The following is a 107194-nucleotide window of genomic DNA, read 5'->3' as shown; positions in this document are numbered from 1 at the left end:
AGATTGAATCGCACCCCTCCCTGTTAAAAAAAAAAAATTAAATCAATTGCAAGACTTGCCTCATTTTAAGGCATCAGCAACCCACATAATTGATTCTAAATTGATTGACGTTTTATGAGTTATATTTGTGAGTTCGCGATCGGCTCACACAAGCGATTCGATTCGTTTATAGCCCTAATCGAAACCATCTATGTTGGAAGCGAAGTTGGTATAAATTGCTGGAATGAGTGCCAAAAGAGGCATGGTCCTGATGCAAAGGCAGAGTGCAGCAGCCCACCTGCCCTGCCCGCCTCCTTCTGTGCATGCGATTACCCCTGTTGATTAGAATGTGCTGAGTGCAATTTCACCTTGATTTTGGGACTTTTTGGGGAATCTGATATAATCTAGGTCCCTATCTCATATTAGAAGACATAACCTTTAATAAAAGTCAATCAAGTATTTTGTTAGATTTTATCTTTTTTACATCTATTGCATATGTGAAAGCAATTGATATTGATGGTAATCAAATTTTTATCGGCCTTTGCATCCACCAAATAATCAGTAGAGCAGAAAGAAAACTCCTTTTGCTGCAATAACAATTCTTTTTTGTATTAAGAGGCAGCAAACTAACCATTCCTAGGCACAATTACAAGGGTTTTACTCGTTATGAGCTGGCCTGATAAAATTGCCAGGATTCCACCTGTTGTATAATTGTTCTTTTCCCTATGACCCTAATTTCAAACTTTTTTTAAACTTTTTCCTTTATAAGTTGCACCCCTTGACATTTTTCTTGTTCGTGGAATTTTCCTAACTTATTTGCACTTTTGGCTCTTCATCTTGAATTACTGAACCAACTGGTTACCTCTCACAAAATAAAATATTAGGCCTTTTAACTCTCTATGGACACCCAAACTACAGTAGATAATTCATGAATAATCACTAGTTAGGAAAGGAAAATTTGATTTTACTTACCAGTCAACTTTAATTATTTATACATTTATCCTAGAACATTGGCATCATTTAGCACGTTTATCGAAATGCAAAGCGAGTAAATTGGTCAGTTATGATCCAATTTGCTTCACAGTTGTGATAGGTAAAATCACACCCTGTGGCAGAACTAATTCACAAGATTCAAAAGAAATGGTTTTCGGCACCTCTTAAAGTGATTCAAAAGTACATTAGTAGTATTAAGAGCATGCTTGTAATAAAAAGAATTAATCTTTTCTATGCTGACATTATACATTATGGGTCCGTTTGTTTCGGGTGAAAATGTTTTCCAGGAAAATATTTTTCTAATTTCCCGTGTTTGGTTGCACAAAAGTTACTGAAAACATTTTCCTATGTAAAATATTTTCACTCATCTTATGGAAAACAACTTCCCTTCCAAACTTACTGAAGTTGTTTTCCGAAATGCATGCATCCCGCCTGTAGTATGTTCCAAACTTATTGAAAACATCTTGTAGTATGTTCTTTTTTTTTTTTTAGTGTAAACAGGAGGATTCGAACCTAAGATCTCTTCCTTACACTCCCTCCCCCGTACCACCCAACCCAACCCAACCCTCTCCCTAGTATATTCAAAATAAAAAAAAAACCTCATCCTGCTCATCCTATGCTAATAATTAATTATGTATAATAGGGACATTCTTTTCTAGAGAAACTTTCAGCAGTGAGAGTGCAAGATATATGTCACAATAAGCATTGCATGTGATTGATATTTGACACTAAATGGCCAGCAATTTGTTTATTACTTAAGGAGATATTTTTTATTCATATATACATTTCTCTAAGATTTTTTAAAGTTAAACAATGAGATAAATTTTCTTATTTTGCATGGGAAGAAGTATGTAGTTATAATGTGTAGAAAGTAAAGATAGAGATAAAAGTGAAAATATTTCAAAAGTTAAACAAACACCAGAAAAATGAAGTAAGAAAATATTTTCAATAAGCTAACCAAACACCTGAAAATGATGAAAGGGAAATGATTTTCATGGAAAATTACTTCCACGAAAAATATTTTCCCAAGGAAAACATTTTACTTCCAACCAAACAGACCCTATATACATTGTCAGTTTTGAATGGATGGCAATTACATAAAATTTGTATTTGAATGACAACTACAAAAAATATGAGTTTTGAATAAATGACAACTGTACAAAATTTAAATTTGAAATCTAACTTTTATTTACACATGTGTCATGAATCTAATGATAACCATGTATACGCTGTTAGTGTATAAACCATTTACTCATATAAAAAGTATTTTTAGCCATACCCTATGTTATTTGCACCAAGAATTATCAATGCAAAGACAAATTGAATATTTTAAATACGGTTTGGCTAATAAGTGTCCATACGTAGAGTTTACTGTCAGTTTTGTAAAAAAATGTAGTTAATTTGAGAAGTGTCTAAATGTAGAGGGCGCATTAATTATGACTGTTTGTATTAACATGTTAGGTTAAGTATTTTTAGGTGTATTAACAACTTGTTTTAAAAATCATTCTGAATATAAAGCTAAACAAAAAGTTGCAACAGTATATACAAACACGTTATCCTTTCACTAGTATTTATTCTTTTTTTTTTTTTTTGACAAAGCCTATACATGGAGACCATACATTAATGAAACTTGGGCACCATACGAAAAAAAGCCAATCGTAGACCATACATTATAATGAAAGCTTGGGCTTTGATTTCTTGTCTTCAAAAATATGATTAAACAAATAATCAAACTAATATTTTGTACTCATATTTCGATGTGGAAAGATTTAGGGTAAAATAGAGAAAATCCCCTTATGATTTGAGATTCGATCATGATACTCTTCATTATTTAAAAATTCTCACATAACCTCTTTGTATTTTGGACTTATCTGAAACTTAGATGAAAATTATTCAAACTAACAAAATTGTTTTAAGTGTCTAAATTACCCTCAATTTTTTCCCTTTTCTTTCTTTCTCATTTTTTTGTTCTTCCCTTCTTCGATACTTCTTTTTCCTTCTTTCTTTTTCTTTTCTTTTTCATTATTCCTTTTTTATTTTCATCTTCTTTTTCCCAAACTTGTTACTATACATCCATGAAAACAAAGGCAATTGTAAATCTTCTGCTTTGCTGTGGTCGCATTAGCTCACATGACAAGTGACATTTCCATAATACTCCTGTTTAGTTAGTCAATTAGGAGTTAGGATGCATTTAATAAAATTGAAATATGAAAACTGAAGTCTGAATCCATTAAATTATTGAATTGTTAAGTTTTTAATCTAATACATTTGAATATATATTACATTTAGTGATAAATAAATAATTTATCACTCAATTTTGGGAGCAAGTTTTGCCTAGGAAATTCAGTGTCACTTAATTAATTCAGATGTTCAATTTTTTGTTATCAAACGGTCTGAATATGTTAAGATCTGAATCCATTAAATTTTAGTGTTAAATTAAGTTATCAAATAGGGTCTTAGACTAGTTTTAGGTAGTGGTGCCATTGTAAAGGACCTTAATTGGAACTACAAAATAAGTTCAAGTGTCAAATTGGTCAGAAATAAAAATTAGGGACTAAATCGACACCAACAAAAAAGTTCAGGGATGAAATTGGTCATTTTCCCATGTTTGATAAAACCATTGAGTAATGAAGCCTAAATCTTGTGATTTTCTTATTTCTCTGCAACTCCAAGCTATCAGTAAGTTTCTTTTAACAAAATCACGGACACCCTCTCACACATACACGCACACAAAGTTATGAAATCTTCTCTCTCTTGTTTAATTTCTTTCTCTCCTCTTCTCTCTCTCTCTTCTTTTTCTTCTTATTGATCTTAAGGATTTAGCCGTCACGGTGGCTCTGTGTGATGAGGACATGGTGACAAACTCGCACCAAGGCTGGTGTTTGGTTATATAGTAACGGATGCAATTAAGTCAGAAGGCCAAAACAAAAAAAAAAAAATCAGCACAAAAATGGAGGAAATGCTTCTTGCTACTAGCAAAGCAAAATCAGTGAAGGTTCGTTTGGAACAGTCGAAGGAAAAGGCTGAATGGGGGAAAAAAAATCAAAGAAGCAAAATGGGAAAAAATGGATTTTTATCTATTTTTACCGAATTTCGATTGAACCAAATCTTTGAACGGGCAAAAATCGAGTTTGACCAAGTTTTGAATTAGTGGGTTTTAGCTGTTACTCAAACTGACTACCTAAACATAATATTTTAATCATATAATTTGACTTGGACTGTGAATGTTATAAAAATTTAAAATAGAGAAGGCAAGTGATTATTTTTAAACTTCAAGAGTACTAAGTCATATTGTTAGGTTTACTAAGTCATATTGTTAGAAACCTAAGAGAGATTTCTAAAATTATCCTGAAATTATCCCTTCATGTTTTAGCAGTCCACTTGGATATTCATCTCTAGCTGCTGCCTGTAATTTGTCTTAGATTCTAATGCCAGCAATCCCTAAAGCCAGATATCCCCAACTTCCCAAAAAAAAAATTAGGGATTATTAACATATATAGTAAAAGAGAAAATCAGGGATTGTTAACACTAGTGCTCAATGCATATTCAATTTGCGTGCAATCAAAAAATACATAATATTTATAGTCATATTTATTAAATACAATTTTTATTACTAAAGCAAACTTTAATCTTTTAAATATTTTTCATAAAATAATTTTGTATTAATAGTTATAATGTTTATGGGTAATTATGTTAAAAATATATAGTTAAATAGTTAAACGTAAAAATAATGATAGGTAGTCGTAGGTAGTTAAACTAAAAACAAATTTTATAAGGGTAAAAAGAGAGTTGACAAGTAACGATAAATGTTAATTCGAATGCTAACCCAAAGGCCCAAACAACTTTCTCAGACTTTACATATAGTATAGAGATATAAGCATGTCGATGAATAGGAGTTAGGTTGCATCTCTTTGAACAGTGCCCAAAGTCTCTCAAACCTAATCAAACACAAACCCAGCTCTCTCTTCCCCCCCCCCCCCCCCCCCAACCCCTCCCCCAGCTCCTCGATCTCTCTTCTCCTCGACACCCACGGATTCTCTCACTCCCGAGATGTAAGAAGCTTTTTCTCTCTGTTTTTTGCTCTTCTTCACCCAGTTCGGATTTGAGCGTGCAAAAATTCTAAGCAGGCTTTGGTCAAAGCTAAATCTTAGATTCCGAAACCATTCACATAGGTAGTAAACCAAAAGATATTGCAGAATATCGCAAATATTATAAGCTGCCGATCGGTCAGAGCGAAAATCATCACCAAGAAATACTGCATGTAAGGTTTCTTGTAATTTTATTTGCGAGTGATACATATATTTATATGTATATATATATATATTAATTATTGTTGCTATGTGGTTTCTGGTTGTGCAGTTTATTTGAAATTTGGAAAAGAATAAATAAGAGGGATTGGAGGAGGGATAGTGGGAGATGGCCTATTGTGTCAATCATTGTGAAAACGTTTCGTTGAAGCTCATTTCATCATCATCACAGCCCTACAGTTTCAACTCCACCAAAAATCATTTATCAAATTCCAATCTTTTTAAGTTATTCTTCAATGCCACCAAGCCAGCTACCAGGAGGAGTGTGATATCACATTTGAACTCTCAATGCCGTCCATTGTTTCTGCATTCTGCGAAATTGAACTGGAGAGTGAAGGTGAATTCAATTCGATGTGAGAAGGGTGCTGTTTGTGACAGCAATGGTTCGATGAATGGAGGTGCTTTCGGTGGCCAAAAAGTTGGGAAGAGGGCAGATATCAAGAAGATTTTGATTTTAGGTGCAGGGCCTATTGTGATTGGGCAAGCTTGTGAGTTCGATTATTCAGGGACTCAGGCTTGTAAAGCACTGAGGGAGGAGGGTTATGAGGTGATCCTCATCAACTCGAATCCTGCCACTATAATGACGGATCCAGAGATGGCTGATAGGACTTATATTGAACCTATGACACCAGAGCTGGTTGAGCAAGTGCTGGAGAAGGAGAGGCCTGATGCTTTATTGCCAACGATGGGAGGGCAGACGGCTCTTAACCTTGCTGTGGCATTGGCTGAAAGTGGGGTGCTGGACAAATATGGCATTGAGTTGATTGGGGCCAAGCTCGAAGCAATCAAGAAGGCCGAGGATCGGGATTTATTCAAGCAAGCTATGAAAAATATTGGGCTAAAGACTCCTCCTTCGGGGATTGGGACTACTATGGAGGAGTGTTTTGAGATAGCAAATTCTATTGGGGAGTTTCCATTGATTATTCGACCAGCTTTTACACTGGGAGGAACTGGAGGTGGTATTGCTTATAACAGGGAGGAGTTTGAGGCAATATGCAAGTCGGGGCTTGCAGCTAGCTTGACTTCTCAGGTTTTGGTGGAGAAGTCCCTTTTGGGATGGAAAGAATATGAGCTTGAAGTTATGAGAGACTTGGCAGATAATGTCGTTATTATCTGTTCAATTGAGAATATTGACCCAATGGGAGTCCATACTGGGGACTCTATCACTGTAGCTCCAGCACAGACTTTGACAGACAAAGAGTACCAGCGGCTTAGGGATTACTCTATTGCTATTATCAGGGAAATTGGGGTTGAATGTGGTGGTTCAAATGTTCAGTTTGCCGTCAATCCTGAAGATGGAGAGGTAATGGTGATTGAGATGAATCCTAGAGTTTCAAGGTCTTCAGCTTTAGCTTCCAAAGCTACTGGTTTTCCCATAGCAAAGATGGCTGCTAAACTTTCGGTTGGTTACTCCTTGGATCAGATTCCTAATGACATCACTAAGAAAACACCCGCTAGTTTTGAACCTTCTATAGATTATGTGGTTACCAAGGTAAGTTTTCATTCCATTATCCAAAATTTTGACTCTGCTGTTACACATGCAAGATTCTTTAAAATTTGATTCGGAACTTTCGGTAACTTACTAAGGATTCATATTATTATGAAATTCCATCGGTCATAAGCAGTTTGGTTATATTTTTCTTTGAATATTTTTGTTTCTTCCTCAAATTTATTTGCAATGTCGTGAGATCAAGTGACCATGAACTAATAGTTGATATTCCTATTCTTCCTATTGCCATGCCTTTTGTTTTTACAGGCTTTTTGTGGACTTATTGATGAGCATTGTTTTCTAGACGGGAATATATGGTCTCATTTCATAAATTTCTTAGTTAGTACAGTAACCTCGATATTAACTGTTGGTGATTGAGAAGGCAGTCATCCTTAATCCTTTCAAGTTCATCACATTAGACAGTTTTGATCTTCTAGATGATCCAAATAGATTAAAAAAGGTACTTGAGAGTGGTAACTTAAGTTGTGTTACGCTAAAGACAATGACCTGTTGCTACCAATTTATTGGAATATTCCAAGTGTTGCTCGTTGTGAGATAAATATCACTTTGGCCATGCTTTGATATATTAAAATCCTGTCATTGTCTTCTCTTATTATTTAAATACTAGCAAATCATATTTTAGTCTACCATTAGGTGCTCTTTGTTTTTTTGGTATCCCTTCTTATAGGCTTGGATATTTTAATATTGGCTGCTCCTTTAAGAAAAATGCGTGAACTTCATTAACTAAATGGATGTGAGATCTTTTCTTGTTTCTTTTCACTGGATCGAAATTGCTTTATCTACATATACAATGTTGCGTGTTGTGTCTTGGAGCAAAATTCCTTAGTCAAAACCAAGTGTTTGCAAACTAGCATCTTTCAACCTCATCCTATAATTTTTTCCTTGGCACTACAAATATTTGAACTTTGCGAAATATTACATAGTTATCATCTTCCAACAAAAACAGAGAAAACAAAACCACTGTCCATGAACCATTTTATCTGTCTTTAATCCCCTGCAAAGTAAGAAAATTAGGGATTCTAAATGAGGTGGGATATGTAGCTCTGCTTTACTTCTTTGGTTATCAGGCAGAGAAGTATGTTATGTCACAATTTTCACCAGTCCTAATTGGGAGATAGCTGCGACAGATGTTTTGCATGAAAGTTTATGTTGCCCAAATCAGCTTTAAGCGATGTGGATTTGCAAGTTAAGTTTCCACTGATATTAGTCTATTCTTCATATATTTCTATATATGGCTATCTACATCTGTTAATTTTAGCAAAGCTAATAGTCACCTTTCGTTGTGATCTTTAGGGTGCATCTGAAAGCCTCTCTAAATTGCTTTATGCAGGCTATGAAATTCAAGGGCTTTGTGAGCGTTTTTTGAAATATTTGATCTACCATTATCCTCCCTTTAAAGTGTTCTGTGTTGCTACAGTAGATACCTTAAGGAAACAAGCCATCTTTTCCTCCACTTTAGAGTGTTATGTCTTCCTCCACTTCCTCAACCCTACCAATAGAAGGAAAAGAAATAGTATGGCTTAGAAAAAGGAGATGGATAAGGGCCCCCCGGGGGGGGGGGTGAGTGGGGGTTATCAGAAGAATATTGCAGCCAGCATTTACTTTGAGTATGACAATTTATTAAAAGTTTACTCTTATATGGTCAGAATGTCTAGTAGCATATTAATACCTCCTGTACTACAAATTTTATAAGTGTCAACCTGGGACTTAATCCTTGGCATTTTCTCTGAATCAAGATAGCATTCTGTATGTTGCCTTTACTATTTTCACTATCTTCAGGTCGGCATTCTTTTTGTTCTAGCTATAATCAAATTACTGTCTTGGCATTTTTTCATGTCTTGTTATGGATGTGACATTTTTCTTTTTCCTGGAAAATGGTGTTGAACATGCAGATACCCCGTTTTGCATTTGAGAAGTTCCCAGGCTCGGAGCCTATTCTAACAACCCAAATGAAGTCTGTTGGTGAATCAATGGCTGTTGGTCGGACATTCCAAGAATCCTTTCAGAAGGCTGTTCGTTCACTTGAGTGTGGCTACCCTGGGTGGGGTTGCTCACAAATCAAGGAATTGGATTGGGATTGGGATCGCCTGAGGTACAGCCTCAGAGTCCCTAGTCCAGACCGCATCCACACTATTTATGCAGCAATGAAGAGGGGAATGAAGGTGAATGACATCCATGAGCTGAGTTACATTGACAAGTGGTTCTTGACTCAGCTGAAGGAGCTTGTAGATGTGGAACAATATCTTTTGTCTCAGAAGTTGTCTGATTTAACAAAGGATGACCTCTATGAAGTGAAAAAGAGAGGTTTCAGTGATAAACAGATAGCTTTTGCTACAAAAACCACAGAGAAAGAAGTTCGGTTAAAGCGGTTATCATTGGGTGTTAAACCAGCATATAAGCGAGTTGATACATGTGCTGCCGAATTTGAGGCTAATACTCCTTACATGTACTCATCGTATGACTTTGAGTGTGAATCAGCTCCCACCCAAAGAAAAAAGGTTCTGATTTTAGGTGGTGGACCAAATCGGATTGGTCAAGGGATTGAATTTGATTACTGCTGCTGCCATACATCATTTGCCCTCCAGGTATGCTCTTTCTTCTGTAGCTTAAGGGCCATTTTTGCCTCTTTTGCTTCTCAATTATTTTGTTCTGAACTCCTACGGCTGTGATACCTGGACTTCATGGTCTTCCTGCTCTGGTGACTGTGCTTTATATAAATACCATGCATGTAAAAGACAGTATATATGTTGCTTGGGTCATTAATTACGTGACATTGATACTAGCAATTTATTAGTAATTCTTGTGCTGTGTTTTTGCCAATTTTCAAATTTTAATATGGAAAATCCTAGTCTAAGCGATATACGTCTTATATGACAAACACAAACTGAATGATGGCCCACATCCTCGATTTTGGGGATTCCCATGTTTGTGTCTATCACTTAGACCTTTCTTAATTTTCAGATGCTTTTTGTAGTTTGAATCTTTTGATATTAGTGTAATGCTTTTATCCAACATCAGAACATAGACAGATCTATAAATAAGATAATTGTTGTGGATCTGACATTTTAGTCCTGCAATTGAAACATTCTGAAGCTTGAACTTCGTCAGCCAATGAGGCCTTGGTCTAGTAGTAAAACCAACTAAAGCTTGAAGCCTTTGGAGGAAGAAACCTGGTTTCAAGTCTCACAGTGGTTACTTAGTCGTCTAAAAGTACGGTAGTGCTGTCCAACTGTAAGTAGGTTATTGTACTTGCATCAGAGCTGTAAATGGGCAAAAAAGAAGCTCATATTTTTCCTGCTTCATCTTAATCACCTTAAGTACTAATTCATTAATGGAGAAGAAAGGATAGAGCTTGTGCATACCAACGAAAAGACTGAGTGAAAAGATTGCAGAGCAGAACATAATCATAATCTTAGAATTCTGAGAAGAATTTTTATTGGTTTTTGTTAATTTTTTTTTTTAGTATTAACTGTACCTGCAAGTACTAATCTTCAAGTTACCTTGTTGTTCTTATGTTTACACATATTAATAGTATTTTGTTGGTCAATTTCAGGATGCAGGCTATGAGACAATCATGATGAATTCGAATCCTGAAACAGTATCTACAGATTATGATACAAGTGATCGTCTCTATTTTGAACCACTGACAGTTGAAGATGTTCTCAACATAATAGATTTGGAGGGGCCTGATGGGATAATTGTGCAGTTTGGAGGTCAAACACCGTTGAAGCTGGCTCTTCCAATTCAGCAATACTTAGACGAGCAGAAGCCAAAATGCAAAAGTGGTGCTGGATATGTTGGTATTTGGGGTACGTCACCTGATTCCATTGATGCTGCTGAGGACAGGGAGAGATTCAATGCTATCAGTGAGGAATTGCAGATTGAGCAGCCAAAAGGGGGCATTGCCAAGAGTGAACAAGATGCTCTTGCTATTGCAGCAGATATAGGGTACCCAGTGGTTGTCAGACCGTCCTATGTATTGGGTGGCCGAGCGATGGAGATTGTTTACAGTGATGACAAGCTGGTGAGATACCTTGAAACAGCTGTGGAGGTGGATCCAGAACGTCCTGTTTTAATTGACAAATATTTATCTGATGCTATAGAAATTGATGTTGACGCACTTGCTGACTCACACGGCAATGTTGTAATTGGTGGAATAATGGAGCACATTGAGCAAGCTGGTGTCCATTCAGGTGATTCAGCTTGCATGATTCCCACAAAAACTGTTTCTCCATCATGTTTGGACACAATCAGGTCATGGACTGCAAAGTTGGCGAGGAGGTTAAATGTTTGTGGGCTCATGAATTGCCAATATGCCATAACAGCTAGTGGGGAAGTTTTCTTGCTTGAGGCAAATCCACGTGGATCCCGAACCGTTCCTTTTGTGTCTAAGGCAATTGGGCATCCCCTAGCTAAATATGCTTCTCTTGTCATGTCTGGGAAGTCCCTTCATGAATTGCAATTCACAAGAGAGGTTATACCGAGACATGTATCTGTTAAAGAAGTGGTCCTTCCATTTGAGAAATTTCAAGGGTGTGATGTGCTTCTGGGTCCTGAAATGCGTAGTACTGGAGAGGTAATGGGCATCTATTTCGAGTCTTCAATTGCTTTTGCAAAGGCACAAATAGCTGCTGGGCAAAAGCTTCCACTTTCTGGCACTTTGTTCCTGAGTTTAAATGACTTAACAAAGCCACAAATTCCCACAATTGCCCAGGCCTTTTTGGCTCTTGGGTTCAATATTGTTGCAACTTCTGGAACAGCACATGTTCTTGAGTTAGAAGGGATCCCAGTGGAGCGGGTCCTTAAGATGCACGAAGGACGACCACATGCTGGTGATATGATTGCCAACGGGCAAATACAGTTGATTGTCATCACAAGTTCTAGTGATGATCTTGACCAGATAGACGGCCGGAAGTTGAGGAGAATGGCCCTTGCTTACAAGATTCCTACAATTACGACTGTTGCTGGGGCTTTGGCTACTGCTGAAGCTATTAAAAGCTTGAAATGCAACAAGATTGAGATGTCAGCACTTCAGGACTACTTTGACAGTGAGAAGAAAGCAGGAAGCCATCAAAATATGCAATCTGCATCGTCTACTGTTGTAGTTGAATAGGTATTTTAGTTCCTCTTATACACCGTGAGTGTTAAATCTTTTTAAATGTTGTTTGGCAGCTTTAACTAAGGAGGAATTGTAATACAAGTTTTTAATGTCTTTTGCAAAAGCAAGAGAAAATCATCAGAGGTCACCTTTGATTGGAAAGCATTCTCGGAGTGTTTATCACTAGTTTGCTGAGTGATGTTTCATGAACCATCGTTATATAGGTCAATATGGTAATTGGTGATGCTAGTTTCTGCTGCTGCACTTTCCAGAGTTTTTCAGAACAGGTCATCTTTTGGCTTGTAACCTCTGTCCTCCTGCTGAATATATTTGCCATTCCCATGTCAATTTTTGCTATTGCAACTATGGGTTTAGATATCAGGGTCTGTCCTGCGACTTTTTGTTTTCGTGTATGATTGAGTATCATGACGTGTAATTATTTCTTTGGGGTCGCCCGCTTCCCACTGTCTTGAGATCGGTTGGTAATTGAGTAACCAGTGGCGCGGCAATCTAGTATCGCCATATATATTAGTTCGTATGTGTTGTAATATCAGTTGGTAAAGGACGATATCCTGATTAAAATCAATTTTGCCTTCATGTTATCCTATTCATTTGCTTAAATATCTTTTATATGCTTGTTATGACATCTCACTGAAATAGGTTTCATATTCATTTTTCCTTGGTCACTTTAATTGATTGGTAGCAGTATCTGTACGAGACATGGTTCCAACTCGTGCTGTTGTTGGTTGCTGCAGATGTTTAATTCATTAATTGGCACTTGCTGGTGCCTCTTTGTTTGCATGTATCATTTTGCCTGGGACCTATAGCGAATGGGCTTGTAGGTACATTCATTGCGTTTCAAATCCTCCTTGATCCTCCTATAACGAATGGGCTTCTTCTATTCCTGCAATACTTACTGCAGCGAGTAGATCCTTCTTTTCCTGCAACAGTTACTGTAGACTTAACACTTTTCAAGATATTGGCATATCAATTTCCAAATCCAGTCTAGTCTGCTGTAAAGAAGATTTTTGAGTATCAGAAATAAAGACTTCCAGGCCTTGTTGATGATAGACCACCACTAGTTCTTGACTCTTTTATCTGTACTGTTGCCTGAAAGGTTATTAACCAGCGGCTAATGCCACCAATTTAGATGTGATAAAGCATAGCATTGTAACTAAAGTCGTGACTTGGATTATGGGTTGAAAGTTCTTGGATATATGAGCCCCATATGTTAATATATATCCTATGTTCGAAGCCGCCATAGAATTTTCAAGATTCCGACAGGCATCAACTGCATAAGGTTCCAACATATAATTTTCGAGAAAGCTTTCTGAGGCAAAATATTCTGTTCACTATTTTTTTTTTATCCAAAATCATCAAATCAAATATACTTATACGGTGGCATTTACTCCTACATAGATCAACTCGAGTACAATTTTGAAGTCCTAGCAAAGGCTTTACCATAATTAATCAGTAGGCTTTGATTTTCTATCCCCCAAAAGCTATATATTGCTAACTTGGTATTTCTCCTTAGTTTTAACATTCGTAGAAAGCACCCAATTAAAAGCGCGATGGAGCAAATCAGAGCCTAAGGAATACCCAAATACAAAAGACCCAAAACAACAAAAATGAAGGGCTCTTTTGTGCTTTCCCCTTCGTTCAATGGCACTCTTGCCAAGTCTCTTTACCCCTTCTTCAGCTGTTGATGACATTGGTCAGCTCTTGCCAAGGATCTATATATGTTTCTTTCAATGGCTTGGAATTTTTTTTTCTTTTTCCCGTATTCCAGTTCGTTGCCTCGTTAGCTTACCCTTCAAATATCAACACTACGTTAAATATGGAGATGATGGGAATCCGAGATCAGTTTCCATCCAGATCCCCTAGAATATGTTCATGTGATCAGGCTAAACCTCCTGAAAGCCGATGCCAATGTTGCATGTTTTGTGCAAAAGCCTCCTCCTCCACCAAAGTAAACAATCTTAAACTATTGTAACAAGGTTTCTTGTTTTCCTTTTTTTTTTTTTTAAATGCATTGTGTTGGATAACCTTGTTATAATATACATCATAACATGAATAACAACAGTAAGCTTCGTGTAACAGGTTGATTTTGCAAGATCGTGTTTGTCTTAGGCATTCACAATTAGTCACTGTTGGATCGGTTCTACGAGACAAATGTCCATTTGCAACATTTTGTGTTAATCTTTGGAAGCTATAAGTAAATATAAAGGTCATGTATTCAAATATCGCTGTCGATGTAAGAATTGTATTAGTAGGTAATTTGTAAGAATTTCTGTAAGCGACCTATAGTATCGAAGGCATGTCCTGACCTGTAATGATGATCAAAGTCGAACCTATTCAAACTTCTTTCCTATATAAAAAAAAAAGCAAATATAAAGAAGCATTAAGCTAACTAAAATTTGAATGAGAAACGATATTTTGGGACCTCTTTTTAAGGTCTTATACGTTAAAAGGACTATGTGAATAAATTATAGTTCCACTTAAATCACCAAAAATTAATGTTAATATTCAAGATCATGATACATTGTTCATTTCACATTATTTTACAGGTATACATATTTATGAGAGTCCTTTCACCGAACCAATTGAGAATCCAATTCGATTATCCCTTTTTTGTTTTTCGGTAGTTCCGACGAATTAACCCGTTTAACAATATATTCAATTTTAACCTTAATTAAATTTAAAAAAAAAGAGTTGCTGGTATCTTTTTGTGCAGCCCTCCTTTTGGTGGGCCAAGTACACTGGTTTGTACGGTTTAAGGCCATGTTGGACCCACAAGAATAAATGCCACCTATGAGCTATGGCAAACTCAGAATCGTGCCTTTTTCTTATCCAGGAGCGTGAAATTGTCCATACTCCATGGTGCATGGTATATTAATCATCAACCAGAAAAATTATGATTAATGGTCAATGGAATTTAAGTTGAGCCAATCATCTCTTCCAAGAACCTTAGTAGTAATAAGATCTTCTGTGTTAGTAAAAGTTAGCAGAAAAGTTTCTAATCACAAGAACTTTCATTTGCATGCTCAGGTAATATTCCTTTCTTCTTCTTCGTGTCCTTTTCTGTTTGTTGTGACTGTAATTTCATGAAAAAAATGTCAGATACAGGGGTAAAACAATTTCTGGGTTTTTGTCATTTTCAGAGATGGAGGTGTCAAATACGGGGGATGTCTTCAAAGGGTCGGCACTCAATGCTTAAACATGTGGTCAAAGAGTAAGAAAATGCTTAAACCTGCATGCGTTTGTGTGTCTGTGTGTGTGTGTGTTTTTAATTTGCGAACTTTTGAGCTTTTTGGAATAAAGATGGGATCTTTTTTATTGATATTGCGTGCTGAAGTACCTTGGGAATTTTGTTGGTTTAAATTTGCAGAGGTGAAACTTTGACTTCCATTTCAAAGCTATATGGGGTAGCCATTTATGAAATTGCTGCTGCTAATAAGGACATCGTTGATGTTGACCTTGTTTTTGAGGGCCAACATCTGAACATTCCCTTATCCACTGCAGTAACTTTGCAAATGGTAAATGGTTTTAAGTCCACTATTCTTTCGATTACGTGTTGTCTCTTCATGGTTGGTTTTAATGAGTCTGATTATTGCAACTACCAACCTGGGTCCTGACCTTGAGCTTAGAATTCCTTTATTTTTCTATCATGAAGTGATCACTGGTATTAAATTATTTCATTGAATATTGCTACCCAAAAGGGATTTAGTTTTATGAAGTAGAAAAAAAGTTCTGGACAGTAGTTAAATAACATTTCAATTGGATTTATAGCTTTTTGTGTGGATCACCAAAGGCTTTAATGCTAGGCTAAGTTGGTCAGAAGGCAAGTCTGATATTATTTCTAGAATTCAAATGTTAGATCACGTCTTATTCTCGTACATATAATTGTTGAGCAAATTGGAACAACAAAGCAAAAAACAGAAGTGAGTACTTCAAAAAAAAAAAAAAAAAAGTTCTGCTGATGTTACTTAGTCTAACTGCCATATAATACTTGCATTCCTGGTGTTTACTGACGTTTTAAAGCTGACTTCCTTCACGACAAGTATGTTCTTTTTGTTGGCAGCAAAAGAGTGAGCGAGCCCTATCATCTGACTCTTCTCTTGATGGAAGAGCTCCAAGACTGGAATTGTATCGTAGCTGCTTGAACCAGAAAATGTTCAGTTTCTTGTCCGTTCATAATTTATCCTATGTGAGCACTTCTTCTAGCGTGCCATGTTACTTTGCCAAACTGTGTGTCATTTCTCTTATCTGAGCATTGCTTATTGGAACTATACTTCCTTTTCGATTACTTTGTTGATTGGTCATATTTAGCTGATCAATGTGCACATTGTACCAAAATTTAGTAACGAGCTCAACAGACTTGTCGATTTTATTATCAGGCTAAAACCACTGGTTATTTTCTAGTTCTGGTTCCCCTGATAGCCTTTTGCATCAGATGCATAATTGGTGCCTTATGCAATAGAGTTGCTGGAGATATGAAACATAATGTAAATGAATCAGAAGAGCATCACCGTGGATCTAAAAGGATCAGGTGGAAATTTGCTCTTCAGGATTTGAAGGATCCAGATGCACTGGATACTGGCACAAGACCCGACTATGATGTAAGTACCTGATTGAGTAGAACTTATGATGTCGAATCTTGTACTTTCCTGCAATTGATTCTTCAGCATACTCTGGTTTTCTGTTCATGGTTCCTTACTTGTGATATAAGCATCTCGTAGTTGACAGGAAGATGAATTTTCGCATAGATGGAGTTCACTTTAGACTGGGTGGATCACTTTTTTCTAGCCTCTGTGTAATGAGTTGACTGGTTAGTAGTAATGGATAGAAAAACATCCCTTCTGGATGAAATTTACCTATGTGATTCCTGGAGTTAGAGCTTCGTATTTACAATTTTTGACTGGAAAAAGAATTACTATAAGGTATTTGTACAGATTCACAAGCTGATTTTATTGCCAGATTTTCAAGCTACTCATGCAGGTGCTCATGACACTGTACTCTGCAGCTGTCATGTTCATTCGCTTGCATGTATTTGGAATAATCCATTTCTGGTATATAAATGTGGGATCAACATCAATTAACTAACAGGTTTTCCTGTAAATGATGTTACCATCTCCATAAGACTGTGATAGCATAGAAAAAGTTGGAAAACTGCGATGGCATAAAAAGTCAAAAGCATAGATTGAACGTACATTATACTATTTTGGGTTCAAGACCTGAGCTCTAAGGGACCAAAAGTATTCCTTTTCTTGAAAGTTTTCTGGCTTTGAAACATGCACTTTGAACGTACCTTGATCTTCAACCTACTGAGAAAACTTGAGCTGTTTTGCAGTACACATCAGAGGATGAAGATCAGGTCAATACCAAAGATGTTAGTCAGGATTACAGTGAGCTTGAGCGTGATTATGAGAGATTCCTTTCAGAATGTGGAATTAGCAAGTGGGGCTACTGGCGTGGAGGTTCTCCCACATAGGGCATTGCATTTCTCTTAGCACCGCTTTTCAGAGACTTCTCAACATTATTGTCTGCAAGAATGGTAGAAGAACTCCCAAAACAGGTTCAAATGTATATATATGGATGTTTATATCGAAATCCTTTAGATTACTCGAGTACAGGAAACAGATTGTAAAAGTTTGTGCAATGATTGTAAGACTTGAGACTAAATTCTCGGTTGTTGACAGAAAGCACCCTATCTTACTGGTGAGTAAAGATGAATATTCTACCTTTACTTTGTTTTGTTTGGGTCGTTTTGAAAAGCAAGAAATAGAAGTACGAAGGTAGGGATTGAATGCTGCTATACTCTATTTTCAATCGTCATACCACCAGAAGAGTTCATAAATTGCGCTCCTAACAGGGATAAAATGGTCAAAGTCAAGATATATATATATATATATCTTCATGCCACCAGAAGAGTTTCACATATATTGTAACCCCCCTATCATAGATAAAAATGGTTTTGAGTCTAAATCTTGCACTATGGCTGGTACGACCCTGCACCTCTAATGAAATTTGGACGACTGTTCGAAACTACAGCATAACAATTTCTTTCTTTTTTCAACCTCCAAAGTTTCATGTGTCCGAAGCTACTAATGACATGCTTTTAGCCAGTCAAGAATGCTGAGGACTGGTTGATAATATGGCCATGCAACATCTGCAATGCAGCCGGTGTTAGGAATCGTTGTTTGGACGATCCCATTGATTGGCATCCACCCTCCTGGATTTGCCCGAGTTAGAGTACTACTGTATAACAACTGGCAGCTCAAAACCAAGCACAGTTTCTATGAAGCTCGAAACTGGTCAGGCATCCAGTAACAACCCACGAGAGTCTATGAAGTCATTAAGTTTCGCCTAGACTTATCGTTTAATCAAAACAAGCAATTTCACAAATAACTGAACAAGTTAAACAGATGGTTACACGAAACAGCTATTCAGTGTGACGTTAGAATTAAGCATTAATGGAACAGGTGGTATGATACTTCACGATTCCAAGTTTGCTTGAGGTCCTGAACTACAGTAGTCATTTTACGAAGTTGAAGATTGAGAACATTCTTATTCAGACATGGGAAGGTCATCGAACTTTACGGATTTTTTCTTCTTGTCCTATTCCAAGAGACTTCTGAGCAGCAGCAATACCTTCAGTATCTGCAGAAACAAAATTATCGAGTCAATGCAAATGAGAGAGAAATGGAGAAACGGATAGAAGGTAGCCTGCTTGCCCGAATTTACCAAAACGGACTGATAGGAAACCAATAGTTCTCTTTTTACTGTGATCGAAATACATAAAAAAAACTGCCTAAAGAATAAAAACAATAGTTCACTTTAATTGCTTATCTTCAGTGTTCCTCTGCCTAATAGTTCACTTTACCCTATTTCAGAAACTTCACTTTTTACTGGTAATGGAAATGAAATAGAGGATACAACAATTGCAGAACTGTCAACCATGGACTAATGAAATTGTGTATCTTATGTTTCTTGCAATATAGAAGGAAAAGCAATCCAAAATATTTAAAAATAATAATAAAAACACAACAAAATAAAAAAAATTAAAGAAAATAAAATAAAAAGTTTAGATGAATCTCATGACTAATTCTCAAACTGTGCTGCAAGTTTGGATGCCTAAACAGTTTTCAAATTACGCTGCAACAGACATCAGATAGCGTGACTTTATTGGTCTGTAATTCCTAATTTAGTTGCCATGATAATCCAACATTTGCATGATCAGTGTTATGCATTGACCATTCTCCCACTTCTACACTCGAGGGACATCAGATGTATGAATAACTGGCTACTGCCACCATCCCCGGCTGGAACTATTTTGCCTTTTATCCATATTTCTTTTGCTTTTCCTTTTTGGGTAGGAGGAGGGAGGAGTGGACTAGATACAAGCATAGTATTCAATAAAAAGAAAAAAAAGGTAAGAACATGTATGAATATAATTATTATCATTATTTTTTGGATTTCCTCTTGGGGTGGAAGGAGGGAGGAGGAAATTACGTACGAAGCACAGTATTTTATCAAGAAAAAGGAAAAGTGAACATTTAATGGGGAGAGTATAAGACACCAACACGTAAAGAGACAATTTATATATACTCCCTGACAGCAAACTTTTATTTAGGGGCCAAAAAGTGCAGTATGCATGCTTACCGAAAAATTGGGTAAAGATGCGAGTAAAGAAATTCAAGTTGCGGGAGGCATAGTATGCCATTGCAGGAGGAAGAGGTTTCACAAGAGTATCCATGCTGAATACACGCTGAAGAAACTGCAAACAGAAAAAGAGATTCAAGTTTCATTTAATGACAAACTTTAAAAAGCATAACTGCTTTTATTATTGCGGGACAACCTCTACAAACTGTAGACTGTTATCTCATCACGAGTGCTTATCAAGCTCCCAATTATTTTATATTTTGTGCACTTCCTTATTCTACACCAAAAAACTGTCATAATCAAAGTTGATATCTTTATCTTGGCATAAAAAGCCTAAAAGCATCAGGGAATTTAGTATTGCAAGGTTCTGATAGCCGTACAACTTGCTAAATGAAATTAACAGCCAATGCCCCTGTCCCAAGTGGACGGAGTTCACCAACTATAGTGAGAAGTCATACATGCATCTTTCATGCCTATCCTTCTTTTAACATTCAAACCAATCTGAATCTGCTCTACAGCATGTCAAGCAACACACAAAGCAGGTGCTTCACATGCAAAACCAAGTTTCCAGATTGGATGCAGAATATCATGATAGAATTCAAAAAGCTTGGCTGTTTCGCCTACTATACAATTTGAATCCCAGTAGAGTATTATCTATCAGCAGCAAAGGACCACAGACAGAGATGTCCAAAGACACGAGAGAATGAATTCTCATGTCATTCTGGGTCATCCAAGGCATCACTGAAAAGGATACTGTCCACAAGAAATTGCAAACTAATCATTCTGGAATTCCCACAGTACATCAGATAAACAAACAGCATGAAACTTAAAGATCTTAAACCCCAAAAGCAAGGAAGGGAAGCAGAAAAAGAGAGAAAAAAATTGAGTCCCAAAATATCCCACAATCCATTGAATAGTCTGATCCCACAATTAAGGAAGGAAAGCAGATAATTAGGGGGAAAACAAAAAAAGAAGTGTTGCACCCAGATTACATGCTCCTTCATTGGTAATTCCTGCACTGAAACAGAACCATGTGATTCCTCAACTGCCAAGTGAGGACATTTATTTCCCTTTCAGTCCACAAAGACATTTATTAGCACACCAGAGACTCATATTTAGGTTAAGAGATATGCAAGCTACACCCATTTCAAGGTTAGAGTGCTGAAGTTCATCTGAAATTGGTACGAGCACACAATACTGCTAGCCATTGCAAAATATGACAATTCGGTTCACCAACAGAAGATCAAAGGTTAACTAGAACTAGGACTACTGGCCAAGCCAAGATATACCAGCAGAGGAAGAAGAAGAACAGGGAGAATTCAATGGACAAGATGGGATGAAGGCCATGGAAGTGGAAGACTACAATACTAGAACTAGTACTACAAGAGTTGGGCCTTAGCAGTTTTGCATCAATATTGAATGGGGTGCTTGGTTGGAAGAACTAAAGATGAGACTTTAAGGATGATAGAGAGGAGTGGAAGTACTTTGAGAAAGAAAGGAAAAACAGTAGCACAAGAATAAAAAGGAAATGGAGAAAGAAGAAGTCGGTTTCTAAGGAGACATTAAGGGCTTCCCGAAACTGTTTTAATAAAAAATATGTGTTTTTTTTGGGGCTAAATGCAATATCCCGCCTTAAAAGAGTTGCCCAATTCTCACATTGTCCCCTTAAAGATTCAACTGCATCAATCCCCTCCACCACTTTTTGTTTTTTTCACTTTACGAAAATTACCAGAGTTACCCCAAAGTCATTTCAATTTAGGCATGCAAACAGTAAATGTCCAATGAAAAGCACAAATATCTTTACTTCATACAAAACCCAATCCTACTTTACCCAAACCCACCTCCTCCTCCTACCATTTCCTCCTTTCTCTTAAACTCCCTAACCACCATAACGTTTGCCAACTGCAAATACCTCTCTCCTACCCTCCCAACTCACACCACCACCCAAGTTGCACCTCCATCACATTTAGAGTACAGCTTTTCCTTTCTTCGGCTTCTTATTTAGATATAAGTTTTTCAGCTTGCTATTTTACGGGGTAACTGCAAATTGGAACAGCTGCATTGCAAATTTAACATTGGCAATAATGAAGCTGTGATTGGAGAGAAATTGAATTAAGAATAAGACAGTGATTGGTAATCCTTTTGTTCTGTTAAGTTAGGCTTTCTTTCATAAGGTTGTTTCCTCTTTGTAATATATTGCACATGTCAAAACTAGGATTTCATGTGAGGCTGTTGCGAATATTGTAAAAAGTTGGAGAAAATTGAAAGTTGGTGAAAGAGATTAAAGCAATTCAACCTAGAGAGACGGGTAAACTGAGAATGGGCAGAGAGGGAGATTGAAGTGACCCTTTAGTCATTAAACAGCTTGTCATAGCCACATTTGTTTGAGTAATTCAGGAAAACCTAATGCAGAAAATGATAGGACCTAAGACTTGCTTGATTACTTTTAACTGGTAATCCGGAAGTACAATTCTTGCTTTGAAGGCTTAAGCCAATAAAGACTTGCCTTCAAAACAAGAAAAGTACCTCCAAAACTTGAGCTAAAAGATCAAACAAATGGCAAGAGCAAGTTTTAAAGTTATTCCTTAAATTTGTTATTAGACTGAAAGTGCATAGCTCAGTGCATAACTAACTAAATAACAAAATATCCCTACAGAATATTGTGCTATTTGAATTAGACTTCACGTGCATCAAAAGGACAACCCTTAAAGCTGCTTCCCAGTTAATGAACCCTCAATAAGGTGCACATACAGGTTACTTTCGGCAGCAGGAGGGAAGGAAAGAACTCCAAGCCCTGTCCCAGAAGCTCGACAGAGCATGATGGGGACCAGATTATCAGGAGCGACTCAACTGATCAAAAGAAAAAGAAGTGCATTAAGGCTCACTAACAAGCTTTATATCACCTTAAACAGCTAGCATAGAACTGCCTCGCTAGGGCAAGGGCTGCTGCTTGAATTCCCCCTGCTGACGTACATATTAGGGACACCAACAATGCCATAAGGTTGAAAAGAATGGGAAAGATACAATCAGGCTAAGGTAAAATTGGTATATTTGTTATGTGAACGGGTACACAAATGAAAGAATAACATCGTACTCACAAGTTTTCCTGCTGCCCTAACCCTCTTCACCAGAGCACCAGTACTCAAATTCTGTAAGAAATAAACCAAGAGCACCAACTAAAACTTGGCTTGATTTTTTTCTGCCCAATCCCAAAAATACAACCCACCAACAACCAGAAGAGTTATGATAAATTAAGACTGGGACAACAGATGTGAAAATTTCATCAGGTGCCCTCTTCAAAACACAAGCTTTATCACTAATAACCAAAAAATGACTTATTCCGCTACAAAGCACGCATCAGATTTTCTTAATGCACTAAAATTCTTACGCTCCAGCAAAAATTATAATGTTTTATCCCCAAAGAGCAAGCAAAATCAAATGGGTCACCGAGAAACAAAAAATTCGCCACTAATCACAGAAATAGATAAATAAACAAATAAAATGTATCCCCATCAAATAGGCAAACACATGCACCGAATGCAGTAAAAGTTGTAGACTCCAGGGGAAAAAATCATTCCCCCACCCCACCCCACTCCAAAAAAAAAAGCAAAGAATTTCAAACGGGTTATCAAAAAGCACAAAATTTGCCACTATTTACAACCAAAAATAGGAAAAAAAAAAACTCAACCCCAAACTCACAAACAAACACAGCTCCTAACAGCAGGAAATTGTAAAGGGTCTTCAAAAAGGAATTTCTAATAAATGGGCTAACCTGGAAGTTACGCTGGAAGCTGTAACGAAGTTCAGGGTCCATTTCAGTGAGTGAATCATCACCGTCATCAGCGACGCCGTTTTTGGACTTGGAAAGCTTCTTGCCGGGGACGTGCATAACAGGAGTTGAACCGGGCTGATTGGTGACTTTTAGCTTGGCGTCTTTGAATTTATCGTCTTCTTCTTCCTCCACCCTCCATGGCGCAGACTTCAGCAGCTCTTTCTTCCCCATAATGGAAAAGGAAAAGTCGAAAGCAAAGCAGGAAAAAGCCTTTGCAGAGCACCGCAAGCTACCCAAGTATCGACGACGACAACAGATATAGGAGCTGGCTTTGGATAGGGAACTACGTCGTTTCCAATTGTTTTCGCTTTGTTTACCCTTGTCGATACGACCTCGTTTCGTTCACTTTTGAAATCCGTTTAATCATTTGTTTTTTTGTGATTCTGTTTTTTTTGGCCACTAGTAGTATATGGCTTTTTAACGAGTCCAAAATGAAGATGTCATTTTTGAAAATAAATTGGATTAGGATCTACTCCCTTCGTAAAAAGTGTTATGCTTTTCATTTTCAAAAGTTTTAAAATATTTGTTATGTTGTAAAAGTTAAAACCATCTTTAGTTTCTGTTCTCAATATTATTTCTACTTTTATTCATATGTATATTATATTCAAATTCAAATTTGAATTTTGAAGAAAAATATAAACATCATAGTCAAAACACTTTTGTTAAAAAGTTAGGATTTTCAAAAAAGTGACAAAAAAATATGGGACAGCGGGAGTAGTAAAACAGAATTATACATAATTGGGAGGAAGCTAATGTTAATTTCAAGAATATGAAGAGGTGATGTACACAATCATTCCACAACTTAACGAAAGGTTAGGGGATGCTTGGTTCAAGCTTAAGAATTGGAATTGTAATTGGAATCATGCAAAAAAACTTAGTATGGGTTTTGGACAAAGGTATGATTACAAATGGGGGTACTTGGTAAATATTGGTAAGGAATGGGTATCAAATTTAATAATCAATTTTTTACCTTTAATTTCTTTTTTCTTTTCATATCTTTCTTCTTTCTCGTTCAAATGCTTATCCCACATACCCATCCACCATATATATATATATTCATATATAAATATTAATTTTATGTTTAAAATATATTTATAAATATTTAAATATATTTATTTCAATTTATAAATATATTTATTTCAATTTTATTTTATAATATGTATATTAATATATATTAATATGTATATTTCAATTATGTATATTATATATATTATATCAATTGAAATAAATAATATATATTTATATATAAATATTTTTGTTTAAAATATGTTTATATATATTTATAAATTTTTTATATTTATATTTATATAAATATATTTGTTTATATATTTTTATATAAATATATAAATATTTTTGTTTATATATTTTTATATAAATATATAAATATATTTATTTCAATTTTGTTTTATAATATGTATATTAACATATATTAATATGTATTTTCAATTTGTATATTCCAATTAATATTTATATTTTATTATATATAAATTATATTAATATTAATATGTATATTTCAATTATGTATATTAATATTAATATGTATATTAGATATATTATATCAATTGAAATAAATATATATATATATTTATAAATATATTTGTATATATATATATATTTATATAAATATATATTTCAATTTTTTTATAATATGTATATTAATATATATTTATATATTTATATATGTATATTAAATATATATTAATATACATATTATAAAATAAAATTGAAATAAAAAATATTTTATATATAAATAAATAAATAAATATTAATATATAGAAACAGAGCCAGTATATATTTAAAAAAATACCAAAAAAATTTTTTTTTTTAAGATTTTGGAATTAAATGTGGGATTAATCAAAACCCTCCAATCTACTTGGGTATTGAGAGTGGCTGATTTTTCATGAATCATTCCAAGATTTCAAAACCTATACCCATTAGCCAAGCAACAATTTTGGGGCTCAATCCAATTCTTGATTCCTATACCCTCCAACCAAGTAGCCCCTTAGTGTCTAGGTACGTAACTCTGGAGTTTTAACTACAGAAACCACGCCTTTGATGTCACACCTGCACTTGTAAAGATAGATGCTTGAGCTGTCTGAGATTTTTAACCAAACTGAGGACCACGCCTTTGAGTGGAAATAGTAGAAGATGATGATGTTGTTTCTTGGGTTATAAGGCTGGTTTAATTTGTTAGGTCAAGAGAAGCTTGATCCTATCTTGGTAAGGCACGTTTTATTCTGGTTGTTGAGCAATTTGATTATACTTTATCAAAAAGACAAAAAAAAAAGGCATATATTTATATGCATATTTATAACCTTTAATTAGCTGAGCCATTACATCCAATTTGGTATAAATTGGTATTATCTCAGCATTTTTCTTTAATTTTACTCTTGAAGCTAATTTTTCTTCCCAACTTCAAAACTCAGAAGATTTAACGTATATGCTACAATCTATTCCAAAATACTTTTGGGTCACAGATTTCTTGTTTTATAAAAGGTACAACAATTTACTTGAAACTAAATACCTATTTCTCAACAATCTACTTACAGAGAGAAATCTGTAAGTAGAAAGAAAAAAAAATACTTATAGAGAGAAATGAATGGAATCTCAATTCTTAACCAGAAAGCTAAGAAGGATGTATATCATCATATCCAAGAAAGCTGTGGAAGAAGGGTAGAATTCATGGAGGCCTAGTAAGGACAAGGATCATGGGAGGAGGACTTGATAGAAAACCCGAAAAACAAAAAAAAATCCCTCAAGGCAAACAACAAGTTAGATCCCAAAATGAATTAGATCATCGCAATTGTGGGAAAAATAGGTGGACGCCCATGATGGGTTGTCCAACTCGGTTTCTACTTGAAGGTAGAAACAAAACAAAAAGAAAGGAGAAGGAGTAAACAGGTAACCTTTTCCACCGCGCCACCGAAAAAGGAAATGAATAGAGACCAACAAATGTCTCTATAAGAATCGATAGAAGAAGCTAGAAGAAGAGTGAGCTTTCGAGTCCTTCTTCCAGTTTTTTCATCCTCTAGAAAATAGAAGAACTAAAAAAATATAGCCTAGGATTTGGGTTGTGAAAAGTGTGTGATTTCCACTGTGATTCACACCCGACCAAGAGCATGTGATTCAGCTGGAATATTGAATCTGAAAAATTTGCTGCGACTAAAGCTTCGGTGTAAGGTAACCTGATTTTGCTCGTCTTTGATTTCCTACAGCAATAAATACTGATGCAGCTTTGGATCAATGTAGAAGAAAATCTGGACTTGGAGTGGTGGCTGGAATCAAACCTTGGGATGCTTGTAGCTACTTGGGTCGGCTATTCCTTTTAGAGCAAAGGAGCCTTGCTCCAAGCATTTGCACAGAGCAGTTTATTTTTTGCACTAGAACAATACTAATACTCAGGCAGCCATCCAAGCTTCCTGCCTCAGATTGTGCAAGTGTTGTTGCTGACAAAATCAACCAAGATGGACACCGGTGGACATTGTGGTTAGAGATATCAAAACATTATTGTGATCGATCCTTTTGACATTATACCTTTTCTTTTGTTTTTTTTTTTTGGTTTCAACAATAGAATTCCTATAATCTAATGTAGCCTATTCTAAAAAGGTTTGGTAGTGACCATTGGGACTTTGGCCCAGTGACATTATACCTTATCTTTTGTTAAGAGGGAAGAAAATGTGTTGTTAGTCATGATTTGACAAGATTTGAAATTAAGCTTTGTAGTTGTGTGAGGTGGAAATCTAGCTAGTTTCCCTTACTTTAGTGGTTTGACAGAAAGGCATAAAGTAGTATTATTGTTGCAGTTGCCAACTAATCTAATCGCACTTAAACTTTGTCAATATATGAATGGTGACGTTTGGTATTAACTTCCTTAGATTTAGATCAACACAAGACCACATATCAAATTGTTGTACGTGTTTATCAAATCACACTAACTAACCTCCTCTTGTGTTCTATCTTGATTTTGGCCATAATTACAGAATTTCGTTAGTTTTCTTTTTCAAAATTTTACCATCCCATTTGTCAATGTCGATCCTCACTCAAGGTCAGACATGCAATTGAATCATATGTCATGCAAATTCAATTAGGCTAATTTGTGCTTGGCTTGACGGTAAAAAAAAAAACTACAAGAAGGTTGAGGGAAATTTTTGTTGACTTATGATTGTAATTATTATAGTTATTAAACTCGGTCCGGAGAGGAGACCGGCGAAGGAAGTGGGTCAACGGGTCACTGGTTCAATCGGTGGGTGAGTGGTTGAACCAGTGGATCACTAAATATATTTAAATATTATATCTTATAAATTTTGATATAGGATATATGATATAAATTGTAATAAATAATATCATAACAAATATTCATTTAATTTAATTTGCTATAGAATATTTAATTCACATAAAAATCAGCAAAATATAAATTTAATTAGTAATCTACCAAACTTCAAGTGTATATGTTTACTGTAATTATCTAGGTTATTTACAAATTTTAAGTGCAAAAAAATATTAAAAACAATATTTGTCTTTAAAATAAATTATGTAATATGTTATTTTTTAAATCTATTTTATAATTTATAGAATATAGGGGTCATAAGTTTTATTAAAAGATTCTAAATAAATTTGTTTTGGAGAATTACAAAAAAAAAGAAGATAAAATTAACAAAACATTCATATAGCATAAGAATGGCCATTATTTAACAAGTGACAAAGTGGCCTGGTGATGAGTGACGCACAAACAAGACCCTTGGTCTTGGGTTTGAATCCGAGCATAGGCTTGGAAAAGCTTTTTTTCCTCAAAACTTGTTTGCCCTCAAAATCGGCCGGGTTTTCGGTTTAATCCGACTGAATCGTCGGTCCGTTGAAAAGTTAACGATTCACTTGCAAAAAGATCTAATCAAAGAATTAATCCAATTTAATGATCGGTTTATCGGGTTGACCGGTCGAACCGCAGGGCCGGACCAGATTTAATAACTATGGTAATTACACATGCCCCATCATCCTAGTCATTGCCTCAAGCTCGTCCTAACGAGAGATGTAGCTGTACCGCATTACATGTCAATTCGAGACCATGACACTGTACGAATTCGACGCATATTGCCATATGTGACATGCCCTGATGAAAGACTATTGTTACTTACCGGGAAAATTGTTGGAGCAATTTTTATTCAAACGTACAAGAGGTAACCTCATTTGTTCGAGATTCATAGGACTCAAACATGATTTTAAAATTGATTTTATCAAATGTGATTTGGATCTTACTTTTTTTTTTTTAGTCAAATCATGGGTGCCAACCTTTAGGCAACCGCCTCTACCATGTTTCTGAATTCTACAACGTTGCTTAGCAATGGGTTCTATTTGATTGGCTATAAATAATCAATGCTCTCATTTGGTAAAAGATCTCTTCACACTCTATGTACTCTCACTCCTATTTTACTTCGTGGTTATGTTTTTAAACTCAAATCAGACATTGACTTAACTAAAATCAGAGATTCGAGATCAATGAATTCTATCGATTGAGTCGGAATCTAATCGGATGGTATCATCATGTTACAAATATGTTTTAATTATTCATAAAATAAAACATATATAAATTACCATTGACTCAACTTATTTGATGAGTTTATAATTAATGCAAATAATTGATTTTCAAAAATTCCAGAAAATATCTATGGTCCAATTTATAATTTCTTGAATTAGTTGGTCAAAATAGAATATCAAAAGTTTTTAGGGCACTCAAAACCGTTAATAATGAAACTTAAATCTTGTGATTTTCTTATTTCCTTGCAACTCCAAGCTATCAGTAAGTTTCTTTTAACAAAATCACGCACACTCTCTCATTCATACACGCATAGAAAGTCATGAAATCTTCTCTCGCCTGTTATAAAAATGTCTTTCTCTCCTCTTTTCTCTCTATCTCTTCTTTTTCTTCTTATTGATCTTAAGGATTTAGCTGTCATGGTGGCTTTGTGAGACAAGGACATGGAGACAAACTCACGGCAAGGCTGGTGTTTTGTTATATGGTAACGGATGCAATTAAGTCAAAAGGCCAAAAAAAAAAAAATCAGCACAAAAATGGAGGAAATGCTTCTTGCTATTAGCAAAGCAAAATCAGTGAAGGTTCGTTTGTAACCGTCAAAGGAGGAAAAAAAAAATCAAAGAAGCAAAATGGGAAAAAAAAATCGATTTTTACCGATTCTTGATTGATCCCGATCAAAAAAATCTATTTTTATCAATTCTCGATTGAACCTAATCTTTGATGGACAAAAATCGGATTTGACCAAATTTTGACTTAGTGGGTTTTAACTATTACTCGGACTAAATACCTGATCGATTTGCGATTCAGCAAATTCGATTAACAACACAGATTCACATAAATAATGGTCAGAAATTATTTGCTTACATCATAAATACAATTTTCAACACACCTTTTTATTTTTTTAATTATTTTTTTATCTCACATGCATCACATCACAAAAAGTGCTATAGTAATTATTCCAAATAATATTTCAAATAATCTCCAATCCAAACACACTCAAATCTGAGTTTAAATTTAAGATAGGGAAAATTGCCAATTTAGTCCCTAAACTTTTTTTTTCCGTCAATTTAGTCCCTATATATTATTTCTAGCCAATTGGCTCCCTAAACCTATATATCGGTTCCAATCAAGGATCTTTGTGGCGGCGCCACCGTATAATTTCCATTAGGTTCATAATCGTGCAATACAAAAGGGGCATTTTAGGAAATTCCATTCTGGCGCCTTTTCCAATTAAAAAGTAAACGAAACAAGTCTGCGATAAATACACACCCAAAAACCCAAAATGAAAACAAAAAATGTCTTGGACAAAATCCAGGGCTTGAGTCGATGATCTGCTAAATAAAATCAAAGCAAATCGTGTTAAATAAGGAATCGGAGGGCATAAGAAAGCAAATGATGGAGGCAGTGGGGGACAATATGCAGGAAAGGAGCAATGTTGAGGAGAGGAAGTCAAGAAAATCAAGTAAGTTTAAGGACTATAATGCTGTCTGTTTTGTTAAGTTAATAGCATAATCATGGTTGGTGGGGTTATCTTATGTTAACTAGCAAACATTTTACTGCAACTGATGGTCGGTAATTTGTTTAGGTTATTTTTTTTGTCGTTGTTTGTAGAGATGGGTTCATGTGGTCCCTATCCCTTAAGTTTAATGTGTAATGTTGCTTTCATGTTGTGAAAAAGGTAGACAATGGTACCCTAAATCATGTGCTTGTAAACTACTAGATTGTGGTGTAAATTAATTTAATTTGTTTGAAAATGAAACAGGTGCTGAGTCGGCTGAGTTTACTCTGTATGTCTACTATGGTGGGGCATATTTTGAAAAACCAGAAACAAAATATTTGGGTGGTAGCATGGAGCTTTTTGAGGGGGTTTTGGCTGAAAAAATTAATACGGCTGCTGTCAGAGGTTTTGGCTACTTACTTGGGTGTCATGCAGATGCTAACTATAGGTATAGAATCCCAACTGAAAATGGTGGGTTGAGACTTAGGCAGATAGATGGTGAAGATGATGTAATAGACATGGTTGCCATAGGTAAACAAACTGGAAAAGTTGAAGTTTATGTTGTACATGACTTTCATATTAGATCCATAGATCCTGGTTTAAAGAACTCCTCACCTGTTGAAAGTGAAACTAAGAAGGAAAATGAGGATTTATGGAATGTGGACATCACATTTGATGACTTCATTGGGAATGAAGAACTTCCAGTTCATGTTCCCGTCCAAGAATTGAACAATGGTAAACGGAGAGGTCCTGAAACTGAAGAAGAGGATGGTGCTGAGGCTAAAAATGAGGCAGAATCTGAGTCAGGTGATGATGGTGAAGGATTTCATGATAGTGACTACGATTTTAGTAAAGATGAGGATGACATAATATTTAATCATTGTAGTACTACTGTTGACAATGCAATTGATGGCCAGAATGTCATATGTAATGTTGGTGTTGGAGGGAAAGCTGTTATACCAAATGCTGAAGAGAAGAAAGTACCAGTACAATCACATAGGCAAGAACAAGCAAAAGCAAAAGAAAGTCTTGCTGCTGACTTGCATTTTGATGTTTATGACGGGGACCAAATTCCTGTCCAAGAGGAATCAGATTCCATAAACACAGAGGAGTTACACAGTTGCCATGATTCCTCAGATGAAAACACTTCAAGAAGTAAGCCGAAATATGTGAGATTTAGGCCAGAAGTTGACATGCAGAAACCTAAATTGTTTGTTGGTTTACTGTTTGACACAAAGATGCTCTTTAAGAGAGCTGTTGAATTATATTCTGTGCAGTGGGGTAAGGAGCATACTTGGGAGAAAAATGACCATAAAAGAATCAGGGCAAAATGCAAGAATAAACAATGCATGTGGTTTACTTATGCTGCAAAAGAACCAGATTCTGATGCATTCGTAATTAGAACAATGGGACCACAACATCAGTGTGGTAAAACTTTCCATCACAAACATGCGAACTCTGGTTTTTTGGCTAGATATTACATGGAGTTTTTGCGCATGAATAGAAAAGTTACAGTTGGTGCATTTAAAGAGAAGGTGCATAAGGAGTTGAATGTGAATATCACAAAGGATCAAGTCTACAAGACCTTTGCAAAAGCCAAAATCCTGATTCAAGGGAAGTATCAGCAACAATACACAAGGATTTGGGACTACTGTGAGGAATTATTGAACTCAAATCCAGGTTCCACAGTGCATGTCGAGACAGAGGTTGATGAGGATAGTGGAAAAGAAAGATTCCAGAGGTTGTATATTTGTTTTGCAGCCTTGAAAAAAGGTTTTAAGGAAGGTTGCCGCCCTATACTTGGTGTTGATGACTGCCACCTAAGAGGACCACACCCGGGAGTACTCTTGACTGCTGTAGGTCTTGATGCTAATGATTGCATCTATCCTATTGCCTATGCAATTGTGGTGACTGAAAACAAGATGTCTTGGAAATGGTTCATCGAGTTCTTAAAGTTTGATCTTAAAATCCATGACCAGAAAAGATGGACATTATTAGTGACAGGCAGAAGGTGAACATTTATGTTTTCTAATAATACTACTGTTGCAAAAAAATGTGAGTTTATACTAATTTGTGAACTTTTTTTTTTTTTGTAATTTCAACATCAGGGATTAGGTTCTGCAATCCAAGAAATTATTTCAGGAGTGGAGCACAGACATTGCGTTAGACATCTACACAACAATTTTAAGAAGCACCATCCTGGTGAAACTATTAAGGGAATGTTTTGGGCATGTGCAAGGAGCTCATATGTTAATAAGTTTCAAGCTGAAATGGAGGGATTGAGGCAATATGATGAGAGTGCATACCAATGGCTGGTTGATAACACATCACCCAACCATTGGTCAAGGTCACATTTTAGGGCTACTTGCAAGTGTGACATACTTCTTAATAATGTATGTGAGAGCTTTAATTCTGTGATATTAGAGGCAAGAGAAAAGCCCATCCTTGGTATGTTAGAAAATATTAGGATATACCTAATGGAAAGATTGAGAACAAAAAGAGAGTGGATGAGAAAAAGAAATGATGTTATCTGCCCAAAAATTCAAAAAAAACTTGAAAAGATTAAGGAGGACTCTAGATCAAGTATTGCTAGGTGGTCTGATGAATCCAGATTTGAGGTGACACCTATGTATGGGAGTACATTTGTTGTTGATTTAAAGGCAATGACTTGTACATGCAGAAAGTGGGAGTTGACTGGTTTACCTTGCTCTCATGCTGTTGGTTGCATTGCATTGACTGGAGCTGCACCAGAAAGTCTAGTGCACCAATGTTATTCTAGAGATGCTTATCTGAAAGCTTATGAGCCAGCTATTGGTCCAATTAATGGACCTAATAACTGGAAGAGATCTAAAAACGTCCCTATGTGTGCACCAAAGAAGCTGAAGCTGCCTGGAAGGCCTAAAAAGGCAAGAAGGAGAGAATCTGATGAGCCAAGGCCTAATTCTAGAGGTTGTACAAAGCTATCCAGGAAGGGTGTCACACAGATGACTTGCTCTAAGTGTCATCAGAAGGGTCACACTAAAAGAAAATGCCAACTGAATGTTAAAGGAGATAACAACAGTGAAAGAAGACCATCTTTGAACATTAACAAGTGCTCAAAGTGTAAGGTGCTTGGTCACAATGCTAGAACCTGCCCAATGGTTGCCAAAGGAGAAGAAGATATTGATCATGTTTCTGGTATGGATCAAGACGCTGCTGATCATGTTTCTGGTATGGTTCAAGAAGATGTTGATCATGTTTCTGGTATAGTTCAAGAAGATGTTGATCATGTTTCTGGTATAGTTCAAGAAGATGATAATCATATTTCTGGTATGGTGCAAGAAGATGCTGATCATGTTTCTGGTAAGGTTCAAGTGTAATGAAGTTCATTCAGTTCTTTCTTTTCTTGGATTAGTAATACTTTTGTTGTTGTTTATTTGGTTTTGGTTATTTAATGAAGTGCAAACTACTGAAATTGCTGAAGAAATTGATGTACAACTCAGTGCACCGACTAAAAGCTCACAGAGGCCAAAAAAAAGGACTATGTGTTGTTATTTTTGTCATATTCCAGGCCAGAGCAAACGTACTTGCACTTGCAGTCAAGCACAATCTTGGCGAAAAAGGATGGCTGTTGTGAGTAGAAGAAAACTCAGAGTGAGTTTTTTACTTACTATTGTTACTATTGTTGTGAGTAGAAGGATGGTTGTTTCAGTGTTCCTATTGTTCTTGTGTTTCTCACTAGACATGCATTTATAGGCTCATAGGATACTTGATGAGCAAGATGACCAGTGAAGAAGAATGGAATTGATGTCTGCTGACGTAGTTGCAAGCTGGAGATGTTCTACTTTGTTTGCTGCTGAAGATATATAGATGGAAAGCTGTCTTTTGTCCAATTTTGTATCCATCTGAAAGCTTTTGTACTAGCTTTCTTTTGTCCACTTTTGTATCTACTCTGGTTTTGTGGTCCTTAATCAACAACCGAACCTAGTTCTTTTGGCTGGTAGGACTTGGATTATTTTGAGAATTGTACAGCTGAAATCAGTTATATACTTTTGGGAAATTGATTACTTTTGCTAGAAATTGATATATCAGTTGTTGATTATATATTGCATTGTTCCAATTGAAGATGTTCGTATTAGCCGATGACTATATATTGCATTCATTCAAGCAATGGTCATCACTTCTGCAATTTTTTTAAGCTGATGACTATATATTGCATTCATTCAAGCAATGGTCATCACTTCTGCAATTCATTCAAGTTGATGACTACATATGACTCGACTGAGCAACAATTTTTTAATGGCCATCACTTCTGCAATTCTTCCACTTCAGTCAACATTGTCAGCATAACATTGAACTTGTCACACAAACTTACATGAGCAATCCAGATGCAAAACAGAGTAATAACAAATCCAGAAGCAAAACAGAGTCAAACATAGATGAAAACTCAATTGTATTTACTTCATTTTAAAGTACAGATGAACCATACAATTCCATACATTCTTCAAAACTACTGCAACATCTTCAATTCCAGCAAACCTTGTTTCTTCCTTTCCTTGCCTCCAAGTACAAAAACAAGTAAAACGCCAAAACAGATACAAATTATAAACAATATTTTCACTTTTGCCTTCAACTTGTTCATTTCAATCAATAATGCTGCGTTTTCTCTCTCAACACTTCTCAAATCCCTTAAAAGTGCACCCATTATATTTTTCATCTTTTGGGGTATGGGTGGATCATACCACAAAAAAAATCTGCAAGCACCACGTTTCTGCATTTACCACCATTTCATAGTTAAAAGACAAGAAATATTTTAACAAATTCTAAACTTTATGCACATACAAAAAAATTACCCCATAATTTCTGCAACCATGAAACCTTCTTGATGGATTTGCCTCTGTCCAAGCAGTCACAATTCGGCATTGTTCTTGGCAATAGCATCGCACGATGTTGTCTCCATTGTAGTATTTCTCGTTTCCTTCATAAATCGAGTTTCCTGTTTCTGAACCATTTGATCCTATGACGGTGTTAATAAATTGATCACTGGCTGAGCTTGAGGATGCTTTGTCCCAATTCTTTCTCGAATGCATTGAATTGCAGTGCTTTTTCTACGCGGGTCTGCAAAAATTGGACAGCTCTCTTTGGTGCAAGAGAGGTAGTACCTAGATTTGGGCTTTACATCGATTTACTTTTTAATTGGTAAAGGTGCCAGAATGGAATTCCCTAAAATGCCCCTTTTGTATTGCACGATTATGAACCTAATGAAAATTATACGGTGGCGCCGCCGCAAAGATCCTTGATTAGAACCGATATATAGGTTTAGGGAGCCAATTGGCTAGAAATAATATATAGGGACTAAATTGACGGAAAAAAAAAGTTTAGGGACTAAATTGGCGATTTTCCCTTTAAGATACATCTAATTAGTATAGTTTAGTGTCTTCTCTTCGGCAAGATATATATATTATTGCAATTTTTCAAGCCCAAAAAACTTCGAGGTCTACAGGCCATATTTTGAAAATTTTCGTTGTAATTGAAGCCAGTTCTAGACCGGTCGTGATTTCTAAATTTTATTTTTTTCTTTAGAATTATAGACAATATAGGGGTAGTTGGGGAGAGGTGAACTAACATTTGTTGCAGATCGTATAAGACACGATCCCATCTTTGGCTGGTTAGGTAGAAACAGGTAGAGTGTCAGATAGAACTAACGAGTAAATAACAACTTCTAAAAAATTACTACCAAATTTCGCAAATCACCATGATTGCCTTTTGAACAATAATAATGTCATTCAAGACAGCCAGATTTAAAACCAAAAAAAAAAAAAACTTGATAATCGAAATTCTTAAAGGAACTAAAAATCCCTCAAGAAAACCAAAAACTCATCCAGCATAAAAATGTCAATTTCAACTTCTAGTAGCTTAATGCTGCCCAAAAGAATAAAATAGAAAGAATTCGTATCTGTTTATTAATTATTAGGCAAATTAAAACGAATGTATACAAAAGGGTAAAGCACAAATGCTTTGGCTATTCCATGAAATCCACCCCTGATTTGTCATTTCCTCAATCCACAGTGGAATTCGTGAATTCTCAAACAACCCAAAATAGCCCCCAATTAACCCAAATAATAATAATAAAAAAGAAATTTAAAAGAGTGAGAGATGGGATGAAGATCTATGGACAGAAAGGTCTACCCAAACGAGCTCTGTGGCTAGGAATGGTGAAATGCCTTATCCTTCCTTCTTGTTCTCTCAAGTATCCTTCACACAAGAAAGTCTTTGAGAACTTATCCTCCACATCTCTATCAACATCATGAACAAAAACATCAGTTTCACCACTTTCTCTATTCCTAGCCATCAATCCTGCAGTGTAAATAGCAGTCATTCTTCCAGGTGCCTCATCATGCCACCCTGTGGGAGCATCCACCATGATCAAATCCCATTCTATATCATAAACTTCACTTGGGAACCCTTTCAGAGCAAGGCCACATTTAGAAAATCTTGGATCACCCACCACTTTGCAGTCTTCTCTCATCCCAACTTCCATCATTTCATCAGCTTGAGTTACCTTAGTATCATAGGTTACATGATAAGATTCAAGATTTGGTAGTTGTCTTTGGACCTGCTCGATCCAGGACTTGTCTTCTTCCAGGAATACGGTGCGGCCGCCGTGGTTGAGGGCCGTCCACATTAGGCTGTCGTGGCCTAATCCGAAGACCAAGAAGTTGCAGGGTGATTTTTTCTCCAGTACTCGTAGGGAAACAGAGATTTCTTTGAAGGTTTGTTGGGGTGTGATGTTTAAGGTTGCATAATGGACAATTGCATTTGCTAGAGATGGTGAGATTTTGGTGCAAGTTGGAACTAGAGTTTCTGCAGGGGGACAATCATTGGAAGTAGTAGCAGTACTCGACTGGCTTTGTTCTTGAGAATTTTCTGATGATGGTGATGATGATGATGCAATGATGTTTGATGGATAAATTGCTGAAATCAGAGATGAATTTTGAAGCTGAGATGATGAAAAACTCGATCTGAGCACCAAGAAAAGAAGGAGAAGAACGAATAAGCATATCAAAATGAGCTTAAGGCCGGTAGGGTATTGAGTCTTGGGTCTCATGGAGATCCTATTTTCTTCTTCGCTTTTTCTTTTTTTTTTTTTGACCTTTTCTTTTTCCCTGGAAACTAAAGAGAAAAGAAGAGATAAAAGCCGATATAAATTTCTGGCTTGAGCTGAAAAAATTGATGTATGGATTTAGGAAATGGAATTGTAGAAGCAAGCTCTACTTGATCGGAAATCAACTGAACCCCACAATGGACAGATATAATGGGAGTAGTACTGTGTTTCGCCAGCTTTTGTGACTGATGTTCCTGCAGAAGTTGTTGTCTAGCACTTGAGATGAAAGCTTATTTATTGAGCCAGCTAGTAATATAGGACACCAAAAATTAGCTCTCCCTTATTAAATTCAACAATAGTGATCTGTCTCCGTGAAACTTTAAAATGAAGCTAGTACAGGGGTGGTAGGAGATTCAAGCTGATGGGGACAGGGGAACCAATCTTAATCTTAATTAATTTTGATCATACAAGACTTTTTTTTTTTTTTTTTTAGACAGGAGTGTGCTCCTTCGACCTATTTTTGATAGTTTTGATTTTTTTTAAACACAATTTAAAAAAGTAAATTTAATCTATTATTTTTTTAAAATATCTTTACATTAATTTTAAGTGTATGTCTAATCACTATATTTTTACATTAATTACAACAACAATTCTATGAAAAGTTGAATCATTGAAGACATGAATCCAAGTAATTAATGAATCTACTCATTGATGATAAAATACAATAAATAAAAATATTTTAGAGAAATTACAAATTAACTACTATATTCTTAGGTTATAATTTGGAATAGATGAAAAATAAAAATAAAACTATCAAACTGATAATGAAAGGAGCATAATAGTAATACTACTACTAGGCACTAGTCATTATTTAATAAATTTATTTTTGTTGAAGGTCAATGACTAAGTAACAGAAGAATATTCGGCCTCGGTGTGGTGGTGCAGTTGACAGACGAAGATTGTTGAACTTCCCATGCTTCAATGATTTTAAGTAGTTTGGAATGTGATGGTAGTATTGGAAGTTGCTACGACCTGTTGATAGTAGGTGATACCAATAATAATAATGTTATGTTTGAATCGTTCAACGTTCATAAAAAAAATTTTCTCATTAAATTAAAAAAAGAAAAAGGAAAAAGGGTTTCGAAATTTGTTTTAACTTTTAGTTGATGGCATTGCTTCAAGATTAGGAAAAGATTGAAATTATTACCACTTGGTTTCTCCCACTAGAGTGGACGAATGCTACATCAACAGCGAATAGCAAAGACATAGGAGAAGATTTTTCGATCAATTTATGTATGCAGAACGACTGCTTTTCCCACCACGCTAGCAGTATTCATAAATCAACCAGAATATTCACACCGTGATGGAGATTTATGTCACAAATTTCATTATATTGATTACCATTTCAACAATCAAGTAGTTAGTCTTGAGATTTAAAGTTCTACTTAGGTATAGGTTAACGGATCAAATTTTTTATCCTACATTTTAAAAATTCAGGTATTTCTGGAGATTTCGTCAGCAAGTATATAGGCATCCATCTAAATCGGTAATGGTTCAGTTTCCTCCAAATTCTTCTTTAACCTCTTTAGCTTGTCCTACATTTTAAAAATATAGATTTTTTTTAGAGATTTCGTCATGGTTCAGTGTTTTCCGAATTCTCATTTAACCTCTTTAGGTCATCTATCTCTATCGTGCCAGGGAAAAAAAAAATGAAATTACCATTTCAACAGCTGTTATCTCCATTATACATCTTTCAATGTAAGTTACTCTCATCTTCTATGTACACCGTTGAGGGCAATCTTGTTATCATGCCATCAATTCCCAAAAAGCAAAAGAGTCCGACACTAAATAGAACTTGTCGGTCGACCTGCTAACTTGAAACTAAAGAGAAAGTTGGTAGTCTAGCAAAGCTTCTTTTTTCTAAATAAAATTATATTTTACCGTAACACTTTATTGAAAAGTGTGAGACATTTAAAAAAAAAGGATTAGAGATCATATTTAAAGGGCATAATTTCAGAAACCTCCCTCGAAGCTTCTGATAATTTCACCTAGCACCGTTAAAATTTTTAATATTACACATACCTCCCTTGACCCTACAAAATAACCATAATAGTTTTAACATATTAATATTTTTTTCATGCAATTAAACAATTCACTTCTAATCTTGTTCATATGAATGCATTACACAATTAAACATTTAATGAAAACGAAAATAAAATTCACTCATGATATAATCGACCATGTCCTAGACATAATAATAACATATTAAAAATTAATTTTACTTTTCTTGGAGGATCTGAATATGAACAGAAGAATATGTAAATTGGGTTTAAAAAAGATAAGGCTGGTATTGATACTTCAATAGTTGAGGGATAGGATGTTATATTGATGTGGTTATTAAAATTTTTTGAGTTTAACAATACAAATTTTTTAAATTTCGATTGAGGTTTTAGAATTTAGGAATTGACAGTGGTAATGGTCATGATGATAATAGTACTAATTTGAAATGTGGGTATAAGAAAAGGGTTAAAGTAGTAGAGATAAGAGCTGAAAATGAGTTTGAAATTTTGTGCATGCCCTATAGTTTTTAAATAATTTTGTAAGAAGGTAAAATGAACTTCACAATTTCATGAGGGAATTTTGGGTTATTCATTCAAAATTTTGACAATTAAATAGTTTTTGTTACGGAAACGGTAAACTCGAGTGAGGTATATATAATTTTTCAAATTTCAAGAGAACTAGGTGAAATTGTTAAAAACCTCAAGGGAGGTTTCTGAAATTATCCCTATTTAAAGATTATGAAAAACTCAGCATCCAAACAGCATTTTGAAGATTTTTTACGGGAATCAATTTGAAAAAAAAAGAGCTGGGATATTAAAAGGGTTAACAAGACCAATAGTCCCCTCATATATGACTGATGTGAAATTTTGATCCCTCAAAATCAAAATGATCGATTTTAATTCCTAACAATTTAAAAATGTTCCCTTTTGGTCCCTTGTTACCTTTCAGGCCAAATTTTTGTTGGAATATATAACGAGCCAGTCACGTGATTAGTTTTTTAGGGACAAATTTGACAATTCAATTAATATTGCCCATTTCTTTCCTAATCCACCATTGCTCTCCATTATTCACCAAATGGCAAACTAGTTAAAATGACATAGTTTTGATAAAACTCCATTTTCTCTATTCTTTCTTTCTTTTTCCTTTTTCTATCATCTTCTTCATTCCATTTTCTTACAAAGCTCACATGAGCTGCCATAGTGCATTTCAGCAGCGGCACCACCACAGACCACCGTCTTCTGTTCACAAATTGTCTCAAATTTTTACTCCCCACTTGGTTTTTTGCATAAATTCCAATTCTAACATTATTTTTTGCAAAAATTGTACAAAAAGTGGTCAAAATGGCCAAAAATAGCTATGATTTCTTTTCATTTCTTTTGTCAAAACAACACAAAAACTCATTGAATTTTTTTGCAAAATGACCCAGTGAAATACACAGCATCAATAACTCCAAAATCAGCCATGTAAGCCTCAAGAATCAACAAACTTAAAACAAAATCTTTTTTTTTTACAAGTAATGCATAGCCATTAGGTTCAATAATTTGGAGATGATTATACTGGGGCTTCTTGAGTGAGGCTTCGGATGTGATTGTAGACTAGTAACTTCAGTAGCTATATCAACCACATATGCTATCATGGGTTTGCTATGGCTCTTCAAAATCTTTTAACATTCAAGTGCTTTGGGAATAGGCTATAGGATTTTGTGTGGTGGTGAGAAAAAATCATTTCTTCAAAGTATTATTGAAAACGGGTGATGGTAGGAAAACTACCTTCACCTTGGCTTTTCCAGGTCCCTAGCAAGAAAGAGAGAGGTTGGCGTTGGACTACTAGATGTGCTGTTGGTGACACTGCCTCGCCTCTGCCGTCCATATTTACGTCGAACCCTATTGAGCTTTGTTATTTAGTTACAACAAATCTTTTACAGAACACATTTCCATGATTTTTGAAAAATAGAGGAAGAAAGAAATATACTTATTTACAAGACCCATAAAATTGGGGGAAGAATAGGAGAAAAGAGGGAAGAGGGAAGAGGTGGAGGCTGAGAAGTGAGAAAGAGGTCAAATGGCAGTGGTGGTGATGGTGGAAATGGGAGTGATATGAGAAGATGATGGTAGAATAGGTAAATAAGTGATGTGGATTTAGATTTGTGAAATTAGGGTTTAAGTGAAGAATAATTTGAAAAAATGGTAGATTAAATGAAAAATTAGTTCCATATTAAATGAGTTACCAAATTTGCCCTTAAAAAACTAATCATGTGATGGGTTCATGACAGATTCCGATAAAAGTTTGGCCGAAAAGGTGATGAGGGATCAAAAGTGATCGTTTTTCAATTGTTAGGAACTAAAATCAATGATTTTGATTCTGAGAGACTAAAATTTCACATTAGTCATATGTGAGGGGCTATTGATGCAATTTTTCCTATTAAGGAATGTAACATATTGTGCATCACATGTTTTAGCTGCCCCGATTCAACAAACTAAAAACACGGTACCATCATCTGATGCATTTGTTCTATTGTATCACAATTCACATCCGGTCGAGACACAAGCTTGATAAAGCATTTGTCAGCCGGATGGATACGTGGAGTCTGCACAATATAAGGGGCCGGGCTGCATGAATAGCTAGGAGTTATAATAGTCGTTTTCAAAAACACAGTTAAAAGAATATCATTTTTTTTCTCTCTTGGTGTACTGAGAGATTTCTACTTATAATTGTCAGGGTAAATTCTTTAATATCCCCTTTTGGTATTGCATTTTACCACGTAGTCGCCCTGTAGTTTACAAATGACCACATAATCCCCTCATAGTTTCATGAAAAGTGAAAAATAGATGGAAGTTATACTTAGCAACGGACTTTGTCTTCCACTCACTTGTAAGCAAGTCTAAACCTCGAGAAATAGTGGGTGTCTTTTGGATTACAAGATTTTCAAAAAAAAAATTTAAAATTTTGTTTTACTTGTATCATACACACAATTTTCAACCGCCTTTTCATCTCATATATATCACATCACAAAAAGTATTATAGTAATTATTTCAAATAACCTCCTATCCAAACAAACCCACTACTTGTTTGGAAGCAAATACATTTTTTTCCCAAACTACCCCGTTCCAAAAAAGCTCTTACTTCTCCTTTTTTTTTTTTGTTTTCTTTCTGGTTTCTACACATCTTCTCGCTCCTGCAGCGCCATTAACGGCATTAGTTGAGGCAAGTTCCATTCACTTTCTAGTTTTCATAAAACCACAGAGGGGTTTTGTGGTCATCTGTAAAATATAGGGGATTATGTGGCAATATGCAATACTATAGGGGTAATTTGTAATTTACCCTAAATGTCAAAGCACTTGCGCAGCTCCTGCTCTTTGTGTTGTATATTTTCTCTCTCAGTTGGAAGACAAATTACATAAGATAAATGGTAATAAGTACACCTATGATGGTATGCAGCAAAGGCTAGCACAACATGATGCATATATTTCATTCACGTATTTTGGACTTGAGAAATTGTAGTAATATTTCTTATTTTCCAAGGTGAAACATAATCGGGATCAATATTCCATTTGAAAAATACAATTTCAATAGCCAAATCTATCATCCTAATTGATTGTTATCTTTTTATATAAGCACCGAAAGGGAGAGTGATTATGCCAGGAGAACAGTTATTGACTTTACTAGTACTAGCATATGTTCTTTTAAATATGTTTGGCTGCCTTTCTGTTAAAAGAATAACTTCAGTAAAATTTTCTCTCTAAAATGCAGCACTAAAAACGTCCTCTAATTCGAGTGCATGCAGTAAAAGGTACCATTGATTATGTAATTATAGACAAATAGACTTGAGCATCTTTTTCAAGCATCAAAAAGTCGTGTGTTGTTGGCAATTAAAGTTTGTAATTAAAGCACAGTTCAGCTTCATTGGAGTAAGTTAGAATTACATGTATTGGCTGCATTATTATTCATTTGATGGAGAAAAGTTTTTCTACATCATGTAATTTATGATTACATTAGCATTTTTCTGCATTATGTGATTTACGTTATTAGACACAATAAACTACAATGTGCATGCAATTTGTTTTGGTGTTGTTATACACAAATTCCAAGAATTGTGCTTATATTTTAGATCAATTTGTTCGACCATTAACTATTTGGACATGTATTTACAAGACATCGTGAAGCAAATTTACAACATCATTCATTGTATCAGGATTGGGAGCGTATGTATCTGCACCGACAAAATCACAAAGAACTTACCCTTTTAAAATTGTGATTTGATCCCCTAGAACAAATTTTCTTTCCATTTTCTCAAAAATAAAATTTGTGGAAACAAACTAATTAAATGGTAGTGAAGATTGTCTTCTGAACTGAGTGGATAGAAACCAATTCAGCCCCTACTACCATTAATGTTGATTTTTCCTTGTTTGTAATGGCATTTGCAAGGATGGAGGTTAGTATGCATTGGAGTTCCAGATAAAGACCTTCTGCAGCAAATTCAATGTAGTAAAATAGTGGATATATGGCTAGCTACCTGATAAATGACATCCATGAATAGAGTATTATGTTTTAGAAATGCTTCTTTTGCTTAGAAAAGCTAATACGAATGATCGTAGTTGTTTATTTAGTGCTCAAGCTCTGAGCAATTATCATGATGTAGAGTGGGTTAATCCCAATCTACTGTGCTAAACGCAGATTGTAAAGTATCAAGCAGCTGCTCGCCTGTATATATTTTTGTCCAATCAATACAATCCTATTGTTTCGTCAAAAAAAAAGAAGAAAGTAATGCCATTTGCGCCATTCGCCCATCTCACAGTACAATACCAGAAGGGCAAATTACATTTTTTCCCCCTGTGATTTAGCCTTTTTTTACATAACTCCCCTATGGTTTCAGAAGCTATACATAACCCCCTCATGATTTGGATTAAAGTGTCAAAGTGACGGAAATTATCATTCGTAACGGAACTTCTAAAAATGTTGAAATTTCCCTTAAAAATACATGACACACTAACCCCCTTATGGTTTAATACTTTACCATATAAATCCCTTATGGTTTAATACTTTACCATATAACCACCTTATAGTTTTCAAAATATACACATAACTCCCATTGGTTAATAAATAATTTTCAACTTTACATAAGCGTATTTTTGACATTTTAGGTGATTCTGTTACAAATGATCATTCCCGTCATTTTGACACTTTAATCCAAACCATGAGGGGGTTATATATAGCTTTTGAAATTATAGGAGTGTTATATAAAAAAATACTAAATTACAGGGGGTAAAGTGGAATTTGCCAGTACCAGAAATTTCGGTACAATAAACAGACAACATTATTGCTTCGATGTCGATATGAGTGTTGGCCTTGGTGGGTTGTGAGTAGGGTGAGGAAATGACAACCTACTGGGGCTCGTGGTGTTTGATTGTGTTCATGCAAGCCCCACATTTCTTGAATTAATAAATTATTGATTGTCCTCATTTTTTTTTATTTTGGATAATTTTGGAAACCTCTCTTGAGGTTTATGACAATTTCATTGAACTCTTCTAAAGTTTATAAAATTACACCTACCTCCCTTAATAGTAACCAAACCTTAAAATAACGTTGACTTGGTCAAAATTTTAAATGAATACCATAAAATGCCCTCGTGTAATGAGTTTTAATACAATTATAAGATTATCTAGTACAATTATAAGGAAAATATGCCAAATTTCCATATCTATATCTACTCTTTAATAAACAACTACAATAATGATTTTATCACTATGATAGGATACTTTGATCGTAGTTTACCATAAAGTTAGATTTATAAGATAGAAAAGAAAATGTTGAAATAATTATTTTAGAATTTGTGAATTTTTCAAGTAGTGAGATTACTATAATTTGGTAGTGGTTTTGGGTTTTTTTTTTTTTTAATTTGTTGTTGATTTTGATATCAAAAGAAATAGAAAACAAAGATTAGCACAAACATTTTATCACATATAATTTCATCACATATAAAGTTAACTCATAAAAAAAAATCATTAGCTTGATATTTGTTTACAGTAGAAGCTAGAGGCAGTACTGCTAGTTTTGTATTTTTGTTGGCAAAAAATAAAAATGAGGAATAGGAAGGAAAAATAATGAAAAATAATTTTAAAATTGATTCTTAGTGTAAGCATACGAAACAAGGGAATCTCATTAAAATGTTTAAGGGTAGTATTATAATTTTAAATAACAAGGGAGATATGTGTAATTTTAAAACTTTGTGAAAAACCTCGATGGAGATTTCTAAAATTATTTCACATTGGCTTTGTATTAAGTTCAGTATCAAGATAGTAATTAATAAAGGCTCAATTTTGGCATCTCCTACTAGTCATACCCCCCAAAAAACAAATTGCAGGATGAAGGCTAAAATCATATGGAATATGGGTCATATGCTTACTTGATATCGTAAAATGAACTCTTAGAATTACTGAAAAGTGGTATAGCTAACTATAAATATTGCTCTACTCAGTGTTTCATACTTGGGCATCTAGGAATAGCAAAGATTAGGGTGAAATTGGACTTTAGTTTATGACTTATAGTACACTTAATTATATGTTAAGCCATGTTTCACGATTCATAAAGCATGAATATATGACTTAACTTTTTTTATTATCTTTTGATAATATGCCATTTTTTGAGACCGTTATTACCTTTGTCAAAAACAAAAAGAAATAAATATTTGCAAATATATTCTCCCCTTTTTTTTAAGTGGAAATTGGAATAACATTTCACTGGCATGCATAAATATTATTTCAAGGTTATTAATAGCCTTATTTGGGTAGAAGTAAATTAGTTTCAACCAAATTTCGTGCAGCATAATTGGCAGCTTTTCAAGGTGCTTCTTATTTTATATTTAAAGTTTGCTGGTGCTTTTTGATACGACAACACAATCACTTTGATCGATGGTTTAGGTTGAGATTAATTAGTCCAAATTATATAATTAAAAAAAACCAGCGATAACATGTTGTATAAGGCAATATATGTTTAATAAAAGAAAGGCAATATATATTTAATAAAAGAAGATGCTGCTTGATACATAGAAATTACAACTCCACCTTTTATGATATAGTAAAGTGCTATTTAAGGGAAAGAAATAAAAAGGAAAGGGTAAAAGACAAAATTTCCCTACAAAATTCTCAATTCTCTCGCCCTCTTTTTGCCAAATGTAAAACGTGTACGTAAATCTTGCTTTTTAAAATAGATAAATTCTACCATTTCCTTTTTCTTATTTGGTTTTAGACCATCCAAGATAAATTATTCAAAATATTTCAAAACATGTCTATAATATTGTAGTAAAAATTAACACCACAGTGCTTAACACTGAAAATGAACTTTTTTTAAAAAAAAACTTATAAAAATAGCAGAAACTGATTTTGAAATTCATAGGAGGCAAAATTGACTTTCACCAAAATCAAACAAAATTACAAAAGATCATAATTATAAAAAAAAAAAGAAAAATAAATTTAAAAAATGCAAAATAATAGTCTTGGTCTGGTCGTGGCAAATTGATGCAACTGCAATCGTCATGGGCAAAATGGCCTCTCAACTCCTCCCCTATGGCTTGGAATGGTAAAATGCCTGATTCTTCCCACTTCTTCTTTCCAATATCCATCGCATAAAAAATCCATGGAAAATTTATTCTCTACCCATCGATCAATATCGTGTACAAAAATATCAGTATCACCAAATCTCTTATTTCTTGCCAATAGTCCGGCTGTATAAATAGCAGTCATCCGTCCAGGCAATTCAGCCTTGTAACCTGTTGGTGCATCAATCATTATCACATCCCACTCAGTGTTATAAACTTCATCTGGAAAAGTTTTGATTGCTAGGTGGCACTTTGACGATCTTGGATCAGTCACTACTTTGCAATTTTCTTCTTTCCCGAGATGTAAAAGTTGAACAGCTTCAGTTACTTTAGTATTATAGGTTACATGGAAAGCTTCAATCGAAGGTATTTGCTTCTTCACGTCCTGCATCCATGCATCACTTTCCTCCAAGAAAATTGTTTTACCACCATAGTTGAGCATTGACCACATGAGACTATCGTAGCCAAGGCCAAAAATCAAGAAGTTGGTTGGAGATTTTTGTTCAAGAACTCTTAATGTTATTTGAAGTTCTTGATAGGTTTGTTGAGGGGTGATGTTTGTGGATGCATAGTGGACGAGTGCTTCAGCTAGTGATGGTGGAATTTTGTGGCATGGGGCTGTAAAATCAATATATTTTGACTGAAGATTTTGTATGTTTGACGAAAAATTTGATCCTAGTTTTAGAACAAGAAGGAAGAGGAAAAAGGAGAAGAGAATGATTAGGGGTTTAAGGTTGATGGAGTTTTGAGCTTTGGATCTCATCTTTATCAGATTGTGAGTAGTGCTTTGAGTTTGACATGAGAGGTTTGATGTGGTCTTTAATAGGTTTGGAATTGGCAAAAATGTGAATCACATGTTCAAATTTCTAATAACTTGTAAGATATAATCGGATTTACTTCTACATAAGAAAAATCCATTAGTTATTGTTTCATCCAAAATATCTTTGCATCTTTGCAAATCAGATGTTACATATAGTATGCCATGAGCTGTGTTTGAAAAGTGATAATGACTATTTAATATCCATCCAAAAATGATTTTACCAAAATATTTCATGTTTTTTAAATTTTAGTATACACTTTTGTGATTATTTGGTAAATATCACTCTTTAAAGAGTCTAACACAGCAACTATCCAAAATATCTTTGCATCTTTGAGCCGGGTTTGGAAAGCAATAATAACTATTTAATATCCATCTAAAAATAATTTTACCAAATTATTTCACATTTTTAAAATTTCAATATGCACCTTTATGAGTTTACGATTATTTCGTAAATATCGCTCTCTAGTAAGCCTAGCACAGCAAATGTCAGTCAAAATATAGTCAAAGAATGAGACTTGAAAGACATAATCACATTTACTTCCACATATAAAAAATCCATTGATTACTATTTCATCCAAAATATCTTTGTATCTTTGCAAATCAGATGTTACATATAGTATGCAGTGAGCCATGTTTGAAAAGCAATAATGACTATTTAATATCCATCCAAAATTGATTTTAACAAAAATTTCACGTTTTTTAAATTTCAATATGCACTTTTATGATTATTTCGTAAATATCACGTTTTAGAGAGCCTAACATAGCAACCGTCAATCAAAATATAGTCAAAGAATGAGAAAATTTCAATGAAGAATAACACTAGTAGGAGCCCTAAATATGCTTTAGATATAATCACATTATCTTCCTCTCAATTCTTTTAGTAGTATTTTAAGTCAATTGTATATTGTAAATAATTAGTGTACCTTCATAATTTATTTGATCATTCAAAAATTTTGTGGGATTTTGCAACATTTGGTAAGGTTGTTATTTGGACTTCAAAGAAACTACCTTTTTAACTTTTCAAGTTTAAGCTAGGATATGAGGAAATCAACACGATCCTAATACACTAATTAAAAAGAAACAAAAGAGAACTAATTTTCTCATGGTTAATTAACACGTCAATTATTATCCTAAACAATTAAAGAAAGTTCTATGCAATATCACGTAGATATTTGGCTAATAAACAATGGTATCTTTAATTGTATGTACAACAATGTTTACAAGAATTTGCTTTATATTACATCTCAAAAAAGTAGATACCTTTCTCAATTCATTCTCAAAACGATAGATGTCTTTAAAGTAATGCCTTTATATTGCATTGTATGTGAACAATGTTTTACAAGTACGTGCTTTATATTACATCTCAACAAGGTAGATACCTATGGAGCAAAATTCTCTATAACATTTGTACGAATTATTAAACTTTACATATGTTTTCAAATATGAAATTCTATAGAACATGTGCATGAATTATTCAACTTTATGTATGTTTTTTATTTGCACCTCATTACATACTTTAGATCTTTATTTTGCTCATTTGTGTTGAAAGATGAAAATGTTTATAATGTTAAACATTAGAAGAAAATCACATGTAACTCTCAACCATTCACCAATTGCCCTTCAATTGATATATGGGTTAATCAAAACCCCCCTCCCCCAAAGGTATAATTAGATTTACAATTTATTTCCTAAACTTTATTATAACTCACTTAACCCCCTAAGAGATAAAACTACTCCTCTACTATGTTGATTTTTTTTCAAATTAGCTTTCATTTTTTAAATTCTTATCTTTTAGCAAATAAAAAAATCTCTCTCTATCCATTAGTTTCCTTTTCTAAAGTTTGTATTTGTCAAAGAATCAAATTTTTATTAAAGTTAATTTTTTTACAAATAAAAATTTCTTCTCTTTTATTTGTCATAATCCATCCTAACAAAAATTTTAGGATGTCCATCCTCTAACTCACAAAAATAAGAAACCTATATCAATATATTATAATATATTCCATTATACAATATGATATATACATATACATATATAAAATATACAATATATATAATATTATATATATATGTGTGTGTGTGTATGTGTATGTGTATACATACATATATACCTGTACATATTCCCTTATACTTAGCAAATAAGTAAATAACTATAAATTGTATTACAATTAATTTCATTTATTTTCAATCTAAGAAATTTAAAAAAAATATTCTATGTGATTATAATCATACAATTAGAAATAATCTACTCATTTTTTGCAATCACATTAACAGGGCAGTCATTTGGGCATCTTTTTGTTCATTTTACTATATTGGATTTTTACTTATTAGATTATTTCCTTTATTATATTTTTAAAAGTAATCATATATTAACATATTTTTTAGTAAATCTATTTATCTTATCACATGAATTAGAATGATTAAATTTGAGCAATGATTTTAGATTAATTGAGCATAGAAAGATGAAAAATAAAAATAAAAATTTAGCATAATAGAGGGTAGATTTGCCTTTAGGGGGTTAAGTGAGAAAAAATAAAGTTTAGGGGGTAACCTGCTAATTTGAGTATATATATCTTAGGGGAGGTATTGTGATTAACTTTTAAAATATTTACTTTTGTAAAAAGAAAAAATTAACAATCGCCAATCCTCGCATGAATTAATAAGGATCCAATAAATCCAACATTAATTTCTTCACATGTGTTAATTGGGCAACTACGCCCCCATAGTGACTGGAATGGATATCTCATATTCAAAAAATTAGTAGTTCGTCTGTTAGTGGCCCAAATAACTCAATTTTCTCCCATGAACTATTTGTGTCAACGGATTGGTTCCATCCAAAACTTGAAATAATGGGTGTAAACCTTAAAAAAAAAAAAAAAGACTCATAAGTAATTGTTAATGGAGTTGAACCTACCAAATTTTGAGGGGTTGGCATCAATTTATGTCAAATTGCTAAACATATAGTTCCTGGAACAACATTTTCCAAACGAAGCAAAGCCAACCCAAATTGATCTTGTAAAAGATCCACTATAGAACGAATACGTTTATTTTTCAAATGATTCATATCGTTAAGTGCGCCCATTCCAAATTTTAATCCAATCAAATGATTGGCGCCTGCCAATATATCTTGTGGTAACAAAAATGGATTGTTATTATGGATATCAAGTAGTATATAAAGTCAAAGGAGTCGCAGTTTGGTGTGTGTGTATATATATGTACATTTTTTTCATTTTCTAGACTCTTAATTTTATCATTATAAAAATTAATTTTTATTCTAATTACCTAATGACATTTTGCCAACAATCATAAACATCCCCTTTTTTTAGGACAAAACTCATAACCACTCTATAGTATTATAACTACAAAATTACTATAACCTTATAATAAAAATTCTTTAATAAATTCATATAAATTGTATTTATGTGAAAAACACAATATATACAAGGAAAATATTGTTTGTACTCCCATTTTATTAATCACACTGCCACTATCATTTTAATCATATAGGTTTTCATTTATTAGACTATATGATAAGATAAATTGTGAGAGTGCAAATGACACAAAATGGAGTGCAAATAACATTTCCCTGTATACGATATTAATTCATTTTTACTATTTCTAAATTGAAACACACATTGGATGTGGCCTTTACACTAAATATAACAATGCTTTCTTCAAAAGAAAAAGCATTGTTATTTTTTTTTTCTTTGGTTAATGTTTTGTCCAGAATACATAAAACAGCAATAGGAGATTGTATATTGACGCTGCTGTCCACGAAATTGATATCCTAGATCTTGCTAGTTTGATACTCTTAAACCAAAACATTATAATCACCAAACCAAAAAAGAAAGAAAGAAAGCCTACTCTGCATCATGGCACTCGCTTATAAAATCAGATATTTTGACGTTCAATCCTCAAATTGCTGTTCATTTTTATGGCATTCCTCAAGGTACATATGCTTTGCACAATTCTCAGCACTTCAATTACCAAAACCGTTACCCAGGGAAATTAGTTTCACCATGTCTTTGCAAAAGAACGCTAAAAGCAAATGGAATAAAGCACAGTAATCACCAAAACTGAAGAAATCAGACATGCAACAAGTTGAAACAAAAGCAAATGGGACGCAAATAAGTAAGAAACCAAAGAACTCTTTTACTTGGCACTGATGTCTTAGGGAGTCGACTGGCAGTTCTTCTTCTTCATTAGTTTGTTTCTGCCCAGCATTGTTCATAGCTGGGCAGTTACGGTTACAGTTACGGTTACAGTTATATGGATGGTTACAGTTACGGTTCTTGAACCTTTGGTTCTAGTCCCATTTCAGTTTTTGATTTTGTTCCGATTATGGTTCCGACTTCTTCTAGTTACGATTTCGGTCCCTTTTAGTTATGTTTAAACACTTGTCATTAAATCGATTCTAAGAAAATAGGACAATGAATGTAACAAAAAATAAATAAATAAGAACTTTATTGTATTATCATGTGCAAGGAAAAAGAAAAAACAATACAAATTTTATGAAAAAATATCTCATTGTTTATTAGATTTGATTGGTAATGATGAGATATAGACTTACTAATAGAATGAGACAATGAGTTGTTAGGTTAAGTTTGGAATTGTTAATATTAAGTGTTGACTATTGATATTGAACTATAAACTGGCCAAATATGTAAGGTAACAAATATTTTTTAACGATTTAAATGGGTTTTAAACAATCGTTCAAATTCCAATTCAAAATTTTGGGGGATCTGAATCTGAACCTTTAGTCATGATTATGATTCCAACTCCAATTCCAATTTCGATTCAACAAATTGCCGATACTGTTCCAATTTAAATCTGAGCTGTGGCCACCCCTACTTGATGGTTCTTTTTCTTTTTATGTTCATATTTTAGATCTCGGGTGACGTACAATTTAATTCGTTGGCATCTAATTTTCTTCAAAAGATTCAGCGAGCCAAAAAGGCCCTAATTCCAGTGTCCCAGAGGCCTTGAATTAGATATCTCCTGAGGGTAAAATATTCTCTTATTATTCTCAATCCAACCATGCACCATGTTCGTCCTTCCTCATGTAGATTCCAAGTTAAATCACCCAACAATTCATGGCCATTCCAATCTCTTGACCAATTATATTACTTCAATTTTATAAGGATTCTAGGAGTAGAAGATTTTGGTTACAGGCCCATAAAACACACCCTTTCAATTCAAAACTCCCACACGGTTGGTTACCAAGCAACTTACAACCATAAATAACAGTTATTTCTTTTTCCTGGAACAATTGAAAACTTCCTGCTGTAAACTGTGCAGGCATATCTTACAATATCTCAATCATCTCCTAGCGTGCAATGCTAATTTCTTCTCAGCATTTTCATTTCATTGCTTTTTGATCCTTCACTCTAGTTCTCCTATCCCCGAAAAATTATTCTTCTTCACTAACAATTTAATTATTTTAATCCAACATTTTCCCAGTGTATTTGCAGTTTTGCACTCATCTTTTGGAAAATGGAACCGCCTCAAGGACTTGGCATCAAAATCTACAATGCTTCGCCGCAGGTTGATCCATCAAAGCAACCTTCTTCATCCCAGGATGTTGCACCACCAGAGATGCCTCCCCCTCCTGGTGGCCGAAAAAGGCGGGCAGTCGCAAATGGGGTGCAGAAAACACTCTCCAAAACATCAATGCTCGTCAATTTTCTTCCCACAGGAACCCTTCTCACTTTTGAAATGGTTCTCCCATCTATTCATGCCGCCAAAGGAGAATGCTCCCATGTCACAACTCTAATGACCCATTCCCTACTAGGCCTTTGCACCCTTTCGTGCTTTTTCTTCCATTTCACTGACAGTTTTCGCGGCCCTGATGGGAAAGTTTATTACGGTTTTGTGACTCCAAAAGGGCTGGCTGTGTTCAAGCATGGACTTGGAGTCGAGGTGCCTAAAGATGAGAGGTATAAAGTTGGTTTGACTGATTTCGTGCATGCCTTCATGTCTGTGCTGGTTTTCGTAGCCATCGCATTTTCAGACCATCGTGTCACAGATTGTCTTTTTCCGAATCATACCAAGGAAATGGATGAAGCGATGCAGAGTTTTCCTTTGATGGTTGGGGTGATTTGCAGTGGTCTCTTCCTTGTCTTCCCCAATACTCGATATGGCATCGGTTGTTCGGCTGCCTGATAAATGGAATCGTTTTGCTTTTGTTTGTTTTGGATTTTTGATGCTGTTGTATCTATTATGTCTTGCAACTAGGTTGTTCTTCTTATAAAACTTCCATTAGTAGTTTGGGTTATGATTGAAGGGAAGAACTAGGAAATAAAAGGGTATCTCGTTTGTATTTTTATTACCCTGGATAGATTAGCACTCTATCGGGATTAATGTGATAGTATATTTGTGAACTTGCGAGATTGATTGAATACTTGATTTCTTCATATTTAAGCGTCTTATATCGGAAATTGTTCATTTTGGCAAATCAATAATGTCAATGTATGCTGAATGACCACTTTTATATTTGTTATTTTTCTATTTACTCGTGTTTATTCTATACGAATGGTTTCTTTTTTCTTTTTTTTTTTTTGACGTGAGAAGAATATTGCAGTGATTTCGGGGACCAGAAAACAATTACGAAATGTTACTCTAGTTACCTGATGGAACCATCTCAGAAAATCTAAAACTAGAAACTTGTTCAGTGTTCACCCTTTTTAAGTTTGGATTCGGGCTTGAACGACTAGACACTTATTGAGAGCGATTACTGCTCAAGATCAGATCACTTTTACAATCTTTAAATAATATGCAGATCAACTTACCAAAACAGATCCTATGAACTGTTCACAGGTAATTTGTGGTGTTTTTCTACCTAATGGTTTGAATGTGACTCTTAACGTCTGTGGAAGTTTACCAACATCCCTCTCTGTCATGATCTATGAACATTGTTCGAGGGTCCAGAGGTTTAGCTCGGAATTTGGACGACATGCAATGGCAGGTCATAAGGAATAGAAGAATTATGACTTTTAGTAAAATAGCATTCCCTCTCAACATATGATATGATACAAAAACTAACCATAGCTGATTGTATTGAAGAGCATTGCATTGCAATAGATCCTACAAATTAAGCTCTAACCAATATACGTATATAACTATAGTAGTTGAATGTCAATGTACAGCCAGAAAAGACATCAATCAGGCAACCTAAATAACAATACTTACCAGAAAAGGGATCAATATCTACCTTTCACCCAGTCATGTGCAAATTGTCCAGGTGTTTTATGCAAATTATAGGATCCTGGAAGAAAAAGGAGGACGAGTATGACGACTAAAACTGTGGGAATTCTCCTTTGCCACTAACTACTACATGAAGCAGAAGAGATATTACATAGCCTGAAATGAAAGTTTTTTTTTTCTGAGCAGCCTGAAATGAAAGTTGTAACTTACTCCATCCATAACATGTGATTTCTCCACGTCTCTTCCGAGGGATCCAGGAAAATAGAAGGCTAAGGTTCGAATTGAATGAATGAATTTTGAAATGCTGGATCAGACTTAAAAGGTTAAGAAGATTCAGTTCAAAATTTCCTTGTGCAGAGAGATGAAATTTTGAAGGGAGGAGGGTTTTGAGGTTGGAGATAGCGAGTGTTCGTCAAGCAGTGAGTGGTGGCAGATGAGGAGAGCGGTGCCGGAGAAGTAGAAGAAGAAGATTGACGACTAGTAATTTCTGCTGCACAACCATTTGTAAAATTGTAACAATAATTTTGGGAGAAACAAAGAGGGAAGTGGGGTGGGAGGATTGTAATAGTAAATTTTTTTGTACAGCCGTTACTGAGCATTATGACATGTTGTCCACATCAACGGTCAACTGTCGACACATCATAAATTGACACATCGCACTCAATTTATGATGTGTCATACACGTCACCCGAAAGAATGACATGTGAAGACATGTAATTCATATAATTAAAGTTATCTGACATGTCAACCACATCACTTTTGGAATCTGATGTGGCTAACATGTCACTGAATAAATATGATGTGTACGCCATTTCACATGATTGAACGATGCATTAGGATGACATGTCATCCATGTCAGTGTGTTATGATGACATGGCTTCCACATCCGCAGCCTTGATGAGGTGTTAAACACATCACATTAATGATGATGATGTGTGATGATGACTTGTCATCCTTGTCAGAAACTTTTTCTTGTGTGATAGACATGTTATCGAACAGAAATTAACGTGTCAATCGGTAGATGGCGTGTACCTCCACATGTTAGCCACTTCATTTGATCGGCCGATGTGTTGCCACACCATCAACTTGTATATGATGTGTCATATGACTTGTCATCCACGTTACTAAAAAAGTCTGATGTGGCAGCCATGTCATTCAAGCAAAATTACTTGTATAACACGTCATACATCACATGACATGTTGCATGACATGTCATCCACGTAACTAAAGATGTTTAATATGGCAGCCATGTCATCAAAACAAGCTGACTTGTAAAACATGTCATACAATCTGATGACATGTCGCATGACATGCCATCCATGTCATTAAAGTTGTCTGATGCAGCAGCCATGTGACCCACACAAGATGACGTGAGAGGGGTCATACATTTGATGATGTGTCATATGACATGTCATCCATGTCACTAAAATTATTTGATGTGGCGGTCATATCATATGACCACACAATCTGATGTGTAAGACACGTCATATAGTAGGTGATATGTTATATGGTATGTTATCCACATCACTAAAGTTGTTTGATATGGCAGCCATGTCACTCACATAATTTGACGTGTGTGTGTGGCACACGTCAGATGAAATGTCACTACAAGTTGTTGATGACATATCATATGACATGTCATCCTGATCAATTTCCTGAATGATATGACAGTCATATCACCTAATTATAAAATGACGTGTAAGCCACATCATAAAATAGATGACGTATCATATGATATATTATCCACGCCACTCCAAGATTATGATGTGGCTGCCATGTCACTTCAAATAAATAACGATATGGCATATGACATATTTTTCATGTCATCTTTCAAATCGTTGTGCTATATGACACATCGACCATGTCACGAACAAAAATGATTCATTATAAATGATGACATGTCATCCATGTCATCAATTAATGTGAAAAGTAGCTCTGCTAGCAAAGAATGACATATCTTAACATATCATGTGATGAAATGATCGTGTTGTCCAAATCACTTCCACCGATGGCGATGATATCTTCCAATATGACATGTTTTTCAAATCACTTTTAAGAACGACATGTTGTCCATGTCATTTCAAATGAATTGTAATCCATGTCACAATAAATGATGACATGGCAACCATGTCATCAGCACAAGTGCCACATCACAACAGTGCTTTTTCGTACAGCCTAGTCAGCCCTAAGTTTTTAAATGGCTAACTCGTCTTTCACGCGGATTAAGCATCACCACTTTTGCTTTAGTGGATTCCACATCATGCCAAAATATGACCTGACTGCCATGTGGCATTCTGTGTCTAACTAGATAGCCACATATTTTGGAGATTATGACGCGGATACCATTTCAAAGCTGACATTGCCACCACGCATCATAACACGTCAGACAACCGAATTTTAGAAGACGAGCGAATTAGAACGATTTTTGCTGCTCCAACATCTTACTGTACCCCTTTCATGTCACTAAGGAGTATAAACAGTATCATGTTATAGAATGCATCTGCTCCATTTCAACCAATAAAAAGGGGAAAACCCGACAATCCGTTGAGGAGTATCCAATTAGAGTATTGCCAGTACATCTCAAAATCCAGCATCATCAAAGCATGATTGAAAAGAAAGAAATAATGATCGAGATATATCTATCTACAAAGACATGTATACCAATTCTACAAAACTATTATAACAGCAGTTGAGCTCAGCAGCTCAACAAAAACAAGTACAAATAGCCATCCCATTAAGAAAGAATCATTTGTCTTAATATTATCTAAATCTAAAATCTATAGCCGGAACCAGATGATGGCGGTGCAGGTGGTAATCGATTAGGAGTTGTGCGGCGGCCGGAACCGGAACTGGAGCTAACATCACCATTTTGAGCAGAGTCACTGTACCGACGACTGTGGCCATTGGATCCATATCTCGAGTCATCATAAGAGTCCGTGGGACCATTGGCAGCAGCATCAAAAGCAGTTCTCCACTCATCACCAGATGAAGGTCCAGAAGTGGTAGGACTACTTTCTGCATCAAAGTAAAGAATGCACCAAATAATTCTCTTTGATCAAACAATAGACGAAACAAAGGAACTCAAAAGACAACATATTTCAACACACTTCATATTTCAACACACTACCAGATTTCAACCAGTACTTGAATTAAAGATCTCATAGAAAACTTGCAGCAGCTTGCCAAACAAAAGCTAATAGAAAAAAGAAGACAGGTATGACTGGCATAAAATCTGAAGAGAGAGAACTGGAACCACAATCCATCAGCCAGAAGTACTTGCACCAACTTGGTGGTCAGAACAGCTGATTTTCTTTTTAGTTTCCCAGGCTGAATTACAACTTCAGCGTTTGGAGAAATTCACCAATGACAAACAATTAAGGACAGTGGTGCACACAACATTACCAATTACTCCACATTCAAGAAACCAAAAATATTATGGATAAAACTAATTAAATTTTACAAAGTCCACTGTCCACATCCAGAACATGCTCTAATGGCAAAAATTTTGACCAAAGACGAGAATTACGACGACAGAAAAATCAATTTGGTAATTTAGGAAATCACAAGTTTATGATATCTTTGCTCTATGAGTTTTCTCCGGACTTCCATGTCTTTACTTTTAAGATAAGCATTTGCAATGAACCACGATTTTGCAAGAAGTAGAAGCCAATATGCCAGCCATAATCTCTACAGGGTACAGCTATAGTCAGCTACTCAACATTAAGAAACAAAATGAACTCTGATCATTTTTGAAGACTGTTTTTGCTAAACTTGCTCATTCCCAACTTCTGACCTACCAACGAAGGGGTCAAAATAGTTCATAACTGCTCACAAATATGCAAAAAGAAAGGCTCTCAATAATGAAGAAGCAGATATAAATGGAAAATGGGAATATCATCACCTGCTCCACTGCCATTTGCATAACTTGCAGCAGCAGCAGCTCGATTATCATGAATGCTGAGCTGCCTGGTAAGCTTTGAAAGAAGAGAAGATTGCTTTTGAAAGCGTTCCCTCCTGCGTTTTACATTCTGATCCTCCTGAAGCAGCTCTTCAATCTTTGCTGTACTTTGGGAACTGGAGCCAATCCAATATTTTTAACCATCAAATTAAAAGGAAAAATACAGGAGAGGAAGGAGACAAACTGAATCGACAAGACAGAGAAAGAGATGTTGTCCACAAGGTTCCTTTATTGATGACAATAATAATAACAGTTCTTAGAGAGACAAGCTTTTCCTGCTATATAAAAACACAAAAGAATCTCCCACCACACTCAGAAGATCTTAAATTATGAAAGGAACGCAATGGAATCTAGAAAGAAGTGTGCCAACCTGATAGAACTGTACAACTTCGTAAGCATATCTTCTTTTGCCTTTTCTACTTGGCAAAGAACAACCGCCTGGAGAATCACAGGGCGGTATAAGATTTGAAGGGAAACTACAGAAAGATACGTGCATAGACAAAGATTTCTAAAATGCATACAAAAACTGACTTTTGGGACATTGGCAGCAAGACTGTTTAGAACTGCTTCAACATAACCACGAACTTCTTGAGCCATCCACCGAAGTTCTTCTTCAGGATCTGCAGGTCTCCTCGTCATGGTTTCCTAAATTGCCAGCGAGTTAAGAGTAACAAGCTAAATTACATAACACTATATTCTTGTTTAAGAAAAATGAAGATGAAAAAGTTTCACAACTAAAAAAGAGCATTTGAAACAAAATAAGAGAAAAGTGAGATAGAAGACAAGTACCGGACAACACAAATAAATTTTAACCAAGATAATTCTTTTACATCCACAGCAGATCAAAACAAGAAAACTAGAAAAGAACTATTCATATGAGTTTTCCAAGTTGTAAGTTACAAGACAAACTAATACAATTACTTACAAGAGAACCATCAGAAAGACTTTGGCGGATCGGAGGTCCAGATTCGCCCTTCACTTGACCACCTTTTGAACTAATAACATTTCTCAATTTGTTCAGCCACTCAGTCTTATCTGCCATACTCTCGGCCTTTAAAACAACAGCACTGTGAGCTGCAACATCAATTCAGACTTTTTCTCCATCAATGTGAATCTTAAAAGAAAAGAGGAAGAAAACACTCATGGAACTCAGAAGCAAAAGAAACTCCAGATCAGTTATCAACCTTTTAGAACAGTTTTGTATGGAACCCTGCTCGTTATTTTGAATACAAGACTAGGTCCTTTTGCAGCATCAGGCCCATTAGCCTTCTTATCCTTGGAACTTTTGGGTGGGGGAGGAGCTTCGTCATCATCAACTTCTTCAAGGTTACATTCCTAGATATTCAAATAAAAATACAGGACGATTCATTTCGTCATGGACCATGGCGTTTTTAAGTTGTACTCAATAATGAGCTTTCACTAGCATACCATAATTTGGCATGGACATGAAGCTTTCCATTAAAAATTATCACCATTTTCAAAGGGTGGGAAAAGTGGCTACCAAAATGAGATAAAAGCCATTTCAGATGCACTGATTTGTTCAAAAGAAGAGTAACAACAAAATGATTTCACATGAATTCTTGACAGCATAAAAGCATTATTCATCCCCCATTGTGAATTCATAGACTGCAAAATTATCTTTTTCAATTCCTACAAACAGAACCAGAAATACAAATTTTCTTCAACACCTTCAAACCCCATATAATCACGTTAACATCTTTTCTGAAATGAAAAATAGGGGGTTTTCTGAGCATTAGGACAACAGAGAGCAAAACGTAGTTTTGGTACAATTAAAATGACACGTACTTGCCTACAAGAACGGAAACTCGTAAAAGGTCATAAAAAACAATATTGACAGAAAGTCAACAAATGTAATCGGGAGAAAGTTGGGGACAGATTGAACATTCTTTGAAGAAAAAACTGACAAAAGGGGATGAACATTCTTTGAAGAAACCAAAAAAATGGGATGTATAACTTCAGATTATCTTGTGCAATAATCAAAAGCTTATTACTCCTTTCCCATAATATGAATCTGTCCAAGAGATGGTTGGGACAACCACCAATTACTGAACAGTTACCATGGAAACTTCAAAAAGACCTCCACATATCAATAAAGAACCACAGAAAAAAAAGTACACAAGTTCAAAGAGCAAAACAAAATACATGCAGGAAAATGAGTCAAGACAAGCTCCCACCAAACAAGCAATATATTGATATCACAGTCATATCTCAAACAATAATCCACAATTTATACCTCTAAAGTAATCACACCACGAAAATGCCGCTCTTCTTGTTTTTTGGTATATCCAAGCTGAAGAAAAAAAATTAACATTAGAAAATGATTATAACACTATTATACTCGCCAGCACAGAATGATAATACAAAACAATCTATGCACGAATACAAGTGAAAGAGACTTTCATTCAGTCCACAACATCAAACAACGATATTTTTAAGAAAAACATAAAGTAAAGGAGCATGTCACCCTCAATAGCTAATCCCAGAGTTAATAAGCAAAGGTGCCTCAATAGTTAAATTCAGTGTAATAACTAAAAGCAGACTTAGGCCCTGTTTGGAGTTGCAGTGCTTTTGGTAAAAAAAAAACACTTTTGGATACTAAAAGCATTTTTGAGGTGTTTGGTGAACATCACATTATGAAATTAGAAGTGGAGCTTTTGGTGTTAAAAGCACTTTCAGCAAAAGCTAAAATTTGGTGCTTTTAGAATTGCTTTTGTGTTTTAAAAAATAAAATATTAAATTTAGTCATTTTATCCGATATTATGAACTAATTAAAGAGATAAATACATTTAAATTGCACATTATCCAGTACAATAAGTCCTTATTGAACTATATAGCCAAACAATATACTTAAAAATACTTGAACACTTAATAAGTGCTTTTGTTAAAAGCTCTATTAGGTGAAGTACTTTTCAATAAGCTACCACAACCTCAAACAGGACCTTAAATTGATAAATTCCAAAGCATGCCCCGCCATTGTGCAGCCAGCGGGTGCATGGGGTAAAAAAAAAAAGCTGGGAAAGCCAGTGATATCATTAGTATCAGATGAGAAAATTTCTGTTCTTAAAATGAAGAATGCATCTACAAAACTAGTCAGGGCCCATCCATGCCTGCTTAAAATAATCTGATCAATTGGAAGCAAAAAAAAACTCTATATGAGAGAGTTTTATATTGTTCTTTGTTTCTAGTTTTAAATTTTTGGGGAAAAAATTCCCCGAGACACTTCAAAAAAAGCCATTTTTCTCATTGACATTTCAATTCAACCTCTTAGCTTTACTTTTGAGTTGAGAAAAACTGATTCTGAACAGCGGCTTTTTAGCTATTACTGGAAATGGCTTTTAGCTTTTTTCAAAATGTTCAATGAACATGTTTTCAATTTTTTTCAACAAATTTTCAATGACCAGTTTTTCATAATCAGCTTTAAAATGGGAAAAAACCAAGGGCAAGTCATGACACTACTAGAACGTGACAAGTTGCGAGTCAAGTGCCAAACTTGAAAAACAATGTTAGTAAAAACAATAAGCAAAAATGTGCGAAATGGTCAGAACCAACTTAATTAAAAACAAAAGTAATAAAAGAATTAATCAACAAGCAGAGAGACAGTTATTATGTATCAAAAGGGGGAAGGTCAAAAATAAATAAACAAATTAAATACATGGATTTTGCAATGTGTATGACCAGATCATAACAATTGTACTATGAAAGTGATTTCACCATTATGATTAAAAAGATGACATAATTAACAAATAAAAACTACTGACCTTTCCAGTTTTTTCATTTAAAACAAACCATCGCCTGCTCCATCCATTTGTTTTAGCACTTCTCTTCAACAAGAACCCTGTCACACGTGCTCTATGAGGGAAGGAAAAGACAAGAAAGACAAACCACCCCAAAAAAAAAAGGTAACCAAACAGAATAATCAAGCACTTAATAAGACATGGAAAAAGTTGATCTGATTGCCTTCTAATAACCGTTTCCACAGTTTTACAGCACAAAATAGCTACACATCCCTTCAACTTCATTAGATTAATGCCTAAATAAATTTTTTTTGCCTTAAAAAAAACTTCATTAGATTAACAAAGCAAAACTGTGTAAAGAATTGCAGCACTTGAAAATGTTCAAGCAAGAAGTAAAACATTTTCTTCCAATTTGTCTACTAATGCATCCAAATAACAGGCAAGGGCAAAAGGCAGATATGCTGTCCATCTAAATCATCCAACAAGGAAACAGAAATGCAGTTACAAAATCTAAGATCTGGCAGTATGTATGCAATAAGTTAATCCACTTATTCTTGCATAACATTTCCCTTGGTCTCATCTTTTTGTCTGTTTAACAATACAGTCTCACCTTTTACGGGAGTCTTGCATATGCAACAAGTCTATTAAAGAGGAACCATTTCTATTATCAATTACAGCTCTTCTCTGAGAAAGGGAACATAAAACATGTGCAGGTACATCCTCTTAACAAAGGCACTGCCCTTGCAACGTTTCAATTACCTACCCACAGACAAGAACCCCTGAAAGTTTCTAGTAAAGCACCAGGCTCCACAGGGCTCATTGCAATTCATTCACCATCAGAAAATTGAGAAAAATGCAACAAGAACTATCTTTCAGACCCTTTGTTTGAAAGAAGGATTAGGTATTGAAGATAAAAATAGACAAGTCTCTACACATTTTGAGAACACAACTAAACAAGACATGTAACATGAACTGATTACAGAAGTCACAAACTAGCAAGGTATACTTAGAAACGTAAGAAACAACAAAGAGAACATTGTATCATAACAAAACCTGCTGTTATCTCTCCCTCAGCCCCAGCAGTCTTCAACGCTGGTCCTTCTTGGGCATCTTTGTCTTGCTGACCAGATTTATCCTTCATTGACTTTAAGCTCCCCCCAGCTTGTTGCCCTCCAGTTTGGGGACTAGTTGCCTAAGTTGAAATTTTGGCACATTCAAAAAAGCAGCATACATGGGGAAAAGAGCAAGAGAAAAGGATACAATATTTTTTTACATGACGCCGTTGAAAGTATAAGACATATCAGACTAATGTTCAGCAAATCTTCTACAATACCCTATTCAATATTGATTGCTCTGCATCCGCTGCTTTTTTAGAAGATCGACCTTTCAGCTCTTCTTCACGCCGTTGTCTATCCATTCTGACCCAAAAAAAATGCAGTTATTCCAAGAAAATATATATATATATATCTGAATGGGATTAGAAAAAAATCACTTTCACGTGATATATGCTCATAAGCATGGTTACATTATACACATTTATTTTCTTTCAGCCATATACAGGTACTTTCCATAACAATAAGACAACTCACATATGCCAAAAAATGTATACCATAAACTCCCAAGAGGAATTTCCTGTAAGCAACTTTACAACACATGATAGAAGCTGTCCAAGAAGGTAAACCAGGTATCTTTACAAACCACAAACCAAACAACCGTAGAGAGTTTTCAGAGAGGTGCACGAGTCACTAAAATTCTGCTGTACTATCCTCCAAGAAAATTTCATATACCAGAGGATGCAAATTCCAACCAATTGCATATCACCCTGCCAACTCTATAAATCCTGCTCTACAATTCCAGATTTCGAATTTCAAAGACCCTGCTCTGCCAATCTACACACTGAATTTCAACATAAACATTGCTATGCTAGCTGCACTGTTGTTATAAAACTGTATGGTAGAAGAAGCATGCTGCAGCACAAGTTTTGGCTGAAATGCTTACTGAACTTAGGAGTTTTTAATGTACAAATTATGCATGATATTCAAAAATAGTAGAATGGTATCCTAGTAAAGAAACAGATAAAATGGTTTCAATTCCTCTAAACCAGTTACATATTCTCTTTTCTGCAGATGACTTTCACATGTACACCACAAATTAGATGGCTAGATCGCAACATGTTACAAAAGATTTTTAGAAAATGTGGACCAAAAAAATATAAAGAGAAACTCTATAACAAAAGCTAAAGGAAACAAATTAAACTCAGAGCAATTTCAAATTATTCCACCAAGAAATTTGTGAGAAATAAAAAGTTTACAATAACAAGCTAGGTGTCAGTTTTGTTTCCATGTTCTTTGAATGAAAAGGGCCAAAACAAAAAAGACAACCACAGAAAATCACTGGTTGACCTTACCGCCTCTGCACCAAACGAATAAAATGTTGAGGGGGAACAAATGCTCGCTCCATGTCAACAAGAGCAACAACCATCTTCTTAGCCTCATTCTTGAACCCATCCAAAGCATCAGTGGCAATCGCTACAACCTATATAGCTCATGCAAAAAGAATTTATAATTCTTTTTATTTTCCCTTTACCTACCAGTAATAATATAAAGTGCTAGTATAAAGTTGTCACCACCTCTCGCTTAAAAGGAGGATATCTTCCAAGACCTGGAGTCGCATTGACGGAAGATGATACAATGTCGACAAGTACACGGTGCACCTATTAAGAATTTTTTTTATTGAACTAGCTTAGAAACTTAAATAAAAATATAAGGGTGAATATAAAATTGCGGATTTTCTTATCTCTAGAGCAACACAAAATTTTAATGCAACAAGTAACTTAAGCCATGTTCCCATATATTAAGGGACCTTGAAAACAATTAAACAAAAAAAAAAGATGTGGACTACTATCACCGAAGATCAGCATCAGCAGTATGTCTTACAATAATCAGTTTAACTTTGCAACAGAGATCTAGCTACTGAGAAACATTGTATTCTGCAGGAACAAATTCCCAAATACCAAAAACCAACTAAACTCAAAGCCACTCATTTAAGCTATAAAACAAACAGACAAACTAAAAATGAAAGAAACTGTGCACAAAAGTCCCACCATGTCCTCAGACCTCAACTAAATCTTGCTCATAAAATCTATTCACTGAAATATAGAGAGAGGAAAAAATCATTCATCTCCCACAACACAATTACAGGAGTACACCAGAGTACACCAGTTCTTTTGATATCAAATTGAAGTTGTCCCAGTTCAAGAGTTATCCTTTCAGAGGACAATAAAGAAGGAAGACCCCTGTTAGTAAAAGCACGAATAATCTTTAAGAGATTTTCATTTTTATACAATAAATGAGGCTAATGAAAAATTAAAAGCTTATAAAAGGTTAATTGTAACAAAACTCAGGAGGCAGCTGTAGTTTACCCAAAACCAAAATTGATCAAACTTGACATCAAAATTTTGTAGTTTAACTCAATCTATGATTTGAAAAAAGACAAAAGTAGGGGAAGAATTTGAGCAATAAATAGTCATTGCAAAATAGGCAATTTACAGAAATTTTTTGGAGAAAGACAAGCTAGCTACAAAGTAAGATGAAAAGTACAAGCAGCGGAAAAATTAATTCAATGTTACCTCATCGACACAAAGTCGGGAAGGTTCTTTTGCCATCTCTAAAACAATCTTTATTAAAGATCTCAACCCTTTCTCTGGAGAAATAAGGTAAGGTTGATAACCATCTGCCTCCAGAACAATCTGGCAAGGACTTGAAGAAGTCAACAAAGATAGGAAGTATGGGAGCACTGTGATGATCTAAATGTAAAATTACAATGCAAAAACAGGACATTCATTTGAAGGAACAGAAATGAGAGCACTTACCCTCTTAACATTATTTATGTCAAAATGTCGATCTAAAGGGAGTTGTTTTATCCTGTTTGGAAAGTTGCCCTCAAAACTAGCAACAACTTTCCAACCATCACCCTGCAAGAAAGTCACAGTTTTAGCAACTTTACTTGTAAAACTTATGAATTATTTGCTTTTTACAATTATCCAGTACCACAGCATGAAGACATACAAAATAATTGGCATATTACTTGATGGATTGCTTCGTTAAAAACAAGTAAATTCTATGGAGCATATTCACCATTTGTCATTTTCAAGTTGGCTCATGCACAGATAAATAATGCTTAATGACCATTAAAATCATAGCCTTGGACCAAGACTTTAAGAAGTCATATATTACATCTTTCTCGAAAATCTTGTCTAATAACCATTCCCTAGTTCCTAATCTCCCCCAAATTCAAAAAGAAAATTTCACCACAGCAAGATCTTACAGTTCTTCGCTCCTCTATGTACTTAGTGTTCACACTTAAACCAGTGAATAATAAAACATCTCATATCCCTATCTCCAAGAAGAAAGAATAGAAAAGCTAAACTAAAACACACCCCACAAGCTACAGGATCTGATGTAAAAATAATTCTCAACCATCCTTACCATCAATATGTTGCATAATTTATGTTAATCACATCAGAAAGGTACCATTGTCCTAAAATTATAACAGCCTTAATTTAAGCTATAAAGACAGGTGTCCTAAAGTTCGCTCAAGCAGCTTCACATTCTTATCTAGACATCACTTCAGTAGGTATTCTAACAGACTCATAAACATGAAGACCTCTTGCCAGCATATTACATAGCATTTTGTTTGCAATTGAACGGTCCTAGAATTTGTCTCAAGTTGTTGGCAGAAACTAGATCCTCTTTTATGATGTCTTTGCATGAGCCGTGATTCTTCCCAGATCTGATCTGTACACTGGGCAGGGTAATTTTAAAGCAGAAAACTACAAAAAACTAAGGTTAAGATCATCAACAGAGGTGGTGTTCTCGGCATCCAAGTGCAGTTACATCATAGCACAAAAAAGAAGATAGACATGCAAGAATTTGGTTCTCAAAAGCTTTCAGCATGGACCCAGGTTCAAATCTTTAATCGCTGAGAAATGAAAGGCTGTTCAATAAATAAGCTTATAATCTAGCCAGTATTATTAAATTAAATTTCTCCAAGATGGGTGAAAAATTTATACCACTTACATTCCAGAAAAATACAAAGCATAAAAATGCACCCTAAAGGGAAAAAAAAATCAGAATAAATGCAATTGTTTATGTTCGTGCTTGTGTATACCCAAAATTCTGCCATGCACTCACCTCTCCACTTGTAATATGCTGGAGAAACTTGTCCTCAAATTCACGGCAAAGCTCCAAAGCCAAGGCCCTGGTACCTTCAGCACTATCAACCATCTGTTCCCCAAGCCTTACCAATTCATCCTGTACAACTTGAGACTTTCCTTGAAGGCTGCATGAGTGGTAGAAGATATAAAGTACTTAAGCACATTGTTAAAAGAGAATATTAATGCAGTGTACATCTGAACTCATAAAAAACACAATCTTGTTAAAAGAGAGAGAGTTCTGTAGTGTGCATCTGAACTCATAAAAATGCCACAGGAATACTAATGCAGCCTCAAAATCCATTTATATAATATGTTATGATTTTTCTCCAAAGGCCAAATTTAGAAGAAGGCAAATAAGAAAGGAGTACATACATAAAAGAATATTGAAAACCCATGCCATAAAAGAAATCTATCATACGTCTAACTTAGATGGTAGACAGAAAAATCTTCCAGAAACCACAGAGTGGCTGTCAAGAACCTTTAGCAACCAGAAAGAGAAGGCATACCCTTGGAGGAGATTAGGAAGCCTGACTCTCATCCGACTGCGAATCTGGTGAGCTAAAGTCTCTACCAAAGCTAATCTACCAAGCTTGCTTTGAGGGGCTCCAGTCAATAAAGATTTAAGGCTCTCACTCTCAGCACGCCAGGCAGTTTCCAATGAGTTGTCAACTCCAGCACTCCCTGACTGAGCAGAGGCAATAGACACAGATTGACCAATTAATGCAACCCAGGGGATATCAGCTGTAGTCCGTGGTCCTTGACCCAACAAAAGAGCCTGAACAGCAGCAAGGATTTTTGGATCTGAAGCTGCTTGATCTATTTTACTAATGACACCAACAGTTCTTGTACCTATTCGTCAAGCAAACGTTACTACTACTTCAGAAAGAGACAACAAAAACATTGAAGAAATGGAAATAATCAAAACCATTTTTGCAAAAAGGCTAGCAGGTTCAGTAATAAACACACATTCTCCATCAAATTCTTTCGCAAGTCTGACAGCTTTAGTTGAGGCAACTTCCGGTGCCTGTGCTGCAGGTATTACCACAAGCAAGATGGCATCATTACGTTCAGCATATTCACCCTGCAAGAAAGAACCAAAAAATTAAGTTTCTCATAGGTAGGCAATTTAAAATGTAACTTAAGGTTGTGAAAAGATATCTGATAGAATTGTACTCTAGTGACTCGGGAAAGCCATGTGTCAAAGTCAAATGAATCAGTTGGAGATACTCACCAATGAGTCATCAAGGTTCCCCTTATCCACTCCAGGCAAATCAATCAATTTCAATGAAGGAGCTGCATGCCAGAAGCAAAAAAGAGAAGTGAATCTTACACCATGCATTGCCCAAAAAAAAAAGTTGTGGCACCTTCTGAATGAATGTTGCAAATTGCAAAGGCAAGAGAAACACATTACAGGCAGAAATTCTGCTTGTATTTGTTAAGTTCAACTCCAACATGCGAGAGAGAATAAGTGAGAGAGAAAGAGAGAGAGCAATATTGGATTAGCTATATGTTAAAGAAGTAAGAGGCCTTATGCAAATGGATTTTGACATTCACCCAACCTGTGCTTGTTCGAAGCTTCAAATATATCTCATCACGACTTTTACTTGAAATTTTGCTCAGTCTGTCTTGTAAAGAATGACGAAGAGCACCTAGAATGGGCCAAAAAGTAATCAATTAAAATTGGGGCAATGAAATAAGACAACCACATATAGACACTCAGTTTTTTTTCCCTCAGATAAATTTGAAGGGAGAGAAATTTGCATCATAAATCTTTGGAAAAAGCCTCACTTGCAGAAACTGGTTGAGATTTGCTGTCAATCTGCAAAATTATCGATTTGCTGTTCAAAGAACCATCCCGTTTCAAATCAATGCATATAGGAGCACGAGTAGCACCACCTTCACCAGTCGGCTATAACCAATAGTCAATAGAAAAACCAGAATTAGTTACAGAAAAAAGATATATTTGGATAATTCAAAGCTGGAAAGGCACAGAATCTACTCCAAATAACAACTTACCAAAGCCGGATGTCCAATTAAACTGTTTAACACAGCCGATTTACCTGAACCCTGAATTAATGCATACATAATTAGTAACCATAAATCATTGACCTAACCAAGAGAGAATAACATAAGTAAACACACATTAGATGAATGCACCTTGCTTTATATTAAAAAAGTGCATCAGAAAGGCTTGCTTCTGTCAGCAGCATTAACAAATATAGCCAACCAGTTCCATTTCACGCAGGCAAGTATTATAGACTCCTATATTCTTTCAACCCCCCCCCAAAGGTCAAATCACTCATCAACACAAGCTGCAAACCTAATTTGCAATTCTATCATCTGCATAATACCCCACATATAAGTTTCTTTCCTTTTAGTTACCATTTGTATAAGTTATTTAGTTTGTTTGATAGGATATTAGCTAGCTCAACAACTAGCATACTAGATTTTGAGAAGACAATTGGTCCTCAGGGAACAGGAGCGACGAACTTGGTTTGCATAATTCCAAATAATCCATACCTCAATGACACGACTTACCATTACATATTACATCCAGCAAAATAGTTGTAAGAAACTGCAGGCTTAGTTTCTTCCTAGAGGGCTAAAGCTTATTGTGTAAGACAATACAAAATTAACAAATTGCCTAAGGACCGCAAACAACTTGAGAGCATCAAAATGTACCAGCTGTTCCCTATTGCAGACAATGTAGTTAGAAATACAGAAAATGAAATTAAGATGCCCAGTTGCTGCCCCACACATTCATTAATAGCTGTAGCATTTTAGAATTCTTAACACATATAATGATGATTATTCACAAACTCCTTAGTTAAAGATTAAATTCAGACTAAATTGTACACTTCATTAAAGCATTCAAGGAAAAGTCACTACTATCAAGCATTTATCAATTATCCCAAGTGCTTGTCCTGATGCATGCATCTAAAGCTTAAAGAGATTCTACATTGAATTGCTAAACGAAGAATGGGTTCCAAGATTTCCTACACAAGCAAATATGCAATCAGATCCAATCATCACTTCTCCTCAGCTTTATTTGGTCAGAAGTACTCACCATCAAGCGCTTGTGAATTATATCAAGCGCTTGTCCTGATGCATATATCTAAAGCTTAAATAGATTCTACATTGAATTGCTAAACAAACTATGGGTTCCATGATTTCCTACACAAGCAAATATGCAACCAGATCCAATCATCACTTCTCCACAGCTTTATTTTGATCAGAAGCACTAAGCATATAAGTGGCATCTACAAGAAAAGTGCTCATTCTAGTTCCTCCACCTTACCTTTCAACTTAAAAACTCATTCGCAAATGATTACAGAATTGCAAGGAAAACAAAACTACAGGAGGACAGTTACTTCAGCACATTCACATCCCTTCTTGGAAAAGGCTATATACAAAAGTAAACCTCCCTACAGGGTCATTAGTCCACTTTCTCTTCATATTTATTTTTGGCTATTTAAGGTATCATATTTATATCACAAATGTACTTGTCCACATGATTTTCATTCTACACATGATGTGCCTACATGTACCTTAAGCGAAACATTTAACTTCCATCAGCAACCGAAACAAATGAATGTAACAACACACTGGGTATGACAAGCACATGTTCAATTGCTATCTTATCCATCATGCTTCCCTTTAGCTAAGCTTATCATCTCAAGTTCCATCGGAAAAAATATGTGTATAAACATAAATAGTCATATGCTTCTCCAACTACAGAACTGAGGCGCTTAAAGATAAACATAAAGACATAGTAACAATGCCAACAAAGTATCAGCTTCCAATTAAGTAGGAAACTCTATCTTGAATTATAATAGGCCAAATTTATTCTTTTTAAGCACAATCTTACGCAATGTTCATGATACGCTATCTCTTTGAGACTCGATCTGCTATTTTATCAATACAGTACCCACAAGAACGTAGCTTCTAAAACAGAAGAATCGCAGTCAATAATCCCCAAAACAAGGGCAAAAAAAAGAGAATCCCACAATTAACACATCAAACAAAATCATGGAATTCCAAAAAATTAAACCACAATTTCAGATCCAAAGATTAGCTATAATCCAGAGATCTATCCGACTAAAAACCACACACACACAAATAAGTACAAAAAATCTAAACATCAAAACCATCAACGTACGGTGTTGCCGAGAGCAACGACATTGAGAAAAGTGGACGGCCGTTTAGACGACGACGACGTGGCTTCATCAACATCCTCATCGGCTAACAAGGCCGACGCTTGCTTTATCGAGTCTGACAGCTGAGACAACTCCTCGATCGCGTCCATTGTATCCAAATTTCTTTAACAATTTCCTCTCCCTCCAATAAATCAACAAATCTTCAGTCTTCGATTGGAGCAACTCCAACCAGATCCGATCAAATACACTTATCCAAAACAATCGGGATAGAAACCCTAGATCGAGTGCATCACTTGGTGAGAGAGAAACAAGTAAGGGTTTCCGGCGAGAGACCGGAGAAGCGAAGAAGCAGAAGAAGAAACACGGAAATGTTTTGAACTTTTGAAAACAAAAAAAAATAAAAATAAAAAGGCTTTAGGGAGAGAGAGAGGAGCGACCCGGCGATGATGAAAAATAGTATGAACGAACGGAAGTTTATTTATTTTAAAGCGGAAAATTTTTTTATTTTTTTTATTTCTAATTGGAATCGACCCTCTTTCTTTCTTTCTTTCTTTTTTCTTTTAGCATGTGATTTGATGTAAATTGAATTAAATGTGGGGTGATAATACGTATACCAAGTAAATATGGGAATTCAAGTGTAAAATGTTTGGGATGTGGGGACCTTTTGTTTCTTAATTAAGTTGTTTTTGAGATTTGAAAATTTCAATTGAAGGCTAGTGGGGGGAGGCGCGTTCAAATGTTTGTGAGGTAGGACCTCAATTTTGGAGATGCACTATCCTCTGTCTCCCCACCTGATTGGAAGCAAGTCAAGTACATGAACCAACTTCTAGTCTAGTTCCTGCTGTCTAGGTACTTAGGAGATGGCTGGATACTTGTAGGTAGAGGTAGAGATGTTGGATGCATGGGATTGGGGTGGAAATTAGAGGGATTGGTAAAAATTAAAATGGCGAAATAGCATAATTAGTACTTAATTTTTTTGGATGTAACGTAATTAAGTCCTTTTAGCTATGTATAATTAACACGCTTCCCTTACTTTTGCTTGAGGCAATTACTCCTTAAACTTGCACTAGTGATAAGCACACCTAATTTTTGTGCAACTAATTACAAAAATACTTGTGGAATTTTCTTTTTTGATTATTTTGTTGAATTATTTTAAAGAAATTTGATTTTACTTAAAATTGTATACGCCTGTTGTTGTATGGTATTACTCAAAATCATGATTTGTAGTTTCTAACAAAATCTAAAATTCCTCAAATAACTTTGAAAATAGAAATGAGAAAAAACCATGAATGTATATGCCCAATCATTGAAAAATATGTATCTTTATGTAATTAAAATCCTTTAGGAAAAATAGTTTATTGGACTCGGTGAGCAATAAGCAAATGTAATAGTGGTAAATTAGAGTGTTTTTAAGCAGTTTCAATAGGTTATAGTAGTATTATACATGGGCAATGGCATGGAGGTTAATCACAAGAGCAAAAATGATATTGGCATGGGAGTTAATTAGAAGAACAAAAGTTACATTAAATTAAATAAAGTGACACCAAAATATTTATGCAACAAAATCCCTTTGCTTAATATACAATATAGAAGTTCTTAACTTGTATGTATTTAGTCTAACCTTAAAACTTTAGTTTTTTTTTTTTTAGCAAAACCCTCGCAGCGGGTGGGGATGCCAGCCCCAAGTTTTATTAAGAAGCAGCAACATTATAACGAGTTCGAGTACACAAACCACTAAACCCCCCCAATCGCTGAGAGACTACCCACTTGCCTGCGTACATTGCAAAACTCTCGACTATCAAGGCTCAGAGCCACACGAATCCTCCCAGGAAGCTGATCTTGCGAGGTACAAAACAACTTTGATGGAAGCCTTAGTTTAGATAGCATATCAACAGTGGAATTCGCCTCTCAAAATATGTGTTGGACCGATGCCGAAAAAAGAGAAGTAGCGCTCGTATCCTTCTAATCGTGTTGCAGAGTGGCCACTTGGCTATAGCTGATGACTTGAGCAATTGAACTAGACTTTTCGAGTCGACTTGTACCATCAGGCCCTTTTTAAGCCCATCCGAACACCGTTGGAGCCCATACAACAGTGAAGCGCTTTCTGCCGTTAGTACATCCAGCTCCCCAAACTCCTTGTAGAAAGCGAAAACTAGCCGGCCATTAGAGTCACGCAACAAACCTCCCCCATAAGCTCTACCATGGCTGACATTAGCATCCGTATTGAGTGTGAGCCACTGTAGCGGAGGTCGCGACCAGGAGACTGGCAACGCTCTCCACTTCAGCCGCCCAGGTACTGCCCAGCGGGCCCAAGGGTCCTCCGGGTCACCCCTGAAATTGGCCCCTGATAGCATCCCAGCCCTCCCCAACTGTTTGACAAACTGCTCCACCATAAAAACCACATCTCGTGCCGAAGAAGGAATTCCTTCATATCGTGCTTTATTCCTCCTCTTCCATAGGAACCATAACACTAGTAATGGAATAATAGTGCGTGTATGTCCCAACGCCACCCTAGACGTCGAGTAAAACCATGAAAGGAGCGTGACTGAGACAGATGAGGAAGGGTCGTCCAGAATCTCAAATCGTCTCTGAAAATGTCGCCACACCTCCTTCGCTACCGGACCAGTCACAAACACTTGTAGGATGGACTCTTCCGCAGCCTGACAGCAAGAACAACGAGAGTTCATAGAGAAGCCTCTCCTCTCCAGGACCACCTCCAAGGGCACCCATCCCCGAGTCAACTTCCAGACGAAGAAAGAAATCTTGAGAGGGATCCTACTGTCCCAAACAAATTTATCCATACGTGAGATGCTCCGTTTCTGTCTAATGGCATCCTATGTAGCCCTGACTGAAAAGTCCCCCGTAGTAGCACCCACCCATACCTTAAAACTTTAGTTGCACATTAACAGAACTGTAGTTGGCAATGCTTATGATGAAGACGATGATGATAACATAGACTAACAATAGCAAAGCTAAATGGTTATGTCACCTTTATTGCTCCGACTTGCACATTTATTTCTACGTTAGGAGGCATAGATTGCTCGATAATATGAAATATGCCTAGTTTAGTACAAAGTATGTAAAAAGTATAACCTTTTGTTCAAATAAATAAATATAATTTTACATGCAATAGAAAATATGTAATAAAGTCGTAATGCTTTAGAACAATAAAATAATAATTAATCTAAACAAAGTTTGTAAGTAGTCAAGATAGAAACTTAGGCCCCATTTGGATGGTGTATTTTTTGGTTATTTATATAAAATTTTACTATAACTTATGGTAGACTTTGGGAAAATCTTTTTTGGAGAAATTTTAAAATTTTTTTCCTTTACTTTTCCTTCTTTCCTTTCTTTTTCTTTTTTTTTCCTCTCCTTTTCCTCTTCCTTGCCATTGTCACTACTCCAAGCACCGAACACCATCACCAACCACCAGCTACCACCACTTTCCACATTTTTTTCTCTCTTTTTCTCTACCTCCATTTTCTCCTCTCTTCGGCTATATCTGGTCTAGATCCAGCAGGGAAGGAAGCTAGGGGGTCGCGGGGGATGGAGGGAGGATAAAGGATGAAGAGGAGAGGGAGTGGCAGGAGGGAAGGAGGAGAGGAAGTAGGTGTGGAAAAAGGGAGGAGAAGAAAGAAGGAGAGGAAAAGAGAGAAAAAAGAAAAAGAAAAAGAAGAAGTGGTGCGTCGACACCAGTGTCGAGTAGCGATGAAAATGAAAATAGTTAAGAGGTAATGATAGAAAAGAGAAATGAGTGTATAGCTTTAAATATTTTCGGATATGTATTTTAAAAAATTTGTGATGTTTTTTAGAGTTACTATAGATAAAGTTAACAAAAAATCTTGTCTAATAAAAACATGCTTAAAAATTAGGGTGTCAAATAGGCTCTTAAGTATCAAAGCAACTTCATTACTTTAGGGATTAAAAAAGATCAAATAAAGGAAATAGTAGCTAAATAAGAAACTTGTTATGCATAAAAGATATTTGAACAACAGTAGCAAAATGTTCAATGACCCTTATTCCCTTTTTCTCTTTTTCTCTAATTTCTTGAAAGTAATTGCCCATAACCTAAATACTGAATTTGAAATACCATGAACACATATTAAATAATAATATTCTTAGTTGAATTCAAAATATGAGTCTCTCATGAAATAAGAAAAATTTTATACTACAATTATAAAATTACATCTCTAACCTACAAATAACTCTGTGTAGGTCTATCTTCAACTCTTAATCTTCTCCTTTTGAACGCTATTTTTTCGCATTTTGTCTAATCTCTCATCACATGTATCTTTGCCTCTCTCCCTACTTCCCAATTCAATTATTCTTAATTCACAAGTCTTACCTTGGGTAAAAAAGGACCTTGAAAGTGCATTGGTCAGTGAGTAGCCCTTATTTTAATACCTCAATCTCGTGAGAGGTAGATTGTAAAGTATGATTTCTTAGTAATTGTAAGACGAGACCAACTTTGCGATTAATTTAACTGTCCTAGCCTTTACTTTATCCATTCTACACTCCATTAAATAAGCCCCTCTTAGGCAGTAATACAGTAGTTGAGCTCAAGTTTTCCGTAACTTTAATTTCCACTAAACAATTTCCATTACTTTAAGGAAGCTTTATCTATGACAAGTTGTTAGGGATGTATACAGGAAGCCTAAGGCCTTGTTTGGATTGTGATTTTCTAAAAAAAAATTTTACGTTTTTTGTGAACATGTTTTTCAATAACATTTATCTCACATACATCAAATCGTTACAATACATTTTTCTACAAAAAAATCCTAAAAATAGCAATCCAAACAAGGCCTTAGGCTGTGCAGCTATTTTAAGACTTACAATTTCCCTCTTTTCTATGGCTTTTGTCAACATTTTCCTCAACTAGGTTGTTGAAAGCTATGGAACGAGTGCCGTCACTGGGAGGATAAGATTCTCTAATATCAGAAATCCAAATATAATTAGTTGTTCTATTACTTCCTAGCATAGGCTCCCAGCGCAGATCAAAGGATTGGCATGTTCGACTTCCCTTAAAAGGATAGTTTACTTTCTTGCATACTTTATTTCTGCAATCCCGCAAAAGTGATCCTTTGGAAAGTTCCTAAAAACTCTTCTTATATGTTCATTCTCTAACTATAATGTCATACGATGTAACAAGAGTTCCAACCTATTCTTTCTAACTAAGGCCAGATTCGCTGCAAGGCAAACGACTTATTCAATGTCAAACCCTGCAAACTGAATGGCTTTTCCTCCCTCTTTAGGGCTTTATTCCAAAAGTTATTCTAGGCTAATTTCTCAGAATATACCCAAAAAAAAATTCCGTCAAATGTATGTCTGACAAGGGTAATGCACAAAATTATACTTGCTGTGCTGACTGGACACGGCAGGAAACATTTATTTTTTTAATTGCCCTGGCTGTCGTGCTGACTGTGCACGGCAACAGACGGCAAAATTTTTTTTAAAAAAATCGGGCTTGCTACCATGCTGACTGTGCACGGTAGCAGGCAGCATCTATAAAAAAAAAAGCCGTGACATTTGGTCAGGAATCTCACATGTCGTCTTTTGGTCAGGAATCTCACCTGTTTTTTCAAAGGTTGTCATCGTGACAACCTTTGACTATGATACCCTTTGACAAAGAGCCATGTGATTTGGTTCCACCACTACCGTACTGACTGGACACGGTAGTGGTGAGTTTTTTAAAAAAAAAAATAGCTAGCCGTTCAATTGAATGGCTAGATTTGGTTGGAAAGTACTATAAAATGGCCCAAAACAAATGTATCGTCCGGCCCTCTCATTTCTCATTTCTCTCTTTTACTCTACTTTCCTCTCTGCTTTCCACTTGCTCTCAGCAAGCTCTCAGCCTTCCAGAACGCTTGCTCTTTATTTTTTCTCAGCTTTCCTCTTTATTTCGTCTGTGTTGAGAGTAAGGAGGAGTCCGCACACTCTTTCGTAGCAGCGCTTATGAAACTTTGTTAGGCAGCTTCTGAAACTTAGTAGCTGTATTTCTCTCTCGTTATCAGCCTTCCGAAACTTTGTTAGATAGCTTGAAAAATTTTTGGGTGGGCATTACGAGGTCAGGTAATCTGTTGATGGATGATAATGTAAATTAATTAAGGTGGTTATAACTAAAATTTTATTAGTTGGTTCTAAAAAATTGGGACTGATTTATGGATAATATTCTAAATTGGAACAGGACAGCAGATTTACTGTTGAAGTCAAAGTTGAGGCCACATCGGTGAGCAACTGTTGCTCTCGCCGTGTTATGTAAGGCCGCCGTGCTGATCAATTACGGTGATAAAAGCGTCACTTTGTTATAGTACGGCCATCTTGGTAGAGGTTAGTAATTTAAGTTATTATTTACGTAATTATAGTCATTACATTATTATGCAATTAGTTATTAATTACATTACTTATATTATATTAGTTAAACATTTATATTATATACGTAAGTGAATTTTATATTATATTATTTTAAAATTATATTAATTAGACATGTTTTCTACAATAGTGTGTTGTTGTTATGCTATATTAACAGATTCTTGTATAATAATTTATTTATACTTTTATTTATGAAAATTTTATGAAATTGAGGTGGTAAAAAAAAGTTTTATGACATTTGTTGTGTGATTAGTTAGAATAATTTATGATTAGTTAATGTAGTTAATAATTAATGCGTTTTTAACTAGTATATATAGTGTTGTCAAGAAATAATTAAATAAAATTATATGAAACATATAGAAATACTATAATAATTAATTCGTGCTTATCGGAATACATGAATCCTTTTTCTTCAAAAGTAACAACTATCAACCGTAATTAACTTGAAGTTATGCATCTATTAATGGATTAATAATATAACAAACTGTAATTCAAAATCATGCCATGAATACAATACAAAATTAGTAAATCAATGAATAATGATGTTAGTTTACTCAGATTATTTTAAAAACTAATGTAATGGAATATATTTAGGATTATGGTTAAAATTTGGTTTACTCATTATATATTTTAAAAACTAATGTAATGGAATATATTTAGGATTATGGTTAAAATTTAGTTTACTCATTATATATTTTAAAAACTAATGTAATGGAATATGTTTAGGATTATGGTTAAAATTTAGTTACTCATTATATATTTTAAAAACTAATGTAATGGAATATATTTAGGTTTATGGTTATAATTTAGTTTAGTAAGATTAATTTAAAAACAAATGTAATAGAATATATTTAAAATTATGGTTAAATTTTAGTTTACTCAGATTGTTTAAAAATATAATAAAATGAATTATTTTTAAGATTATACGTAAATGAATAAAGATGTAATCAATTTACTCGTTACTTGTGATAATGATAACCAATTATATGGGCAACATAAATAATCCTAAATACAGTTAAAAAGTAATTATTGCTGTAGTTAGTAACGGTTAAGAGTTTCGTATGAAAATTTCATGGGTATTTTGTATGGTATTGATTTACGTTAGTTGGCTCGTGTTTATCCAGATTTATTAAATTTATTTACAATCAAGCAGCATTTAATGCGTATTGTTAATTTGAGTATGCATAACATGCTGTAAGCAAGCATGTAAATATATTATGATGATTAAACAGTTTATAACACCTTGTCTATTACATCTAAATTAGGGATAATATGTCGAAGGATAATCGTTTGGTAATTCAACTATATTGGGGAGGAAAAATTGTATACGCTGGAGGCTTAGTTTTCTATGATCCACCTATGCCAAAAAATGTTCTCTTCTTGACAGAAGTGGTGGAATATGATGAATTATTAGACAGAGTATACAATGTAATGGGTTTAGATCGGATAGGCAAAGGATAAATTTGATATTTCGAAATTGCCTCCAAAATAGACTTTTTGGTGCGATGCCTTTAGTTAATGATAATGGAGTTGCTGGTATGTACTACCTAAAATCTGGTAGTGGGCATGCCACTGAAATTTATGTTGAAGTGGAGGACGTATTGGATTATGGTGGTGATGATAGTCAGAAATTTGAAATTAGAAGTGGGATTTCTGTTCTATGTAATATTGGGACCGACCCAACTTCTCATTTATTTGACATTTCGAATCTCCTTCAAAGTCAGCTTACCCAAGTAGAGACGGTCAACGATCTCCTGTCCCGAACAGGGCGATGAACAGGCAACATCCGTTGCAGAGACATTGACCGTCCAGGTACTAGTAGTCGACTAAGTATGTATAAGTCAACTATTAAGGCACATACTGTGGTCATTCCCACTTCCTCAATGGCAGATCCTCTTATCCATACCGATATTAATTTAGTTGATGTCGAAGTTGATTCCGAACCAGAACCGGATGATGACAATTCTGGTAGTGACGACAACCAAGATGATGCACATCACGTTCATTCCACCCAAATTCAGCATCCAACGACATTTACGGAACCCTGGTGAGGAAGTGAAGGTCCCATATTGCGTTATGAAGCCGGAGTTGATGCTGTATTGCAATTGACCCTCTCGATACTCGAGAAGCCGAAAAGTTAAAGTTCTGGAATGAGCGCGCGAAGGATTTGGAGTTGGGCCAACTGTTCGAGACGAAAGAGCATGTAAAGCGAGCAGTTAAATTATGGTCCATAAAGAAGAATAGGGAGTTTAAAGTTAAGACTAGCATACCTATGACTTGGTACGTGCACTGTAGAGTCCAAAACTGCATACCCCATGCAATTGGCAACTTCGTGCAACTCTACGCGCCTCCCACAAAATGTGCATGATTGTTACACATGTGGACAAGCATACATGTGTCCGTGTGTCAAATACCAATAACCATCGGGGATTGAGTGCAGATTTAATTGCCCAACACATTATTTCCCACATTATCAATGGTCCGCTATACAAAATCAACGAAATTTAGACTTCTGTGAAAAATGAGTTTCATGTCGATGTGTCATACAAAAAAGTTTGGTACGCCAGACATCGGGCAATTGATATTATTTATGGTGATTAGTCGACATCTATATCACAATTTTCGACATATGTACAGGGTACAGGAACTCCAATTGTCCAACCCTGGGACAATTGTTATTTGGGATTATCATCCATTAAGTACGGAGTCGCAGACAATCTTTGACTATGTATTTTGGGCATTTGCTTCTGCTATCCAAGAATTTCGTCACCTAAAATCAGTCATTTGTGTGGACGGTACATTCTTAAAGGGGTCATATTGGGGAAAACTACTAGTAGCTGTTTGGAATGATGCATGTAATCATATGTTCCCTCTAGCATTTGTATTAGTAGACGAGGAGAATAATCGAAATTGGAGTTGGTTCATGAGATTATTGCGCATACACGTATGTGGAGATATACAAAATGTATACGTGATCTCAGACGACATCATGGGATCATCCATGCCATGCGGTGGTTAGATAAGTGGAAAGAACCATTGGGGGTCCATCGATTCTGCCTGATTCATGTTCGCAGTAATTTTCACTCAGAAATTTAGAAATGAAAGGTAATTTGCGTTTGTGTCAAATATAGTTACTCTTAGTTACTCGTAAGAGTAACTATTTAAATCATATTTGGTGGTTAGTTTGATCCGAATATTAAGTAATAACAAATATATTGTAGGTTAAAGAGTCTCATGTGGGCTGCTGAAAAAGCAAATCAGACTCGCAAGTACGAGAAATTCATGGGTGTCATTTTTAGTTTAAACCCCGAGACATACACATGGCTAACTAGTGGATCCGTTAGACCGGAGCAGTGGGTCATATGTAAGGATTGAGGGTATCGTTGGGGTTATGCAACAACAAACATGGTCGAGTGCTTCAATAATTTACTACCAGAAAGTCGCTTCCTCCCTATCACTGCATTGATTTGATACACCTTCAACCAAATAGTTGATTTGTTTGTGAAAAATCATAAGATGGTGTGGGATCAAGTATACCATTTGCCACTGTATGGATGGGAGAAATATGTTGAAAACGAGCGAAAGGGCAGAGCGCACTCGGTGCAAGTGTTCGATCATAGGCGTGAAATTTATTGCATAACCACTGCATATCGCCAAATTCATGTAGGTGGTAATGCTCAAACCGTTGATATTGGGAATCGATCGTGTACATGTGAAAAATGGAGAGAACTACGATTCCCATGTTCGCATGCGATTGCAGCATATTTTAGGTGTGACATTAATCCAATGTCACTTGTCGCGTCGGAGTATACATTTGATGTGTACCAAGCCACATTTGAGAGTTCTTTCAACCCGCTGAGGGACCCGAAATATTGGCTCGTAATAGAGTTGAGACTAAGTCTGTTAGCTGATCGCCTGAAGTAGAAAGGTACGGGACCGTTGAAGACCAGTAGAATCAGGAATGAAATGGATCGAAGATGTCCTGATGCACCGCGTCGTTGTACTAATTGTTTACAACCTGGGCACACTGCTCCTAATTGTCCATTCAGTGGTTATTTTTATAAGTAACGCGTGTAGTAACTGTTATGTCGAACCCTGTTGATTTGTAATTTTTAGTATATAAAATTGTGATTATATAATATTTTTTATTCATATTTCTGTCTCAACAACAAATTTGCGATAAATGCCTATGATTTGTTACCTATATTATGCTAAATCAGCATGCATCATAATATATGTTACCAAACTCTCTTATAGTAGACGCTAGCAGTTACATCCGATACATTATATATGAATAATTCTTTGAATAATATTTTCATGCAGGTTAATGGAGAGTTGAAATATCGGCTCCTCGGCACCCGCACATTAGGGACCGATTGACGATAATGTATTGTATTTACAGTCCCAGTATAGGTCCGTGGCAGTTTTCAATGGCATTGGTGTAGATCTTGATGTTAGAAGATGTGACAAAAAATTCTTTCAGTCTCTACGCAATTTGGATCCATGAATGGCGCATTATATTGATCACGCAGGATTTCGGGGTGTTCGAATGGTTGTGTAGACACCAAATTTTTACTCTTTTATTTATTTATCTCAAAATTTCATTTTTTAGCATTTTGGACATCAAATCTTTTAATTTAGTTTCATTTGTTAATTTTATTTAAGCATCAGGATTTTTCGGAAAAGAGAATTGCTCAAAAAAAAAAATTCTTTAAATTTTTAGATTCAATTTATGAAGGTTTGTTGTTTATTTATTTTGTTAAAAAAAAAAAAAAAGAGCTCATGCACCATGCTGCACTGGATCCAAGCTTTTTCTCCATCAGAAACAAGGAACATGCGTGAGAGTACATAACTCAACGCAGCTCAATTCTAATCTGATTTCCATCATTTTTTCTCCACCTTTGGATCATGCTAACCTGGCTTTCATCAAAGAAGCAAGAGGAATCTAGAACAAAGGAAACCATCGGATGGTTGAGGTGAGGAACGAGGAGATGAGATTGAAAAGGACCATTGATATCAGGGTTTTGGGTTTTGGTCATTGGGTATAAAAGGAAAAGAAAGGAGCAGAGGGTCGGGAGGTTTTTTGGAGAGCAAAAAAAAGAAACCGAGAGGCTAGTTGGCGGCTGTGGGGAGAAAAGAACTAGAAGGCTACGGGGGTTTCTGGGCAGCAAAAAGAAAAGAAACGAACAAGAAAACAGAGGCGAGAGCGAAGGGTTAGAAAGCATATCTGGGCGGCGGCTGAGGAAAGAAACTGAGGGAGGAAAAACCAGAGAGTAAGATTGGGGTGGCCGGCTGAAAAAAAAAAAAAAAGAAAGATCCTACGGAGAACTAGGGGAAGGAGGCTTAGGGCTAGAGGAAAGGAAGGGAAAAACAACGGAGAAAAGACTTGAGGAAGGGTGGTATGGCGGCTAGGATAAGGGAAGAGAGCTGAAGAGGGAACTATCAGGACTGACGGCTGAAGGGAGGTTCTTGACAGCTGATAAAAGAGGGCTGACGACTGGAAGAAGGTTTTGGAGAGACCGAGAGTTGGTGACTGCTAAATGGGAGATAGAGCGAGAGAGAGAGCCTGAGGTTGGAAAAGAGCAGCGAACAGAAGGAGAATAAGGGGAAGTTGGTGGCGGACAAGAGGGAAAAGAGATAGGAAAAACAGGGGACTTGGTCTAGGAGTGAAGAAAGGATAAGAAAGCCGAGAGATAGCTACGGAGGAGCTGAATAACGGATAGAGGTGACGGCGGAAAAAGAAAAGAGCGGAAGAGCTGGAAGGAGAGGAAGGGAATCAGAGAAGGAAAACAAAGGAAAAACGAGAGAGTCGGGGGCTGAAGAAAAGAAACGAGAACATGAAAATTTCTGGAAAATTTTCGGTATCGGGTTGATCTAGTAGCCCTCTTTGGATCCATATCTCCGCTTTGATTCTAACCCTTTAAGCTAGTTCTTCATTTCTGCACTATATACAGATGTAGGGTAACAACTTCTCTGTTGAAAATTTCCCCATAAAACACCATTAACGCCTTTGAATTTGAGCTCCAACTCACGGAATCAACAACCTTGGAACGTCGGCGACGAAGTTTGCAACTTCATTCCTGGGATCGGTGTGACCTCTTGGAGGGTTTCCATGATCATTCTACTTTGAAAACGGTTCAAGGTAACCTTAAGCTCTTCCTTGGGTATTAATACAGTTTCTTTATGAGAATCCGAGACTGAAAAGTAGGAATTCCGTGAGGTTTTTGCTTTTGCTTTGATGGACATTTTTCCCTGGCTTTTATCTCATGTTGATTTTCGATGACTCTCCGGTTGTGGTTCCTTTTGTGCTTGTGCAAATTCTGATGTTAGATTCAAGTAAAGGGTATAGGTTATACATTTTGCTATTTTAGAAACTGATTTTTGCATGACTTGTTTGTTCGGTAATGAAACCAGAAAATTGCAGAAAAATTCTTGCCAAAAGTTCGCACGTTTAGATGATTGAACTTCTGTGTTTTTCGTTGCTTAAGATCAAAGTCTAATGCCTGGCTCAGATTTTACTTGTGAGAAACTTGCACACTTGCACTGAAAAACCGAGGAATTGGAAGAAAAGCTTCATGTTTTTCTTATGTTTTGCTGTCTTTCTTCCAAAAACCGCCCATTGTTGGGTTTTTGCCGCATGATTCGTTATCCAAGGCTCATATTTGGGAGATAGAATTTGACGTTTTGATGTTTGAGTTGAAGAATCCTGTCCAAATCTGTGTTATATGTTTAAAGGTTCGCCGGATAGATGGATTCCCGTAGCTTCAAAAAGCTTCGGCCAAGATGCCTGAACTCTGTTTGGAAATTCATATTTTTCAGCCCCTCTCTACCCTAGATTTTCCTTGTTTGTATGTTCAATCTTGTGTTGGATGATGGTTTATGAAGTTTGGCCAGTGTTTAAGTTCGAAGCTTTGTTTAAAATCATTGCACGCTTCCTGGGTTGTTAAATGGACTGAAGTTACAGAACAAAAATGAAGAAGAAAGCAAGCTTTTACGTAAGTTTTGCATGCAAAATCTTCCAAGATCTGCAATTTGGCCCCTTAATCTCTGCTTGACTCCACTAAGGCCCAAAAAAATAAAAAGAAGTCATTCAATTTGATCCCTCTTTAATGTCAATTTCCTTCAGTATGTTTTAATTTGTTTTTGGGCAGATTGCTTAGGGTTTTTAGGATGGATTTTGAGTACTTAATGTGTTTTTGATAAATTTTAGCTTTGATTTGGATCCTTAGTGGAATCTTGGGTATTTTGTGATTTGAATGTAGTAAATTGATTTTATTCAATTTTGTGGATTTTATGATTGATTTTTAGAGGTGTCGCCTTAAGGCTTTAATTTTAATTTCCTTCCTATTCAATAAATTAACCCCTCAAACTTCTTTGATTTTTACAAGCGAGTCTCTACTCGTTTTATTATTTTTTTTAAAACATGGGTTGTTTGCCTCCTTTTAAGTACCTTTGATTGATTCAATTTCATGCCTATCCCCATTGCTTGTGATTACTTGTTAATTAAAGCGATGCCTTGACCTTTTCTTTGATTTTAGAGGTAAATAAATAATTTCTCCCCTTTAGAGCTCCAACTCAAGGGAGGTACACTCTATCCCCTTATTCTTTACATTATTTGACCCTACGTGCCCTATGTGATGTTATGTGCTTAATTGCATGCCCCTTAAATGTTTTATTATTTATTGATTGATTTATTTATTTCATTTATTTATTTATTCGCTTTATTGGCTTTAGTTTGTACATTTATTTTTAGTTCAATTTTGATCATTTGAAAAGCACTTGAATGCCAAATTTATAATAGTTAGGTATTTATTTTAATTATTTATTTATTTCCCCTTTTAGATTGTAATAGGGTTCCCCGAATGTAATAGTTAGGGCTCTATTTGTTTTATTTGCCTTGTGTGTTTTGCATGCCTATGTGTTATGTGTTACTCGCTTTCCTAGGGTCTTGCATCTAGATATGCATGCTTATGTGTTATGTGAATTACGTGCTCACATTCCTACTTGCTTTAACTATGTCTAGTTGCTTATGTATATATGGTGGATGCAAATGCACGTTACCGTGACTAGTCCAATGCTAGTCATAGTCTTCCCTTCGAGCTCTTACAAGTCCAATACTTGTGAGAGAACGTTAGTTAAGGGCTAGTCCAACGCTAGACCCTTAGGGACCTCCCTCGCTAGATCATGCTTGTATGATTACATTACACTTTATGCATATTTTTTCATTTTTAGGATCTTCATCATTTTCACATAATATTTCCCCTAATAACATATCCCTTATCCCTATGTATATATAACATTTAAATTTGCATCTCATTTAAGAAATTAGGGGGTAGATTAGTACACTTTGCCTGATTAGACTAGAGATAACCCCTTGAGTATGGGATATGGACGAGTTTGGCTTTCTAGTCTTAGCACGCTCGTATTCCCTCTATTAAAAGGGAAAATTGAGTTACGAACATTAGTTCCCCGTACCCGACATGATGCATTCCTTTAAGACATGTATATTTCTATAATTATTTTATCATTTTCCTTTTCTTAGAGTCTCATATTTTTGCATTATTCGTGACCTCTCCAAAGAGTCATTATTGGGCGTCACAATTAATGTGATTGGTACCATTCAAGTTTTGAAGAGAAATTTTGCTCCCCGATGTCCCCCTAGGTCTAGGGTTTGCATTCATATAGCACATCCAAATGTGATAAATTCTTTGGTTAAAACAAAAAAAATCTTTGACTAAATCGCGCAACTAACCTTGGCTAGGTCGGAGGGGTGCCTTGAATTTTTATCCTTGCCTTCCCCTTCGTCAAATGTGACTCCCGAACCTTTTTCGTTGGTTTACGTAGATTAGGAGTCGTTTAAAAGGGGTTTCTTTCTACCTTTTCCTCTAAAAATTCATTTTAGGTGACTTGGTACACCTTAACTCTATACCAAGTGGCGACTCCGATTTTGTTTTAAAAACCCTTTTTAAACTATTATTTTGGGTCAAATCGTCGCATTTTCAAGTCCCATTTAGACCTATATTTTTCTTCATTTTCTTTGTAAATCAAAATTCATTTTTCAAAACAAAAATTCACTTTTTTTAACCATGTATTTTTCTTGTAAAAAATGGGGTGCGACAGGTTGGATATTTTACTGTAGACCATAGACTCGTCACCACCCTGGTTAAGCGTTGGAGACAGGAGACGCACACCTTTCATGTTCCTGTTATGGGCGAGTCGACCATTACTTTGCAAGATGTCGAGATTCTATGGGGTCTACGGGTGGATGGGCGTCCCGTTACATTGAATTACATTAGGCGAACTCTACAACAGCATAAACAGTTGGTGCACGAAATTTTAGAATTTTGGCCGGAAGATACCATGTTAAATCATGACCGTCTGAAGATGTCTTCTATGCACAGATGGTTGAGTGTGCCACTAGTGCCGGATGCTCCTGATGAATTGGTTCAGCAGTATACTCACATGTACATATTGATTTTGTTGGATGGGCTACTATTCACAGATTCATGCGAAAATCTTGTTAGTTTGAATTGGTTAGATTATGTTCGAGATTTGGATGCGATAGGGGAGTACAGTTGGGAGTTAGCGACAGTAGCATGTTTGTACTCACGTATGTGTCATGTTTCACGTGCTACTACTACTACAACATGTAGCCCTTACCTATTGCTCCAAATATGGACATGAGAACGGATTCTCAGTATTAGACCCGAAATGTTTCTTGCGCATGAGGCAGGTAAATTTTTCATAGGTGGGAGATGGACAGTCAAACCTACAGGAGTGGATCCGTCCGGTCGGCCCAATAGCTATTATCGCGAGCATATTGCATTGCTACGCATGGATGAGGTATTTTATATATTATAGCATCGGTTATAATTTGCTAATATACCCCATTCTTGCGAAAATAAATAAATAATTTTTTCTTATAACAGTTCGTATGGATGCCGTACAACGATGAAAGATTGGCCTCATTACCACGATACTGCAGACACGGCGAGCGCATTTGGCGGGCCAAAGTTCCCATCGCATTTTGACACATTATTGAGTTTCACTGTCCAGATCGTGTCATGCGTCAGTTTGAACTAGTTCAAAATGTTCTAAAACGAGTTGACACAAATTCGAACGGGTTTCATCAGCTCGATCTGTCTGACTATCCTGGAAGGAATTGGATAAACTATTGGAATGCTCGCGCTAATGCGGAGGTCACAGACCAGCTTGCTAATATATTCAGATCATCAAATGATCATCTCAAATGATATCACGAGCACATTATTCTGTATATTTCGAACCCTATCCACCAGAATTCGCAGATGGGTGAAATGCTTCATGGAGTTTCTGGACAATTTGAGTATTTGGTATACATTTACTTGCAACTTCAGTCATTGTCAACGTTTTTTCTTGTGCGTTAAACAATTATTTTTCATAACTGTATCACTTTTTTGTTGTTACAGATGGGTGCTATGCAGTGCATTGGTCAGCAGACACAGGACGCCATCAATGTTGATGATATCGGGGACCAGGCATATCCACGTCTGTTGACTATCATGGATGGGGCATATGGATCGATGCAATATCTCCGACGTTTTGATCGTATGGTTGTAGGAGAGTCCGATCCATTAGATTCTGGGCATCTTTCGGCATCAAATGTCTCATTTCAGACACCAGTGCGACGTGTTCCATTTCAAACAGGACCATCGTCTAGTCGTGGTAGACATTCGAGACATGATTTGCACGATGAGTCAACCGTTGTTGAATCTAACGTTCATATCACGGGGATGAATACTCATCATCCGCACACGCCTCTGATTCAGTATTCACTCCATTCGAATCTTCACCTGTGCCGGATGTGAATGCAGGGATGGCTGCACACTTTCATGCATCTGGGACATGTTTATGCCACCGCCGGCGTCGATGACCATTGATGAACTAGGAATTCTGTGGCAACAATTTCGTCTAGTTGCTGCACCACGGGCGCCAATTGCAGACATTCATGGATTTGATGCACGATTTGCATCTTCATCACAGTTACCTCCATATGAGTATGGAGGTAACATGACAGCAGACTCTTCTTCCGTTGTGGCCTTGCACCCCATATTCGGTTTTCTTAGTGGAACGGGAGGTACTTATTCATCGTTAGAACTTCTTGATTATTACAGTTTCGGACAGCCATCGGTCTTGCCATCTACCGGCCAACCAAATTATACATTTGATCATGTATCAATAGGAGATTTTGTCACATTTCGTTCCACGAACAATTATAGAACCAGCGATACTTCCGATTCGTCTCCGACGGCTGACGTTGACCTTGATAGTGCTTCCAGGGATGATACGCCGCCCCGTGATTATCCGAATCATCCTGGTGTCGTTCATTGTGAGCGTCAAAAACGAAGAATCGAAGAGATTTTGCTGCCCTTCCACAACGCTGCATGATGATGGTAAGGGTAAGGGCAAGAGTAAGGGTAACATGCGACCTAATCATTGACTTTGTTAATAGTTATACGTGTTAGGTAGTTATCATTTGAATGATACTTTCCTTAAGTTTAAATTTGATCTACGTTTAATTTCATTTTTTTCCTAAATCCTAATTACTTAAACCCTGAACCTTAAATGCAAAATTGCAAAATCCTGCCTATCTCCTTGCATTCCTAAACATTAAATGCCAGGCATAAATTTTTTATTACGTCACTTGTTATTCCAAACTTAATATTAGCTGAATAACTATAAATACAAATATGCTCATATTGCAAACATAAAGATATGGATTCGTATTATTTATAATACTTATAAATATTATTTATAAGATTTTTATAAATAAACTGCCCATTTACAATATTGATGAAGTGTTTTTTATCAGTTTGGTAGTTGAAGAGAAAAACAAAAAAATTCTAAAGCGCTAATCAAGGCAGATTTCTATTTTACTGTTTTAGTTAGAATTTTAAAGAAAAAATCACGATAGATTTTTTATTTTGCATCCATTGATATCTAATGTAATAATAAATGACATTCCTTTCGCTTCATACCAAACAAAATTGAATAAAAATCGCAATGCCGTATTATTTTTTTGTAAGATTTAAACCCCCTATCTGCTGATTTTAAACCTTCAAAATTCTCTCATATCTAGTGCTCAATCAAAAGGGGATATTCTATAATAATGTAATGTACATAAAATAAACAGATGATTAAGACAAATGTTCACAAAAAATATAATTTTTTTGGAAAAATAAATGTTTGTAAAATATATTCAATAAAACATGCTTACTAATGTAAGATATTTAACTTTTAAAATGTTATTTTTTAATAATTTAACTCTTAAAACAAGCTTTTATAAATTTTCTTTTAACAAATTAATCCATAGCATGCTATAGATAAAAATCATAATAATGTAGATATAATTTTACACGGGGATTATATCAGAGTTGTGCACAGTTGACATTTTTTTTCTGGCTATATTCTAAGAAACTAACCCCTAAGTGAGAGTCTTTTTAAAAATATATATATTAGTTAGTTTAAGTATATCCAAAATAAAAGAAAGGAAAAAAAAAGAGCAATTTGATAATGGTTTACTAATTTAGAGATAAAACCAAACAAAAACTAGTGTTAGTTTTGTTGTCTATTTCAAAAACAAAAATTAATCATTTTTTGATGGAAACTTGCAAAGCCACAAAATCACGCAGTCTATAACTTATATTCAACTGCATTATCAGCAAATACATGGAGTGCCTACATATGCGTGAATGTATGCCCATCCTATAAATTTTTTTTTTCGCTCGCCCAATGCCGATAGCCCTCCGAATAAGATAATATGGCAAGTGTAAATAAAGGCACATTTCTCAAAGGGTTGATGATCAGTTTATCTCCTCAACGGGGCAGCTTTAAAGAGTAGGGCTTCCCCTAATCAATTAAAAGGCAAGGGGGCGTAAGAAGGAATCTCTTTTATTGCTTTTTTTCTTCCTCGAAATTCCTCTCCGTAAAAAGTCAGCCACTACCGTGCTGACTATGCACGGTTGCGATTGACAATTTTTGTAATTGTCGGCCGCTACCGTGCTGACTCCGCTACCATGCACAGTCAGCACGGTAGCGGCTGACTTTTTTTTTAAAAAAAAATTGCAGGTGCTGCAGGTAGCAGCGATTTAAAAAATAAATGTTTCCTGTCGTGCCCAGTCAGCACGACAGGTATAGTTTTGTACCAGTCCCTTGTCAGACATACATTTGACGGATTTTTTTTTGGGTATATTCTAAGAAATTAGCCGTTATTCTAGCTTGAATAGAACCATAACAATTCGAATCAAATCCAGATTTTGATCCAATAAGTTCGATTTCCCGCAGCTGGAAGTCAAGCTTTAATGTGAGAAAATGAAGTAAAGCTAGCAATGTAGTCACTGACAAAGGAAGAGAAGACCATATCTTAGACTTGTAAGCACTCTTGACTGACATATTTTGATTCACAAGAATAGACTATTCCCTTTCTTGAACAACATATTCTATGCCACTCTCTTCGTTAATTACTTTCGAACTTAGAAATGGAGATATTACCACTAATTCAGTCTATTGGAATCCTGTAGTACATTATGTGACATGGTAGCACATGTTGTATATCCCACATTTTTCATGTCCATTCTATATTTCATGGCTGGCTTTAAGCAGACTATTGAATGCTTTCTCATAACTTTATTTGTAAATACTATTAATAGCTGTTACCATCTAAGTAAGTCAAAAGTTTTTCAAAGTTTAACTCACTTTTTTGTTCCTAAGATATAAGGCAGATAATTAACCTACTATTAGGGAGTAGGAGAATTTTTTGGAGCTACTATTATGAGCATGAAAAAAGTAGGCATGGCAAAGGCATTTGCTACATCAAGCCATAGGGGCAAGGCAAAAGCAGTTGGAACCAGCCCTGACTATTAGGGTGAAAATGTGCATATTATTGTACGTGGCGTTGAAGTAAAATTTGTTCAAGCCAAACCTAGTAAGAGATTGGCTTTGAGTTTGGGGACTTTTTCAAAAGATGGGTCCAGGAGCACTATAAAAAATCGCAAACGGGATCCTCAATCCATTATGTTTGTCCACTTTCCTGTCCAATGCAAAACTACGTAGTTCCACTTACTAATATTGTTGATGTGGCACATAACAAAACTTCAGATGTTTGGCTGCCTTATGCTTCTTTTTCATTTTTTTTTCGATTTCCTCTGTTTACACAACTTAGTTACAATTCCCAAAACACTATTGCTACTGTTACAATTTCTAAAACCTATTGCTACTGTTTTCTGCCTAGAAGATGAAGGAAGTTCTTCAACAAAACAATTCTTTTTTCTTTTTGGTGTAAGTGAAAGAAAACAATTTTGGGAACCTTATTATTAAGGTAGAGACTCGAGTGTCAAGAAGATTTGTAACTTCTTTTGTCGATAGTAAGAAAAAATAATGTTCATCTATACAATTGCTTTGTCCCTTAAATATTTTTCTTTTTATTGTTTATAATAAGCGCTTGAACAAATGCTCATATTCAACCTGACTTGTCAAACTAATTGTTATATTATGGGCTATAAACTGGGATTTGATAATATATCAATTGTCTTTATTTGGTCTTGGGATTGAACATTTCTTTTATGATTATGTTCAGAAAAGCAGCGTACAATTTTGTTGGAAGTTATAATGCATGGTTTTTGTTAACAGTGGTACTAGAATCTAAATAAAGGATGTGCGTACTTGTTCTAAATATCAAATGGTGTCATGCATGTTAGTGAATACTTAATTTACATCTTTGGGTTCTAACTTCTAAATATGGATTTTCATGCATAAGATACTAGCCATTATAATCTATCAAATCTAGGATCAGAGAAAATTCATTAAACATTTTTTTGACATTAGATATATAGCTTGGAAATTTTAGCGCATCTAATGGTTCAATATGGTTCTTAAAGAACATTTAATTACTTGAGTTGGATCATAAACCTACTATTGCCCAGATGATATGTAAATTTTTCTTGCACTTTTGAATATTAAGAAAAAAATAAATTGTTATATATATTAGGCTTTAAACTCAAGTTATATAGGAAGCAAACATTTACCTTGCCGTCAATTACACTTTGAAGAATTCAAAGAGCAAGAGGAGGACTTTGACATTGTTAATGAAAGCAACAAACATGACATTGAGGAGATGACTAGGCTCAACTCTGTTAAGGACTTGAATAAAATCCACTCATCTATCCCTAATGAAACGATTCCACATACAGGCATGGAGTTTGAAATTAAAGACCAGGTGGCAATACTATTTGGCATATGCCAAACTAGTTGGATTTGGTATTAGAAAAAGTAAAAGCCACAATGACAATTATGGCAAATTGATTGCTAGGACATTTTGTTGCAGCGCTGAAGGAAAACGGGAAAAAGATAAACGAGAGATGGTAGCGTGAAAACCCCTTGCCAAGAAACAAGATGTGATTGTTTGGCACGAATGAAAGTTAATAGTCGCCAAACTGGCAAGTTCTGTTTGATTGAATTTGTGGCAGTGCATAATCATTACCTTTCAAGTCGAAATAAAACTCATCTGCATAGAAGCCACAGGAGTATTACTTCTAACTTAGCTACTGACATTGAAATGACGCATTATGTCGGGATTGCACCAAAAGTAGCTCATGAGCTTATGGCTAGGCAAGCTGGTGGACGAGACAATGTAGGTTTTATTCCTGAAGATTATAAAAATTATTTGCGTTCTAAGAGTATAAGAGATGTGAAGATAGGGGATACAGGAGGGGTCCGTAAGTATTTACAAAAAATGCAATTTGAGGACCCTAATTTTTTGTATGCGATACAGGTTGATGAAAATGATCTAATAACTAACATATTTTGGTCTGATGAAAAGATGAAAGTAGATTATGCAAATTTTGGAGATGTTATCTGCGTTGACACAACTTACAGGAAAAATAAAGAAGGCCGACCAATTGTATTATTTGTGGGTGTGAACCATCATAAGCAAACTACTATTTTTGGTGTTGCATTGTTATGTGATGAAACTTCAATGACTTTTGAGTAGTTATTTGATACTTCTACTAAAGTTATGTCTGGGAAAAAGCCTATGACAATTCTCACAGACCAAGATGCAGCAATGGCTAAGACATTAGCTTCTAAATGACCTAACACACATTACCGCCTTTGTATTTGGCATATTTATTAGAATGCTGCCATTCATTTGAGTAGTGTTTTTATTGAATTTAAAAGTTTTACTCATGATTTTAGTACATGCATATATGATTTCGAGGAAGAAGAAGATTTTGTCATAGAATGGAACAGAATGTCAAAAAAATACAATCTTCAAAATAATGACTGGTTGAAACGATTATTCGCAATAAAGGAGAAGTGGGCATTAATATATGGGCACCAATTTTTTTGTGCAGACATGACGACAACTCAAAGAAGTGAAGAGTATGAACGGTGTCCTCAAAAGGTATGTGAATTATAAACACAATTTTCTTGAGTTTTTTAATCATTTTTAGAGGCTACTTGAAGATCGCCATTATGAAGAGTAAAAAGCTAATTTTAGGGCAAATATAAGCTTTTTAGCATTACAGTATCCTTGTGAGCTCTTGAAACATGCAGCAAATATCTACACGCCTGAAACTTTCAAGTGTTTTCAAACTGAATGGTGCAAGTCTTTAGATGCTAAATTTCATGATTGTGGTGAAGTTGAATCTGTGAGAAAGTATGAGATAACACTTTTTGGAAAAAGTTACTATCATACTATTCTTCATGACTTGTTAAATGACAAGTTTGATTGTAGTTGTAGAAAATTTCAATTTACTGGAAATTTTTGTTCTCATATTTTGAAAGTTTTTACGATGAGAAATATTATCAAGATTCCAAGTGAATACATATTAAAGAGATGGACACGCAAAGCATAAACTGGATTTTTTGGAGATGAAAATTCTACTATTGACACCAACAATTTAGATCTCAAGCATGTGGTATAGAGAATTGTTCAAAATATATGTTCAATTAACTATACGAGCAGCAGAAACAAAGGAAACATACAAAATTGCAAAAAATAGTCTTCTTAAAATGCTTGAAGTGGTGGATGCAAAATTACAAGATGAAGTGGCCTCTCAAAAATCAAGTGCAACTACTAATCTCGTGAGCCAATTTGAGGAATCTATTGGTGAAGAAAGTGGTAGCAAAATCAAATGGATCAAAGCTAAGGCAAACACTACTTCTAGTAAAAGGTTGAGAAGCAGTTTAGAAAAGATCTCAAAGAAGAGGAAATCAACAAATAAAAGTCAAGGTGGAGCAAAAGTTACAACCGCAGGACCACCATTATCATCAAATACTAAGGTCTCATCTTTTTTTTTTTAAATATTCTTTTGTATTTGAAATCTTTAATGCTTTGTTTTAAGTTTAAATTTATATATTTTTATCATTTCATTATAGGTTGTTGAAAAAAAATTTCATGACACTTCTAGTGAACTGGCAATACATTGTCAAAATCCCAACAATGTTCAGGGAATGCTATCAACTTAGTAGATATCTCAACGTTTCAAAAGATGTACAAGATATAAATTGACGAGACAATAATTGAAAGAAATCAAGAATAGTGAAGGGAGGGAGAGAAAGAAAACTGCAAATAATTAGGTTATAACAAGCTGTAAAGAATTAATAAATATGATTATTGTATCAAACATTTAACTCATTCTTTTACAATGTCAATCTGCAATGCACACAATACTTAGTTCTGTAATGAGAGACAACCCTCAGGTTATTTTTTTAAGCCTTATCCCAGCCCTTGTAAAAGTTTCTCCAAAAATGCGAGGATTGAGTAAGAAAAATAGTCTTTTGGTTTTATTGAAAAAGAGGCACCTTCCATGCTCAAACCGAGGTCAGCAAAAACCGAAGGTTATCATCTGCATCAAAAGAAAAAAGAATTGAATTTGGTGTTAGGAAAGTTCTTATGAGAGTGAGTCTTGATCATCTGGGCAAAGCTCTTTCTTGAGCTTATGTGAAAAAAGGCGACAAGCATCCATACTGAGGTCTTTGGCAGGTGAAAGTGTAAAAAACAAGGCTGCATCGGCCATGTGGGTTACATGTTGTACCCCTACTTGAACTATTGATTTGCCTACTTTCCCTTCAGCTTCTACGCTTAATCCCATGACAAATCCTCAAACGAGCAACAGTAAACTCAGAACTGAATCTTTCCTTACATTGTCAATGCAAAAATGTCCGCCCTTTTTCATTAGGCTGGAGGATGAGCCAAGCCCTGGGACTTGATTGAGAACTCGATCAGAATTGGGGGACAGAACAAAGGGGAGTGATCATTGAGGCAGCTGCAACAGCTGAGCTTGAGAGATCATAGACTATTATCATCCACTTCTTGCACTCTCTTCCTGACTTTTCTCTTTCACTAGAGAAGGTTCTCACCCATCCTTTTTATTACCGGTGGTAAAATCTGAAGGTAGAGATCTAATAGCCAACAAAACAGAAGTACAATGATTAGTAATTCATTCCATGAAACCAGAAAGTAAACTTTTAAGCAACAGTAACCAACATATAGTAATATTGAAGCACATTTTGGTCAAAGAGAATTATTAATGTACTACCTAACAGAAAACATAATCATGCAACTAAAAAATTAGAGTATATGTAATAAATTAGGTTATAACAACTTTACAAAACTTCACTCTTTATTTCACTTGTGTTTAACCGGACAAATTCTAGAAAAAATAATAGATAACAAGGATAAGAGAGAAAGACAAAACTTCATGGAAAATGAATAAGGCAAGTTATGAGAATTTCTTAGAGACATAATATTAAACAGATGGTGAGACAACTTTTACAAGGGCTGGGATAAGGCTTAAAAAAATAATTACCACATACCTGTTTTACATTGGAGTCCACCAATGCTTAGAATTCTTTCGCATGAACATTGAATTCTTTTCCATAAAATATTGAAATTGACCCAAAGTATGAATCCAAGCACATAACCATATAATTGCAAATGAATTGGATATATGCTACAGAAAAAATATATAGACCAAAGCATGATTTTCCATAGAGACATGCTAGTCTTTCTTTCAGTTGATGCAATTGATAATGGATTGCCAGAGATGAAAGTAGGAAACTGTCGTTGTAGTAATCTAAATTAAATGGTGTTTCTGGGAAAAAAAAACAAAGAAGAAGAAGAAGAAGAAGAAGCGTATGGCAGCCAAACGTCTAAAGTTAAGTCAAGTGCCACATCAGCAGCGTTAGTAAGTGGAACTACATAATTTTGCATTGGACAGGAAAGTGGACAGACATAATGGATAGTGGATCCCGTCTGAAAAAATCGGGGATGCCCTAAGAGATGCAGCTACCAACATCAATAAGTTGTCACAGATGAAGCTTAAAGAAAATCAAAGATGTAACGAATGGTGTGTTGCTACCTTAAAGGTATATGGACACTACTTGTTGAAACAAAATCCCATAGAACTCTGGCATTGCATGCATGAAAGAGATAGAAAAGAGTGAAAGGTGGTGTCACGTATTCCTTCAATTTGACAAAAGCTTTTAGGACTATTGGGCTCATACTATTATGGACATCAAACTCCCTAGCTACATCCCGAGCATTTGAAGTATTGTAGTCCACATGTGCATCCTTTGTGATCACTCCGTGGGAGCCTACAAGTGGTAAGACATTTTCCAATGTAGCACTAATATGTACATCTTTCGTAGGCATTCGGCAGTTGGACACCATTTTGTGATTGTCATGTGTACTTTGATGCAAAGTGGACGCCCTTGTGCACTTTTCTCTATATTCCTAGTTTGGTTTGTAAAAAGAAGTGTCTCTTGCAACTTGCAATATGACATTTTATTATTTATTACCAATATATTACTTGATAATTAGTAGAATATATCGTTGGAGGTGCATGAGCATGCGCGCACACACACATAAATGTATAGGAAATGATTTTCGTTTAAGCAGAAACTCATTAAAAAAATTTTCCACCAACCAACCATGAAAGGTTTTTTGTTTTTTGTTTTTTTTGTTTTTGAGAAGAAACTTGTTAAAAAATTTTTCACAAACCAAATTGATTTTTAAAATAAGCCTGACTATTGGAATTGAAAAGCTTGTGATGTGGTAAAGTGCTAGTAACAGTAGCTGAGTTTGGTAATATTTGAGATGTATCAATTTAAGATATAGGTGGGAGCAATTGATGTCGGCAAAATAGGAATGCCAAACTATTGCACAGTCTAATGCATGCACAAATGTAAGGCCTTTGATTTGATTGGTACATCATTCCCCGAAAATGCACATAACATTGGTGCCTGGAGAAATAAATTTGATAGTCTTTGCTCCCCAATTTATGGTCCCAGTTGCATCCACTCATGGATAATGGACAAATAAAGCACAATGTAGGCATACTAAAATCCAAGCAACTCTGCTGTTATGTTGCAGCCTTTAACAATGGTAATATGCATCAATTGCTTATAAATTGTAACCCTTGTTATAGGAAGGAGTCAGGCATCTATCAAGTGAATTGAAGGTTGATGATGGAGGCTTTTCTAAGCACGTGTAACAATATCCCTTTGGAGGTAAATTCGTCATAACCAACTCTCTTTTCAATGCCATTTGTCTTACGAAATTTGGATAGATGTTAAAGCAATGAATCTTGTGCCTCTAGAGGGTACTCTGAAGTCGATGATTAAAGTAATGGTGTAGGTTCCCTAGATTGTGGAAGCATAAACATGGCTGGTATCTCGAATACATGGAACATCATTAAAAATGATGACGAGGAGGATGAGATAGCATGTTACGGGGATGAGATTATGTACAAGAAGTAACTCATGGTCATCCAACGAGGGTACTTGAGAACTGTCGAGTTACGGTAGACTCTTTCATTTGCTCTCTTTCATTCGCTTCTGTGAAATTCTAATAAGTGGAGGATATGTCCCACAATACCCAAAAAAAGAGTCCAAATAGAAGAGACAGTGTCCATGACCTCAGTGATGTTGAGTCATATATATCAAATGCGTTTGCCTAGTTGAATGGTTTCAGCATTCCCCCAAGACTATACGCAAGAACATTCATGAAGTCCTACCGGTTTTTGTGAGTTTGGAAAATATCTTATATGTCCTAGATGCCAAAACCAAGTACATCCAAAGATTTACATGGATTGGAGATTCGTCCAGTGATTTATGATAATAAAATTTTCACCCTTATTCATAATTAATTTCCGAAATATTACTATTGATATTTACCAAAGAGTGGAGTGGTCTTTGCGTATTTAATGCAATTAGGGACCTAGTAAGTAACCCATTTATGAAATTCATATAATGCTGTAGGCGCAATCGATGGAAAGCATATTCCATCACAACCATCGAAAATGGAAATTTTATTCTTATTTTATTCTATTAATAAATACTCCCTCCCTTTTTTTATAACTGACGTTTAAGAAATTTGCTCTAGTGTACTTTTATCTGTCGTTTTATTATTCCCATACAGTATTAATTATTTTTTCACAATTTTACCCTTTTATCTCTCTTTTCCAATACATGGTTCTTAATTACTACTCCTAGTAATTATTGCTTCTCTCTTTGTAACAACTCTAGTAATTATCTGCCCCTCCGTATTCTTTCTTCTTTTCTCGCAGTATGTTGAACCCCCTTTGTTCTTCTCCATCACCGCCTCCCTCCGCATCAACCACTTGCAATTCAACCATCTTTGGGGGTTGAAAAGTTGAATGGACCAAGAATTTGAAGATGAGTTAATTAAACAAGTGGTTGAAGATTCTTTTGAAGAAACAAGAGAGGATGAAGATGCAGAAGTTGAAGTCGAATGTGCCAAAATACATAAAGCTCCATTATGTATTGATTTGAATGAACCTGCAAAGTTTGATTTTGACTTGAACAAAATCCCTGATGAAATAGGAGAAGAAGTCGCAGAAAAAGAATTTGAAGAAGTGGTCAAGATCATGTTAAAAATTTATCTTCCTTTAGAGTACTTCCATCTTCAACATGTGCTTGTGTGAATTCAATATTTAAATCTATTTCAAGAAGATGCTGTTTATGTTTTGAAGCCATGTCTAAAAGAATACAAATAATGTATTTCTCTTGAGACTAGTTTATATAGTGAAGTCCTTATAGCCTCTCAAAATATTTGGTGGGAGTTAAAAATGTTTAAAATTTCAGATTAAAAATTTAGGTGAAAATTTTTGGTGGGAAAGTTTTTCATTTTAGAAACATTTAAGCCTTGTTTGGATTGCTTGTTTCCATCGAAAAATATTGTCGATTTCCGTGATCACATTTCCCTATCACCTTTTTCCCTCACATTTATCAAATTGCTACAGTAATTTTTCCATGAAAAATGACGGAAAATGCAATCCAAGGAGTTAGTTTGCATTGCTTTTGGCCTAGTAAAACAGCACCATTTAGTACTCTAGTGAGAGAAAACATGGGTGAATTGGACAATTAATGAGGGTACAAAAGGAAAGTAGTGTACAGATTTAAGCAATGAAAAACTTTTCTTAATTGGTGTGCAAAACTTTAAACGTCAGTTATAAAAAAAAGGAGGGAGTAAGTAATTTGTTGGATTTATATGATATTTGTTTTTTTCTTTTACACTTTATACTCTTTTTAATGTCTATATATTTGTGAAATAACTCATATACAAACAAATTATATACACACACACATTACATGCCCATATATATATATAATACATATATCTGTGTCTTTATATACCAACTTACTATTAAAGAATGTGACTAAATTTGAGGTAAACAACTCTTTCAATATGCAAAACTTTATATTTATTACATATTTTTATATATTTTAAATACCAAAAAAAAGAAGAAATTCAATATAAAATATTTCAATTAACGAGCACACTAGCTAATTTTTTCGTAACTTTGTAGATAAACGAACACAAGAATTTGTATTTTCTTTCATCATTTTCTTGTTAATCTAACACATGCAGGAAATTTAGTTTCCTTTTCCTTTACCTCATTTCACTTCGCTTTTCCCATAATACACTTTCTTGTATGACTTTCCCATCAAACGAATAAAGCCTTAGTGTTTTGTTTCAATTTGTTTAGTCACATATAGTTAAAATGCAAACAAGATACACATAAAACTCAACACAAATTCTACATCATGTAAATGAAATTTAAAAAAATTATCCCCAAAGCCTACGTTTTTTCCTTTCTAAGTCAAGACTCAACTTAACCAGTAAGAACATTAGTCAGGAGGCCGCAACATTTTGAGCTCGTTTTTTTCCGGGGTGTAAAATTTCAAGTCTCCCCTCGAACCAAAACAAGATAATTTAAATTTTTCATATTTATATTATTAATCAAATACCAACTATTAGACTTGTCGAAGTAGTATCCATTGTGTATCTTGAAAACAGAAAATGTAAGCGAGTCCCTTGACGTAGTTTGAGTTCGGTACTCAGACGTAGCTCTTAGCTAAGAAATAATAGTCAAGACAATATCGAAATTTTGAGCAAATAGAAATTTTAAGCTTTCAAATGTAGTTTCTTTTGCCATTGCAAAGATAAACCTTACCACTTTTGAAACGACTAATCAAAAAGTTTCGCCAGCCTTTCCTAGAAAACTAACTTCGAAAGAAAATAAGGAAACAAAACCTATGGTCCCTCACATTTTTATCGAAGTTCAATTTTAGCCTCTTGCATACGAAATAAAGCATTCTTACTGGTTTCCAACCATATTTTCTGAATATGTTTCCAACCATATTTTCACTAGAAAATGTCACAGATACATCACATTTTGAGCAAAAGAACTATTAATGTTGCTTTTCCAAGAAAATAAAATACGATGATGATATGACAATCAAGTAGTTGAAGGCACTCGGTACCCGTTTATTAATGTTCTATGTCAGGAATTTTTTCGGGTACTGAAACAGAGAAGGTAAGATCAAAGCAATGATAATAATGATCTTGAAGCACTTCAGATGAAGATTCAGTAGCCACTGGCAATTCGATTTTGCTCCCCAGAAATTACAAAAGCATCGTCAATGCACCACTTTGATCCTCATCTTTTCAGCCCATAGATTGTTAACTTTGACGTTACATGTTGACAGCAGAATATGTCTCAAACAAGTATGGGATAATCCTCTTGTAATCACCAATTTGCTGACCAGTGTTATGATCAACAAGGTAAGGCACCTGCAAAATGTTTTTCAGCTCAAAGATCCATTTCATACTCCAACATGCAACATGCAAGAGGTGTATCTAATACTTTGCAGCATCCCAATAAAGAGACACGAGCAGGTAGCAGTTCAATTTAGTATAGTCACTGCCAACATATAACATCATAAAGCTGGAAGCAGAATGTAAACAAGGTTCATGACAAAATCCCTGGAACAAGTTAAAAATTCATGTTAATAATACTGGTAAGAGTGATTTCTTTTCATTGTTATGGTGAAAATTCACACATTTGACTACAAAGCCAGAATAGTTAACTTACAAGTTCTCACCAGCACATAAATGAATAATATCCAAAGCATACCTCTTTTGATCCAGATATTTCGACAAGTAAGGGAGCCCTCTTTGACCCCTTAGCCACATTCTGAAGTATGTATGGAAGCTCCAACTCGCAAAGTGCTTCACGTACTATCCGAGCATACTGAAAAGAGGAAGATGGAAGATAAATTAATCATTTTGAGTGGCAATGTTATTCATGCTACTATAGCTTTTTGAGGACTGTTTGACTGGATTATCTAGGATCTCTCAAATAAAGGGCCTGCTTGGTAGAAATGTAAGATGCCTTCATTTTGACTTAAGTGGCCATGGATTCAATTTATGGGATCAGCAACCTGCAGGGGCAAGGCTGCAAATTCTGCCTCAAATATGGCTTTTGAACCATTATACAGTAAGTACTGCTTGAAGGATACTATAGCAGGAAGCTGTTATGCGTGTGTCAAAATCTAACTGCAGGAGCAACTCCCAACATGTTAAGGTTGCGAATACTTCCAAATGCATTGCTACTATCATTGCTTTATATTGCACTTATAGCAAAAGCAATTCCATATAACCATGTCAAGAAGGATAAGAAGTGTTAACATTGTTATCCTTCTCAATAGTTCAGTAAATGGTTTGCATATTCATTTTGGTTGAATGACATTTTAGAAGGGCTTTTCTTACCGGATTGTTTTCATATGAGAAAAGCTCCAACATTTTTATTGGCGCTTCTTTTCTAGATTTCTCCCACAAAGTCATTCCTCGGCCTGCTCGAAGTAAAGTTGGCATCCAGCCTGTGACTATTGTGCTGCATAATGTAAGGTCACTCATTCGCTGGGAAAATCAAGAAAAGAGAATATAGTTCACAGTTGTGAAAATTCCGCAACACTTGCTCATGACGTTAGCAATAATCTGAGCACAACTTTTGTTCATGATAAGCAAACATGCATTATCAGCTAGAAGAAATATACTACATAACAATATTGGCACCAATTCTCCAAGTAAATATCGAAATCAATCTTGACATAATTCAGTTAGGGAATTTTCTTGCACATTTAGCTTTACGACTGCAGTTTGAGGTTTGGATTCATGCAGCACAAATGCATGTATTAGCAGAAAGCATGTATAGAAAAAATCCAATTAATGCTAGGCCATTGCAAGTGTTCAGTCCATCATCCAATTAAATGAACATAAATGACTGGTATTAGCAAAACACTATCACATATTGCCATCAGCGCAAGTTCCCAGTGTCTACAATAACAGGAGATTCTATGACAGATTTTGCTACATATATATATCCAGAAGTTACAATTCGAGCAAGAGAACTACACTATTACTACCTTTCCAAAAGGCCAGTTGAGGGGCTACGTCCTTTGCCATATTTCTGAAACAAGTACTTTACGATATCACCTGATAAAGAAAATAGCATGTAAGTTTATACTCATCTAAATCAATGATGGCCAATACATATCTAAGAGAATCTAATTCAGGAATCTCTTGAGCTTTTTAGAAGGTAAAACTAAGCTTAGAGAACTAGATCCCCTAACTAAAATCTTTGTTGGGATGCGAATTCCAATAGAACTCTGGTCAAAAGTGTTAAGACAGATTCAAGAGCTACTTTAATCAGAGAAATCAATTAGAACATCATCACAAAAATTGGCTAAATTCCTATACTTCATTTATCTAAGTGGGAGGTAAAAAGATTTCTTTAAATTTAAAGCAATACTCTGATCTCTTCCTTATTCCATTCACATGTTTGCCGTTTTCAGTAGGTAATAGTAAAAACCCCTGTTTTATGAAATTCATATCCTATGTAGACAATTGAATAGACTGCATGATTCTGATAATAAACTTTGGTATAATCATCAACCACATCTTGATTTATAAAAGACTCATTAGATGAATCTACTGGCAACAACTAGCAGTTGAACGATACCACACGAGAAGCACAACAATCAGCAGATGCAAGCTCATTATCAATTACAATAGAACTATGTAAGAAGCACAACTACACTACATGTATTGTCAAAACTATTTAACCAAAAAACTATACCGTGAATAGTTATTATCAGGAAAACTCCAAGCAATATCATACATTTGCTAAACTTGATTTTGAGAGACAAAGTACAGTGTAGACAAACATCGACACACTAAAATGCAATCACAAACTCATAAACATACACTATATGCAGGTAACTCACAGAAAATTACATGTACTCAACAAATGGTAACAAGTAGTCCAAAGGAAAAGTATCATTTGCAGTTCCAGACAGCTGAGCATTCCACAGTATTCTAAATTTTATCAGTTTCTCAAGGGCATTGCCAGCCTCCATGCAGTTGCTAAAGATTAGTATAGGTTGCATAACCGGTAACTACCATCCATTAAAAAGAAGAACATTTGCCATAAAAACTCCCCAAAGAAAATCAACAGTGGAGCATCACTAATTATGAATTCTGGATGCCCCTGCTTTGGGGGGTTTGGGGAATGTAGCCTATAACTCAAGACTAATAATAAGGCCAATCCTTCCTGATCCAAGAAAAGGCTGTTCATCAGGGTTTAATAAATACTGCAACAAACTAAAGAAACTAATAAAGTTGTTACTTTAACATCAGAAGAAAATATCCCTGTTTAGCATGAATTTTCTGCAAGTTTTCAATGGAAAAATGATGCAATATGACTAACTAAAATCAACCAGCGTTCCTTTAATATTCACTTGGAAAGGTTGCAGTACCGGAAGCAAAGTGCCTTCACACATTTTACTACTGGAATACAAAAGAAAAACTCACAGATTTTATCTTTTATTAATGAATTCAAGGCCTAGTCAAAAATGATTACTGTTTTAAACAGCCTCAGATGTCTAGCTTCAAGCTACAACACCGTCAGTTTCCAGAAAGACCAGAAAATAGCACTAACCACTCAATCTTTATTCTTGTAATAATAAATTCATGCTTCCTCAATTCCACTGCCATGTAGTTCACTGCTTTGACTGCCACAAGAGAGTGCAAAAGAAACAAACAACACTACCAGGATTTTGACTAACATTAACGGAACCTGATTCATTGGAAAATAGTATTTTGGTCATTTATTATAGGATGTAAATATTAAATAATACTAGTTATAGCATCCAACATATTGATTTAGTGGGACGGATGGTAAGATTAGACCTTGCAAATCATTTTTATTAAAGTCAATCACAAATATACTGTTCAGTGATCTACATGAATGAAATATGCTCAGCACTGATCTCATTGTACATGGATTTACGAAAGTAACTTGAAAGGCATGTAAAATGCTTGCCCTCAAAATCCAAATAGATTTCAAGAAATGGGAAGATCTTCCATCAGTAATGCCTATGATTGTTACTAGGAAATATATAGGGGCCTTCCAGGTGAAAGCAAGTTCTCAGCACATAAAAGCAGAAAACTGATCAACTGGAAAACCAGAACACATGAAATTATAAAAAAATTACTTATTTGTGCTGTTCATAACGAGCCAAATCATATCAAGAATACATCACTAAGTTCATGCCAAAAGAAATCCAAACTACAATATCGCACTTACTGCTCTCATACAGCTGAATTTCACTATTTGGGTCAATCAGGAAAGGAAACCTGCAGCAAACAGTAAAATATTACATCTTTCAATAATAAGAGAAGACATGGAAGACAATTAAAGCAATATTTTTTTTATAAATTAAGCAGAAGTCCCTCTAGAATTTGCATGAAGCTTATGTTATCATTAGCTTGGTACTACGATGATAGGAAAGATCAATTTAGCACAGAGCTCAGATTATATTATATTGGATTAATAGCTAAACATGCATAGTTGTACTAGTCCAGGAACTTTTAATGCACAGATGAAGCCAAACAACTACTAAACAACAATATGCATTAGGCAGAATGGTACTAGTCAACAAAAAATGAAAATATTTTAGATCATAAGGTAGAGAGAATCTATATTAATTGCATAACTTTTTGACAGAGCTGTTAGTTTTAATAGGCTAGTGGAGGAAAAAGGTCCTTGAAATGGATGTTCTGTGCCACCCATTTCTGGAACCATGAAACACATCCAGCCAAATATGGAAGTGGGTAAGAGTTTATTACTCAATAACCTTTCTCTTGTAGCTTAGAAAAGA

At 35.3% G+C, this 107194-nt stretch overlaps 8 protein-coding genes across 10 annotated transcripts in view; 3 read left to right on the top strand and 5 right to left on the bottom strand.

Moving 5' to 3' along the window:
- Window positions 1–4860: 4860 nt before the first annotated feature.
- Window positions 4861–12235, top strand: LOC113712830 (carbamoyl phosphate synthase arginine-specific large chain, chloroplastic). The gene is made up of 4 exons (XM_027236431.2): window positions 4861–5233; window positions 5332–6771; window positions 8682–9374; window positions 10343–12235. The coding sequence occupies exons 2-4, from the start codon at window positions 5389–5391 to the stop codon at window positions 11900–11902; spliced, it is 3636 nt and encodes a 1211-aa protein (XP_027092232.2). The 5' UTR covers window positions 4861–5233; window positions 5332–5388; the 3' UTR covers window positions 11903–12235.
- A 2489-nt stretch (window positions 12236–14724) lies between these two features.
- Window positions 14725–17633, top strand: LOC113711760 (uncharacterized). The gene is made up of 6 exons (XM_027234955.2): window positions 14725–14935; window positions 15049–15119; window positions 15276–15423; window positions 15969–16094; window positions 16285–16506; window positions 17238–17633. Exons 1-6 carry the CDS (start codon window positions 14816–14818, stop codon window positions 17376–17378), a joined length of 828 nt encoding a protein of 275 aa, XP_027090756.2. The 5' UTR covers window positions 14725–14815; the 3' UTR covers window positions 17379–17633.
- A 663-nt stretch (window positions 17634–18296) lies between these two features.
- LOC113711090 (uncharacterized) lies at window positions 18297–23626 on the bottom strand. Its single transcript, XM_027234239.2, has 3 exons — window positions 23322–23626; window positions 19550–19664; window positions 18297–18547 (listed from the first exon to the last, which is right to left on the bottom strand). Exons 1-3 carry the CDS (start codon window positions 23550–23552, stop codon window positions 18474–18476), a joined length of 420 nt encoding a protein of 139 aa, XP_027090040.1. The 5' UTR covers window positions 23553–23626; the 3' UTR covers window positions 18297–18473.
- A 12697-nt stretch (window positions 23627–36323) lies between these two features.
- On the bottom strand, window positions 36324–37644 carry LOC113711039 (glucuronoxylan 4-O-methyltransferase 3). The gene has a single exon (XM_027234174.2). It carries the CDS (start codon window positions 37494–37496, stop codon window positions 36558–36560), a length of 939 nt encoding a protein of 312 aa, XP_027089975.2. The 5' UTR covers window positions 37497–37644; the 3' UTR covers window positions 36324–36557.
- A 9439-nt stretch (window positions 37645–47083) lies between these two features.
- On the bottom strand, window positions 47084–47911 carry LOC113711233 (glucuronoxylan 4-O-methyltransferase 3-like). The gene has a single exon (XM_027234408.1). It carries the CDS (start codon window positions 47909–47911, stop codon window positions 47084–47086), a length of 828 nt encoding a protein of 275 aa, XP_027090209.1.
- A 5550-nt stretch (window positions 47912–53461) lies between these two features.
- Window positions 53462–54130, top strand: LOC113712281 (protein DMP9-like). The gene has a single exon (XM_027235623.2). It carries the CDS (start codon window positions 53462–53464, stop codon window positions 54128–54130), a length of 669 nt encoding a protein of 222 aa, XP_027091424.1.
- A 3528-nt stretch (window positions 54131–57658) lies between these two features.
- Window positions 57659–72704, bottom strand: LOC113712097 (dynamin-2A). The gene is made up of 22 exons (XM_027235386.2): window positions 72259–72704; window positions 70116–70166; window positions 69888–70008; window positions 69659–69748; window positions 69331–69392; window positions 69066–69180; window positions 68606–68948; window positions 68077–68224; window positions 66756–66857; window positions 66513–66632; window positions 65514–65597; window positions 65292–65419; window positions 64218–64302; window positions 63938–64076; window positions 62909–62985; window positions 61384–61440; window positions 60314–60464; window positions 60055–60203; window positions 59661–59774; window positions 59500–59567; window positions 59073–59245; window positions 57659–58186 (listed from the first exon to the last, which is right to left on the bottom strand). The coding sequence occupies exons 1-22, from the start codon at window positions 72403–72405 to the stop codon at window positions 57942–57944; spliced, it is 2769 nt and encodes a 922-aa protein (XP_027091187.2). The 5' UTR covers window positions 72406–72704; the 3' UTR covers window positions 57659–57941.
- A 29660-nt stretch (window positions 72705–102364) lies between these two features.
- LOC140003947 (uncharacterized) overlaps window positions 102365–107194 on the bottom strand; it is a 9374-nt gene continuing 4544 nt past the window's right edge. For all 3 annotated transcript variants that reach the window (XM_072067658.1, XM_072067659.1, XM_072067657.1), the window contains 5 exons: window positions 106621–106670; window positions 104399–104468; window positions 103743–103866; window positions 103108–103224; window positions 102365–102764 (listed from right to left, as the gene is read on the bottom strand). In XM_072067658.1, coding sequence (XP_071923759.1) covers window positions 102666–102764; window positions 103108–103224; window positions 103743–103866; window positions 104399–104468; window positions 106621–106670 — 460 coding nt within the window. In that variant the 3' untranslated portion in view covers window positions 102365–102665. The remainder of the gene's footprint in view (window positions 102765–103107; window positions 103225–103742; window positions 103867–104398; window positions 104469–106620; window positions 106671–107194) is intronic.

Source organism: Coffea arabica, chromosome 10e (genome assembly GCF_036785885.1).
Source record: "Coffea arabica cultivar ET-39 chromosome 10e, Coffea Arabica ET-39 HiFi, whole genome shotgun sequence".
NCBI classification, from domain to species: domain Eukaryota; kingdom Viridiplantae; phylum Streptophyta; class Magnoliopsida; order Gentianales; family Rubiaceae; genus Coffea; species Coffea arabica.
Note: the sequence above shows the minus strand (reverse complement) of the source record. Positions and strands in the feature narration are given on the sequence as shown.

Excerpts from the sequence above, each read along its gene's own strand:
- LOC113711233 (XM_027234408.1), bottom strand. The coding sequence starts at position 47,911 with ATGAGATCCAAAGCTCAAAACTCCATCAACCTTAAACCCCTAATCATT.
- LOC113711090 (XM_027234239.2), bottom strand. The coding sequence starts at position 23,552 with ATGGGGAAGAAAGAGCTGCTGAAGTCTGCGCCATGGAGGGTGGAGGAA. Across the intron at positions 19,665-23,321 it reads GCTTCCAGCGTAACTTCCAG|TTTCTTCAGCGTGTATTCAG; the intron begins GTTAGCCCATTT and ends TTCTGTTTGCAG. Across the intron at positions 18,548-19,549 it reads CATCTTTACCCAATTTTTCG|ATACTGAAGGTATTGCTGCT; the intron begins GTAAGCATGCAT and ends TTGTTTCTGCAG.
- LOC113712097 (XM_027235386.2), bottom strand. The coding sequence starts at position 72,405 with ATGGACGCGATCGAGGAGTTGTCTCAGCTGTCAGACTCGATAAAGCAA. Across the intron at positions 70,167-72,258 it reads TCGTTGCTCTCGGCAACACC|GGTTCAGGTAAATCGGCTGT; the intron begins GTACGTTGATGG and ends GCATTAATTCAG. Across the intron at positions 68,225-68,605 it reads CTTCCTAATCTCCTCCAAGG|CCTTCAAGGAAAGTCTCAAG; the intron begins GTATGCCTTCTC and ends CCACTCATGCAG.
- LOC113711039 (XM_027234174.2), bottom strand. The coding sequence starts at position 37,496 with ATGAGACCCAAGACTCAATACCCTACCGGCCTTAAGCTCATTTTGATA.
- LOC113711760 (XM_027234955.2), top strand. The coding sequence starts at position 14,816 with ATGGAATTTAAGTTGAGCCAATCATCTCTTCCAAGAACCTTAGTAGTA. Across the intron at positions 15,424-15,968 it reads CTGCAGTAACTTTGCAAATG|CAAAAGAGTGAGCGAGCCCT; the intron begins GTAAATGGTTTT and ends TTTTGTTGGCAG. Across the intron at positions 16,507-17,237 it reads GCACAAGACCCGACTATGAT|TACACATCAGAGGATGAAGA; the intron begins GTAAGTACCTGA and ends GCTGTTTTGCAG.
- LOC113712281 (XM_027235623.2), top strand. The coding sequence starts at position 53,462 with ATGGAACCGCCTCAAGGACTTGGCATCAAAATCTACAATGCTTCGCCG.
- LOC113712830 (XM_027236431.2), top strand. The coding sequence starts at position 5,389 with ATGGCCTATTGTGTCAATCATTGTGAAAACGTTTCGTTGAAGCTCATT. Across the intron at positions 6,772-8,681 it reads TAGATTATGTGGTTACCAAG|ATACCCCGTTTTGCATTTGA; the intron begins GTAAGTTTTCAT and ends TTGAACATGCAG. Across the intron at positions 9,375-10,342 it reads ATACATCATTTGCCCTCCAG|GATGCAGGCTATGAGACAAT; the intron begins GTATGCTCTTTC and ends GGTCAATTTCAG.